We start from the raw sequence: 144,179 nt of genomic DNA, 5'->3' as shown, positions 1-144,179 counted from the left end.
TCAAATCGAGAATAAACGATAACCTTTGTCGCTTTTTGCATGTTAATTGAATTACTCAGTTTAAAAAATCAAACTAAAGCAAAAGTTTCGTCTAAAGAATGAAAATGACTAAGCAGTAATTAGCCTTGATATATATATTTTTGTCTCGCATCATTTTTGCACTCCTTCGCCAGAACGGATTTCTCACGCGTCAGTTTTAAAATAGTGTAATTAACATACATTGTTGGTTGTGTTGTGACAAAAATGCGTTTGTAGAAAAGTTGATGAGCATACATATTTGATTTTCATTTAATTTACAGAGTTTTAAGCCAACCGTTTCCCACATAAAGATTCATTTACGCATAAAGTAATAGAACACGAAAAATTAGATCAAAATAAACACTTACTTATACATGTACAACGAAGATGCCTTCGTAGAAAATTGAACAGATATATGAACATTTACATATCAAATTAGTAGATAAGAATGATGATACATTAAAAATTAGATTTAAACAAACACTCATGTAATAATAATTTTACCAAAAATGGATACACACATGGAGACTCAGGTGTATGCCAAAATGCTTTGATAGAAATGTAAGTTGTTGAAAACGTGAAAAAATTCATAGGTTCTAGATAAAAACATAGAATATCAAAAATATACTTGATAAGTAGAACTACTCTTCTGATTACTTTCACTGAAAAAACCAAATGTGCCTAGGACTCTTCACCCTGATATAGATTGGAAAATCTTGGGACAATGCGATGGGCAAATTGTTCGCCAAACTATTGAGTATGGGTGTGGGCCTGCTCAAGTTACCAATCGATTGCAAAGGGAACGAGTGTTTCAAAAAACAATTGCTGAAGAAAAGCTGTTCGATGAATGCTACAAACAGGGTTGCCCTCACTGGATCTCCTACCCGATGCCCGCTGAGGTCACTGGTTCTCCTTCCCGATGCCCGCTGAGGTCACTGGTTCTCCTATCCGATGCCCGCTGAGGTTACTGGTTCTCCTATCCGATGCCCGTTGAGGTCACTGGTTCTCCTACCCGATGCCCGCTGAGGTCACTGGGCCTCCTACCCGATGCCCGCTGAGGTTACTGGTTCTCCTACCCCATGCCCGCTGAGGTCACTGGTTCTCCTACCCGATGCCCGCTGAGGTCACTGGTTCTCCTACCCGATGCCGGCTGAGGTCACTGGTTCTCCTAACCGATGCCCGCTGAGATCACTGGGCCTCCTACCCGATGCCCCCAGAGGTCACTGGGCCTCCTACCCGATGCCCGCAGAGGTCACTGGGCCTCCTACCCGATGCCCGCAGAGGTCACTGGTTCTGGAGAAGTTTAGGAGAACATGAATATGAACAAATGGGAGAACATGAAGATGATCACATTTAACTTGTTTTTCTGATTCGTTTTAAATGTATGCTGATTCTATGTCTTCAATTATTCTTTGCTTTAACTGCATGTTTTTAGGAAAACTTAGTAATTTTACATTTTTAGAATTGCTTTTTTCTTCCAGACATAGAAAGAACTAAAATTAGAATAGCCTAATTAACGAAATAAAATGTATTATAATGGATTTTCTTGACAAAATAGTCGATTATATTGAACAAAAAAATGGATTATAATTGATTATAATGGATTATAATGGATTTTTTTTTCACAAGAATTGATTTTAATGACCTCATAATCGATTACATGGTCTAAATTTGCCACAATAATGCATTATAATGGTTTATAATGGAATATAATGACAACATTTCAGACAACATTTTTCCAATATAATCGATTATTATCCATGGAACTCCGGTGCGGGACCATTTCAAATTTTGATACACCGCTGGGAACAATTTTAGAGTTACTTTCTTAGGAGAGCGTATATCAACAATTTACGTGCGCTCCAAATGAGGAAATAGCTAAAAACAGTCTTATGAATTTTTCCGAGAAAAAAATTGGGCAAGATGCAGATTAGCGAGCTTATTAACAGATGCAAGCTTTTAAAACATCAATTTCGCTGCATTGTTCTCGCTAACTTAGCAAAAAGAACAATTTATCATCCGCATACACCAACCCCCTCCCCTACACCGCAACTCATCCCCATCGTGCCATTTATAGTATAGTAATAAAACGAGTATTCAATTTCATCGCGAACGCTTCAGCAAATAGTACACAAACAAATCTAATTGCAAACTTATTTACAAATCAAAGTTAGTTTTATACAACTCAAATGATTTAACTGATATGTTTTTGTCTCCATTTTATTTCTGTGAATTCATAAAATAGTTGGATAATGAGCGACCTTCGAAAAAATGGTCTGGTTGACTGATTGATGATGACATCCTTTGTTTAGTTGTGTTCTTTGTTATAAAAAGTACGTTTCTAACTTTTTGTTTCAATAAAAAAAATCTTTTTCTTAGTCACTTTTGTGTTCAATTAACCGGAAGTCTGTTGTGCGAAACAACTTTGTAGGTGGATGTCTTAGGCCAATCATGGATTTTGTTTGCTGTTGTTTGTTTACACTCCTAATTGCCGCACGATGTCTGCTGTTAACAAGTGGAGTTTTTTCAGTGCGAATTGCTCTGACAGGTGTGCTTTGTCATGGAAAACCTCAACGCCGTCCTCTATCATCGGGATTCGGAACGAGTCGGAGGTATTTCCGAACAGTATTTTGTTCGAATCGATTGTGTAAACGTTTCTGAACTTGGTTTTCAACTTTTCCAGAAGCAAGCCTACATATTGGAAGTTTTTGCCATTTACCACCTCTAAGTCGCACTCATTCGAAAAACGGAGCCAATCCTTGTGCCTGATTCTCAGGTTCCTTATGCATTTCGTAGGATCCATTTTCGGTTCGGCATGGTTCAAAACAAAGAATGGCGTTGTATGTGGAGCAACAATCTGTATCAAATCGACGAATAGTTCTGCAATGAGTTTTTGCCATATAGAATCATTTTTTTGCGGCGTAATTGAACTGTAGTTTCTATAACTTAGCAATGTGGAGCCGTAAATTGACCGTATGAAAAATAGGGTCACGTTAGGTTCATTATTTCGTATGTAATTGTAACTCTTGTTTTGGTAAGTCAAAACATCAATTTGTCTGTCAAGAAATATTGAGTAAGTGCTTTCAACTGGTAAATAGGGTGTGGTATGTTGCCAAATGTATTCAAAATTCGAAGTGAGGCCGCACTTTTCGTGCATAGTGGAAAAAGCAAATAGCCAAGGCTTTGTGAAAGAGTCGCCAGTAAGAAAAACGCTGCCCAGTTTTTCCAGTAGTTTGCATGTTTGTGACAGTTGTTGTGGTTCTCTGATGTCTGTTTGAACAGTTTGGTTTGTTTCGGAGCTAGAAGTGAGAATCGTTAAGACTATTAAAGTTTGCATTAGAGTCAGAACGGCGAATGTGAGCAAAGTTCTGCTGCTATTCTGAGCACCCACTTCAATTTTTCGCATCAACGGCTCTTCTAACAGATACCACATACAAAATGAAACGAGTAAAGTCAGTGCAAGTACTATGCTGGCCCGAACATAGTTTGGGTAGAAATCATAATTATTTGAGAATATAAACATGATATCGCAGAACTTCGATATGGGTACATGTGTCAGATACATTCCGTACGAAATTTTGCCAACCAGGCACAGGCATTTGTTGTGTAAAATTGCTACCTTTAAAAATTGATTTTTGGAATATTCTAGAAGAAGTAAGACGGTAAAAGTGAAGAAAGTCACAACCATTCCCAACATAGCTGGTTTTAAGTTCGAAGTTGCAACGATGAGAGCTGAAATGATGAGCAGAATCAGAGAAACTGAATCGGTGTCGAGATAACGATTTGTATTGAGCTTCTCTAGTCGACTCCTGAGTAGTATATGTTGGGGCAAAATCGGGTGGGCGGGGGGGGGGGGGGGGTTCTACTGTAGACTTTCATGTATTAACATAGGCTCTAGACTATCCAGTCTACACCCTATGTATTAATATAAAAAATAGATTTCCCAATGTATTAAGATAGGGAATAGGTTTCCCAATGTATTAATATAGGGAATAGGTTTTCCAATGTATTAAGATAGGGAATAGGTTTCCCAATGTATTAAGATAGGGAATAGGTTTCCCAATGTATTAAGGGTGTAGACCGGACAGGATAGTCTATAACCTATGTTAATACATGAGAATCCACATCCCCCGCCCGATTTTGCCCCAATATATACTACTCTCCTAATAAAATTTGTCCGCTCGTCGTCCAAAATAATAAGAGCCAGAAACATTCCAGATGCTAACTGATACATTCGTCCAAAAGTCGAGAAATGACTCAAAGCTGGTGTCGAGCTCCACATGTTGATGTTTACAATAACCAAAACGACTAGCAAACTAAAGGTGAATCGTAAGCAAAACTTAAGTTTTTCACGGACGGGTAATTTGAACAGCGCAAGCAGAACAAATGGAAGAACAAAATAGAACTGCTCCTCCACGGAAAGCGACCAGTAATGAAGAACAGGGCTTTCTTGTGAGACCGAAATAGCAAAATAATCGGTTGCCAATCGTAGATTATGCCAATTCTATAAAACATAATCAAAATTTTTTCTATCAATAAAAATCATCGAAAAAGTCCAGGTTCCATTCCTAGAAATTTTGAACCAATTTTTTCTGGTATTTTTCTGCGCAGCTTGAGTTGAAACGTGATTTTTCTACAAGTTTTTACCCCGTTATTGTAATACGGTAAGAAATTGTAAAAAAGCCATGTTTCAACTCAAGCTGCGCAGAAAATTACTAGTAGAAAAAAATTGGTACAAAATTTCCAGGGATGGAAGCAGGAGTTTATAACAATACTATTATTTATAATACTGTTAGAGCAATTAGGTATTCAGCGGATATAAGACTTTCGAAAGCGAACTAGCCGGGGTCGAGATGCGGTTTCATGTTTCGACTGTGATTTGCGCTCAAATCGTGAAAAGAAGCCAATGCATGTGTCATAGTTTCAAGCTTTTCATCCGTCAAAAATGGCTGGTTAAAAAATTGAAGTTTGTTTGAAGAAAAAACCCACCCCGAGCACAAATACTCCGTTACTTTTGTTACGAAAGTCGGAAAAAAAAGATGAAAAACATGTTATCAAGATCCAAACAATAATGAAATAGAGCACCAAAACTTAGAATGCACCAATTAAATTAGCTTAAAAAAATCCAAACTAACAAGATCTCGGCTTAAATAAACAGAATTAATTATTTCTAATATCTCAAAAAAACAATATGAAACTCAGATGACCAAAAATTACAGAGAAGCGAAGTTACTTTCATCTTTAATTTATGATCAGTCTTAAATACCAGTAGAATTTTTTTCTCTACAGCTTTCTACAGCTTTAAAAAAGGATATGATTCTAGGATATCATTATAGTATATGGAAAAGTTTTTTCAAAATAGTTTGTTAAGTGAAACACACTTAGCAACGAAATTAACGCAAACAAATTCAATCACAGGTTTACAAGTTACAGAGAAACTTCGATAAAAAGAAAAAAACAATGCAGATGCAAGCAATCATCATGACGTCGAATCAAGCAATCATCAGAACTATAATGTTAATATTGGGAAAAAAAACTAAAATTTATTTGAAAAAAAAATTATTCAAAAAAAAATTTGAACTAAAAACACTGGAATTTGACAACTCATCAAGTCATAGATCATAGCAGAAAAAAAACTTGTAAAGTTTTGATGTGAGTTGAATATTTTACAGTTTTGTTTTTCTATGATCTACGATTTGATGAGGTTGTCAAATTTCAATTTTTTTAGTTAAAAGTTTTTTATTGATTTTTTTCCATCAAATTTTATTTTTTTTTCGCTCTTTTAACATTATGTTTTTCTTTTGATTCGATGTCATGATGATTGCTTGCGTCTGCATTGCTTTTTTTCTATTTATCGGAGTTTCTCTGTAACTTGTAGACCTGTGATTGAATTTATTTGCGTTAATTTTGTTGCTAAGCGTTAACAAACTGTTTTGAAAAACGTTTTCATAAAGAATAATGATATTCTCTAATCATATCCTTTTCTTAAGGCGATGGAGAGTAGTAGAGAAAAAATTCTACTGGTGTTTAAAACTGATCAAAAAGTAAAGAGGAAAGGAACTTGTTGTTTCGATCTTGATAACATGGTTTTCATCTTGTTATTTCCCTTTTTCGTAACGAAAGTAACGGAAGATTTAGGCTAGGATGGATTTTTTTTCAGACAAATGTCGAATTTTCAACTAGCCAATTGTGACGGACTTTTTTTAAATCGTTCAAAATTTTATGTTGTCTTAAGCTTAAATTCAGAAAGATATTTCTCTGTGATTTTTTTTCGTAAAACTATATAGTTTTAAAAATTGACATTTTTGCCAGTTTGGGACAATTAACGCGCGATATAATTTGCGCTAATCAAGCGTAGCCGGATATCTAATCCGTCTTAGAAAGTGTTTCAAATTGGTTAAAGGAAGCTTTTTTGCCATAATTGATTTGTTGATAGGAGCAAAATCTATCATTTTGTTTTTCATATGGCGTGGTGGGGATGATTTTGACAAAAAAAAAATTCATTTTTAGAAAAAAAATTGTTTCAATTTATGACATTTATTTTTTTCAAGTTATTACTGCTCAATAGACCTTCTAAAGCAGTCAGAACATTCAAAACTCTGATACGAGAAGTCTTGTTATGTTTTTAATCGTCACAATTACAACAATAATTTAAGGTATTTTCTCAAGCAAGAAATGACCTCAAGCACTCCTATTTTTCATTGTGATGTGATGAATATAAAAAAACATTTGACAATTATACAATAAATGAACCATGCCAAAATCAATCAGAACCTGACGTAAACGAAATTTAGATGCAGTAGCCACACTCCATTCAAAGGCACGTTCAACAAAACTCACAGGATGAAAATGTACAGTGGTGACGTCACAAGAAAAAAAACACTGATCAAATGGAAATAAAAGTTGATAACAACGAAAGACTTTTTTCGCAGTATTAAATAACTCAAGTTATACTTGGACCTTGAAAAAAGCAAAAGCGAAATGAACTGTTAAGTTTATTGATCTAAAATTCCAAACACTTACCATAAAACGTTCAGTTACTCCCAGACACAACTCAGCAAACAAAAAATAAACGTAACTTACAGCAAAAAAAAACACTTTTTTAACAAATTCTAAGAGTAATGTTTATACGATTCTAAAGATACAGATTTACAGATTGGACACCATAAGGTGTATAATTTTTCCCGCCAATTGTAAATATTTCACAAACACCACAGGCTTTCGGTAAAACATGTATTTTGAAATCCCGTGCAACAGAACAATTTCCAGACATCTAAGCCCAAAATTACGGTGAATTTTGTGATGATATTCAATTTATATATCAAAACGGGCCTTATTATTGACCCAACTTATCATTAATGAATACTTTTAGCTTAATCCATAAAAAAAACATCAAATAATTGACCTTAAAGAAAGCCCTTTAACGTATTAGAAAAATTGACTTTCCTATATTTAAAACTTGCTTTTCTGGAAACTTTTTTTTCGAATCCAAAAAACAGGGGCGGATCTAGGATTTTCTCGAGGGAGAGGAGTTTCAAAAATTTTGTCAGTAAAATTTTTTTAGGTCGAGCAAATTGATTTCTGAGCTCGCAAACCACTATACAGACCCGATTTTGACAAAATTTTTTGCACTGCAAGCAAACTTTTGAAGAAACACGCCAAAATAGGCGTTTTTAGGCACTTTTTGGACAACAACCAAGCATCAGTACAACTCCTAGATGTTATAGAAGAAGAGTTTTTTCACCTCAAATCATCCAAGTGTCTCGGAAAACTCATTTCATCCTACACCAGGACGACTTGACTTATTTCTTTTAGAACACTTTTTACACCAGGTTCAATCAGCTGTTCAATTACCAATATTCATCCCACAAGCACTAAGAGGAACTCTTTTTCATTTTACAATCACTCCTTTGCTTAAAATATATGAAATATTGTAGAACCCCGAGCCGCTCTTTACCCTCGCTGAATCCGCCTCTCACAGAATGAAGAACATCTCAAAGATCCGTCATTTTCATCCGCATTCCAAAGCAAAAAACCGATCAAACATCATAACTCACACTAGACATCGTAATCATAAAACTTTTCTCAGCTCAAATCATCAACGCTTCCTATAATTTTCTTTTATCTTACACCAGGACGATTTCATTTTTCGATTTTGAGCACCTTTGAAACCCAGTATTATCGGCCATTCATTGACTTCTCGCAAGGACTTCTAGCAAGATTATATACAGTTTATTTACAGATTATCTACAGATTATCTGCAGATGATATACTGATTATATACAGATTGTATACATACTATATCCAGATTATATACACATTATATGCAGATCTTATACAGACTATATACACAGAGGTGGATCTAGGATTTTCTCGATGGAGGGGGCGGATTTTCAAAAAATTTCGAAAATTTTATCGACCTCTTTTTTAGATCAACCAAATTAGTTTGGGTTTCTGAGCTCTGCCAAATCACAATAAACCAAAAAAAATATCGGCGCTGCAGGCAAAACTTTGAAAAGGCAGGCCAAAAAAGGCGTTTTTTGGCACTTTTTGATGAACTTTCACCAAAAAATCATGTTTTTTCGGCGTGCACTCCCCCTTCAAAACTAGTATATTTTGGCGCCCAAGGCGCTTTTAGAAAAATTTTATGGTCAGTCAGTCAAAAAATGATATCTCAAAATAGTACAAAGTGTGAACTTTTCGGGTTGGCAGGGGGTCGAATCCCTGAGGGACAGAGCGTCCCCCCGGACCACCCTGAATCCGCTGGTGTATATACATATTACAAACAGATTATAAAGATTAAAAAAAGATTGCTCATATATCAGAGCAAAGCCTTGATGTTTCGGCTGCACTTAAGGACTATTGAAAAAAAATTGGTTGAGTTATTGACAAAACAATTGAGAAAAAAAAAGTTTTTTTTTTTTAAAATTTTTTATTTATTTTGGGATATGATAAATACTAAAATTGTGTTTTGCGTCTCGTATTGTCATAATAGGATTATATTGCTGGCCTCAATTCAATTCGGAACGCATGAGTTTGCTTTTTATGCGTGTTATGGCAAGCAATATAACGCACTTTAATTATCCCAATTAATTATCACATTAGCAATTTTTAAACGACTGTAACTTTTCGAAAAAAAATCACACGTTAAATATCTTTTTCAAAATGCACTTATGATAACAATATCATTCAGATGATATAAGAAATTCTGTCAAAAACGCTTAGTCGACAAATCAGAAATTGACTGAATAAAAAAACCACATTAAGCATAAATATTCCTCACTTTCTTCGAAAGTCGGAACATTTAAATAGGTTATGCTCTGAAAAGGTTAATCTTTTAAATCGTTTATGAACAAATTGTATAGAATCGAATATCGTTTATCGTTAGCAAAATGATTGTAGATTAATTGATTCTATACCTTCGTACATAACTTATTTTTACATATATGTGTCACTTCGGGTTCATTTACTTACTAAACTCACCTACTTTTAAGCCCACTCAATTACTAGTAACCCTCTGAACAACTAAGAATGAACCATCAACTTTCATAGCACAAACACTAACAGGCGTTTTTTGGCGATTTTTGATGAACTTTCACCAAAAAATCATGTTTTTTCGGCGTGCACTCCCCCTTCAAAAATAGTATATTTTGGCGCCCAAGGCGCTTTTTGAAAAATTTTATGGTGAGTCAGTCAAAAAATGATATCTCAAAATAGTACAAAGGGTGAAGTTTTTGGGTTGGCAGGGGGTCGAATCCCTGAGGGACTGAGCGTGCCCCCCGGACCACCCTGAATCCGCTGGAGTATATACATATTACAAACAGATTATAAAGATTAAAAAAAGATTGCTCATATATCAGAGCAAAGCCCTGATGTTTCGGCTGCACTTAAGGACTATTGAAAAAAAATTGGTTGAGTTATTGACAAAATAATTGAGAAAAAAAAAGTTTTTTTTATAAATTTTTTATTTATTTTACGATATGATAAATACTAAAATTGTGTTTTGCGTCTCGTATTGTCATAATAGGATTATATTGCTGGCCTCAATTCAATTCGGAACGCATGAATTTGCTTTTTATGCGTGTTATGGCAAGCAATATAACGCACTTTAATTATCCCAATTAATTATCACATTAGCAATTTTTAAACGACTGTAACTTTTCGAAAAAAAATCACACGTTAAATATCTTTTTCAAAATGCACTTATGATAACAATATCATTCAGATGATATAAGAAATTCTGTCAAAAACGCTTAGTCGACAAATCAGAAATTGACTGAATAAAAAAACCACATTAAGCATAAATATTCCTCACTTTCTTCGAAAGTCGGAACATTTAAATAGGTTATGCTCTGAAAAGGTTAATCTTTTAAATCGTTTATGAACAAATTGTATAGAATCGAATATCGTTTATCGTTAGCAAAATGATTGTAGATTAATTGATTCTATACCTTCGTACATAACTTATTTTTACATATATGTGTCACTTCGGGTTCATTTACTTACTAAACTCACCTACTTTTAAGCCCACTCAATTACTAGTAACCCTCTGAACAACTAAGAATGAACCATCAACTTTCATAGCACAAACACTAACAGGCGTTTTTTGGCGATTTTTGATGAACTTTCACCAAAAAATCATGTTTTTTCGGCGTGCACTCCCCCTTCAAAAATAGTATATTTTGGCGCCCAAGGCGCTTTTTGAAAAATTTTATGGTGAGTCAGTCAAAAAATGATATCTCAAAATAGTACAAAGGGTGAAGTTTTTGGGTTGGCAGGGGGTCGAATCCCTGAGGGACAGAGCGTGCCCCCCGGACCACCCTGAATCCGCTGGAGTATATACATATTACAAACAGATTATAAAGATTAAAAAAAGATTGCTCATATATCAGAGCAAAGCCCTGATGTTTCGGCTGCACTTAAGGACTATTGAAAAAAAATTGGTTGAGTTATTGACAAAATAATTGAGAAAAAAAAAGTTTTTTTATAAATTTTTTATTTATTTTACGATATGATAAATACTAAAATTGTGTTTTGCGTCTCGTATTGTGATAATAGGATTATATTGCTGGCCTCAATTCAATTCGGAACGCATGATCTTGCTTTTTATGCGTGTTATGGCAAGCAATATAACGAACTTTAATTATCCCAATTAATTATCAAATTAGCAATTTTTAAACAACTGTAACTTTTCGAAAAAAAAATCACACGTTAAATATCTTTTTCAAAATGCACTTATGATAACAATATCATTCAGATGATATAAGAAATTCTGTCAAAAACGCTTAGTCGACAAATCAGAAATTGACTGAATAAAAAAACCACATTAAGCATAAATATTCCTCACTTTCTTCGAACATTTAAATAGGTTATGCGCTGAAAATGTTAATCTTTTAAATGGTTTATGAACAAATTGTATAGAATCGAATATCGTTCATCGTTAGCAAAATGATTGTAGATTAATTGATTCTATACCTTCTTACATAACTTATTTTTACATATATGTGTCACTTCGGGTTCACTTACTTACTAAACTCACCTGCTTTTAAGCCCACTCAATTACTAGTAACCCTCTGAACAACTAAGAATGAACCATCAACTTTCATAGCACAAACTCTAACAGGAACTGTTTTGCCAATTACCGAGATTTCCTTTATTTTTCCAACGATATCTCTCAACAATTGTAACACCAAAATCATCATTTGTTACAATCATCACTCACCTCGATATAATCAGGATAATGATCATTTTCAATTTGATAATGAAGTTAACGAAAAAGTTTTTTAAAGGTGATAATAGTTCTTGCACATACCCACAACTCATTGACCATTGCAAGAAAAAACAACAGCTTAAAGTTTAAACTTTAAAAACCCCAAATCATTCAAAACAAAATTATACACATTCCTCAAACCTCAGTGTGGAAGTATGCCTGTGCACTGCATGACCTAAGTAATCGCCGAGGTTTTTAATTGCGCTATAATTACTCTCCTCCAAAGCATTAATAATGCAATTAAGACTTTCATCAGCTTCAGTGAAGATAGAAATGAATTCTGAGTGAAAAAACTCACGCCAATCAAACAAAATAGAAGGAAACAATTCCGCTGCAATAATTCGCGAATCAACCGTTGGCTGTCTCGTCGAGGGTGTACCATGTTCATTCAACGAAGGAATTTCCCTGGGTCCCAACCCTCTGGTTATCCAATTTTTTCCTTGATTGCGATTACTCAGCCTTTTCCAATGGATTAATTAATTTACAATTTCAGTTCTGGTGTGATTGTTAACAATAACTCTGATCAAATGACAGTTTTTGAACGCGCTAATAAGTTTCTTTGCACTGCGTATTTTCCGATTACGTATTTCTTGCCCAGTTCTAGTTTCTGACATGATGTCATTTGACATGGAGCCTTCTTTTGCCGCCAGTGCAATTAGCCCATTAATTTCTCTAATTTGAACAACGAGAAATGTATTGTCTAATTCTCAGACAATTGCTGCCCACCCCACTGGATGACGAGAAATGTAGTCTACCAATCCCATGCGTTTCCCTGGTATATTCTCTGGTATATTTTCCGTGGTATAGTCAAATGGCAACAACATATCATCCCATTGAATAAATCGCGTCTGTGTTGTTTTGGAACTTTTTTATTCGGATAAACAAGAGAACAATGCTTTTTTTCCTTAATGGTTTTTAATGGTGCCCCAAACAAGTAGTTCTGATAGTGAGTCACTGCCCACACAACTGCTAACAATTCCACATCATTGACGCTGTATTTCAATTCCGCTTCGTTTAAAAACCGAGACGCGTACAAAACAGGCTTGCATCCATCTGGATGAAATGGTTCCAGTACAGCCCCTAAACCTCTCTTGGATGCGCCGCATTTAATTATCGTTTCCTTCCGCACCTCAAAATGATGATTTTGCACGAACTCTCCAACTGTTTGTTTCATTAATTCAAATGCTTTTTCATGTTTACTTGTCCATTCAAACCTAGAAAGTTTCTACATAATATCACAAAAAAGCTCCGTTGCAGCCACCATGTTTGGGATAAACCGAATGAATTGATTCATTAACCCAATCAACGAACGTAGATCAGAAATGTTTTCAGGTCGCTTCATGTTTTGATCCGACTCCGATTTTCTTTCAACCGGTACTGTCCCTGTATTTGAAAACTTAAACCCTAGCCATTCGATTTCCTTCGCAAACACTGTACTTTTAGACAATTTTACAGCCGCATTGTTTTCGTTCAACACTTCCAACACCTCTCTCAATTCCCGCCAATGGCGTTCCGCCAACCCCCTGGTTGCGATCAAAATGTCATCCAGATACACATGAACCCCCGGCAAATGCCCTACCGAAGAATCCATCACCCTCTGGAACTCGTTCGGCATATCGCCTAGACCGTGAAATCCGTAGTATTTCTTCCTACAATGCTGAAATCGCATTGCCGACTGATTTTTTCGCTCAATTTCATCTGCAAAAACGCATATTTTAGGTCTAAATTCGAAAACCATATCTGGTCTTGAGTATTACCACTGATAGCCAACACTACGTTATCTGCCAGTTCTTTTGGCATCTGGTATCGATTAAGGTACATTTGCTTATTATTTAGTTTCGCTGTCAAAACAGTAGAAATGATTTAAAAAAATAAAATTAATCTTCAGTCCACTTACTGAGTTTCACAATGTGTCCATCCCGGAGTAACCCCTGAATGGTTTCCTCCTCTTTCGGCAACACATGTTTAGGATTTCGTTTACCTTTAACTTGAATCGGTCGGAGTGGCTCGTGAAAGTGCGTTCTCACCTCGCAATTTTTAGTGCACCTTGGCGTTCAAACGATTCCTTGAAATCTCTCAATATTAGTACTTACATTGAATCAAGGAGTAATCACCCACTGGCGTCAGGGTGCCGTTCGTGATCACCTCGCTAATAGAGGCTTCCACCCTCTTCTGCCTAACTCCAATCCCCAGGGATGGTAAGATATTATTCTCAATGATAACTCTTTGGCCCCCTCCGATTATATAGAATTCAGCTTGCTTAACCACCCAACCCTCAGACTCAACATCGACCAGAATTTTCTCAATGATTCGAATCACATCTTCTGTCGCACTATAGAAGATATTTTTAATCTCGTCTGACACTTTTCTGACCCCCATAAATCTATCTCGAATCTTCAGCTCGTGTAGTTTTGTTTGGGAACCAAATGACACTGGACTTGAACAACCTATCTGGAATTCCGTCTGCCACCGGCTATTGCCCTTGGCAATCTCCAGCATTTTTCTGTTTTTCCTGCCGTCCTTATCCATAATCGTCTTAATAACGAAGAATCCTAATTTTTCGTTATCTTGTTCTTCCAACTTCGTGATAATATTCGTTTCGAATTGTGTAAATTCCTACCCTTTTTCAGCTTGGTTAACCGAAGATTTTTTACAGAACCTTGCAAAATGTACACGACAATTACAGTAATGACAGACGATTGCCGACTGATTTCCTCGCTCAATTTCATCTGCAAAAACGCATATTTTAGGTCTATATTCGAAAACCATATCTGGTCTTGAGTATTACCACTGAGAGCCAACACTACGTTATCCACCAGTTCTTTTAAATTTGGCATCTGATATCGATTCAGGTAAATTTGCTTATTATTTAGTTTCGCTGTCAAAACAGTAGGTAAAATAAAAAATAAAATAAATCTTCAGGTCACTTACTGAGTTTCACAATGTGTCCATTCCGGAGTAACCCCTGAATGGTTTCCTCCTCTTTCGGCAACACATGTTTAGGAACTCGTTTACCTTTAACTTGAATCGGTCGGAGTGGCTCGTGAAAGTGCGTTCTCACCTCGCAATTTTTAGTGCACCTTGGCGTTCAAACAATTCCTTGAAACCTCTCAATATTAGTTTAAAGTACTTACATTGAATCAGGGAGTAATCCCCCACTGGAGTCAGGGTGCCGTTCGTGATCACATCGCTAATAAAGGCCTCCACCCTCTTCTGCCTAACTCCAATCCCCAGGGATGGTAAGATATTCTTCTCAATGATATCTCTTTGGCCGCCTCCGATTATATAGAATTCAGCTTGCTTAACCACCCAACCCTCAGACTCAACATCGACCAGAATTTTTCCAATGATTCGAATCACATCTTCTGTCGCACTATAGAAGATATTTTTAATCTCGTCGGACACTTTTCTGACCCCCAGAAATCTATCTCGAATCTTCAGCTCGTGTAGTTTTGTTTGGGAACCAAATGACACTGGACTTGAACAACCTATCTGGAATTCCGTCTGCCACCAGCTATTGCCCTTGGCAATCTCCAGCATTTTTCTGTTTTTCCTGCCGTCCTTATCCATAATCGTCTTAATAACGAAGAATCCTAATTTTTCGTTATCTTGTTCTTCCAACTTCTTGATAATATTCGTTTCGAATTGTGTAAATTCCTACCCTTTTTCAGCTTGGTTAACCGAAGATTTTTTACAGAACCTTGCAAAATGTACACGACAATTACAGTAATGACAGACGATTGCCGACTGATTTCCTCGCTCAATTTCATCTGCAAAAACGCATATTTTAGGTCTATATTCGAAAACCATATCTGGTCTTGAGTATTACCACTGAGAGCCAACACTACGTTATCCACCAGTTCTTTTAAATTTGGCATCTGATATCGATTCAGGTAAATTTGCTTATTATTTAGTTTCGCTGTCAAAACAGTAGGTAAAATAAAAAATAAAATAAATCTTCAGGTCACTTACTGAGTTTCACAATGTGTCCATTCCGGAGTAACCCCTGAATGGTTTCCTCCTCTTTCGGCAACACATGTTTAGGAACTCGTTTACCTTTAACTTGAATCGGTCGGAGTGGCTCGTGAAAGTGCGTTCTCACCTCGCAATTTTTAGTGCACCTTGGCGTTCAAACAATTCCTTGAAACCTCTCAATATTAGTTTAAAGTACTTACATTGAATCAGGGATGAAATCCCCCACTGGAGTCAGGGTGCCGTTCGTGATCACATCGCTAATAAAGGCCTCCACCCTCTTCTGCCTAACTCCAATCCCCAGGGATGGTAAGATATTCTTCTCAATGATATCTCTTTGGCCCCTCCGATTATATAGAATTCAGCTTGCTTAACCACCCAACCCTCAGACTCAACATCGACCAGAATTTTCCCAATGATTGGAATCACATCTTCTGTCACACTATAGAAGATATTTTTAATCTCGTCGGATACTTTTGTGACCGCCAGAAATTTATCTCGACTCTTCAGCTCGTGTAGTTTTGTTTGGGAACCAAATGACACTGGACTTGCACAATCTATCTGGAATTCTGTCTGCCACCGGCTATTGCCCATGGCAATCTCCAGCATTTTTCTGTTTTCCCTGCCGTTCTTATCCATAATCGTCTTAATAACGAAGAATCCTAATTCTTAGTTATCTTGTTCTTCCAATTTCGTGATCATATTCATCTCGAATTGTGTAAATTCGTGCCCTTTTTCAACTTGGTTAACCGAAGATTTTTTACAGAACCTTGCGAAATGTCCACGACAATTACAAAAATGACAGACGATGTTTTTCTCCTTACAATGATCCCATGGTTTGGTTTAAACAGGTTGCCGCTTTTATGGCATTTATCCAATACTTGATTATTTACACCATTAACCGGTTCGCGCTCAACAAAACCTGTCTCTGGGTTTACGTTACTCGGCCTTGCTTTATTTGACCAGTTGTTAAATTTGTGTTTCCCAAATCTTGGGATTTCTCCACTGACTCTCCTGTACCTCAATTCACCTCTTTCTCGAACGACTGCGAAAGTTAATGCCTCCCCCGGGCTCAATGTTTACATGCATAACTGTTTCTTAACTTCCTCGTTTTCCATAATAAAAATAAAAAGGTTGCGAACAATCGATGCTTCACAATCCCCCAAATCAGAACCTGAAGTAAGGTCACTCAATGCTCCAAAGAACTGTTCCATACTCTCATTGTCCTTTTGCTTGTGGCCAAAGCAAACAAATCTTTTATTCGTGACATTCGGTTCTTTCTGAAACGTTTCCGTTGAAGTCTTCCAAAATTCGAGAAACTTCATGTCCACGCTTTTACGATATGGATGTTTTTGGTTGAAATATCTTTGTCCTTGTTTCCCTAAAGACAAAAATAATTTCGATTTCAACCGCTTATCCGCTTCTCCCCGAGTCGCTCATTTGAATGTCCGACGCTCATCTTCCGCCCGTCGGTTCTCCTCGTCTTGCTAATCTTTTGTCCCCAACGCCTCTTTAGCAATAACAATCAGTTGAAAATAGGTTCCATTCTTCCCACCTATCGGAGGTTCTTGTGAAGGGCAGCCCAGATTACGTCTAACCCACGGTAGGCCAAATCCGTATTCGGCTGCGCCATGTGGAAGTATGCCTGTGTACTACTTCATAAACATCAACGTAATAACAAAACGTAAAAGAATCAATTTAAATTCAAACTCATATGCCACACAGTGTCTATGTGAACACACAACGTTCACTATAACGTTGACCTTGATGGTCATACGATATTATAAAACAACATACATAATTATAATACTTACATACTTCAACTTCTACGCCACACCCAGGAGCGAGATATTAACTAGGCAACGGAAAAAAATAAACGTATAAAATTTACAGAACGCATGCATCTAATCAATTCTTCCAAAATCATCAACAATTCAATAACCCAACTCATCATTCCCACCGTCGCTATCATTTTGTTTATTCTAGATACTCTTCACCTCTTTTTCTATTTTCTACATAAATCATCAGAGGCGCTCAACTACATGGTACTACTCTGCAAGATTATATATCAGTGGAAAAAACTTCAGCGGTTTCGAACGTGCTCAACCAGTTTTGGGTATGTTATTGTTCTGACATTTGAAAAATGGGGAGGAACTTTGTATTAGGGTATAATTTAGTCTTTTTCTTTTTTTTTGCTCTTTTTCTTGCAAAATCATCTGTCACAAAGCCTCATTGGAAAAATGAGAGATATGTCATATTAAAGTCCTTACAGTCGTATTTGGAACGACACTAAACAGTTCAAAAAAATCTGATCGTCGAGAAAAACCGATTCTCGAGATTTTTTTGGTTTTTGTCTTAATTCGCACGAATAAAGCGAGCGAGCAGACTTACGATAGCTTATTTTAACAGCCTAAAACCTTCAATGGCCTAACTTAAAACGTATAACTTAATTTTAATTAAAAAACGTTCATATTTGAGTATTTCGCACCTTTTGGAATCAAAAGTTTCAAAAACTCAAAAAACTGCACAAACTTTTCAACAGTTTTTACAAAAGTATATATTTTTGTTTTTCTTGTCATTTTTAAACACAAATTGTTTTTCAATTTGCTTACTTTACTATTGCTGTCGAATATGCCAAATAACTAGTTTTTCTTTCAGCTCTTTTTATCACACCGCGCCGAAAAAAATCGACACTAGTTTGAAAAAAAATTGTTGTAATTGCTTAAGACAAATGTCGGAAGATTCTACGCTACTTGTTTCGAATTTATGCTCGACCCAAACCCGCGGTTTGATCGGTTATTTTTTACGATTGCGCTCAAACGACACAAACCGCTCAAAACCTCTCAAATCATGGCAAGAAGTAATCAAACCCTTCAAAAATCATTCATAACCTCTCAAATCCAAAAAAAATATATCTTTTGGAAATTTTATCCCAAAGTTTTTAATCCAGTGTATTCGTTGCACGGCACGGCACACACAAGCACACACAAAATTCTGAACTTGTAAGCTACCGCAATCTTAAAACATACGCACAAAAACCTAAAATGTTCTAGGGTCCAAAAACAAGTTGTCAGGGCTTTTTACGCCTACTAAAAAGTCAAAATATAAAGCCGCTGAACATTTTCAAACCACTCTTTCTAGATGAAGATTTTGAGCTTAATCGTCTGAAAAACAGCTCAAACCGCTCAAATCTTGCTTGAATTTAGGCTGAAAAACTCGAGCCGGGCCGTGTCTAGAACCAAACTCCTGTTTTTTGGTCGAGCATTGACATTTTAATTCGCTACTCAACCCAAGAAGGTCTCAAAAACGAAACTAAAGTTTTGTCTTTTTTTGATGAAACAAACTGATACGGCGAGGCGAGCTCTTCTCTTCTATAACACCGAAAAAACGATATGAAATGTCTCTTGATTATTTTCCAAAACAGTATATACATAGCCTAAAAAGGATGCCAACAATTAATACCCAATAAAGCTCTTTGCAATGATGAGAGAGCCGAACTTCTTTGTGAGTGAGGACGTCCCTCTCTCCATTACAACTATTTTTCAATCAAGTTGACACCACGATGAAGCGAATTTTGAAAAGTTGGAAAAAGTTTTTATATCATTCTCTATGTGAAAAAATATGACAAACATCTAGCTGTGGAAGTTTGAAGTTCGACTTGCGAGTCATTTTGATAACAAAAAACGAACCTGAAAAAAAACGAACCTGGAAATAGAGAGAAGCTGCGACAAACGACATTTTATGCTCGCTGACCAATTTCGGAATCTCAAAGATTTTGTATAGCATTGCTGTTACAATTAGGACGGCTGCTGATGCCGGGAACAGTCGTTTGAATCGTCGGCAGTAGAAGCCAGCGACGTCCAGTCCTCCATTGGAGACCAGTTCCCGCAACAACTTGGAAGAAATGAGGTATCCGGAGAGCACGAAGAACACATCCACACCCACAAATCCGTTTGAAAATCCAGGGACTTCACAATGAAACAGAACAACTGCAATGCAAGCAAGACCCCGAATAGCATCCAGATGAATCCGATGTTCAAATTGCGATTCAAAGTTCATCTCTTCTCTCGTAAGTTAGCATATAAACTAACAATAAGTTGTTTGAGGTTTTGCTGACTTAAATAAAATAAAAGTGCGTGTGTGAAAGCTTTGATGTGAACTTTAACTCGTAAAACCACATCTCGTAAAAAACATCCAAAGTTTTATCTCCAACCAACAACAAACTATGTGCATTATTTTCTGGCATTTTAGCACTCACTTAGAAGCTCCCGCTGTGAAGCTTTTTTTCTTGCTAATTTAACTAAATTGAAATTTTTTTTACCTCGCCTGACCATATTTCAAATTTTTAAATTTTTTATATTGTCATCCGTTCTATTATTTTTTTGTGGAAATTTTTAATTAAGTTTGTGGAGTTTATTTCATAATTTGAAAACTACACCGATTTCAAAACTACACCGCGGCTCTAATTTGCAATTTATTTTTGAGATAAGAAACAAAGCAACCCGGACGAAGCCCGCGACTTGTTTTGCGACCAAAGCTCCATGTTCCCGCTCAAGTTTTGGGTCGCGCAAAGTCGCAACATTGAGTCTCAACATTGGTCGCGCAAAATCGCAACATGGGTCGCGCAAAATCGCAACATGGGTCGCGCAAAGTCGCGCAAAGAAAGAACTTTGCATTTGGGTATGTTTGAAGTTTTTTCTTTTGTTTCTTTTTTTTTGTTTCCACGCAAAATTAGATGCCACAAATAGTCAGCGTAATGGGTCGAGTGTGCAGAGTAGAGGTCATACTATGGACGTAGAATACATTTTTTATATTGTTAGTGCAAGTGTATACGAGCCTTCATGGAAAAATCACACCTGATTTCCAATCAGAACAAAACGTGCTAAGCAAAATGTGCAGAACAAAATCAAAATGAGAATTACGTAATAAGAGAAAATGCGAAATAAGAAACTCATTTACGCATTTAGAAAATGTCATTTGATCAGAAACGTACAAAAAGCTTCAAAAATTGTGATTTGATAGATCATCCATCAGAAATGAGTGAGAACAATTGTTCATTAGGAATCCCAGGGCAGGACGCCAGGATATTATCAACTATAAGTGCTGCCGGAACAAAATCAATTCATCAACCTCCGACTGAATCTAGTATTATAGCGCGGAGATGTTTGAATCAGTTTTGTTTGACTAGCCGAAAATTATGAAAAAAGACCAATTGGTCATTAACAACCTTTGCGCAAACTTTTGTCGATATGATCATAAATTTCATTCTTCGAATGAATTTTTGTTTTTGGAGTTTAAAATGGTTGTCCCGCAGCAATTGCGCGCACCGATCATGATGCATTTACAGGACATGCAGGCTTGTTAAAAAGCGAGAAATAGACAAAAAAGAAGCAACTTCAGGTTACCGCTGCAAACTTCAAAGATTGCATCAAGTCGACTCAGAATTTAAAATCTGTTATACCATGTATCGATTTTACCCGATTAGATCCGAAGGAATAGCTAGTTCATGAAAAACAATTGGATTTTCTTAGTCCGTTAAGTGTGTCTTAATTTGGGTCGATCGATTCTAAAAGTTCAAAACGATTTAGGTTGTAACTCTTACAACCGCGGTATTAAAAAAAATGATTTTCGGAAGTTCATGTAACAGTGCACGCAATACCAAGAGTAAGTAAAACTGATCAAGGATCGTGTTTTATTGCAAAATTTATCAGTGACTTTTGTACACAAATTAATATCAAACTGACCTTAGCACCAGTCGAGAACCATCGAGCAACTATTTCAGTGAAAGTTGTATAAGAACGTTTTGGGGACGATAAATGGCGTGTTGGTTTCAAGAGCCAAAACCAGCGTGAAATTTTGTTTTGAACAAAAATAACGTTGAAGTTCGAACAACAACCCACCAATCGATGGGTTGTTCATTGTTTGACGCCTAGTTCTTCAAACACCAAAGACTAATTGGCATACGGTAACACTTGACGCGTCGGTCAGTAGCTTGTCCTGGCAAAATGTATTGTTTGCAATAGATGAGAACAAAAAAATGTTCCCCGCGAGGATTATGCATGCTACTCATTGCGCATAAATGCCACAGCATAAAGCTCCAGAGTCAATTGCTCAAAAACAAGGTACCAAAATTTTCGGAAAAATGAGGATAGATTAAAATCGGAACCGTGCTTTGAAGCAACTTAAAAAAAAGGTGGTTCAAGAATTTGATTAAATATTTACCTTGTTCTAGGGAACAACAATCTGACATCTCAAGGAGTTTAAGTGCGCAATCAGGGCCAAGAGCAGCGATCAAAACCACGAGACGGAGAAAGAGAGTAACGCAAACAGCAAAACAGGTGTTCTGATTTCAAATAGAAACAGAAACATGAATTATTTTATTGCGTTCACAAAATGTGACGCCGCCGCCACCACAAAAGAAATATGTTTTTATTCCCTTGCAAAACGAAGGGAAATGCTATTGGAAAAATTCGTATAACGTTTTAAGCATTGAGAATTGAAACGACTATTCTCATTCAATGCGAATAATAACGAGTCTTCTCGTAAAGTACGAGCATACGAAACTTTCTTCTCGTAAAATACAAATGTACGAATAGAGAATACGAAGTTAAGAAGTAACTTCTCATTTGATACGAAAAGTGGCGTGATTTCCCCATTAGGTATAAATAGAAGCTCAAAACTACGGGAATTCATTCCCAACAATATCTCTTCTAACACCAACACCACTCTCCTCAGCCACCCCAACCAATCTCTAAAATAATATCTACTCTCAGTAAAAATATCTCTAATCTCACCGTTAAAATAGATATTGAGTCAAAAGGCAACTTGCTGTAAATTCATACTAACTTCTTTTCTAATAAAATATTTCTCAGCGAATTTTAGATTCACTTTCTAAGATAGAAAGTAGAAAGGACCCTTCATTCCTAGCAAGCGTTTTGTCCGACGTATATAGTTTTGCTAGCGTAATACAGGTAAGAGCCGAAACGGATGCCACAAAAAAGCGGCATTCATGGCTACTACAGAAATGCCACAGACAGTAGATAGCAAAGACTCTACAAAAGAGAAACCAAGTCAGTGCGCAAAGCTGTGGGAATAACTCAATTCACATTGACAGTTCGTAGAATGGAGTCATAGTAACTGATAGTCCTAATTTTCTCAGGTCGGTGGCACAAATGCCCACAAAGAGAATGGCTGTCATCTTCCAAGAAAGGCAAAGAGGATGATTTGAACACCCAAGAACTTGAGGAAATAGTACCGTAAGACGATTTTTCGTCGTTAAAGGCTGAATAAACAGAGGAGATCAAGAAAGAGGTACCGAATACACCACCAATGGTAGGCGAAAATAGTCCACAGGGTACATCGTCTGACAGAACGCCTGTGGCAAGACAATTACGTCATAATACGCGACCTTTAGAGGACAGACGGCCGCCAATGTTTCTGGGCGAGAAGTTTGTCACCAATGCAATCTCGATGGAGACCAACCTGTTTAATCCAGGTAACACGATGAAGTATCTCAAACGATAATAGTAAAATGATGCCGCAAACAGCATCACGTTTGTCATTGCGTACAATTTGTAGCCGGAGATGGAGAGCCAACCTGAGGGAACGGCGAGTAAAAATTTGACGATTAGACCGACGAAAAAAATAAGCCTACCGAAAAGATACCAAGTCCAAAAAAGAAGCATGAAGGACAAGTATTTTGACAGGGAATAGTGCCACATCAATTGGGTCAATGACTATATACTGGACGATATACATGGCCTGGATGAAGAAGTGGCGAGACATTCTGTGGACGTACTCGACAATTTAAGGCATATACTGAAACACAAATTAGGAGTATCATCAGCTACGGATTCCCACGGCGTTATTATTGACGGATTCCGAGTGCAGTTGCTTGACCAAGGGCTGGAAACTTGGATAAAAAACTGCCGAACGAATTCGAACCTTGGTTATAACAGATAGTGCATCAACGGTAGTGGGAGAGGATATGACGTCCCTGGCGCTAATGGAGGAACAATAAAGATAGCGGACCTAGAATACATATTTTAGTTTGTTACCTAAAATTTTATTATTTTAGCATGATTGTCATGCTATCGGACATTTACAATCAGTGGCTGGCGTAAAGAACTTAACTAATTTTTATTCTCTTACATCTTGCATGTAATCTTGTTAGATTACAGCTAAGTAGTGCAAGTTCATACTTTTACTTGGCGCGGTCAGCAGGATACAACCTAAGAGTATAAATCACACGAAATTTACAATAAGATCCAAAATTGGCTAAGCAGAATCTGCAGAAAAAAATCTGAACAAAATTTACATATGAGTAACAAAAATGCAGAGTGATTCTATTCTTTTACGCGTTTAGAAACAGTCATTTGATCCAATTAGGTACAGTAAATTGAAAACGTACCAAAAACTGCAAAATTTGTGAGTTGATAGATCCATTAGAAATGAGTGAGAGCAGTGGTTCATCGGGAAACCCAGGACAGGACGTCTGGGAATTACCAACTATAATTGTAAAGCAAACAAACTCAGTTCATCAGCATTCGGCTGATTCTAGTACAATACCGATTTTCATCGATCTTGTTTGACTAGCCAGAGTTTGTTGAAAGGAAGACCGTGAGGTCATGACCGATTGACCTTAATTTCTCTTTATTCTCTTAAACTTCATTCTTCGACGGAGTTTTGTTTTTGGGAGAGAAAATGGTTGTACCGCCCCAATTACATGCACCAATTTGGTTGCACTTACATAAAAAACATGCTGTACAAAGTTACAATTTTTGGCCGCACATGAACAACGAACTGTAAAGATTGAATCAAGTTGACTAAGACTTTAAAATCTGTTATATCAAGTACCGACCTAATCAGGATAGATTCGACAAAAGTGCCAAATCATGAAATAAAGTTGGATTTTCAGACCTGGGGTGCGAATGAGTGTCTCTTGGATTTCTTAGCTCCATTTATGTATTACAAATTCCAGATAATGCGTTTTTTCTGTTGTGTTAGTTTTCTTATTGAAAAAAAAAATTGTTGTACCGTGCTTGTCGAATATGCTCAAGTTTCAGTTTTTCAATCAAATCCTTTCGTCAAACCACACAGAAAATTCGAAAAAATATTGAAAAAAAAAATGAAATTTTTTTAGACTTTGGTCGGAATAATCTTTGCTACTGCTGTCGCGGCGGTCTCAAAATACACAATATTGGTCGCGACTGTATGAAAATAACAAAAATTCATTACTTATTTTTGCGGATACACTGCTTCGATGCTTCAATTTAATTTCTTAATCCTGCATATGAGCAGAAATTATCTGGTCGCACAAACTTGCCACATATCTTTTCTGTTTCGCGTTTAGACGCACAGAAATTTCTTGGTCCCGCAAAATCGGACCATTTCTTTTTAGAGTCGCGCGAAGTCGCAACTTATGAATTTTGGCCACCTTAAGTTGCGCAAAACCCTTTGGTCGTGCAAAAGTCGCGTTATATCGTTTTTGAGTTTAGCAAAACCGCTAAACATTTTTTGGGTCATGTAAGGTCGCAGCATAACCATTGAAATTCGGAGTGGTTGCACATAAGTAGCAGACCTCGACCTCGTTCCATTTTTTGTTTAGAGTAAAAGAGACAGCTTTCAAATTTCTCCCTAGCTTTTTTAAAAATACTTTCTAATCTTTTCACCTGCAATATAATTGTTTCATAACTATGCGGCAAACTTTATTTACTGAGGCAGAGTTCTAATCTGTCCTAGCTTATGTTTCTCTTTTTCTACCATTTCATGGCCTCAAACTTTATGTCGCTTCGAATAATACAAAAAATTTTATATGACGTTATCTCAATTTTGATTGTTTTCCAACTTTTTATGAGATTTTACAGATTTCATACAAATGAGTGGTTAACTTAATGACAATTATCGACACTTGGAATTTTCATGAGCAATTTTTACATTGAGAATAAAGGAGGGTTGCTCGCAAAAAAAACATTAGCTGTCGTTCGAAGACCTTGCTGTTGTGATCAATTCTGTCAGATTGCTGGGTGCTACAACGGTTGTTTACAAGGTCGCTGTTGACTGTTGGTTATCATGCATTTATGTGCTATGATGTCAGGTGTGGTTATGATGTCACGTGTAGCTTATTGCTTCGGGGGGAGGGGGTGGGGATTGCTCAATATGTACTTGAGACATGTTTACAACCACTTCAAAGTTGTTTGAATGATATGGAATCATTAAGCAGATTTTTTAACAATAGCGAAACGCCAAAATTTACAATGTCAAAGCTCAAAAATTATTTTCAGAGTGAAAAAAAAGATCTTTAAAACTGAGGCGCCTTTTTTCTGTCCTAAATGAAAAAAAAGCGTATTTTTAATGTTCTGCGGAGAATAGTTTTTGATATTCAGATACAAGGCTAGAGTCATTACGGGGGGGGGGGGGGGGTTGCTCAATTGATCATTGTTTTTGTTGTGTTTTCTTGTGTCATCCTCCACTCTGTGTGATTTCATTTCACGTCCAGACGGGTCTTTTCTTCTTCCTGTTGTTTCGTTTTTTTCGTTGCTGCTCTTTTCTGTAGATGCATTGTGCTGTTCAAAATGAAGTTCCATTTACGTGCCTCCAGAGTCTTCTCTTAACTCCCCGAGTCGAGGTTTGCGATTTAAGTTCGACCGAAAATCCATAGTCGAGAAGGCACTAAAAAGGAACACAAAGTCGAAACATTAAGTCGAGTTGGTCGAAACATAAAAGCAAACACAAAGTCGAAACACAAATCGAGCACAAGGTCGAAACATAGGGTCGAGCCGGTCGAAATAAAGTCAAACGCAAACAAAGTTTTGCCAAAATTTGATTTTATTGTCGGAGTTTTTTTGCTTGCAAAACTGTAAAACAGTAGCGAGTAGCAAAATTATCTACTATGTATGTATTTTTTACAAAGCTAGAACAGCATATATTCTGATCACATACACGACCGCCACGTAAATTCCCAAAATACATATAAGCAATTGACTGTTTTTAAAAATTTATCAAAAAAATCCAGTAAAAGTTTACATATACACACTGAACACGGTCTGTTTTTCTGAAATAAAAGCAATATAATTGATTTTGAGGTTTACAAAGCCCTCAAAAAATCAAAATATTTCACCTCCAAAAACAAAAAAAACTGAAAACCAGAAATATTGAAAGCTGCGAAATTTAGAAAATATTCATATCAAAAAAATAGTACAGTTTAAGTAAACATTTATAAGTCGCGCCGTTATTTGTTTTTATAAGTCGCTCCATTAAAAACTTTTTCCGAGTCGCGCCGTCACTTTTTTTGTTTAACGCATTTTTGTTTTTTATATCACTGTCAAATTGTTTTATAATGGCGTGCCATCTGTCTCTTATTTATTCGCCTTGCCCAAGTCTTTCCTAAGTCGCGTCATTAGTCTATTTCTAAGACGCGCCGCCAATTTAATTTAACATGCTTACTATATTGCCACAGAGGTTTTTTGTAAAATGCGCTGTCAGACTTTTCATAAGCCCAGGTTTTTTTAAGTCAGTTTTTTCTATAGTATCATTTTTTGTGAGGTGGGCTGTCATTCTTTTCTTAGTATAAGTGCTAAAATAAAGATTCCATCCGCACCGTCAGTGTTTCTCAAGTCACGCCGCCTTAGTTTTTTTTTCATAAACCGCGCCACCCACGATTTTTCCGAAGTAGCCCAGTCATTTTTTTTCTTAACTCGCACCGACAAATTTTCTCTGAAGTTGCGCCGTCTTTATTAGCTCGCATCGGTCAGTTTTATTCTGAGTCGCGCTGCCAAAGTATTTTCGGGAGTCACGCCCTCAGTTTTTAAAAATTGCGCCGATAGATTCATCTCCTAAGTTGCGCTGGCAAAGTCTTTTCTGGAGTCAGACTTTTCTCAAATCGCGCAGTCAATCTCTTCATAAATCACGCTGCCTGGATTTTTCAAGTCGCACCACCAAAAATGTTTTTTTTAGGCTTGCCCTCAGTCTTTTCTTAGAATGCACCGCTCGGTCTTCTACTAAGTCGCTCTTAAAGTGTTTTCTCAATTCGCGTTGCCAGTCTTTTCATAAACCACACCATCAAAATAATTTCTTAAGTCGCGCCGTCAGACTTCTCACGCCGCCAAGATTCTTTTTTTCTAAACTCACGCCTCCACGTTTCTTTTTTTGAGGCACGCTGTCATTCTTTCAAAAAAAATTGCCACCAAAACAATCATTTGAGTCTTGTCGTAAGTCTTTCTCAAGACGCGCCTCTTATGTTTATTCATAAGTCGTGTCGCCAATTTTTTCTGAGTCGCGCAATAAGTCTTTTCCTAAGTCGCGCCGCCAGTTTTTTTTTCAGTCGCGCCGCCAGTTTTTTTTTTCAGTCACGCCGCCAAGTTTTTGTTTAGGTTGCGTCTCCATTTTTTCATAAGCCGCGCCATTAAAAATATTTTTTCATTCAATCGTGCCGTTAATAAAATTTATTGAGTGGAATTTTCAATCTTTTTTAAGTCCCGCTGCTGAATTCTTCTCCAAGCCGCGCCGCCAAAGTATTTTCTTAAGTCGCGCTGTCAGATTTTTTTTAAATTCGCGCCGTTAATCTATTCATAGTTCAAGCCAACAAATAGGTTTTCTTAAATCTTGCCATCAGCCGTCATCATGTCGCGCCGCCTATGTCGATTCATAAGTCGCGCCGCAAAAATTTTTACTTAATTCGCGCTGTCAGTTTTTTATAAGTCGCATTATTCAAATATTTTTTATTCGCCCCGTCTGACTTTTAATAGGCTGCTGCGACAATTTTTTTTATTATGTCGCATCGTCATTTTTTTCCAGTTTTGCGAAACCAATGTTTTTTCCCAAGCAGCGCTGTCAGCTACTTTTTCTTAAGTCGCGCCGCTGGAGTCTCCTTGTAAAATGTGCAGCCAACTTATTACCTTAAGTCGCGCTGTCAGATTTTTCATAAGTCGCGCCGAGAAAATATTTTCTTGATTCGCGCCAACATTCTAGTCTTAGGATGCACCGCCAAAACTTTTTCTAAGTCCCGCCATCAATTTTTATGGCCCATTTTTGTGTCGACAAATTCTTATCTTAAGCCGCGTCCTCAATTGTTTTTACTTGTCGCGACGTCAGTATTGGTCAAGTCGAGCCAAAATTGTTTTCATAGGTCGCGCCGTGAAATGTTTTCTCAAGATACACCGTCAGTCTTTTATCATGTCGCATTGTCAATTTTTTTCAAGTCACGCTTCCAAGGTTCTTTTTTCACAAGTCAACCCGCCAACTTTTTCTTCAGAAGCGCGGCCAAAAAATTTTCTCGCTGTCAGTCTTTTCTTAAGCCGTGCTTAAGGCTTTACTTCGCCACCAAAGTCTTTTCTTAATTTGCGATGTCAACCTTTTTTATATTTGAATCTTAAGTCCGTCAACATACTTAATTTGCTTCGGAAAGCTAAAATTTTTCATTAATGTCACACCACCAGACTTTTCAATTTTCGCCACTTCTTCGCTTGTGTCACACCATCCACAGAACTTTTCAGAGTACTTCCTTCGAAGTCACGCCACCCATTTATTTTTTCATTATACCCGTCACGCCTCCAAAATTTTGTTGTCAGGCGCTCGTAGTTTTTTTTCATATCGCGGCTTGAAATTGATATGAGTCTCACCGTCAGTCTTTCGCATGTCGTGCCACCTACGATTTTGCCTAAATCGCATAGCGAAAAATTTGTCTTAAATCGCGCCGCATATTGATAAGAGGAGACAGTGAGTTTGTGACGGTAATATATGGTCTCGCCATGACGTTTGCATTCTTAGACCCAAAAGTAGAGACATAGAGGAGGTCGGTGGTGCACCTGAACCTCATTTCAGTAGCGGACGAAGAAACTCAATTGGTGCGAACAGAGCGTATTGTGTGAGGCGATGAGTGATCTTCTGCTGTTTGGGAAGATAGCCAAACCCAACATGATGGCCGTGCATTTAAAAAACCACTTCCGCAATCGAATGGGTGAAGTGCACACAGTGCAATGTACGACCTTATGAAACGACGAACCGCGAAGTAACAAAGATTAAGAGACAGTGGATTGGGGCGACTAAAAGAGTCTTTTCTTAGGACACACCGTTTTTTTGTTGGGCCTCGCCGTCAGTTTTTTGGTATCTGAAATAAAATTAAATGATCCGCGCAGTGATTGGATTCGGCTGAAACTTTAGTCCGAATTTTTATACGTCTACTTGATGATGTCTTCTTTGTCGATACTGCGATGACTAACAACTTGTTTTTTCTTGTGTTTTCTTTTGTCAGCATCCTTCACTCTGGGTCATTTCAGTTCACATCCTGATGTGTCCTTCTTCTTCCTGTTCTTAGGTTTTTGTTGCTGTCCTTTTCTATAGATGCATTGTGCAGTTCAAATTGAAAATCCTTTTTGTGCCGGTAGAGTCTTTTCTAGATTGCGTCGCCAAACTCCTAGCCTAAGTCGCGCCCTCAGAGTTTGTTACGACGCACCGACAGTTCATTCATTTCGCGCTGTGAAAGTCTTTTTTGGAGTCGCGCTAGCAGCATATTTTTTTTAAAATTCAAGCCTCCAAAATTCAAAACTTTTTTTATAAGTCGTGTCATCAGCTTTTTGTAGTAGCGCAGCCGCCATCTCAGCGCAGCCGTTAGTAGCAAATCGCACCACCAGTTTTTTTAAGGTCACTCGATTGAAAACTTTTTTCGAGTCGCGCCGTCATTCTTTTCTTATTTCGCGCTATTGTTTTTATTATCACCACCAAAGTTTTTTCTAAAATCATCCCGTCCGTGTTTCTTTATTCGCATCGCCCAAGTTATTCCTAAGTTTCTAAGCAGTCGTTTTCTTGCATTGCTCAGACAGTCTTTTCTAAAGTCATGCCCCAATGTTTTTTGAAGTCTCGGAAAGAGATTGTTGTTTTTTGATTTCTAGACCATTGCGACCAATTTTGCAGTTTTTAGTCTATAGCGACCGAGATCGGGTATTTTTAGATAACCCGGACCAAATATCATTAATTTCACGCTACAGAGCGAGATGTGTCTACGATCAGAGCGATTCTAGAAATTGCGTCAATTTATAGATTTTTTAAAAGTTTACGCAGATACTCTTTTGCTGTGCGTTTTCTTCAAAAACCAGTATTTCTAATCGAAGGTGTCGTTGCCCAGAGTTTTGTTTGAATCACGTGTAACACTTGTGTTGTGATCGTAGGTGGTCTGCATATCTAAATTCCAGACCACCTGTCCAGACTACGAAGACATTCGGCGCGACTTTGAAAGTCTGAAAATAAGTCTGAAATTAACCTCGATCCGGACTAAGAGTACCCAGATTTTTATTCTGGGTCAAAGTGTTGATCACGTTGATTATTCCACAAAAAGTTTTCGCCATGAGTATAACACATTGAGGGAATTACGCAAAGTATTACGCCGGGAGTTCTACAAAAAAAAGTTTTTCGAATAAACAACTTGCTATTTTTCAAATGATTTATTGATATTTTAACAGATTGTTAAACACTCGTCTAATTTTCATTGTTTTTTAAATGATTCGTGATCAATTACATTTGAGTTTAAAAGCTTTTGTGACGCGTGTAATAACTTCTCAAGAAATTCGTAGCTATTCAAATCACGTCAAACTGGAGTTTTTTATGCGTTCATGTTTGATATAAGCTGAATATTTAAGACATTCGTCGTTGACAAAATTCGTACCACCGAATATGTGAATAAAAACTTCTTTTATATTTTAGTTTGATTTTGTTTTAATTTCTTTTTCTGTGCATATTAAACTCTAACAACCCAAAAGACTTCCCAGTTTCTTTTTTTTTCAATATGAATAATTTATTACTTCAATTGTTTATCATCGGTAAGTGAAAACTTTCTCAGAATTCTAAATTTCAATCAAATGCATTTTCAAACTTTGTCACCGCTTTTATCCAGCTCAATTTGCATGAAACCAGATATCAACGTTTGTTTTTATCTTTTTTCGTCTAATTAGTTCTTCGAGATTTTTATCTATAAGCTTTTTGCTCGGGTCAAGTTCGGGTTGTATAGTAAAACAAAACTGCTTGTATCAGAAGACCCAACTTTTTCGAAAAACTTGTAGCACTTACAATGCGATTTGTTTATAACGTTTGGGGTATATTTTGCCGGTGGCTCTAATGGACAGAGACCAAAAAAAACCAAAATCACTTGTTCTGCCTCTCTCCGTAGCACCTTATGTGTTCTTTTTAGCTTGCCTCAATTAAAATTTGAATGATTTCTGAGTAGGATTGACTTGCCAAGCTAACAAAAAAACTGGTAAAAAACCGCGCAAAATTGAATGAATCACAAGTGATTTTTTTCTCTTTCTGAACTGTAAATGATTTTTTTAGATGATATATATCTTTTTCCTTGTTATGCAACATAACCATTCCAACAAAAAAAATTTCAAAACAATTTTCATCAGCAATCGTACACTTTTGTGGTTTTTTGAATACAAACTCTTAGATTCGTTTCAAGGATCTGAAACAAAAACTTTTCCGAAACAGCAATATTGAATCAATTTATAAGAATGTAAAAATTTTTAAAATGTATGAATCTTGTAAAAAAAACAAGTTAAGATGTAAGAGTCTTATACGAAAATGAATTAAGATTTAAGATTTTTATAAGAAAAAGAGTAAACATGTAAAATTCATTTAAAAACTTAACTGATGATGAAAGAACATGATAAAAAAATTGAATCGGATATAAGAAGCCCTAAAGGAAGCTCACAATTAGGCAATGCTTAAGAACTTGGACAAAGTAGTTTCAAACAAAGCTCTCCAGATTCTCTATAGAGGAAGGCGGTAGCTAGATGAATGCGCAAGATTAATTGTGTCTGACAAAAAAACCGACTGAATCTCTTGCCTTGCAAGCTAGCTACCAGTGAGCCAGAGCCAGCGAGAGAAAAGCTAATAAACACGAAAATAAAGTACTAACCAGAAAAAATCAATGGTTCACCAGTGCTTTGTTTGATACTAATCTTACAAGGTATTATATTTTCATGTGATTTTGATTTAAATCAGAAAAAAAAACATAATTTTTCCATGCACGCTAAATATTAATGTTTTGATTTGGTACTTTAATGATGCAAGAGTTTTGTAAGTTTTCAAATTTATTCTTACAAGATAATAGGTTTTTATAAGATTTCGCATTGCATTGTTACCCGGTTACCTTGAGCTAGGTCAAACCAAGAAGGACCTGTTGGAGGCTAAATTAATTGAAATTGATGTTTTTTGGCCTGCATCATGTGGATTTCTTAGTCTAAGCCAGCCTTGATTAGTAATAATATTCCGAACTTCCAAAACATTTTTTGATTTCAACTTTTCATCATCACCAGGGGTTTAAAAGAGATTTTTTTTGTGGGATATGTTAGAAATTGACGTCATAGAGCAGTTTCTATCCTTATTCAGAATCGGGTCTACTGCTACTACCTAATGTTGGTCGGTTAGCTTCGTGCAACTCCTTAGTCCAAAACTAAACAACTGTCTTAGTCCTGCTTTTAGATTATGTAGTTTGAGTACACCTGGAGAAATTGGTAAAACAAGTTTTAGTTCAATTCAGTCAAATTTTCTGATAAGTTGAACAGATCACATTAAATTTTTCATCATTGCAAAGTCGCGCCGAGAGTTTGAGTCTGGAAAGTCTATACATGAGTCGCGCAGTCTCCACCTTGGTCGCTAAGGTAGCGCCGTTTTCATCACCTCGAATGCGAAAGCCTCGAGAGAGTTTTTCATGGTCGCGCGGTCTCCGTCTTCGTCGCAAAAGTCGCGCCGTTTGCACCTCGGTCTCGAAAGTCTGGAAATGGCTGAGTTTGGTTGCACCGTTTTCTGAGTTGCGCTAGTTGAATCGTCTCCATCTTGATAGCGAATGTCTCGGCTGAAATTTTCCGACGCGAAGGACTGAAAATGGCAAATCTTGGTCGCAAAACAGTGGACATAACAAATATGGATCGCGACATTTTGGTCGCGCCATCTCCGTCTAGGTCGCGAAAGTTGCGACAAATCAATGTGATCGAAACAAATTGAATGCCAAGTTTCCGTCGCAAAAGTCCAAATTTGTCTAGATTCAGTTGCCAAAATCTGGTCATGCCAAAATTTCTTGCAAAAGTTTGGACATGAGTCGCGGACTTCGACCCGGGATTAAGATCTTCAGTTTGATTGGTTCTCATAAATGGTTAATTTGGAGAATTTTACATTTTCATAATCGATTTAAACTTATCATAAGTTGAAAGCAGGAATGAAATGAAACCCCGTTAGCTTGCACCGAAATATTTTTTTTTGGTAAATTAGAACCATAAATAAACGCCGAAGTAGTCGAGTCTTACCTCAAACTGAGTCTTTTTTTGTGATGATACGATTTCTTCAAAAAATTCCCAAAAAATTTAAGTTGTTTATAGAATAACAAACATGTCAGAATTTTTTATATTTTCAGTTTAATATACCATTCTTTTTAGAATTTTTTGAATATCGTTTCACTTTTTTCATTTTTTCAGTACAAAAACGGCTTAAAATTTAGAAAAAAAAATAATTTTTGAAAAACGCGTGAAGATTTTGTTTTTCATTAACATTGTGAAAGTTTCATTGTGGCTTGAACATTCTGTGATATCTTTTTTTTCTAACAGTTAGCGTTTTTGAAAAATTTTGATGAGTCACAACAGTTTTTGGCCATTTTTTTTCTCACCCATTATCCTATTCACCATCAAATCTAAAAAAATTTGTACTTTATTTTACTTTTAAAATTAGTTTCGTACTTTGCCAATTTTTATTTTTCAGTATTGCCGTTTTCAATTTTATTCAGTTGCTTCTCATTAACAAAATCAAAAATAGAAAACAAATGAATAATTTTCAAAAAAAAATTGACTTTTTTTTGTTGTTTTTATAATTTTTTTGATATATTAGAAAAAGCATTCGGTCACAGCCAATTCATCAATTTTCATGTTTAAAAACTCAACTCAACTACTAGTGCGTGAGACAATTTGGCCAAAAATTGTTCACACAACTTTAACATTTTAAAACAAGCACGCAAAAACTTTTCAGATGCGGCAAAACATCAAGGCTTTAATTAGACAGATAGCTTATAATCAATTTTTTTTAATTGCTTTTGTATACAAAGCACTTAACAAAGAAATTGCACTTGTAAAACAAACCCAACTAAATTTTCATAACGCAGATTTTCATACAACTTAACGTTTTCTATATTTAGAGCAGTGGCTGAACAAAAACAAAGGCACGCACTATTCAATAGTTAACCAATTTACTTGACAGGGGACCCAAAATTGAAATTGTTAAAGGCATTCAAAGACGATTTAAGTTATAGGGTTGGCCACCTGTATCATGCCTAGGGCGGGGGAAGAGTGCAACTACCTATCAGGTAATTTGGGTAGTTGGTTGAAAGTCTTAAATCAAACCTTGAGCTTCCTTAAAATTTTAGCCTGACAAATTACAACTTGGATGCGAGCATGTACTAATTTTGAGGGAGCATAGACTGAGAAAAAACTCGATTGTTTTCAAAAGTTTGCCTCCGGAGCAGAAACTGTTGCCTAAAAATAGCTTTTCAGAAGAGCTCATGTACTTACCTAGAAAAACTAAATTTATACTTGACGGATCGACGCTTTAAAATTTACTTGATTTAAAGTTCGGAGCTCACTTTGAAAGGTACTTTACGACCTACATTTTCTTAAATGCTTCCAAATCAAATAGTAAAAATATCAAAACTGCTCGTATCAGGGGTAAGCCCTGAATGTTCCGACTGCCTTTTAAGGTCTATGGAGCAGCAAGAACGTGAAAAACTTAAATGTAATAAAATAAAAAAAATTTTGTAAAAACATCACTCCACACGCCCTATTAAGTACAACGTGACAGATTTTGCTCCTATTAACAAATCAATTAAGACATATAAGCTTCCTTGAATCAATTTGGAACAATTTCTCAATTTGAATCTCGCTTACGCGTTAATAGCGCGAAAGAAATAGCGCGTTTATTGTCCCAAATTGGTAAAAATGGCTATCTTTAAACCCCATAGCTTTCTGAAAAACTATTACAGGTGAAAAATTTTTTCCAATTGAGCTCAGGACAACAATCCCTTTCGAATGATGAAGAAAATTTTGTCAAAAAAGGCTATTTAAAACGTCGAAACTTGTCTGACGAAAAAAAACCCATCCCGAGCACAAATATTCCTTTACTTTCGTTACGAAAATCAGAACAAAAAAAATTTTTGGAAAATATAATCGATTTTTTTTGTGGTAATTTATTATTCACCGACTTGTATGTTACTATGGGAAGTATACTAAGTATTTTGCTATTTCTTTTCTGAATGAAAAAACTTTATAATTTTTGTTTCGCAAAAAATTATTCTTACAACCCATCTGTTAATAGTTAATCGTGATTTGAGGAGAACTTCGAGTTAATCAGGGCCAAAAAAAGGGTTGGGTTTGTTTATTTTTGACTTTTTGACTGAACCGAAAGACAATTTTAATAATCACACAAAAAAAAAATTTAGAGAACGTCCGAACTTGCCACGAGAATATCCAATTGAAATAAATCCTCCAGAGTTTATCCTGAAAGGACTAAATCCCAGGGGGATCTAGGATTTTCTGGAGGGGGGATTTTCTAAAAGATTTCGAAAAATTATGTCGAGCAAATTGAATTTCCGAGCAATTCCAAAGTACTTTAAAGGCCCTGTTTTGGCCAACGTGCCTGCACCGCATGCCAGTTTTTGCCTTAAAATAGTACCAAAGGGGCGGGACCCTTTGGGTAGACAGGAGGTTGAATCCTTGAAAAAGAAAACTGTTCCCATACACCTCCCCAACTGTTCCCTCCCCATAAATCTGTTACTGCTAAACCCCCTAATGTCTGTCAAATCTGATGTGTTTTTTTTTCGGGGTAGCAATTTCAGTGTTCTCGTTGTTTTGAGAACTTTGATATTCATGCATACTCTCCAAAATAATTGAATATAGACACGAATTTGCTATTTCTAAGATTTCGAAAGGCTTAGGTAAAACAGAAAACGCCGTTAAATTGAAACAAAAAGTTGCTAGAATTTTTTTTCAAATCTGTTCACCTGTTCAAAGTGACATACTTTGCAGGGTTCATTAGACTAAAAAAATTTGAAAAAATAGCATAGCTGTTAGGAAATTCAGTTTAAAACAATCGGAGGAGAAACTCGAAAACTTTTCGAATTGTCACGAGCCGGTGATTAAAGGGCATCGCAGTTCTTTGGTTTTTAAGCCTGAAGAGGTTCTCTTTTTGCGTTTATTGCCTCAATTTGCGCTTATCAAATATTGCTGTTTTAGGTGCCACTTTAATGGTTGAATTGTCGAGAGGTGCGTCATGTAGATCTGATGGCGACTGCAGAGCAATGAGCAAGGACAGATGTTGCGATGGAAACTGCAAGGACTCCTGCTTCCAGATGACGTAACATTTTTTTCACTCATTTTTTTAATTTTTATTTTTACTTAACCACAAAATTTATTATAGGCATTGCTGATAAATTGGCTTCTCAATTTTTTAGGATTAACGTATGTTTGTCCTTTTTTCCAAATGACCCCCTAAGTGTGCTGTTTTAACAATTTTTTCTACCAATGTTTGAACTATTTTACTGAAAAAAAAAGATACACCCCCTCCCTCCCATTCATAAATCATTTTGCAGCAATTGTGCTTACGGTAATAGACGACGACGCTTCATAAATGGTTTTGAGATATCAAATCAATTATTATTCAATTATTTGAAAACATATATGAAATGCCAAATCTGGAACAACTAATCAAGGGGGTGAGTCAGATTGTCACATTGAAAAGAGATGATTTTTTTTTCATAGTACTAGAACAAAAGTACACTTAGAGTCAATTGAAATAGCTGTTTAAACAACCGAACAGTACGAAAGACCCGAGTCGAGATTTTTTCACCAAATGTGAAGCACGATTTGAGCGGTTTTTTAGACGATTGCGCTCGAAAAAAGGAGTGGTTTTTGAGCGGGCGGCTTTCTACGAATAAGTGAACGGTTTAATTTACATAAATCGCGCAAGTTTTGAACAATTTTTGAGCAGTTTTTATAGATAAACCACTCAAAAACCGTTCAAATCTTGCGCGGTTTTTGTAAATAAACCGCTCAAAAACCGCTCAAATATTGCTTTAAATTAAGTGAAAAATCTTGATTCGGGCAATATAGTGAGCGGAAACGCAACGGAGCACATAACAATTTATTATCAGTTTGCGACTTCCAAAACGATTGTCTTTCAAATATCCATGGGTAGAACAAACAAGCAGAACTGAAAATGTTTTTATTCTGGATGATAAACTACATCTAGTAGAATCTAGGCGCAAAAAAGTTTAACATTTAATTTAATGGACAAAAAACCATGAAAAAATTGAATAAGACAAGCATGGCATTGAAAATCAAAACAAAAATCTACAAAAAAAACTGAAACGGCAACGGCAACGGCAAATTTGTAAAGCAAAACCTCAAATTTATTGTATGCTTTAGTTCATTTTCTGCTAATTTTGATCTCGGCTCACAGCAAAAACCATTCAGCGAATAGGAAATTCTACTGATTCTGATTGGTTGAAATTTTTCCACAAAATAGTCCCCAGGCTGGGGCTTAACCTCTCAGACCCAAAATTTGCGAAAATGGAGGCAAGTCTAACAAGGCGTCTATCAAATTTGACTCACAAAAAATGTGAAGAAATTACTTTCGCATCATTTCAAGGTTGTTCGTATCCCAGGAAAAAAACAAAGGGATAATCGATTGTTTAGAGCCTTGGGCATTTAGACGATAAGTTTGTTTTCACTGAAATAGAAAACTCGAAACGAAGAACACATTATACAATACGTCGTTGTTTGATTGCAATGTCAAGCAAAGTGATCAAAAATAGACAGAACACGACAGGAATGAAAACTAATTCATTCGTTCGGCGACTATCGAATTTGAGAAATTTCAATTCGTGTCAAAATTGCGGAAGTTAAAGGAAGGAAAAGTGCGTTCCAGTCAGCTGACTTCAGAAGCGCGGAAAGTAAAAATTTGTAATCAAACAAAATTTGAGCGCAGAGAGAAAACGATAAAAAAAGGAAAAGAAGAAAACCAAAGAAGATGGCATTACAAAAATGAAAAAAAAATTAAACGGACAAGAAAATTGAAGAAAAGAAGAAGAAATGAGAGTCTGAGTCATCAGCCAGGGTCAGGTGGATAAGCCCGATAAGCACAGCTGACAGTCCAAATAGATGATTACTTTCAGTCCAAGGGTTCTGGAAAGGCTGATACGCCTAGGGAGCTCAGAGCAACGACCGAAGAAGATAGACGAGACAGCCAAGAGATTTAAATACGAATGCGAGCTACGAAGCTTTTGTGACTGAAAAAATGGATTGCACACTTGATGATAAAGTTGGGGGCCCAGGTTCTGTCACCTCTCCAGAATGGCAAGTTTTCAACGGCCAGGGCTGCTGGTAGATTTATTGCTACTTAACCTGTGAATACAGTTCGACAAGAACATGTCAGCGAAATCGACGTCAGAAGACACATGCATAGATCGTTTCAGGAGAATGGTAATGAAATACTAATATGAAGGATCCGAGGTGATAGGACCTTACCCGAACCCGTTGTGGAATCAAGTTGTTGTTCCAAATGATTAATTTTAGAACATGTTATTTCGTTTTCTATCCTTGTGATTCTGTTGTCAATCAGCTCGACTGTAAGCATTGGTCTCATGTTACAGACTGATGAAAAGCTGATCAAAGCAAATGGCTCAGCTTGAATGACCTCGAGAGTTGTTCATCAATCATAGAATTGTGCGTCAATCATAGAATGCATCAATCATGGAATAACATTACGATATGATCAAGGTTACTGCAAGCGCAATACCACAACTCTAAAAAACAATGCCTATATATTTTTCTTTTGCTCTTATTTTTTGTGCAATGGTCAAGTGTTCAACCGGATCCTCTTTTATATCTTTCAAGCCCCCCGTAATGATGAAAAAGTATCAAAAATGGCGTTGTTTCAGGACACTCGGGTGGACTCTGCTCTCAATTGGCCTGTTCGTGGTATGCAGTCCCTTCTTCATCATCATCTTCATCTGCTGCATTTCCGGCTGCTCCTCCTACTGCGCCGACAAAGGGGGAGGGGGAGGGGGAGGAGGGGTTGATTCGGAGCAACATGGACACTGTAATGACACTGCCGGATTGAATGGTTGTGGTCGTTGCAGAACTACTGTGGTTCGCGTGCAAGAAACTCAATTCGGTAGTGGCGAACAATTAAGTTAGTAGGAAAAATATCAGGAAGATCATTTTAAGTAGAATTTCAAAAAAAACTTCATCACTTTTAGATGCGCAAAAAGGTTTTTCTTCTCGACTGAACTTTCTCCAAAAGAAACGATTGCATACCAAATTAATAAAAACTTTCAAATTTTAAGTAACGACCATGTGAGTTCAAAAAACGATCAATTATTATGATAAATTATCAAAAACTGCTGAGCTGTTCTCGTTGTTTCGACCTTCGAGAATTTTTTCAGCCAATTTTATGCATATCAAAGTTAGTACGATCATTGAGGGTCAACTGTGATATACGAATAAACATTTTCAGCCGCAATTCGCATTCTAGTTTTATTTCAAAACGTTCTCGCAGTGTCGCGAAAAAAGTTTCTCTTTTAAGACTACTGATTGTTTACACTGAAATCTCAGGTTGAATTTTCCGAGCTTTTTCTAATGTATTTAATAATAAATTCCTATGACTCATTAACTAATCAGTCTTACAGACTACAAAACAAACAGCAATAAACAAAAAAAAACTTTTTATAGTTTCCTAGATTTACATTTTGAGATGGAATTTTGCGTGGTGGAAGAGTTCTATGCTACTATTATCAGGGGTGGATCTAGAATTTTCTCGAAGGGAGGGCGGATTTTCCAAATCATTTTTTAGAAAATGTTGACCAAAAAATCACGTTTTTTTGGCGCGCACTCCTTTTCAAGCGCCAATTAGCATGTATTACTTAATAAGCATATATTACCGCCAATAGCACCTTAGAAAAATTTTAGGATTGGTCGACCGAAAACGGATGCCATTTAATAATACCAAAGGGGGACCCTTTGGTTGATGATGGGGTCAAATCCCTGAAAAGATAAAGGCCTCTAAAGCCGCTTGAAGCTTTAATACATTCGCCTCTAAAGCCGTTTGATCCATTTGAAGCTTTAATACATTCGCCTCCGCTCCTAACTATTATCGTTTCGGAATAAATACTGGGAATTTTTCCTCTTTGTTTGTTTTTTTATTTTGATGTTACTCATTTATCACTTGAGTTTTAGCCCGCATCGTTTCATTTTACCAATAATATTTATAGCGGCAGATGATGTGATGATCAGCACAAGCAGTATAAACAGAGAACTCCTGCCCCCACCCTACTCCAGAAGGGGTTATAGGTCAACAGACGGTGACAGCCAGGTACCCCAGCAGACAATACTAAGGGCCACTACTATGTCCGAGCCCCCTCCCTATCCGGGGGCAGCTCTAGTCATAGGAGCCACACCTCAACAAACACAACAACATATTCGCCAACTTTCGAATAACTAGCCCCACATTTTAGTCTGGTTTTATTATATTTAACAGTTTGCTCTCCCCTATCAGAACATTTTTCAGAGCACACTTTTCTGATCTTTGACTAATGTATTTACTCGTCTCACAACTTTCATTAATCGGATCGGCAATTTTTTGAGTTGCTACAGCCAAATGAGTAGACTACAAAATCAATTTATGAGAAAATTTTGAAGGCTCCTTTTTTCGCTTTTTGCAATCAATTTTTGTTTTTTGGACAGTTTTCTGTTTCTAAAACTTCAAGGAGATACCACCATTGCAACCGAAATTGGTCGGTCTGTGGTAGACTTGAAGCTAGAGGTCAAGTAAGAGCTCATCCTCACACCCTATTTTTGTCATATTGTTTTATCATCTGATGTTCTAATTCGTCATGATTCTTTAATTAGTTGTCTGGTTATAATTCGCCATCATCCTATAATTAGTTATCTGGTTATAAAGCGTGGTTGATGTTGAAAACCTTCCAAAAAGTTCCTAAAACTGTCCTTGTTGGCCTGTTTTTTTTAAAACTTGGCTGCGGCGGAAGTTTGTTCAAAAACATATTTCGATTTGGAAGAGCTCGCAAGATCAATATTGGTCCATATTAAAAAATAGGTCGACAAAGAAGTTTTCGAAATTTTGTTGCAAATCATATCCCCCCTCCCCTCACTCCTTCGCAAATATCTTAGGTCCGCACCTGGTTATGACTCTTAGTTTTTGTCGAAGTTCACGGAGAGCAAACGTTGATCCATTTGAAGCTTTAATACATTCGCATTCGGTGCTACATGTTAAGCTGTCGCCAAAATATTCTTCAATCTTTTTTGACTTTAATTTAATCGTTTTTTGTTTTGGAAAATGAAAATCAGACTTGGAGTTTGAACCCAAAAAGCTGAATATCAGCTTCCATAACTTGAATTTAGTGCACGCTGAGAACAACGTGAAAAAAATCTGAACTGTTCATGATTTATTCACAGCATAGTGAACTCATTGTGACGTATTACGAAAAAAACTTGAACAAAACCTGATTAACGGTTTATTTTTTTGAAATGGCCGCATCTGTTTCGTCTTTTGGCTTGATTGACAATTTGCTGTACAAAAATGACATCGAGGGACTGCAAAAATTTATGGACGAGAATCCACGACAGCTGATAGAGGATCCAGGTCTAGTGCAACAAGCGAGATCTCTCGAGGCAGTCCGGGCACTTCTGCAACTTGAAAAATACAAACCAAAAAACAAGGTTCTTTTTACAAATTTACAATATTAGCTGTACAACATTAATGAACAACACTAAATGCCAATTGACAAAACTGTTAGGTAAGTTAGCTATTTTCAAAGGCACTTTGGATTACGTTGACTTATACGTCGAAATCAGAGAAGAAAATTGTTTCATATTTTTCTTCTGCTTCTTAATTGTCTGACGCATATTTCCATTTTTGGTCAGCTTGGTAATAAACCCTCTTCACTTAAGTTACACTACTGACAAAACTAAGTGCAAATTCAGGATTTTACTCTCTTAAACGGCTGTTTTCAATGTCCATTTTTGACAACATTTACTTCAAAATTCAGTAAACATTGTCCAAAAAGTAAAAATTACCGAAGTAAACATTGTCCAAAAAGGACAAAAAAACAGACTTTTGAGAGAATAAAATCTTCAATTTGCGCTTCATTTTCGCCACTAGTATATCAAAAAGAAAAGAAAACTTTTTCAGAATGTGATCCATTTTACTGATATCTAAATAAAGCGGTGAATGAATTTGAAAACTGCAGTAATGCAAATTAAACAACAATTAAAAGCACAAATTAGTTAGAATTGATTTTCGTTGGCTAAGATATTGTCTAGATGCTCGATTTTTTTTGTATATTAAATCCATAAAATCCATTGTTTTTGTAGATAAACTTTTTGCAGCTTTCTGCAAAACTCGAATCCCAACAAACATGTTGGGGGAGGGGGTTGTTGTGGGGTAAATTTGTTGGAGCATGAGGTTGGCATATAAAACAGAGACCTATAGTTTATTATGAAAGTCGAATAAAAAACAGAAATTTAAAAAAAAACAGAAAGAAATTTATTGAGCGAACAAAATAATTCAATTAAGTTTAAATTTGGTTTTAAGAATTACATTACGTAGCGAAACTGTGCCTTTTGAGAAATTTAAGTGGATTCCGGAACAGCGACGCTCCCTTTGTTCTTCTTTTGTTCATCCATTTCCTTTGATCGTTGCAACAACCCGGGATCACCAAAAATACTAGTCATACAATTTCCATATGCGGAAAAATGCTAGTCATACACTTTTCATGCAATTCCATACGTACAGAAAATTACATGAAAGGTATATGATTAGTATTTTTTTTCATATATGGAAATTGTATGACTAGCATTTTCCATAAACCAAAAATAATGATTTTTTACATTTTAATTTCACAAAATTTTTTGGTTGTGTTCGTAACCGAACAGAAATAACATAAACCTTGATTACTCAAACGTAGTAACCAACGGCATGGCCTTCTCGCATTGAAAATGCATTGGAAACAGCCTGATATGTGTTACTTCTGTCTCAGACAAACAATATAACGAAAGTAATGAACTTTTAAATTTTGGCAATAATTTTCAAAAATGATTAATTTTAAAATTTGAATTATTAAATTACCAAACATTGATCAAGGCATTCAAAAACATGTCATACAAAAGAACGAGGAATTTTAAGCGTTTTTGAAAAAATTTATGAAGAGAAAAGGAAAAAAATCCAATATTAGTATATCCAGGACTACGTTATACACACAAAAAATTTAAATTTACATGCAAAATTTTTTTTCTTCAAAATATGTTTGTTTGAATATGAAAATCAATTTGCGGTTGAAAAAAACATAAAATGTTTGGGGGCAATTGTCGTCGCCATCATATATGGAAATTGTATGAATAGTGTTTTTTTTCCAGAAAACTAAAACAAAAAAAGTCAAAGTTTTCAGTCGTAGCAGCCCAAAAAACGCTTAAATGCTTTGCCAGCAGTTGAATTGAATGTTCAAAATTTTTTTTTCAAAGAAAAAATTTTTAAAAAAAATTCTAATCATACAATTTCCATATATGGAAATTGTATGGTTAGCATTTTTTTTCATACCATTTTTTTCCTTTTATTTATGAAGAGACACCAAATTCGATACCAAAACAACTATAAAATACCTTTAAAGTTCGACTAAATTCATTTTGCAAAAATGCATGAAATTTGTATGACTAGCATTTTTCCATAGACTAAGTGTATAAAATTGTATGACTAGCATTTTCGGTCTATGGAGGTCAACCCGGGAAACTCTTAACATGTTTACAGACTTGTCTCTGGAAGGAACATACATTATGGGCCTATCCAGTGCGCAGCTTGGCCTCGTAATGTAAGAAATGAAACTAGTACAACAGAGAGATTAATTTAAAAAAATGATACTGTATCACTGTAAGTGATTAATTTGGGTTACCTTTTGTTTTGATAATTGTTATTCAAAAGAAGCTGAAAAAATTGGTTTTAATTAATTCATAACATTTTTTAATGCTTCAAAAATTTTTAGTTGTTTACTCTATTTTGAATCAACTACAAACGATTGTTTTTAAATTCTAGAGAGACATTTTATAAAAATCCTATATAGTTGATTGTTATCACGAAACTTCAGTGCGGGACAGCCAATTTTCGATCAGAGAAAAACTCAGTAAAAAAGTGTTTTTGGGATTTCCCAAAATCTATATACAGCATATAAACTAATGGACAAAACCAACACAAAAATACCCACAGTAGAACAAAAATTACCCTCAACATTTTCGGCCTGAGATTCCAAAATGAATTTGAAGAGCTTGCCGTTGATTTCTGGGCCCAAAAAATCTCGAATAACTGGAAATTTGATTTGGTTTTATGCTTTTTTCTAATGAGTCCCATTCAAAAAAGTTTTTAAAATGTTTGGTCCCGCTAGGTTGCTTGAAGGTCAAGATGACGGAAACAAAACGTGACCTTTCTATTTATTCCTAATCAAATATACTTTTTAATTTGTAAGAAAATTGACCTAGTAACAAAATCATCTCGCTGGCTTAACATTTTGGCACAACAAATTGCATTTCCACCCAAAAATGATTTTGAAACTTGACAAAAAAGAATTTTTTTTACATGCAAGTAATGAATAATTTGATAGGTTGTGCACGATGATGAATAAATCTGCCGATTGCTTATGTATTGTCCTTTGGATTTAAAATCAACAATAATCAAAAGTGAAAATCGGGTCAAATTTTGCGGGCAAAATAGTACAAAGACTGTGGGTACCAAACCAGCACAAATTTTAGCAAGTCTGTTGTGTCGTAAGGTAGTTGAATGGTATTTTGAGCTGCTCTTCCACAGAACAAGATTAAATGGCTTTTCTCTTTTTACTTTTCAAGTTGGTTTTGGCCTCAGATGCGATCTTTGCGCTCTGTAGCCAAACCAAAATTTCTTTGATAAAAGTATTTCAAATCAAAATAACGGTCGCCCGAAAAATGATTATTTTTATCGGATCTTCTTTTTACGGAGTAAGTTCCATTTTCCCTACAAATAAAACATGAGTTCTGTTTGAGCCAATAATCAACTAGTTTTTTTGTTCAAACCAAATGATTAAAGATTGAAAAAAGCCTTTTTCAATTGTTTTGGATATATTTTTGGAGCAAAAATAAATTAAAGAAACATTTTTGAGACAATAGTTAATTTTTTTCCGCTTAATTAAAACAAAAGCTAAACAATTCTACATGAACAAAAGTCAACTCAAATTAAAGCTCAGAATGTTAAAAAAATGATTAAAATCCATTTCCAAAGGGACCATTTTAGACAAAACATATTCAAGGACCATTTTTGACAAAATTTACTCAAAGTTTTAACAAATTTTTAAATGAACAGTGAGCATTAAATCCCAGCTCTTTTTATCATCTTTTATACAACTTTGGTTAATAAAATGCCCTTAATAGGTTTCCGAAGAGAATGATTTTTTTAATCATGCGGAGTGGAAAAAAATGACCGATAAATTATAAATAGGAGCCTGATCTAAACTACATTTTATAATTGGATAAATTGGATATTTTACCACTGTAAAATATTTAATTTTAATCAATAATAATCCATCTAACTAACGCCCCATTTATTTGTAAGTGCTGAAATTACTTGTAATTTCAGCACCAGAGAGATTTGAAATTAACTTAGAAATTAGTTGCCTCTCCAAGAGAACTTCAGCAGCCGCAATAAACCAGTATACCCTAGATCTATTGAGCCTAGCAGAGACTAGTTATCCACCCTGAGACTAGTAAGTATAAGAGTAAGATTAGGATCGGTATTAGACTAAGAAGTTGCACGAATCTATCCGGCCGAAAATAAGATAGCGTGACGAGCAGACGGTGTACCCTATCCGAAATTACTCTATGAGTTAACCACATTAGTCTTAACTCATCTGGTGCGACCATAAGTCTCGAATAAGACCTTAATAGCTTAGAACTAACCAAATTTAGATTAGAATTTAGACAAAACATTTTCAAAATGTTGCACGATAATAATTTAATTGAAATGTCTCTACGACTCAGTAGATCAGAGCCGATATTCTGAACGATACTAGAACTACCCAGAATTGGAAGAAGACCTCGGACAAGAGTCGATATACGACTAAGTAGAAACTTACCATTTAGTTTTATGGTTGTACAGCAAAAGCCAACACAAACTTTTGTATTAAGAATCTTATTAGCAATGAATTTAGATTTTCATTTGCAAACATAAAATTTTGAAGTAAATCTTCATGATAATTTCAGGCGCATAACAAAATTATTAATGTACAATAACGATTGATAAAAAGATCTCAGATCGTTTTCTTAATTTCTGCAGTATTATATAAAACATTATAATAAATTGTTAGTAATCATGAATCATCTTGTTGTTCCAGCTTCATCGCCTAAACATAACAGCAATCATAAGCTCACTAATATCATAAAAACTAAATTTTTTTCTTAAATAAATTTAAACCATTTTAAAATTAATTTCACTTAATTTTAAAAATCAGATCATCAAGGCTTATCCTTGGATCTTAATAAATTTTCTATTTCACTAAGTTTAAAACCTGATCATCATGGCCTATCCTTGGATCAAAAAGAACAATTTTGTTCTCCCCCACCCACTTAGAAAGTGTCTAACGACCTCAAACTTCGATTCACTATCCAACCCTTCCAAAAAACCCAGGGCTAATACAAATTTTTCAATAAAACTAACCATTCAAATTAAGATAAACAGTGAAGAACTTCGGTTATTCATCCTTCACTTGAACCCTCCTCTTACCAGACCCAGGATAGATCTTAGACTTAGTAAGTTTAAAATAGTATCTAATGAACTACTTGCGTTCTAATTATACCTGAACCGTGTGGATCGATTTACTATTCTCCAACCCTTGAACACAATCACTACCCCTAAGTAAGATTAAGTAAGTTAACACCTTAGCTTAGACTAGCCACGAGAAATTAAAAAATCATTCTTCGGAATTGATATACTTTTCTCTCCAACCCTGAACAAAAAGACCCAGGTTAAGCTAACCAAAAAATCGTAAGGACTAACAGTCTAAGGGAATAGAAATAACTAACAACTTCTTGCATCCCTCATCCTAAACCTTATGTCATTCAAAAACTTAGGAAATAAACAAACAATCGTTTCACCCAACTGTGAAATAGATTACAAAAAAAACGATCTTGTAATCACACCTCATACACAAACATTTGGATACATTAGAACAAAACGACAAACAATAAAAAGAAAAATTATAAACAAACAAAGACAAATACCAGGAAAAAGATTTTTAAAAAATAGAAACGCATTTTCTGAATCAGAAGCCAGCAGTTTAGACAAACTATACAAATTAAAAAAATCAATAGATAAAAATTGTCCCATTCATGATCAACTATATTTTTCCGACTCAGAAACAACTTCAAAAAGAGGAAAAAGAAGAATAAAAAGCAATACAAACACAAACCAGTACACTTGTATAATTGGAATCAACCAATTAGACACATCGATAGTTATATATTAACAGTCATCAAACGAAAAAATGAGCTAGACTCACAGTGACGATAGTCCAGATGACGAAGCAATTTTTACCTTTCTTATAGATTCACTCGACGATAGAGGACAACACGATTATTGCAAGAACTTACTCGTAAATTTGTTTGAACCAGGAATCAGTCCATGCAAACAAGAATTCCCAGATGTAAAAACCAAAAGACAAATTATTGAACATTATTTGAAAGACATATGTAATCTAACACAAAAATATGGAATCTACACCATAGAATTCAGCACACCAAATACAGCCCATCGCAAATATGTAATTCAAACAGACGATATTGAATTAGAATTTTCAAAAGTATTCATAGAGTATATCAAAAGCATACAATATCATAATGCACAAAGAGCAAACTCCATATTCACTAACGAAGTTTTTGCAATAATATATATTGTTATATATCAATATTAGAAAAAACAGAAGTTCAAAGTATCTCACCAACTGAAACATCTAGACATACACAAGTACGAAATGAAATCAAAGTATTTTCAACATTTCTACATATAATTCGCGAAACTCTCACTAAAGATAATGTTTCACAACACACTATACATGATTTAAAAAAGATTTTAGCATGGTTTATATTAGATTATTTCACCCACAATTTAGACTTAATTTCACAAGCAAGAAAAAGTATCAGACCTCAAAATACAAATGACGACACTGCTCTTTCAGAACAATCAGATTACGTTTGGGACCCTGAATGGTCTCATCATGCATTTCTAAATATCCCACAAGATATCTCAAGTCAAGCAATAAGTACAATATCTTATCACAGAGATTATATAAAAGTAATACCATTAACCATTGATGCAACACCATTGAACTATAATACATTTTTAACTGATACACGAAATAACAGTTTAAATTCGACCGTCATACATAACGAAAACCTTAATGGAACTAGAAATCTTACAAAACAAGATATTCAAACACCATCACACTTCATAAATGAAGAAATCGTCCAAACAACAACAACTACACAACAAAGTATTTCACCAATACACCCTAATTTGACAACACCAAGAAATACAAATACGTCACAAACACAGGTAACCTTACAATCGACCGTTAAACCTTCGGTTGCTCCAAAATATTCACTTATGGGTTATCAAACGTATAGACCAATGAAAATACCGTCAAAAACACGAAAACCATTCACAAGAAACACCTTTGCAGAACACAATTATAATTATACTCACAAACCAAGAACAAACCAATCTCCCCGAAAAAACACACGTATGTTCCCATTATTGGAATCTACCGAAAACATTGACCAATTCAGTAAATTTTCCAGATAATCCACAACCTACACAGGATTATACTGAAAATTACCCATTCTTTCAACAAAATAAAAATAACCAACATACACCATATAATACAAACTATTTATCATCCGATGAAGATGATTATCACCAACCAGATAATTTTGCACCATATACTAAAGAATATCGCACACAAAGACCGCGACAATCTCAACCATCTCGAAATAAAAAAATTTACCCACAAAACCCAACAGATGTACAAAATCCACAACAAATGCTTATGCAAAACCCATTTCACACACAATCTTTTCAGCCAATACAACCGCAAAATCCAATGTCAAGGCATTTTTATCAACCAACTCAAATACAAAATGAAATACCGCTTCCATTCTACCTTCAGCAACACGAAATAACAAAAAATCAACTTTCAAATTTTTCACAAATGCCAAACGCCGCAGAATCACTACAAATGACAATGAATCCATACCTCATGGGTGGATCGTCAATAACATCCAATAAACTACTGATGGTATTCACAGGAACAGGCCCTGAATTTTCTGTAGAAGATTATCTAAATGCAGTAACAGCAAATTTGATTTTTAACATAGGACCCGAACCAATTAATACGCCACTACATCAAAATTGGATACATAGACGCACAGCACTAATACAAACAACCCTAGATGGCGCAGCTCAAAAATGGTTTTCAGTATTACCCATAGAAATAAAATCAGACTGGAAAAGATTCACACAAGAATTTTCAAAATTGTTTGACTCTGAAGGAAACAAACAACACCAAAGAGTTGTATGTAATGAAATTCGCAGATTACCAAATGAAACAATCAAACAATTAGCAGTACATATCGAAACACTAGTTCGAAAAGCATATTCACTTAATACACATGACTATAAAAACACAAAAATGACAGAAATTTTAATGATGACCTTAACACCTCAATTAAGGAAAATAGCGATAAAAAAGAGAGCATCTCATCCTTTCTCAGTTCGAGAACCAGACTTAGATTTTCGGAAACTAGTAGATAAATTAGAACAAGCAGAAATCACAATGAAACTCCAAGAAACAGAAAATCTAAAACTGTAATATGTTAATCGAATTGAAACAAACACTACACATATAAATAACATACAGGAATCAGATACAGACCTGATTGAAAAAATCACTGAAATACTAAATTTCTATGAAAAACATCCGAACCTTAAAAACAAACCATCCTTCAAAAAATGGTGTAATTATTGCCGACGATACGGACACAGTATTTCCGAATGCAAAACAACAAGACAATCAGAATAAACCTCAAAAGCATAAAGAACCAAATAAATCGTTCTATCAATATATGAAATCTACCAAACAAAAATATATATAGTAATAACAGTTCAGGAAAACCACTTCCGAATAACACCAATTACACAAGGAATCAATCACCATATAACTCAAGTTATAGAGGAAGATCACCAGAACGAAGAAATACACAAAATTCTTCACAAAATAGACATAATCGATCTAATAGCCAAAATAACCAAAATAACTATTCACGATCAAATTCCAAAACAACACAATTTGTTTCTGGATCCAGTTTCGAATCAAACCCAAGGAATAGACACTATTCCAATAATCAATCACGAAACTCATCGTACAACAGAAATAGAAACTATTCACATAATAGAAATAGAAGTTATTCAACCAATCGAAATCAGAATTACCCGAACAATCGATCAAGAAATAATTCATACAATAGATCAAACTATCACAGATCAAATGATAATTATAAAAACAGATCATAAAATAATTCACAAAATCGAAATTCAAGTTACAATAATCGATATAGAAATTATTCCCAGTCACCACACAGGAATAATAACCATTATCATGATTCTAAACATCGATACAGAAGTAGCACACCAAAACATCAAAGACACATTAACCAAGTGCAGACAAATGAAGAAACAACATCAGACCGCCCAGGTATTGATGACACAGGAAGTAACGAACTACAACTAAATCATATAAATTGTGAATCGTCAGATACAGAAAATGATACAGATAATACCATCTCTCTAAATATGATAACAGTCGAAAACGAGTATGAATCTATCATATATGAACAACTTTTTACATCACATATATATGAAAATCAATTGGAACTCCTTCACAACTATTATACTGGACCCAGTCATACTACACAAGCTACACAAGAAGTAAACGAAATTAACACGGTAATTAAACCCGATGAAAAAGATGAAACTCAATGCTCAAATACAAAACATATTTCTCAAAATATACAAAATCAACAACCCAGAGAAAAAATTTGGACAATCCCATTTCTCTTAGAAAGCCCAAGAAACAACGAATTTCAACCACCAGATCTTGAAATTGATTCTTTAATTGGTTCAGGAGCAGAATCAAATATAATTAGTATTCCCACATGGAATGAAATCCAAACATTACATCCAAAAATAACGCCTCTTGCAACCTCTAGTAAACTAGCAACAGCACAAGGATCAACATTAGTAAATTATGGAAAAATCCAATTATTCCTTCTCCCCACGAGAACAATGGAACAAAATAAAATTTTAAGCAAACCGTTCGAACAAATATTTCATATTACTGATATTAAGCACAATATCATTGGCATACCATTTATATCTAAATATATACCAACAATCAGCATCTTAAATAGTAAAATACTGATTAAAGATAAATACACAAAAACAAAAATTACAGCCCTAACATTCTTCCAAAGAATAAACAAACAACCACCATTCTTCTCAAAATTTTACACAATTTACAATCAACAACGGAAAGACCTGAAACCACTATCAGGAAATATATATAATTTTTCAATAAAACAAGTTCACCAGTATGATAAAAGTCAAAATAAACAACAACTTTATATGTCAGACATCGAATTTAAACCTGTTCACAAATTTTTCAAAATCACGATCTCATCTATCAAATATTTGAAAAACACGAATTCCGACATCATTTTGTTACACGTGTATAACAATACACCATATCAAGTAACATTACCCTTAGGACTTTTAGGATATTGTGAAGTAAATGCTACAATTTCACCTATAAATGAAGTAGCCTACCGCGTTAATAATATAATCCAATTATTAGATATTTGCCAATCCACAATTCTTGACGATGAATTATCCATAATTAATATATTAAGTAATGAAAAAAGAAACACCGATTACTTCACAAAAACACCATATTTTAAACCAACATTCAATATAACAAATTACACAAAAAAAACAACGAAAATTTTTAACAATGTTTAATTTTGAACATTCACAAATTACAAAAATCGAATTTGATAAATTAGCAAAGCAACTGTTAAAAATACTCAACAGTTTACGCAACATCAAAATTTGACGTTGGAAAAATCAGTTCATCACTACATCTCCCGTTAAAACCCGACGCAGTTTTCAAAAAACAAAGAGCCAGTAAAGTACCAATTCATTTACACGACAAAGTAAATAGATTACTTGATATTTTAGAACAATACAAAATTATCTCACCAGTAAATAAAGAACAAAAACCCAGAGGTAACACCTTTATCAAGCCTGTTATCATTCTAGCAAAAGGTGAATCATTAAAAATAGTTTTAGACGCTAGATATCTCAATTCACTAATTGATGAATCAAAATGCAATCGGCCTATTGAACCAATACAAGTTATCTTAACAAAGATAAATGGAAAATACTTTACAACCGCAGATATGAATAGTGCATACAACCAAATGCCTCTAGATGAACAATCACGACGTTTAACACATCTTTTTATTGGAAATCAACAATAAGAATTTAATAGCTTATTCTATGGAATATCCATAGGACCAGCAGTTTTTTCAGCTTTTATGAGTAAAATTTTTAGACCACTAATACTCAAGAAAAATGCAATCACCTATTTAGACGATGTTTTTATGCGATCACAAACCAAAGAAGAAATGTTTACAGTTTTAGAACAGTATCATAAAAAACTTCAGAACGAAAATCTGAAGGCCGCTCCCGATAAATCACACTTTTTTCTAACACGAGTTAAATTTTAAGGACATAATATTGAACGAAACACTATCACTCCATTGAAATCACGCATTGATGTTTTTCAAAAACTTCAGCCACCAACAAACAAAAAGAAAATCCAAGAATTCCTTGGAATGTTAAATTTTTTAAGCAAATATGTTTATAAAATGCAATTATACTTAAGACCCTTCTATAATATCCTCAGACAACAAAATAACTTTGAATGGACCACTGAACATCAAACACGTTTTGAAGAAATTAAAAAACTTTTAACTGAACAAATCTCAAATACAATTCCAGACCCAAATCAACCATTCTATGCAATGTGCGATGCTTCAAATTTTGGCATCGGCGCAGCATTGCTACAGTCACATAGTGGTACAAATAAAATGAACCTTATATTAGCAAATTCACGATTATTCACTCAAGCAGAGCTACGACTCTCAACTCTAATGAGAGAATGTACAGCTATAATTTATACACTTACAGAATATGAATTTATGATACTTGGATCAAAACACCCAACAGTTCTGTTCACAGATCATAAACCAATTATTTTTCTCTTTACACAAAAGTCAAATCCAAATCATAGAGTTTATAGATTTCATTTAATTCTAATGAAATTTCCAAACTTACATATAATTTGGACAGCAGGAAAAAATCTTGCGTTACCAGATACATTAAGTCGAAATACGCCACCTGAATTACTCACACGAAAAACTACAGCTGAAATACCAAAAAATATTAAATTTTATCTCGCAAAAGATGAAACATCACCACGACTAGAATGCAAATATGCAGTAAAAACTGACATTGATCAATCACAGATAAATAACCTACAACATTCTCCACTTAACTTAGATTGCCAAAATAATCACTACGAAGTTGATTTACTAGGAACATCAACTTTCAAACCAATTCCATACTCACAATGGATAAAAAATAACACTCAACAAAAAAGAATAAAACACCACTCGCATAAAAAAGACCTTTTTCCACTAATTGAAAAAGAAAACTTAACTAATAAAATAAATTTATCAGGACCACAAACAAATGATTCAAAATACACTATAAATCAAGTTTTTGACCTCCATGACCCACTTGACACAATTCCCATATCAAAACTAGAAGTTGACAATATTTTTCTCCCTCCAACAGATAAAATTACACTTGAACTCTTAAAACAATATCAAAATCTCGACCCAGTAATTAGACATATAAAATCATGGCACAAATACAAAACTAAGCCCGTAAAAGCAAATACCACAATTTTAAGAAATAAAACACTCCTCCGATATTTCCGAAAATTTAATAACACAGCAATTAATGAAAAAACAGATCTTTTAGAATATCAATTAAAGGATTCTAAAGTTCCCTGTCTTACTTTAAGTATGATATTAATAGCTTTTAACATCTCACATACCCAAAATACTAAAGGACACTCCGGATCACAGAAAACATACTCAAACTTTACACAAAATTTTTATTTCGCAAATGCACCAATTTGGATAAAAGTATTATGCAATGATTGCATAGTATGTCAATTAATTAAACCTTACCCAAATCAAAAACAAATAGCACAAAAACAAGATTTTAAAGGACAAAGTTTATTTTTAAACCATCGCATTTCATTCGATACAAAAGGACCAATTTTACCATCCTCAGAAGGAAACTCCTACATTATGGTAATTGTTGACGCATTTACACATTATGTAGCACTCAACCCAGTACCACATTGTAACGCTTATTATGCCTACACGACACTTTATGAACACTGGATAGCTAAATTCGGATTACTCGAAATCTTAGTTACAGACAACGGTACAGAATTTATAAATAATGAAATCATCACACTATGCCACTTATAAAACATCAAACATAAACCACGTTCATCTCATGCACCTTGGACAAACGGTTCAGTCGAAGGTATGAACCGTTGACTACAAGAATATCTCAGATGTATCATAAATGGAAATGATACAAAATACACAGAATGGTCAGCAGATGTAAAATTATTTCCCTTAGCATATAATTCACAATCACGACAACTCTAGGAATGTCACCATACGAAATGGTTTTTAATCAAAAGCCACGAAAACCAATTATGTTTACAGCAAATTCTCATTAAAATGCACAAGGTTATTGCCAACCAAATAAAGACTCAATTTGTTATAACCTACCTTTACACACACATGATGAAGATCATTTTCATCACCCACAAATTCTTATATTAGCCTCCGGCACACATGCCGAATGGATTTTAAATAGAAACAAAAACACAATGAAATTTACCAAAAAGTAACAAAGAAATTGTTACAAAGGCAAAACATTAACGGACAAGTTAATTCACGCTTTACACCAGCCACATATTTAAAAATTGGAACATTTGTTTTAATACCTAACTTTAATACACAAAAAGGAATTTCTAAAAAATTACAACCTCATCGAAAAGGACCATACCAAATAATTGCCAAACCTAATGACGTAACGGATAAACTCACCGATTCGAATCAAAAAGAAATTGTTCAACAATCTATTTCCCTACTACCCAAAAGAGTACGCGCTACGCGAATTAACTCAATTATATTCTTTCACAGGTTTAAAAGTTATTCAAAATCATTCACATACAGAAAAAAAATAGATGAACAAGACAACGTTCATCATGAAAATCAAACTCCAAAACAAACCACAACTAAAAGCAATAAAAAAACGCCACACCAAAAAATACCTCAAAAAGAAAGAAAAAATAGAAAAATGATAGAAAAAATTCTACCACAAGAACGAGTAGAGAAATCAGAACATAGAGAATCATCACGATTTAGAAATCAACCACGTAAAAACATTCATCCCACAATCTAAAAAATTAAAGACAACTTTAATTTTAAAATTAATAATCTTTGCACCTGTGGATCATCAACATATACTATATTAATTAGCATATATTAGCGCCAATAGCACCTAAAAAATTTTAGGGTTGGTCGACCAAAAACGGATGCCATGCAATAATACCAAAAGGGGACCCTTTGGTTGATGAGGGGGTCAAATCCCTGAAAAGATAATGGCCTCTAAAGCCGCTCCTAACTATTATCGTTTCGGAATAAATACTGGGAATTTTTCCTCTTTGTTTGTTTTTTTCTTTTTGATGTTAATCATTAATCACTTGAGTTTTAGCCCGCATCGTTGTGTTACACCAATAATATTTTTAGCGGCAGAAGATGTGATGATCAGCACAAGCAGTATAAACAGAGAACTCCTGCCCCCACCCTACTCCAGAAGGGGTTATAGGTCCACAGACGGTGATAGTCAGGTACCCCAGCAGACAATACAAAGGGCCATTACTATGTCCGAGCCCCCTCCCTACCCGGGGGCAGCTCTAGTCATAGGAGCCACACCTCAGCAAAACACAACGACACAGTCGCCACTCTTTCAAATAACTAGCCCCACAATTTAGTCTAGTTTTTATTATATTTAACAGTTTGCTCTCCTCTACCACGACCTTTTGGCGGAGCAGTTTTTTCTGATCTTTGCCTAATTTATTTACTCGTCCTACAATTTTCAAAAATCGGATGGGAAATTTTATGAGTTGCTACAGCCAAATGTGGAGACTACAAAATCAATTTACGAGAAAATTTTGAAGGCTCCTTTTTCGCTTTTTGCAATCATTTTGCAGCTCAAGGCAGTTTTTTGTTGCTGAAACTTCAATGAGGTACCACCATTGCAATCGAAATTGGTCGGTCTGTAGTAGACTTGAAGCTAGAGGTCAAGTGAGAGCTCATCCTCACACCCTATTTTTGTCATATTGTCATGTTTTATATTGTTTATTCGCCATCATTCTATAATTAGTTATCTGGTTATAAAGCGTGGTTGATGTTGAAAACCTTCCAAAAAATCCTAAAAATGTCCTTGTTGGCCTGTTTTTTTTAAACTTGCCTGCGGCGGAAGTTTGTTCAAAAAAAATATTTCGATTTGGAAGAGCTCGCAAGATCAATATTGGTCGATGTTATAAAAATTGTCGACAAAGAAGTTTTCGAAATTTTGCTGCAAATCATATCCCCCCTCCCCTCACTCCTTCGCAAATATCCTAGGTCCGCACCTGTTTATGACTCTTCGTTTTTGTTAAAGTTCGCGGAGAGCAAACGCTGATCCATAAGAAGCTTTAATACATTCGCCTTCGGTGCTACATGTTAAGCTGTCGCCAAAATAATCTTCAATCTTTTCTGACTTTAATTTAATCGTTTTTTTTTGGAAAATGAAAATCAGACTTGGAGTTTGAACCCAAAAAGCTGAATATCAGCTTCCATAACTTGAATTTAGTGCACGCTGAGAGCAACGTGAAAAAAATCTGAACTGTTCATGATTTGTTCACAGCATAGTGAAATCATTGTGACGTATTACGAAAAAAACGTGATTAAAACCCGATTAACGGTTCATTTTTTTGAAATGGCCGCATCTGTTTCGTCTTTTGGCTTGATTGACAATTTGCTGTACAAAAATGACATCGAGGGACTGCAAAAATTTATGGACGAGAATCCACGACAGCTGATAGAGGATCCAGGTCTTGTGCAACAAGCGAGATCTCTGGAGGCAGTCCGGGCACTTCTGCAACTTGAAAAATACAAACCAAAAAACAAGGTTCTTTTTACAAATTTATAATATTAGCTGTACAACATTAATGAACAACACTAAGTGCCAATTGACAAAACTGTTAGGTAAGTTAGCTATTTTCAAAGGCACTTTGGATTACGTTGACTTATACGTCGAAATCAGAGAAAAAAATTGTTTCATATTTTTTTTCTGCTTCTTAATTGTCTGACGCATATTTCCATTTTTGGTCAACTTGGTAATAAACCCTCTTCACTTAAGTTACACTACTGACAAAACTAAGTGCAAATTCAGGATTTTACTCTCTTAAACGGCTGTTTTCAATGTCCATTTTTGACAACATTTACTTCAAAATTCTGTAAACATTGTCCAAAAAGTAAAAATTACCGAAGTAAACAATGTCCAAAACGGACAAAAAAAAACAGGCTTTTGAGAGAATAAAATCTTCAATTTGCGCTTAATTTTCTCCACTAGTATATCAAAAAGAAAAGAAAACTTTTTCAGAATGTGATCCATTTTACTGATATCTAAATAAAGCGGTGAATGAATTTGAAAACTGCAGTAGTGCAAATTAAACAACAACTAAAAGCACAAATTAGTTATAATTGATTTTCGTTGGCTAAGGTATTGTCTAGATGCTCGATTTTTTTTGTATATTAAATCCATAAAATACATTGTTTTTGTAGATAATTTTTTTGCAGCTTTCTACAAAACTCGAATCCTAACAAACATCTTGGGGGAAGGGGTTGTTGTGGTGTAAATTTATTGGAGCATGAGGTTGGCATATAAAACAGAGACCTATAATTTATTATGAAAGTCGAATAAAAAACAGAAATTTAAAAAAAAAACAGAAAGAACTTTAATGAGCGAACAAATTAATTCAATTAAGTTTAAATTTGCTTTTAAGAATTACATTACGTAGCCAAACTGTGCTTTTTGAGAAATTTAAGCGGATTCCGGAACAGGGACGCTCCCTTTGTTCTTCTTTTGTTCATCCATTTCCTTTGATCGTTGCAACAATCCGGGATGACCAAAAATACTTATCATACAATTTCCATATGTGGAAAAATGCTAGTCATACACTTTTCATGCAATTCCATACGTACAGAAAATTACATGAAAGGTCTATGATTAGTATTTCTTTCATATATGGAAATTGTATGACTGGCATTTTCCATAAACCAAAAATAATGAATTTTTACATTTTTAATTTCTCAAAATTTTTTGGTTGTGATCGTAACCGAACACAAATGATTTAAACCTTGATTACTCAAACGTAGTAACCAACGGCATGGCCTTTTCGCATTAAAAATGCATTGGAAACAGCCTGATATGTGTTACTTCTTTCTCAGACAAACAATATAACGAAAGTAATGAACTTTTAAATTTTGGCAAAAATTTTCAAAAATGATTATTTATAAAATTTGAATTATTAAATTACCAAACATTGATCAAGGCATTCAAAAACATGTCATACAAAAGAGCGAGGAATTTTCGGCGTTTTTGAAAAAATTTATGAAGAGAAAAGGAAAAAAAATCCAATATTAGTATATCCAGGACTACGTTATACACACAAAAAAAAATCAAATATTAGTATATCCAGGACTACGTTATACACACAAAAATTAAATATGGAAATTGTATGACTAGTATTTTTTTTTTCAGAAAACAAAAACAAAAAAAGTCAAAGTTTTCAGTCGTAGCAGCCCAAAAAACGCTTAAATGCTTTGCCAGCAGTTGAATTGATTGTTCAAAATTTTTTTTTTCACAGAAAAAATTAAAAAAAAAAATTCTAATCATACAATTTCCATATATGGAAATTGTATGGTTAGCCTTTTTTTTCATATCATTTTTTTCCTTTTATTTATGAAGAGACACCAATTTCGATACCAAAACAACTTTAAAATACCTTTGAAATTCGACTAATGCATGAAATTTGTATGACTAGCATTTTTCCATAGACTAAGTGTATAAAATGCATGAAATTTGTATGACTAGCATTTTTCCATAGACTAAGTGTATAAAATTGTATGATTAGCATTTTCGGTCTATGGAGGTAAACCCGGGAAACTTTCAACATGTTTACAGACTTGTCTCTGGAAGGAACATACACTATGGGCCTATCCAGTGCGCAGCTTGGCCTCGTAATGTAAGAAATGAAACTAATACAACAGAGAGATTAATCAAAAAAATTGATACTGTATCACTGTAAGTGATTAATTTGGGTTACCTTTTGTTTTGATAATTGTTATTCAAAAGAAGCTGAAAAAATTGGTTTTAATTAATTCATAACATATTTTAATGCTTCAAAAAGTTGTAGTTGTTTACTCTATTTTGAATCAACTACAAACGATTGTTTTTAAATTCTAGAGAGACATTTTATAAAAATCCTATATAGTTGATTGTTATCACGAAACTTCAGTGCGGGACAGCCAATTTTCGATCAGGGAAAAACTCAGTGAAAAAGTGTTTTCGGGATTTCCCAAAATCTATATACAGCATATAAACTAATGGACAAAACCAACACAAAAATACCCACAGTAGAACAAAAATTACCCTCAACATTTTGGGCCTGAGATTCCAAAATGAGTTTGAAGAGCTTGCCGTTGATTTCTGGGCCCAAAAAAGCTCGAATAACTGGAAATTTGATTTGGTTTTATGCTTTTTTCTAATGAGTCCCATTCAAAAAGGTTTTTAAAATGTTTGGTCCCGCTAGGTTGCTTGAAGGTCAAGATGACGGAAACAAAACGTGACCTTTCTGTTTATTCTTAATCAAATATACTTTTTAATTTGTAAGAAAATTGACCTAGTAACAAAATCATCTCGCTGGCTAAACATTTTGGCACAACAAATTGCATTTCCACCCAAAAATTATTTTGAAACTTGACAAAAAATAATTTTTTTTACATGCAAGTAATGATTAATTTGATATGTTGTACACGATGATGAATAAATCTGCCGATTGCTTTTGTATTGTCCTTTGGATTTAAAATCAACAATAATCAAAAGTGAAAATTGGGTCAAAGTTTGCGGGCAAAATAGTACAAAGACTGTGGGTACCAAACCAGCACAAATTTTAGCAAGTCTGGTGTGTCGTAAGGTAGTTGAATGGTATTTTGAGCTGCTCTTCCACAGAACAAGATTAAATGGCTTTTATCTTTATACTTTTCAAGTTGGTTTTGGCCTCAGACGCGATCTTTGCGCTCTGTAGTCAAACCAAACTTTCTTTGATAAAAGTATTTCAAATCAAAATAACGGTCGCCCGAAAAATGATTATTTTTATCGGATCTTGTTTTTACGGAGTAAGGTCCGTTTTCCCTACAAAGAAAACATGAGTTCTGATTGAGCCATTAATCAACTAGTTTTTTTGTTCAATCCAAATGATTAAAGATTGAAAAAAGCCTTTTTCAATTGTTTTGGACATATTTTTTGAGCAAAAATAAATTAAAGAAACATTTTTGAGACAATAATTAATTTTTTTTCCGCTTAATTAAAACAAAAGCTAAACAACTCTACATGAACAAAATTCAACTCAAATTAAAGCTCAGAATGTTAAAAAAATGATTAAAATCCATTTCCAAAGGGACCATTTCAGACAAACATTTTCAAGGACCATTTTTGACAAAATTTACTCAAAGTTTTAACAAATTTTTAAATGAACAGTGAGCATTAAATCCCAGCCCTTTTTAAAAAGAATTATCATCTTTTATACAAGTTTACTTTGGTTAAAAAAATGCACTTATTAGGTTTTCGAAGAGAATGATTTTTTAAATTATGCGGAGTGGAAAAAATTGACCGGTAAATTATAAAATATTATCTATAAATTATTTGAGATAACGGAATAATCATATGAGATCATGCTTTTGAGATGATAAAAAAGTTTTGTGAACATTTGTAGGTAAAAGCAGAAAATGGTCTTAGAAGTTAAGCAATTTAGAGCGTAAAATCTGGATTTGCCTTTCGGTTTGTTGTTATACCTCAAACTTGGCTGTAAGAATTCCACCCTACCGCTTTGTTTGTTCTCAGTTCAAGAAAAAGTTGAAAGGGCGAGAATAAAAAAGTTTGAGTCAGGGAAAAAGATAATCTCTCATATCAATAATGCTAGTTATCATTTTTTGCAGAAAACTTTCAGATTATGCCTGGATTGCTTCGTTACAGTATTTGTATCAATCACTGAACTTGGACATTAACATTGTCTTTGGTTGTGTTTCAGTTTTTGTACCAACCACTAAGAGTGAGATAAAATTCATCCAGGGTGTTTTTAAGGTTCCCAAGCTTATCACCCAGTGTTTTTAACCCCTTTTTTCCTAACCTCCTCTCATATAACCACAAAGTTAGATAACCACACTACAGTTTAACCCTTTTTAATAACAATTGTTAGAAACAAAGTGAAGTTTACTTGAAAGGAATTCGGTAAACATCAAAGATTTAATTGCAAAAATTTTTGCAAAACAAATCAAAATAACTAGCAAGCTGCTAAATGCGGTTTAGATTTGAAACGAAATGATTTTGCCGATAGCCTACACTTTAATATGAAATTGAAAGCTAATCCGATTGACTTGATTTAAATTATTAAGCAAAACGATTAGGTTTATCCAAAATTGTACCTGATCTTGAAAACAATCTTGCTAATAATAGATTATTTGGCTGAATTAAACTGAATTATGGAATGAAAACTGGTTGTGACTAAGACGTTGATCGATCTAATCTAAGTTTTTTTAATGCCAATCACTTTATAGTGAAACTTAGCTATTTGTTCGAATCATCTAAAGTTTGTCAATTTTTTTTTGAGTTTTCGGTATACAACGCAATGTCTTAAGGAATGCCAGCCCCTAGTCCCAGCCTGGCGTCCCACCAAAGGAGCGATTGTTCCGGGATTAAATGCAGGAAAGAAATGCAAATCAGTTTTCTTTTCGTAAATCTGCATAATATTCTGCGCATTTTCGTTTAGGACGTGGTACTTTTTCTTTTTTGTAATTTGGTGCCCGCTCCAGGGTGTTTTTAAGGTTCCCAAGCTTATCACCCCGTGTTTTTAACCCTTTTTTTCCTAACCCCCTCTCATATAACCACAAAGTTAGATAACCACACTACAGTTTAACCCTTTTTAATAACAATTGTTAGAAACAAAGTAAAGTATACTTGAAAGAAATTCGGTAATCATCAAAGCTTTAATTGCAAAAATTTTTGCAAAACAAATCAAAATAACAAGCAAGATGCTAAATGCGGTTTAGATTTGAACAGAAATGACATTGCCGATAGCCTACACTTTAATATGAATTTGAAAACTAATCCGATTGACTTGATTTAAATTATTAAGCAAAACAATTAGGGTTCTCCAAAATTGAACTTGATCTTGAAAATAATCTTGCTAATAATAGATTATTTGGCTGAATTAAACTGAATTATGGAATGAAAACTGGTTGTGACTAAAACGTTGATTGATCTAATCTAAGTTTTTTCAATGTCAATCACTTTATAGTGAAACTTAGCTATTTGTTCGAATCATCTAAAGTTTGTCAATTTTTTTTTTGAGTTTTCGGTATACAACGCAATGTCTTAAGGAATGCCAGCCCCTAGTCCCAGCCTGGCGTCCCACCAAAGGAGCGATTGTTCCGGGATTAAATGCAGGAAAGAAATTCAAATCAGTTTTCTTTTCGTAAATCTGCATCATATTCTGCGCATTTTCGTTTAGGACGCGGTACTTTTTCTTTTTTGTAATTTGGTGCCCGCTCGACGCGTTGCAGAAACTAAGTTTTTGAAGGGAAGCAACTTTTTGCAAGTTTGCAAATCATTTATAAATATTAGGGTGTGAACCACTCAAATATGACTCTATGCCAGCTCTCCACAGCGTTTGTTGTTTTTGCCAAACCAGATGTTGCCAAATCTTTTTGGTTCCATAGTGAAAGAGGAATAGAATTTTTCGGCTCGAGACTTATTTTTTTCATGCAATTAGACCCAAATTACAGGCAGAGCTCATCAATTTTGGCAATTTTGCCAACTCTTTTATCGTGCGATTGCATACAATTTGTATTTCCTCGACTATATTTTGGTGCGAGTTTCCTATTCTTTTTCGAAAGCCAGTGAGTGTAAAAATTGAAATGCTAATGCAAGCTCGTGGTTTGTTTGGTACTCCTTTTTTCAATCCGAGTGCCGCATTTTTTCTCGTATAACTTTAAGAAAAATGCAAAGAAACATCCAGACAGCTCGGATTCTTGAAGTTTTTTCGAAGCGCTTGAAGAGCAGCAAGCTCGAAATCCAGAAAAGTTTTTTCAGGGGTTTACTGTCAGGAGTTAATTTTTTAAAGGCTTCTAAAAACAATAGTATGTTTTTTCCGTTTTTATTTGTTAAGAAGGCATTTATGCAAGCAGGGGCTAGTATTCCCATACTCACATGCATAGAGTTCCGTTAGTACTGCTTTTGTATTTGTTTGTCTTTGGAGGATAAAATGTTTTATTAGTATTTATGTACCAAAAAGTGTACCACCAGTATTTGTTTGTCTTTGGAGGATACAGTGAAGTTAAAGGAGGCTTCAAAAATTATAGCTCGTAGAATGGTAAAACAATCGTTCATGTGTAAGACAGTATAATTTTATGTACAATTTTAAAATTTTTAATACTGCTTTCAATTAGCATCATGAAGGTTATTGCTGTTTTAAACGCGTGAATGAGGATTTATGACTGGATTTTCAGGCCTCAATTAGTACTCTTAAATGGAATACTCCTTTAATTTAAAAAAAAACTATCAAATTGAAACAAAATATCGGTTTTAAAAGGGAGTTAAATTTTGGTGGAGTTATCATGTTAAGGGCTTATAATTAGGGGATTTCAATGTTTTTTCGTTTTCTAGATTACCAGTTTGAAAAGTTTCTTTTTAGTCTAAAATTTGGCCGTTAAAATGGGCAATTACGTTTGCTAAAAACAACCCCGTAGATCAGCATATGAAAAAAAAATTATCAAGGAAAAGTGCGTTTTTCTCAGCATAGCTCCTCCTACCTACCCCCTCCCGTCGTAAGTAAGAGTCTCAGTTAAGAATCTAAGGTAAATTTTTTTTAAATTAATTTCCTTTCTTTTGTTTAAGACAAAATCAACTTCCATTTTTGAAAATGGTTTTCAGCTAACAGATTTGACAGCGAATTAATTTTAGCTATTGCTCCAGTTTTCTTATATTGAGTTAACTTTATGAAAAATGTTAACCAGAACTTGCTCTAGAAACTCAAAGAGCTCTAAGGCCACAAGTTTTTCTTTTGAATCCAAAAATTCCAAATTAATGAAAATACAGATCTTCTAGAATATCAATTAAATGATTCTAAAGTTCCCTGTCTTCCTTTAAGTATGATATAAATAGCTTTTAACATCTCACATACCCAAAATACTAAAGGACACTTCGGATCACAGAAAACATACTCAAACTTTACACAATATTTTTATTTCCCAAATGCACCAATTTGGATAAAAGTATTATGCAATGATTGCATAGTATGTCAATTAAATAAACCTTACCCAAATCAAAAACAAATAGCACAAAAACAAGATTTTGAAGGACAAAATTTATATTTAAACCATCGCATTTCATTCGATACAAAAGGACCAATTTCACCATCCTCAGAAGGAAACTCCTACATTATGGTAATTGTTGACGCATTTACACATTATATAGCACTCAACCCAGTACCACATTGTAACGCTTATTATGCCTACACGACACTTTATGAACACTGGATAGCTAAATTCGGATTACTCGAAATCTTAGTTACAGACAACGGTACAGAATTTATGAATAATGAAATCATCACACTATGCCACTTAAATAACATCAAACATAAACCACGTACATCTCATCCACCTTGGACAAACGGTTTAGTCGAACGTTTGAACCGTTCACTACAAGAATATCTCAGATTTATCATAAATGGAAATGATACAAAATACACAGAATGGTCAGCAGATGTAAAATTATTTCCCTTAGCATATAATTCACAATCACGACAACTCTAGGAATGTCACCATACGAAATGGTTTTTAATCAAAAGCCACGAAAACCAATTATATTTACAGCAAATTCTCATTAAAATGCACAAGGTTATTGCCAACCAAATAAAGACTCAATTTGTTATAACCTACCTTTACACACACATGATGAAGATCATTTTCATCACCCACAAATTCTTAAATTAGCCTCCGGCACACATACCGAATGGATTTTAAATAGGAATAAAAACACAATGAAATTTACCAAAAAATAACAAAGAAATTGTTACAAAGGCAAAACATTAACGGACAAGTTAATTCACGCTTTACACCAGCCACAGATTTAAAAAATGGAACATTTGTTTTAATACCTAACTTTAATACACAAAAAGGAATTTCTAAAAAAATTACAACCCCTTCGAAAAGGACCATACCAAATAATTGCCAAACCTACTGACGTAACGTATAAACTCACCGATTCGAATCAAAAAGAAATTGTTCAACATCGTAACAATCTATTTCCCTACTACCCAAAAGAGTACGCGCTACGCGAATTAACTCAATTATATTCTTTCACAGGTTTAAAAGTTATTCAAAATCATTCACATACAGAAAAAAAAATAGATGAACAAGACAACGTTCATCATGAAAATCAAACTCCAAAACAAACCACAACTAAAAACAATACAAAAACGCCAGACCAAAAAATACCTCAAAAAGAAAGAAAAAATAGAAAAACGATAGAAAAAATTCTACCACAAGAACAAGTAGAGAAATCAGAACATAGAGAATTATCACGACTTAGAAATCAACCACGTAAAAACATTCATCCCACAATCTAAAAAATTAAAGACAACTTTAATTTTAAAATTAATAATCTTTGCACCTGTGGATCATTAGTATATATTATATTAATTAGCATTTATTAGCGCCAATAGCACCTTAAAAATTTTAGGGTTGGTCGACCAAAAACGGATGCCATGCAATAATACCAAAAGGGGACCCTTTGGTTGATGAGGGGGTCAAATCCCTGAAAAGATAAAGGCCTCTAAATCCGCTCCTAACTATTATCGTTTCGGAATAAATACTGGGAATTTTTCCTCTTTGTTTGTTTTTTTCTTTTTGATGTTAATCATTGATCACTTGAGTTTTAGCCCGCACCGTTGTATTACACCAATAATATTTTTAGCGGCAGAAGATGTGATGATCAGCACAAGCAGTATAAACAGAGAACTCCTGCCCCCACCCTACTCCAGAAGGGGTTATAGGTCCACAGACGGTGATAGTCAGGTACCCCAGCAGACAATACAAAGGGCCATTACTATGTCCGAGCCCCCTCCCTACCCGGGGGCAGCTCTAGTCATAGGAGCCACACCTCAGCAAAACACAACGACACAGTCGCCACTCTTTCAAATAACTAGCCCCACAATTTAGTCTAGTTTTTATTATATTTAACAGTTTGCTCTCCTCTACCACGACCTTTTGGCGGAGCAATTTTTTCTGATCTTTGCCTAATTTATTTACTCGTCCTACAATTTTCAAAAATCGGATGGGAAATTTTATGAGTTGCTACAGCCAAATGTGGAGACTACAAAATCAATTTACGAGAAAATTTTGAAGGCTCCTTTTTTGCTTTTTGCAATCATTTTGCAGCTCAAGGCAGTTTTTTGTTGCTGAAACTTCAATGAGGTACCACCATTGCAATCGAAATTGGTCGGTCTGTAGTAGACTTGAAGCTAGAGGTCAAGTGAGAGCTCATCCTCACACCCTATTTTTGTCATATTGTTTTATCATCTGATGTTCTAATTCGTCATCATTCTATAATTAGTTATGTGGTTATAATTCGCCATCATTCTATAATTAGTTATCTGGTTATAAAGCGTGGTTGATGTTGAAAACCTTCCAAAAAGTTCCTAAAAATGTCCTTGTTGGCCTGTTTTTTTTAAAACTTGCCTGCGGCGGAAGTTTGTTCCAAAAAAAAAATATTACGAATTGGAAGAGCTCGCAAGATCAATATTGGTCGATATTAAAAAATAGGTCGACAAAGAAGTTTTCGAAGTTTTGTTGCAAATCATATCCCCCTCCCCTCACTCCTTCGCAAATATCTTAGGTCCGCACCTGGTTATGACTCTTCGTTTTTGTTAAAGTTCGCTGAGAGCAAACGCTGATCCATAAGAAGCTTTAATACATTCGCCTTCGGTGCTACATGTTAAGCTGTCGCCAAAATAATCTTCAATCTTTTTTGACTTTAATTTAATCGTTTTTTTTTGGAAAATGAAAATCAGACTTGGAGTTTGAACCCAAAAAGCTGAATATCAGCTTCCATAACTTGAATTTAGTGCACGCTGAGAACAACGTGAAAAAAATCTGAACTGTTCATGATTTGTTCACAGCATAGTGAAATCATTGTGACGTATTACGAAAAAAACGTGATTAAAACCCGATTAACGGTTCATTTTTTTGAAATGGCCGCATCTGTTTCGTCTTTTGGCTTGATTGACATTTTGCTGTACAAAAATGACATCGAGGGACTGCAAAAATTTATGGACGAGAATCCACGACAGCTGATAGAGGATCCAGGTCTAGTGCAACAAGCGAGATCTCTCGAGGCAGTCCGGGCACTTCTGTAACTTGAAAAATACAAACCAAAAAACAAGGTTCTTTTTACAAATTTATAATATTAGCTGTACAACATTAATGAACAACACTAAGTGCCAATTGACAAAACTGTTAGGTAAGTTAGCTATTTTCAAAGGCACTTTGGATTACGTTGACTTATACGTCGAAATCAGAGAAAAAAATTGTTTCATATTTTTTTTCTGCTTCTTAATTGTCTGACGCATATTTCCATTTTTGGTCAACTTGGTAATAAACCCTCTTCACTTAAGTTACACTACTGACAAAACTAAGTGCAAATTCAGGATTTTACTCTCTTAAACGGCTGTTTTCAATGTCCATTTTTGACAACATTTACTTCAAAATTCAGTAAACATTGTCCAAAATGTAAAAATTACCGAAGTAAACATTGTCCAAAAAGGACAAAAAAACAGGCTTTTGAGAGAATAAAATGTTCAATTTGCGCTTAATTTTCTCCACTAGTATATCAAAAAGAAAATAAAACTTTTTCAGAATGTGATCCGTTTTACTGATATCTAAATAAAGCGGTGAATAAATTTGAAAACTGCAGTAGTTTAATTTAAACAACAATTAAAAGCACAAACTAGTTATAATTGATTTTCGTTGGCTAAGATATTGTCGAGATGCTAGATTTTTTTTGTATATTAAACCCATAAAATCCATTGTTTTTGTAGATAAACTTTTTGCAGCTTTCTGCAAAACTCGAATCCCAACAAACATGTTGGGGGAGGGGGTTGTTGTGGGGTAAATTTGTTGGAGCATGAGGTTGGCATATAAAACAGAGACCTATAATTTATAATGAAAGTCGAATAAAAAACAGAAATTTACAAAAAAAAACAGAAAGAAATTTAATGAGCAAACAAAATAATTCAATTAAGTTTAAATTTGGTTTTAAGAATTACATTACCTAGCCAAACTGTGCTTTTTGAGAAATTTAAGCGGATTCCGGAACAGGGACGCTCCCTTTGTTCTTCTTTTGTCCATCCATTTCCTTTGATCGTTGCAACAACCCGGGATGACCAAAAATACTAGTCATACAATTTCCATATGTGGAAAAATGCTAGTCATACACTTTTCATGCAATTCCATACGTACAGAAAATTACATGAAAGGTCTATGATTAGTATTTTTTTCATATATGGAAATTGTATGACTGGCATTTTCCATAAACCAAAAATAATGATTTTTTACATTTTAATTTCTCAAAATTTTTTGGTTGTGTTCGTAACCGAACACAAATGATTTAAACCTTGATTACTCAAACGTAGTAACCAACGGCATGGCCTTCTCGCATTGAAAATGCGTTGGCAACAGCCTGATATGTGTTACTTCTTTCTCAGACAAACAATATAACGAAAGTAATGAACTTTTAAATTTTGGCAATAATTTTCAAAGATGATTATTTATAAAATTTGAAATATTAAATTACCAAACATTGATCAAGGCATTCAAAAACATGTCATACAAAAGAACGAGGAATTTTAAGCGTTTTTGAAAAAATTTATGAAGAGAAAAGGAAAAAAAATCCAATAATAGTATATCCAGGACTACGTTATACACAAAAAAAAATCCAATATTAGTTTAGTATATCCAGGACTACGTTATACACACAAAAATTAAATATGGAAATTGTATGACTAGTGTTTTTTTTTCAGAAAACAAAAACAAAAAAAAAATCAAAGTTTTCAGTCGTAGCAGCCCAAAAAACGCTTAAATGCTTTGCCAGCAGTTGAATTGATTGTTCAAAATTTTTTTTCACAGAAAAACTTTTAAAAAAAAATTCTAATCATACAATTTCCATATATGGAAATTGTATGGTTAACATTTTTTTTTCATACCATTTTTTTCCTTTTATTTATGAAGAGACCAATTTCGATACCAAAACAACTATAAAATACCTTTAAAATTCGATTAAATTCATTTTGCAAAAATGCATGAAATTTGTATGACTAGCATTTTTCCATAGACTAAGTGTATGAAATTGTATGATTAGCATTTTCGGTCTATGGAGGTCAACCCGGGAAACTTTTAACATGTTTACAGACTTGTCTCTGGAAGGAACATACATTATGGGCCTATCCAGTGCGCAGTTTGGCCTCGTAATGTAAGAAATGAAACTAGTACAACAGAGAGATTAATCAAAAAAATTGATACTGAATCGCTGTAAGTGATTAATTTGGGTTACCTTTTGTTTTGATAATTGTTATTCAAAAGAAGCTGAAAAAATTGGTTTTAATTAATTCATAACATATTTTAATGCTTCAAAAAGTTGTAGTTGTTTACTCTATTTTGAATCAACTACAAACGATTGTTTTTAAATTCTAGAGAGACATTTTATAAAAATCCTATATAGTTGATTGTTATCACGAAACTTCAGTGCGGGACAGCCAATTTTCGATCAGGGAAAAACTCAGTGAAAAAGTGTTTTCGGGATTTCCCAAAATCTATATACAGCATATAAACTAATGGACAAAACCAACACAAAAATACCCACAGTAGAACAAAAATTACCCTCAACATTTTGGGCCTGAGATTCCAAAATGAGTTTGAAGAGCTTGCCGTTGATTTCTGGGCCCAAAAAAGCTCGAATAACTGGAAATTTGATTTGGTTTTATGCTTTTTTCTAATGAGTCCCATTCAAAAAGGTTTTTAAAATGTTTGGTCCCGCTAGGTTGCTTGAAGGTCAAGATGACGGAAACAAAACGTGACCTTTCTGTTTATTCTTAATCAAATATACTTTTTAATTTGTAAGAAAATTGACCTAGTAACAAAATCATCTCGCTGGCTAAACATTTTGGCACAACAAATTGCATTTCCACCCAAAAATTATTTTGAAACTTGACAAAAAATAATTTTTTTTACATGCAAGTAATGATTAATTTGATATGTTGTACACGATGATGAATAAATCTGCCGATTGCTTTTGTATTGTCCTTTGGATTTAAAATCAACAATAATCAAAAGTGAAAATTGGGTCAAAGTTTGCGGGCAAAATAGTACAAAGACTGTGGGTACCAAACCAGCACAAATTTTAGCAAGTCTGGTGTGTCGTAAGGTAGTTGAATGGTATTTTGAGCTGCTCTTCCACAGAACAAGATTAAATGGCTTTTATCTTTATACTTTTCAAGTTGGTTTTGGCCTCAGACGCGATCTTTGCGCTCTGTAGTCAAACCAAACTTTCTTTGATAAAAGTATTTCAAATCAAAATAACGGTCGCCCGAAAAATGATTATTTTTATCGGATCTTGATTTTCCGGAGTGAGTTCCGTTTTCCCTACAAAGAAAACATGAGTTCTGCTTGAGCCAATAATCAACTAGTTTTTTTTATCAAAACAAATGATTAAAGATTGAAAAAAAAAAGTCTTTTTTCAATTGTTTTGGACATATTTTTAGAGCAAAAATGAATTAAAGAAACGTTTTTGAAACAATAATTAAATCTTTTTTCCGCTAAATTAAAACCAAAATTAAACAACTCTACATGAACAAAATTCAACTCAAATTAAAGCTCAGAATGTTAAAAAAAAATGATTAAATTCCATTTCCAAAAGGACCATTTCAGACAAAACATATTCAAGGACCATTTTTGACAAAATTTACTCAAAGTTTTAACAAATTTTTAAATGAACAGTGGGCATTAAATCCCAGCTCTTTTTTAAAAGAATTATCATCTTTTATACAAGTTTACTTTGGTTAAAAAAATGCACTTATTAGGTTTTCGAAGAGAATGATTTTTTAAATTATGCGGAGTGGAAAAAATTGACCGATAAATTATAAATTATTATCTATAAATTATTTGAGATAACGGGTTAATCAGATGAGATCATGTTTTTGAGATGATGAAAAAGTTTTTTGAACATTTGTAGGTAAAAGCAGAAAATGGTCTTAGAAGTTAAGCAACCTGGATTTGCCTTTCAGTTTGTTGATATACCTCAAACTTGGCTGTAAGAATTCCACCCTACCGCTTTGTTTCTTCTCAGTTCGTGAAAAAGTTGAAAGGGGTGGAATGAAAAAGTTTGTGTCACGGAGAAAAGATGATCTCTCATACCAATAATGCAAGTTATCATTTTTTGCATAAAACTTTCAGATTATGCCTGGATTGTTTCGTTACAGTATTTGTATCAATCACTGAGTTGGACATTAACATTGTCTTTGGTTGTGTTTCAGTTTTTGTATCAACCACTAAGAATGAGATAAAATTCATCCAGGGTGTTTTTAAGGTTCCCAAGCTTATCACCCCGTGTTTTTAACCCCTTTTTTTTAACCCCTCTCATATAACCCCAGAATTAGATAACCCCACTACAGTTTAACCCTTTTTAATACCAATTGTTAGAATCAAAGTGAAATTTACTTGAAAGAAATTCGGTAAACATCAAAGCTTTAATTGCAAAAATTTTTGCAAAACAAATCAAAATAACAAGCAAGATGCTAAATGCGGTTTAGATTTGAACAGAAATGACCTTGCCGATAGCCTACACTTTAATATGAATTTGAAAACTAATCCGATTGACTTGATTTAAATTATTAAGCAAAACAATTAGGGTTCTCCAAAATTGAACTTGATCTTGAAAATAATCTTGCTAATAATAGATTATTTGGCTGAATTAAACTGAATTATGGAATGAAAACTGGTTGTGACTAAAACGTTGATCGATCTAATCTAAGTTTTTTCAATGCCAATCACTTTATAGTGAAACTTAGCTATTTGTTCGAATCATCTAAAGTTTGTCAATTTTTTTTTTGAGTTTTCGGTATTTAACGCAATGTCTTAAGGAATGCCAGCCCCTAGTCCCAGCCTGGCGTCCCACCAAAGGAGCGATTGTTCCGGGATTAAATGCAGGAAAGAAATGCAAATCAGTTTTCTTTTCGTAAATCTGCATAATATTCTGCACATTTTCGTTTAGAAATCGGTACTTTTTCTTTTTTGTAATTTGGTGCCCGCTCGAGGCGTTGCAGAAACTAAGTTTTTGAAGGGAGGCATCTTTTTGCAAAATTGCAATTAATTTCTAAATATCAGGGTGTGAACCACTAAAATATGACTCTATGCCATAATGCCAGCTCTCCACAGCGTTTGTTGTTTTGCCAAACCGGATGTTGCCGCATCTTTTTGGTTCCATAAAGAAAAAGGAATAGAATTTTTCGGCTCGAGACTAAATTTTTTATGCAATTAGACCCAAATTACAGGCAGAGCTCATCAATTTAAGCAATTTTTCCGACTCTTTTATGGTGCGATTGCATACAATTTGTATTTCTTTGACTATTTTTTGGTGCGAGTTTCCTATTCCTCTTTTTCGAAAGCCAGTGAGTGTAACCTTTTAAATGCTAATGCAAGCTCGTGGTTTGTTTCGTACTCCTTTTTTAACACGAGTGCCGCATTTTTTCTCGTAAAATTTTAAGAAAATTGCAAAACAACATCCAGACAGCTCGGACTCTTGAAGTTTTTTTCGAAGCGCTTGAAGAGCAGCAAGCTCGAAATCCAGAAAAGTTTTTTCAGGGGCTTACTGTCAGGAGTTAATTTTTTAAAGGCTTCTAAAAATGATTTTTTCTAAGTATGTTTTTTTCCGTTTTTATTTGGTAAGAAGGCCTTTATGCAAGCAGGGGCTATTCCAGACAGACTCACATGCATAAAGTTCCAGTTAGTACTGTTTTTGCATTTGTTTGTCTTTGGAGGATAAAGTGTTTTATTAGTATTTGTGTACCAAAAAGTGTACCACTAGTATTTGTTTGTCTTTGGAGGATACGGTGAAGTTGAAGGAGGCTTCAAACTTTTTAGCTCGTAGAATGGTGAAACAATCGTTCATGTGTAAGACAGTATAATTTTATGTACAATTTTAAAAATTTTAATACTGCTTTCAATTAGCATCATGAAGGTTATTGCTGTTTTAAACGCGTGAATGAGGAATTATTTCTTTAACTTATTGAAATTCATTTCTTTTTGAGATGCTAGAGGCATCAATTGAATTAAGACTGGATTTTCAGGCCTCAATTATTACACTTAAATGGAATACTCCTTTAATTTAAAAAAATTATCAATTTGAAACAAAAAAAAGGGTTTTAAAAGGGAGTTAAATTGTTGTGGAGTTATCACGTTACGGGCTTAAAAATTGGGGAATTTCAATGTTTTTTCATTTTCTAGATTACCAGTTTGAAAAACTTCTTTTTAGTCTAAAATTGAGCCATTAAAATGGGCAATTAACGTTTGCTATAAACAATCCCGTAGATCAGCATATGAAAAAAGAATTATCAAGTGCGTTTTACTCATTATAGTTCCTCCAACCTACCCCCTTCCGTCGTAAGGTAGAGTCGCAGTTAAGAATCTAAAGTATGTCGTGATATTTTCTCAGAAAAAATCATAAAACTGTTCAGGCTCAGACTTAATCTTTGCCAATTTTGGCTTTAAATTTTTTTTAAATTAACTTCCTTTCTTTATTTTAAAACAAGATCAACCTCCATTTTTGAAAATGGTTTTCAGCTAACAGATTCTACATCGAATTAATTTTAGCTATTGCTCCAATTTTCTTATATTGAGTTAATTTTATCAAAAATGTTAACAGGAAGTTGCTCCAGAAACTCAAAGAGCTCTAGGCCACAAGTTTTTCTTTGAAATCCCAAATTTCCAAATTTTTCAATAAAGTAAATCACTTTAAGTCAATCAAAAGGTGTCCTACAATTTAGTACCAAAAAAGTTAACACCGTACATTTTAAAACCCCGTCATTTCACAACTAAACAACTTAATTCCACAACAATTTAACTCCTATTTTCCAGTTAACGCCGTAAAAAGTCACTACTAGTCTTTCACTACTAAAGTTAATGCTGTATGATTTCCTTATCCGTACTCTCATCACACAAAAATCAATCCTGCCATTAACGCAGGCTCCATAATGAAAAAAATTGGTTAATCTTAATTATACATGCTAAAATGAGGCTTCCTGAATTACTTAGGACTCTTATCGACAAATTCGTAAATTACTATCAATTAGTTTTTTCGCTAAACCATTATGATCACTAAAAAGGCTTTTTATGTTAATTCATAGCAATTTGGCGTAAAATTTCTGACAAAAGTAAAATTCTGACAGTCACTTTATACTTTACTCAAATGATAAACCAACGGAAACACAATAAACCCATTATAATTGAGTCTTTTTTCAAATTCACAGTTTCATCTAAAAACGAGCCAATTTTTAAAACGTCCTGTTACAAACTTTAGCTCAATCGATAAGTTGAAATTACCGAAAACTGGATTTGCTAAGAAAATCAAACATAAATGTCGAGCAACTGCTTTTAGAGAAAATAACGAATCAATCAAGGTGCAAGGAGAGCATTACCTTGACCTTTTAGCGGTAAACTTGGATGCCCGAAATGTCATAAAGCATTTAAAAGATCTCAGCGAGAGATTTACCCCGCCTGTTGCAAATTCCAGTGCGGTTTTGTCAGTTACAAACAAGTTACCTCTCAGTTTATACTCTCAAGTAAAAAAGAATTAATCCGAACGGCTGCGCGCAGACATAAGCAGCTCGATGTGAAAATGTCGCCCATCCTTGTTGCGCGACATTTCGAGATACCCAAATTTTTCGAAATTTTTATCTGGTATGACAGTGAATCAAATGATCATGAGCAAATTATTCTGTGCGGCGACCCCGATATTGCTGAGAGTTCTGGAAAAAACTTCTCTGGTTAGCCGATGAAACTTTTAAAATAACTCCAAAAGCGTTGTACTGGCTTTATTCAATTCATGCTAGTTCTTCTGGCATTGGGTCAGCTTGCATTTACGCCTTCCTTCCTAACAAGCCTTCTAACAAGCCTTCCTTCCTAACAAGCCTTCCTTCCTTCCTCCCAAAACCGAAACACCTACAATCGGTTTTTGCAGGCGTTATTTGATATATCACCCAACTGCCGGCCTAAAAATTTTTTGTTAGGTTTCGAGCAAGCTGTTTTTCAGTTCTTCGAAACAACATTCTCGAAGCACAATTATCAGGTTGTTTTTCCATCTTTTTCAGAGTTACATTAGAAAATTTAATGAATTGGGTCATAAAGTGACCTAAAAAACGAATCACGATTTAGCGCTGGCTTTAAAAAAGCTGCTATCCCCTGCATTTTAAAATATACAAAAGATGGGCAATTCTTATGATACAATCATTCAGGAAATTCAGAATGTATGCGACAGAAGTTGTTTAGAACCCGAAAAAAAGAGAAAATTGACGAGTTGTGTCTGTTCTTTGACTCTACTTCTATTAAAAGCTTGGCGCCGAACCTTGAATTTTTATTCCCAACCTCCCTTTGGAAGCAGCGAGATGCGGCCGTGAGTGGAATTGCTCAAACAACAAATGCTGTCAGTGGATGGCATTTCAGGAGTCAATCCTAATTCAGCGGAGCCCACCCAAATAAGTGGAATTAGTGGACAGCCTGCAAAAAGACGCTTCCTTACAAAAATTCAATTTTTTTGATGCATCGATTGGCCATAAGCCTTGGTTAAACTTTTTTAAATTTCCCAACCGGCTGAAAATGTCTGGAAAACTACGCCATATTATTCAAACAACGTCTAATTATTTGCGGGCTCTTGAAGTTCTTTGAACTATTGCTTGTTTTTGGTTCATTTTGGAATGATTCTTTGAAAAACTTGGCAAGGCCATTTCATTTCGGTTTGAAACGATTCATTGAAAATATTTGCAAAGTCATTTCTGTTCAAAACTAACGCGAATTAAGTACCGCGAAATTGCCTGGCTTCAAATGGCAACAATTTTTTTCGTTTAATTCTTTGATGTTTACCGAAGTCTCCCTTGAAGTAAGTTTTCTTTTCATTTTGGATTAAAACGATGTTAAGTCAAAAAGAAGTGGTTTTAAAATGTAGCGATGTGTAATTGCTCAAACAACAAAAAGTAGGGAGTGAAATTGTATGGAGTTAAGTTGTTTAAATATAAAAGGGGGGAACCAATCAAAAATCTGGGGGACTGCTTCGGAAAGATACAGGAAAAATATTCATTGCAAATTACTCTAGCGCTTCAATCTGGGAGAGTGTGATGAAAAAGATCCATGAAAAATAGTCATTAGAATTTATTGTAGCTGTAAAGATCAGGTAAACTTTAGAGAAAAAACTAAAAACAACCGGCTATTCTGGTTTAGAAAAGTAAAAATATTTAGCTTGAGAAATCAAACAGTGTTAATACATCTTTTACATTAAGTCAGAGGACCTAAAAAACTTAGTTTTTTTAAGAAACTCAAATCAAGTTGATACTCTAATTTAGAAAAATTTTTAGCTTGAAAAACTTCAGCGTGATAAATGAATAATGTTGATTTATACAATTGGTTCTTACAATTTAACTGGGAGGTTGCGTTTGGCAACTGTCAAAATGTTCTTATAAAAACTATTTAATTACGTCAAATTTGATTTATTTCCTCCCAATCGTAAGCGTGTTTCATCTATTTTTGAAACTTAATTTTTTTAGACCTCTCAAAACAAAACAAATTGCAAAGAGTTTCATTTCAAGGCATTTTTAAAGACACCCTAAAAAGTTTTCATGGTTTGTTTTTTCATTAAGCTTTTACTAACATTTGATCAATCGTTCTATTAATCAAAAAACAAACATTGTAGTCGTTGCATGTGGTGTGGGGTGTGGGTAACAAAATATTGGGAAAGTTTGTTAATTAATCTTAATAAAATCTAGGGGCGGATCTAAGATTTTCTCGAAAAAACATGCCAAAAAATGCGCCTAAGCCACTTTTTTAAAAGTTTTACCAAAAAATTGCGTTTCTTCGGTGCGCTCCCCCTCAAAATTAGTATATTTTGGCGCCGCAGACGCTTTTAGAAAAATTTTAGGGTCAGCCAGCCAAAAATGGTTGTCTCAAAAAAGCACAAAAGGGGGAACGTTTGGATCGGCATGGGATCGAATCCCTAAGGCAAAAGTCATCCCCCCTGAAAATCCGCCCCCCCCCTTAAGTCCGTCCCTGATAAAATCTGAATTGATCATAGTATTCAAATTTTCTTCAATTAAGGACTTGTTTAGAAACTATATACACGTCGAATCAGAGTACGTCGTCAAAAAAAGCAACGTAATGTACATAAAATCAGTTAAAAGTTCAAAACATTTTTGTTTGTCTTTCAGTTTGTTTATGGTTTTGGTTTGAGCCACGTATTACTTTTCATAGGTGGTCAAGTTAGGAAAGTCAGCGCCCACTAAAATGGATGAAATTTTAAGGCCAGTCTTCTCTTTGATTGAATTCGTTTAAAACATCCCCCATCTGAAAAGACTTATTTAACGGCAAAACATAAGAAGTTTCCGTTTTTGAAATATTTAGCTAGAAAGTTAAGCAGATCAATCTATTGTTGGTTTATCAAGGTCGAAAGCATATTTCAATATCAACGGGTCTTTTCGATTGCAACCCAGAGTTCGACTCGTTAACCTACTGCACAAAATGTTTTTTCAGGGGGGGGGGGCAAAAAATTCAAAATTAAGTACCTTGATAAAAAACTACCTTGATTCCATCTGCCGTGTTTTTTGTTTAGAAGAAGATGAGTAGAATTGTGGTGAGTGCGATGAAGGCCACTTTCGGCAAACTGGTCACACTATGGCCCGAAGTGGCCCTCGAGTGTCTGGATTTCTTCGTCACTTTCGAAGGTAAAACATATACGCTATTTTGTCAAAGGTGAACATTCACTCAAGTGTTTCCTAGCTCAACTCAAGCTTTCCTTTTCGCTGAATGATTATCAAAAAGTTTTGCATGTGTCGATTTGAACCACGAAGTAATAAAAGAATCCTTTTTTGTTTCCTATGGAAAACTTTATAAATATAAGGCCAAACTGTATAACTGCATAGGCGCACAATTTGGTCTCTGTATGATCCTGGATTCCAGAGACAAGTCTTTAAAAATGTTCCCAAATGTGAGCGGATTCCGCGTAAAAACACCTGTAACGTAAACTTTGTCGGCACATTTGTTTTGTCGCAGATTCCACAACAAGCGGATTTAATTAGTTTTTCTGGATTTTGCAACTCTAAGCGATTTCTGCAGAATGTAAGTAAATTCCGCAAATTTAAGTGTAATCCTCATTTTTGTTTATTACTGAACAAAACCAGTTGTTGCATATGAACAAATGAAAACTAGAGCTTACTGCGCAACTTAAAAGCAAAAACTTAACCATTGTCAGCGGAATCGACGAAAAAATCATAATCATTGGCTAACTTAATCGATAGATGACACCATTTAGAATTTGGAAAAAAATTCCTTGCAAAGAATTTTTTCGTGATCGATTTTGAAACAATCACCAAATAGAGTAATTAATTATTGTTATAAATTTCCTAGCTAGCAAGTTTTTCGGGATCAATTTGGAAACAATAACCGAAAAAATCATCATTAATCATTAAAAATTTATTTATAGTGGATTCAGAGTGAATACAAATCATCAGTATTTGAGATTAGTTGGTTGGGTTGAAAGGTGGAATTGAGATCGAAGGAACTGGCAGGAATTGAGATCCAAGTGAAATGAATTGAGATCGAAGTTGGGCGTAAGAGAGGAAATTATATCAAATCTGGCAGGAATTGAGATCAAATTTGGCGGTAAGATGGGGGCAAAAACTTAAATTGAAGTTGGTGGTGAGTTGGTCGGAGTTCAGATCAAACGGTTGGTGTTTCAACAAATAGCTCAACTGATAGCAGTAATTAAGATTGAATTCAAAATGCTTCTATATTTGTATTTGGAATTCGCTAACAAAATGCGAAATCGGCTTACAATTTGTGGATGTCACTTACAGTTTGCGGATTCAGCATATAGTTGCAGGTTCTACCGCAGCTCGTTTTTACAATACCTATGTGTTATTTTCTGTTTGTGTATTCCAAAAAATTTTCTTCATTCTGCAAGACTCGCTAATATTGATTTTTTAAACTTTCACCTCGTCTATCAAATTCATTTGTCTTTGGGAGCAGTTCTTTGATTTTGAGAAAACAGTCCTAAATAGTCCTAAAATGCTCTCAATAGAAGCTGAAAAAAAAAAGTAAATCAGAAGCTTGCTCTCGCTTCCTTTTTCGAAGTAAACTTCATTTTCGGAATAATTTTCCATCAATTTTCAAAACTCTTTTACTACAGTTCCCTCAAACTTGGTTGGCGTTATTGAAAAAGAATCCATCAGTTGAAAGTTTATAATCTCGAGAAATTTTGAGCTAATGTATTTTGTTCTTTCCAAGCTCCTTCTAATTTTTTTTTATTTTGCCGACACATTTTTTGAGTTATAAAATCCGCAATTAGCGAGTATAAAAAGTTGATCTGCATTCTGTTGGTGTGAGCGGGTTCGGCAAAATAAACGTGGGCTTCGCAAATAAAAAGGTTTCCATAAAACTGTAATGTAAACTGTAAACTTGAAGTCAATGATACCTGAAGTTGTTAGAGGATTCAGCAAAGCTAAGCAATTTTTGAAAAACTTAATGTATAATAACATGAATGCAGATTCGTTTATCGATTCTGATAACTGTACTGGATTCCGAAATTTTTCTAAACAGCAAATTTTGACGCTTTGATGCAATTTTTGTCACAATTCATTTTTTGACAATTCGTGACAATTCAATCTTCCATCAATTCAATTTTTTATCGACAACAAATAAAAAAAAACGAAAAAAAAAAACTAAGAGCAAAAATCAAAAATTTTAGCTAAAAAACAGTAAAAAAAGAAAAAAAATTGCTCCATATTTTACAATGTGTTAAGAAAGTGTCACAAATTTTCCGGCTCTATCAGAAACTAACCCAATTTTGAGGCTCTTGTAGCTCCAAAAAAATTGGCTGCTTTCAAAATGGCAGTGCGAGTGAATCGATTCAATATTGAATAGCGCAAACCTTGAATAGCGAGAAGAAAACGCAACTGTTGCTGAAGAAATATGAATTGGTTGTCTGTTTCATAAATTGGAAAAAAAGCCTGAGTGTAAATTTTTTCAACTGTTTTTTGATTTGGATTATAATTTGACATGCATGCGGCAATATCGATTGTTTGGCAAAATTTTGATTTCAAAAAAATGTAATTGGTCAAAAATGCCTTTCCAATAGGAATATATAGGAGGGCCGTTATCACGTACAAAATATTGCAAAAAAGCTAGAAGCAAGTTTTTTTGATGGTTTTTTGATTCCTTGAATTTTTTACAATAAGCTTTATGCCAAGTTTTTCTATAATAAATTTATTTTCAAATTAGCTCTATTAACTAAATTGCTACCAAGAGTCATGAATGCAGTGATTACTTTCATATTCGTCATTTGATTTGCTATTTATTTGATTGTGTGCTATGTGTAAAGAATCTAAACAGGTCAAAACAGGAAATTTAAAAACAAAACTGGTCGAAATTGTCGTTTTTGGGCCTTTTTGGAAAACGTTGACCTCAAAATTGGGTTTTTCGGCGCGCATTTTCCTTCAACATTAGTATATATTGGCGCCGAAGGTGACTTTAGAACATTTTAAGGTCGGTCAGCCAAAAATGGATTTCTTAAAAATAACCAAAGGGGGACGCGATAGACGGAAGGAGGTCGAACTCCTGAAAAGGAAAGTGTCCGCCCCTCCCCCCTCCCCCTCCCCCCTATCTGCCCCTGCATTCCTTCGGTTTTTTAAATGAAGAAATGATTATTTCATCAATTTTTGGAGCAAAAAAAATTTTCTTCAGCTTTAGGGGCAGTCGGAACAAATAGGGCTCTGCCCAGCATGGAAGCCTTGCTCAAACAGTCTTATTACTCTTATCGCACAAATCTGGTCTTAAATGGCAAACGTACAAGTAGTCTCATTACTCTTATCGCATAAACCTGGTCTCAAATAAAATAAATTATCAAAGGGCTGGAAGTTTTGGCAAAAGGTATAAGTCCACACTTAAATATGGCCTGTATTTGCTTGATTTCTGGTTATCTGGCGCTACATTGAGATGAAAGAGCAGAATATCAATTATGGATTTTAGTGATAGCATTTTCATCGACTTTTAAGCTGATATGTGAGGGTTAATTCAGTTCAAATAGCGACGTGACATTTCTTGAGGAAACAATTGCACACAAGTCTGTTCAACAAAACTAGTTTATCAAATTTTGAGCAATCATCATCTTGATTATTCGAGTTTACTAAAATTGGAAAAGTTTGTTCGAGCTTCAGATAAATATAAGCTTCGCTAAAAACGCGGCTCGTCGCGAAATCACTTGCTAAAATGAACTTCGGAAAAGTTTTAGTATTCCTTCGAGTATCGGCTTGCATTGCAATGTTTTTTGCGGACGGTTTCCAGATGAGTCTAAACGGCCCATTTTACCCGGAAGAAGCCAAGAAAAAGGGTCTGGACCAGTCAATGATTGGTATTACAACCGGAGCCCAGTATTTAGCTCGTCTGGTAGGCTGTCTCGTTGTCATGACAACCGCCAACGCTTTCAACCAGAAATACTTTTTCGCTTTTGGAGCCTTAGTTATCGGAATTTCTCTTTTTTGTTTCTCGCAACTGACGTTCGGACCCAGCGGACCAATTTTTGCAACGATGTCTACTCTCTGTCGCATTTGGATTGGATTCTACAGCGCCGGTACGTGGGGTACTGGCTTCTCGAACATCGCTTCATTTTACCCTAAAAACGAAGGCCTGGTTGCGGGGTTCATTGAGTCTTCCTATGGTGCAGGTCAGATGATTGGTCCATTTCTTGGCAATTATTTATTCGAGCTTGGCGGATTTTCTGGGCCTTTCATTTTTGCTGGAGCTCTCGAACTTTTTATTGGAATCCTGTGCTTACTTCTGATTCCAAGTTACGCATCGCTATCAAAAGATACGAAAACTCCGGTGATTGAGGAGAAAAAGTTAGAACCCGATGAACGATCTCGGTTTTCCGGTGGTCGCCTTTCGAGGATTTCGGCATCCTCTGAATCAGATGATGAAACGACTGATTTGCCGCTGCCGCCAAAATATATTTCAAACTTTGGCTACCTAATTTCGATTCCGATTGTTCTTTCGTGTTTGCCGATTGCAACTGTTAATTCATCTCTCGGATTCATGAGTGTAGCCCTCGCACCTTTTCTTCTGGAAGAATTCAATGTCGGCTCGGAAGGCAATGCCAAATACTTTTTCGCAATTTTCGGAGTCACCACAGTTGCCAGCGCATTCATGGGCACACTAATAGATCGTGGATTTGGCGGAAAGTTCTACGCTTCTGCAATCGTTTTTTCAGCAATTGGATATTTTCTTCTGTTTCTGCCCAGTGTTTACCCAAAGGCTCACAGCACAACTTTTTTCTACACAGCTCTCATTTTTCTCGGATTCAGCATAGCCGGTGCTTACACAGGCAGTTATATAGTAACTGAAAAAGCCTCAATTTTAATTGGGGTTCGCGACCCGAAAACCGTCAAAATCGGCGTCGTTACCGCTTTGAACTTTTGGCTCTCGGTAGGCATAACGAGCGGTCAAATTTTAACTGGAGGTTACATCTATAATCAGACTTCCTTTTACATCGCCAGTTTGGCTCAATGTATCATGATTGTCGTATTTGGAGTGCCGACAATTTTCTGGATGTGGAAAAACAAGTTGTTGGCACAAATTTACTACCACGAAATAGCTCCGCAACTGCTAATTGACGAAAAGATAGAAAGCGGACCCCCAATCACGAACAACTTCGTCCACGAGGCAACTTTGTCAGTTAACGACATATCCCGAATGCATTACATGTCTTCAATCGGCAGATCGAATGGAGAATCGATCAATGCACTGATATCTTCTACTTTGAGATTTTGAGGCTTCAGATCAAACTTAATAATTTAATGCGTAGGTTTTTTTCTCGACCTTGTAGTATTGGGGCTATTTAATTTGGAGTCGATTGTTTTCGTTGGCCATATTCAGACCTGATATCTAAAACAAAACCCAATCATAGACTGTTTTCGGAACGTAAAGTCAATCCGAAACCTATGTTTGAAAACAAATGAAAAACTTCAAGTTTGGAAGGAGATAAATGGCAGTTGGAACTAGTGCCCTGTAATCAGTGGAGTTTACAGAATTACATGTTTTGAAAATAATAATAGCGTTATATAATAGTGAGTCAATTTAACTGATCTGTTTTTTGTATTGAATTTAAAATAGTGCTCTGAGGTTGGTAGGCAGGGGCTGAATTTTGAGGATATTATAGATTTTAATTCAAATGCACCGTATTTGGTGATGTTTGTTTTATCATAGAACCTTTTGACGAATCTTCGCATAAAAGAGCTAATCTTTTTTAAAAACTAAATAGAACGACATTAAAATTGCTGCTCCAGTTTATTTTTCTGCACAATTCACCTTTTTATCATTCAAAACTTACAAATTGAAACATTTTTTGGTCTAAAATGATAAGAGACGACGAACGTAGTGAAAACTTTTTGTAGATCCTGATGAATTTTTTTCAGTAAGGCTCAAACTAGATTTTTCGCGGTTTCAAATTTGTTTTTTTTTATCAATTCAAACTCCATTATCGAATAGCAAAAGTGTAAAAGTAACAAAAAATGTGATCAATTTTTAGTTTCCAAAACAGATTTTAATGTTCAGATTTTCCAGCGGAATAAGAAATTTTGCTGCTGATTCAGTTTTCTCAAATTGATTTAATTTTGTAAAAAAAGCACCAGCATAATTTTTATCGTGAAAATTAAAGAGTCTTAAGAGCATATCTTTTTTATTTGAAATTTAAAATCCGTTTTTTTTCCAGTATTTTTTGTTTTCTTGCGTTCATCATTTTTTTAAATACCAGTTCGCTATAATGTTTGACGTTCAATCCTTGAGTTTTTTCATTATGGTCAAATAAACATCAACCCAAGTTTTAAGTGTCAATAAACAAAGCGAAGTTAAATATACATGTCGTGTTGATTTTTTGTTGTTGTTAAGAGTAATGAACGTAGTGATGACTCTTATATAGGTCTTGCTGATTTTTCTTGGTTTTTTCAGAAAAAAGCCTTAAAATATTGATGCAATTAGGTGTAATGCACTTTTTGAGTTCAATTGCAATGCATCTACTGAAAATGACATAAGCTGCGCTTTCCAAATACGAACGCGGCCAATCATAAATTGTTCTGGCAAATTTAAAAAGCTTAAAAGGCTTTTTTTCTTTGAATTTCGAAAGTTGAGTTTTTTTCAAGCCAGTCGTTTTATGTTCACTTGCGTTCATTATTTGTTTTCAATCTTCGATTGGTTATGTTTTTTTTCTGAAACTTCTTATAAAATTATAGATAAATCTTTTTAAAAAAATTTGTTCTTGCACAAGTTTATACTGTTTTTTGGTTTGGTTTTGATTGAGTTTTTTAGTGGAAGGCATTTTACGCTTTCCAATTAGAAAAAAAAACGCAATAGGCGCGAAGTAATCTGATTTTAATTTCATAAGTGGATAATAATTTCAAAATTTACCAGTTGAATAGAAAAATTACGTATTGATCCAGTTTTCCTGCTTATAAAAATAGCAATTTACAAAAGCTTCTAGTGAAGTTCAAGAAACAATTATGCTTTCAATCTTTTCGAAGCTCGAAACTTGAAAATATTCAATTTTGAAAAGCTTCATATCTTGCAACCTCCTTATACTAATTCTAGATTAATTTATGTAAGAAAAAGTACCATAATAGCGTCTGCAAACAGCAAAATGCACAGTGAGAAAAAATTTGAAGCAATTGAAATCATAAATTCTCGATAGTGTTCAACAGGAAGCGGGAAAAAAATTCAGTCGAAAAAGTATTAGTCCGTTTTTGGTGGCCAAACAACTTTGAAAAACTAAAAATTAAAACCTTAAACTTTTGTTTTATAAATGCATAAATCAACTTATTTTACCCGTTTTCTATCTGTACTTTCCGACAATAACGCAGTTTTTGCTCCAAAATTTTGAAAATTGTTTCAATTCAACAAGATTTGCTCCACGCATGAACAAATTTGGCAGAAGCTTTTATCACTCCAGTTTACGGTTCATGTATAAAATACAAAAAATTTTATTTGGGCAAATTAACGAAAAAAAAATAGTTTTTTTGCTTGCTTTTTTTAAATTAACTAAAAGCGGAAAAAAAAGAAAAAAAACATGTATAAAAAGTATGGATTTTTTCCGCTCACTGGTATTCAAATCCGATGATTGTGCCGGCCATGTTGCCCTGGTTACTTTATTCAAAGCAAAAACTGCTGAAAGTCTGGACGTGTGAACTGTCGCTTTATCGTGAAAACGTATAGACCACTATAAAATGAATCAAGATTTGGTTGCAAACCGTTTTCAAAAAGGTTTAATTACTTTTCTGAGTTTTTTCTCATGGAGTTTCTGATTTCTCCGGAGGTTTTGAAAAGTTTTACACGCCCAAACAATACACTAATTTTTTGTTGCGTTTTCGAAACACATTGCTAGAAGCAATGTGGCTGACCTTTTCATTTTCAAATCGTAACTTGATTTTCACTATTGTCCACAACCTGACACTCATCAGAGAAAAAATGGCCGTCATCACATTTTTGACAATTTTTGCCAGTTTTGACAATTTTTGCACCAAAAAAAAAACACAATGTTTGCCTTTACTTTTTAGGACTACCATCTATGGGTGTCAATTGAATGAACTTTTTATGAGTTTCTGTTAAGTTTTTGCGCAGATTTTGCTGGGTAATCCGAATCAGAGAACGCGTAGATCATTGAGTAATTTTTTGTGCCATGTCCATTTCTGGTTTTTGCCTAAAATTTTTTATCCTTTGAAAGTTTTTAAATAATAAACCCAACTGTCGATTTGTAAGTTTTTAAAAGTTACAGTTTTGCATTTTTTGTGTTGTTTCACATGCACGTCAACAATTTTTTGCCTGATTTTTCTGGTTAATAATTTAATCTTTTTATGTTTTTTGGAGGCTCTTTTTCCTTTTCCCCCCCACCTCACAAATACACCAATTTTATGTTGTAACGAGGAGTTTTACAAGGTTAAGTATGGAGACCAGATATATTTGTCTTATCCTAATTAGTCCGAATACCAATTTTTGTAACAATCCGATCATGTGAACAAAGTTTTACTAATAAAATTTCGCTGGTGGGGGGAAAAGGAAAAAGAGCCTTTTTGGAAGCTGATAAATTGAAAAAAACTTTTTCCTGCCGGTGAAAACTCGGGATAAAAGTCTGAATCCCGAGTTTTCACCGGCAGGAAAAAATTTTATTTCCTGCCGGTGAAAACTTTTATTTGAGACCAGGTTTATGCGATAAGAGTAATGAGACTACTTGTACGTTTGCTCAAACAGTCTTATTACTCTTATCGCACAAATCTGGTCTTAAATGGCAAACGTACAAGTAGTCTCATTACTCTTATCGCATAAACCTGGTCTCAAATAAAATAAATTATCAAAGGGCTGGAAGTTTTGGCAAAAGGTATAAGTCCACACTTAAATATGGCCTGTATTTGCTTGATTTCTGGTTATCTGGCGCTACATTGAGATGAAAGAGCAGAATATCAATTATGGATTTTAGTGATAGCATTTTCATCGACTTTTAAGCTGATATGTGAGGGTTAATTCAGTTCAAATAGCGACGTGACATTTCTTGAGGAAACAATTGCACACAAGTCTGTTCAACAAAACTAGTTTATCAAATTTTGAGCAATCATCATCTTGATTATTCGAGTTTACTAAAATTGGAAAAGTTTGTTCGAGCTTCAGATAAATATAAGTTTCGCTAAAAACGCGGCTCGTCGCGAAATCACTTGCTAAAATGAACTTCGGAAAAGTTTTAGTATTCCTTCGAGTATCGGCTTGCATTGCAATGTTTTTTGCGGACGGTTTCCAGATGAGTCTAAACGGCCCATTTTACCCGGAAGAAGCCAAGAAAAAGGGTCTGGACCAGTCAATGATTGGTATTACAACCGGAGCCCAGTATTTAGCTCGTCTGGTAGGCTGTCTCGTTGTCATGACAACCGCCAACGCTTTCAACCAGAAATGCTTTTTCGCTTTTGGAGCCTTAGTTATCGGAATTTCTCTTTTTTGTTTCTCGCAACTGACGTTCGGACCCAGCGGACCAATTTTTGCAACGATGTCTACTCTCTGTCGCATTTGGATTGGATTCTACAGCGCCGGTACGTGGGGTACTGGCTTCTCGAACATCGCTTCATTTTACCCTAAAAACGAAGGCCTGGTTGCGGGGTTCATTGAGTCTTCCTATGGTGCAGGTCAGATGATTGGTCCATTTCTTGGCAATTATTTATTCGAGCTTGGCGGATTTTCTGGGCCTTTCATTTTTGCTGGAGCTCTCGAACTTTTTATTGGAATCCTGTGCTTACTTCTGATTCCAAGTTACGCATCGCTATCAAAAGATACGAAAACTCCGGTGATTGAGGAGAAAAAGTTAGAACCCGATGAACGATCTCGGTTTTCCGGTGGTCGCCTTTCGAGGATTTCGGCATCCTCTGAATCAGATGATGAAACGACTGATTTGCCGCTGCCGCCAAAATATATTTCAAACTTTGGCTACCTAATTTCGATTCCGATTGTTCTTTCGTGTTTGCCGATTGCAACTGTTAATTCATCTCTCGGATTCATGAGTGTAGCCCTCGCACCTTTTCTTCTGGAAGAATTCAATGTCGGCTCGGAAGGCAATGCCAAATACTTTTTCGCAATTTTCGGAGTCACCACAGTTGCCAGCGCATTCATGGGCACACTAATAGATCGTGGATTTGGCGGAAAGTTCTACGCTTCTGCAATCGTTTTTTCAGCAATTGGATATTTTCTTCTGTTTCTGCCCAGTGTTTACCCAAAGGCTCACAGCACAACTTTTTTCTACACAGCTCTCATTTTTCTCGGATTCAGCATAGCCGGTGCTTACACAGGCAGTTATATAGTAACTGAAAAAGCCTCAATTTTAATTGGGGTTCGCGACCCGAAAACCGTCAAAATCGGCGTCGTTACCGCTTTGAACTTTTGGCTCTCGGTAGGCATAACGAGCGGTCAAATTTTAACTGGAGGTTACATCTATAATCAGACTTCCTTTTACATCGCCAGTTTGGCTCAATGTATCATGATTGTCGTATTTGGAGTGCCGACAATTTTCTGGATGTGGAAAAACAAGTTGTTGGCACAAATTTACTACCACGAAATAGCTCCGCAACTGCTAATTGACGAAAAGATAGAAAGCGGACCCCCAATCACGAACAACTTCGTCCACGAGGCAACTTTGTCAGTTAACGACATATCCCGAATGCATTACATGTCTTCAATCGGCAGATCGAATGGAGAATCGATCAATGCACTGATATCTTCTACTTTGAGATTTTGAGGCTTCAGATCAAACTTAATAATTTAATGCGTAGGTTTTTTTCTCGACCTTGTAGTATTGGGGCTATTTAATTTGGAGTCGATTGTTTTCGTTGGCCATATTCAGACCTGATATCTAAAACAAAACCCAATCATAGACTGTTTTCGGAACGTAAAGTCAATCCGAAACCTATGTTTGAAAACAAATGAAAAATTTCAAGTTTGGAAGGAGATAAATGGCAGTTGGAACTAGTGCCCTGTAATCAGTGGAGTTTACAGAATTACATGTTTTGAAAATAATAATAGCGTTGTTATAATAGTGAGTCAATTTAACTGATCTGTTTTTTGTATTGAATTTAAAATAGTGCTCTGAGGTTGGTAGGCAGGGGCTGAATTTTGAGGATATTATAGATTTTAATTCAAATGCACCGTAATTGGTGATGTTTGTTTTATCATAGAACCTTTTGACGAATCTTCGCATAAAAGAGCTAATCTTTTTTAAAAATTAAATAGAACGACATTAAAATTGCTGCTCCAGTTTATTTTTCTGCACAATTCACCTTAGTGAAAACGTAGTGAAAACGTAGTGAAAACTTTTTGTAGATCCTGATGAATTTTTTTCAGTAAGGCTCAAACTAGATTTTTCGCGGTTTCAAATTTGTTTTTTTTTATCAATTCAAACTCCATTATCGAATAGCAAAAGTGTAAAAGTAACAAAAAATGTGATCAATTTTTAGTTTCCAAAACAGATTTTAATGTTCAGATTTTCCAGCGGAATAAGAAATTTTGCTGCTGATTCAGTTTTCTCAAATTGATTTAATTTTGTAAAAAAAGCACCAGAATAATTTTTATCGTGAAAATTAAAGAGTCTTAAGAGCATATCTTTTTTATTTGAAATTTAAAATCCGTTTTTTTTCCAGTATTTTTTGTTTTCTTGCGTTCATCATTTTTTTAAATACCAGTTCGCTATAATGTTTGACGTTCAATCCTTGAGTTTTTTCATTATGGTCAAATAAACATCAACCCAAGTTTTAAGTGTCAATAAACAAAGCGAAGTTAAATATACATGTCGTGTTGATTTTTTGTTGTTGTTAAGAGTAATGAACGTAGTGATGACTCTTATATAGGTCTTGCTGATTTTTCTTGGTTTTTTCAGAAAAAAGCCTTAAAATATTGATGCAATTAGGTGTAATGCACTTTTTGAGTTCAATTGCAATGCATCTACTGAAAATGACATAAGCTGCGCTTTCCAAATACGAACGCGGCCAATCATAAATTGTTCTGGCAAATTTAAAAAGCTTAAAAGGCTTTTTTTCTTTGAATTTCGAAAGTTGAGTTTTTTTCAAGCCAGTCGTTTTATGTTCACTTGCGTTCATTATTTGTTTTCAATCTTCGATTGGTTATGTTTTTTTTCTGAAACTTCTTATAAAATTATAGATAAATCTTTTTAAAAAAATTTGTTCTTGCACAAGTTTATACTGTTTTTTGGTTTGGTTTTGATTGAGTTTTTTAGTGGAAGGCATTTTACGCTTTCCAATTAGAAAAAAAAACGCAATAGGCGCGAAGTAATCTGATTTTAATTTCATAAGTGGATAATAATTTCAAAATTTACCAGTTGAATAGAAAAATTACGTATTGATCCAGTTTTCCTGCTTATAAAAATAGCAATTTACAAAAGCTTCTAGTGAAGTTCAAGAAACAATTATGCTTTCAATCTTTTCGAAGCTCGAAACTTGAAAATATTCAATTTTGAAAAACTTCATATCTTGCAACCTCCTTATACTAATTCTAGATTAATTTATGTAAGAAAAAGTACCATAATAGCGTCTGCAAACAGCAAAATGCACAGTGAGAAAAAATTTGAAGCAATTGAAATCATAAATTCTCGATAGTGTTCAACAGGAAGCGGGAAAAAAATTCAGTCGAAAAAGTATTAGTCCGTTTTTGGTGGCCAAACAACTTTGAAAAACTAAAAATTAAAACCTTAAACTTTTGTTTTATAAATGCATAAATCAACTTATTTTACCCGTTTTCTATCTGTACTTTCCGACAATAACGCAGTTTTTGCTCCAAAATTTTGAAAATTGTTTCAATTCCACAAGATTTGCTCCACGCATGAACAAATTTGGCAGAAGCTTTTATCACTCCAGTTTACGGTTCATGTATAAAATACAAAAAATTTTATTTGGGCAAATTAACGAAAAAAAAATAGTTTTTTTGCTTGCTTTTTTTAAATTAACTAAAAGCGGAAAAAAAGAAAAAAAACATGTATAAAAAGTATGGATTTTTTCCGCTCACTGGTATTCAAATCCGATGATTGTGCCGGCCATGTTGTCCTGGTTACTTTATTCAAAGCAAAAACTGCTGAAAGTCTGGACGTGTGAACTGTCGCTTTATCGTGAAAACGTATAGACCACTATAAAATGAATCAAGATTTGGTTGCAAACCGTTTTCAAAAAGGTTTAATTACTTTTCTGAGTTTTTTCTCATGGAGTTTCTGATTTCTCCGGAGGTTTTGAAAAGTTTTACACGCCCAAACAATACACTAATTTTTTGTTGCGTTTTCGAAACACATTGCTAGAAGCAATGTGGCTGACCTTTTCATTTTCAAATCGTAACTTGATTATCACTATTGTCCACAACCTGACACTCATCAGAGAAAAAATGGCCGTCATCACATTTTTGACAATTTTTGCCAGTTTTGACAATTTTTGCACCAAAAAAAAAACACAATGTTTGCCTTTACTTTTTAGGACTACCATCTATGGGTGTCAATTGAATGAACTTTTTATGAGTTTCTGTTAAGTTTTTGCGCAGATTTTGCTGGGTAATCCGAATCAGAGAACGCATAGATCATTGAGTAATTTTTTGTGCCATGTCCACTTCTGGTTTTTGCCTAAAATTTTTTATCCTTTGAAAGTTTTTAAATAATAAACCCAACTGTCGATTTGTAAGTTTTTAAAAGTTACAGTTTTGCATTTTTTGTGTTGTTTCACATGCACGTCAACAATTTTTTGCCTGATTTTTCTGGTTAATAATTTAATCTTTTTATGTTTTTTGGAGGCTCTTTTTCCTTTTCCCCCCCACCTCACATATACACCAATTTTATGTTGTAACGAGGAGTTTTACAAGGTTAAGTATGGAGACCAAATATATTTGTCTTATCCTAATTAGTCCGCATACCAATTTTTGTAACAATCCGATCATGTGAACAAAATTTTACTAATAAAATTTCGCTGGTGGGGGGAAAAGGAAAAAGAGCCTTTTTGGAAGCTGATAAATTGAAAAAAACTTTTTCCTGCCGGTGAAAACTCGGGATAAAAGTCTGAACCTTGAAACTCATGAGATCAAAATTTTAGCTTTCAAGATCTGTTCAACAATGAGAAATCGAAAAAAACGTGCAAAAATTGATGGTTTATTGTCATTGTCATAAACAAATTGATGGTTTATTGTTGAAATCAGAACATTAGGCAATTAGACCAAGGAGCGAGTCGTATCTCATCGCTTTGTTTAGGTTTCAGCGAACGAGATCCGGAGCTGATAGTTAGCTTGGAGTTTTCAATATTTGCCTCGCCCTTGGCCAGATTTAGACCCCGGTTTAGTACTCTGGCAGAACTGTGTAGTGCCCATGAGGAACGAGATGAACAGCTCATACTACACCCACTTGTGCTCAGTTTCCTACACATGAGAAGGAGGAAAACAAGGTAAAAAAATACCAACAGTCGACTATATTGCAGCTCTTCACTCCAATACTTTTGAAGTCTAATATAAGTTCATTTTTTTGATTTTATGTATATCATGTAAGAAGACAAAATCTATTTGGAGTTAGTCAATTAAAGTTTTTGCAAAATTTGATCGCGAATGGGTGATATATATTTCAATAGGTGTTAAATTCAAGTTACATAGCTCGATTGCTTTGTTATACTTCGAACAAGATTTATAATTTACTTCATAAATTCAATTTTTTGGCAAAAGAAGTTTAAAAATTCATTTTTTGAACAACATTTCATCTGGCAGATATGTTTTAGTATAAAAATATTAGTTGCATGTACAAGTGATTGAAAATGAAACTACAATAATATGCATAAGAGTTCTCAAATTTGATACATGCACAACTCAAATATTTCTCAAAGTTAACCCCTATTTTAACATATCACCCGCGAATGAACGAAGTGATCCAAAAATTTTCCACAATTTCGATATAACAGTCGCTACAATTTTCAGGGTAGTTTTCTCTTAATTCATTTTCTGAAACTTGGAAAAGTGAAAGAAAAAGTAAAAAAAAATAATGAAAATTGTAGGAAAATTTTGCCGATAGTAAAAATACAAAGCTCGTGTATGATTTGAACTTTTCTCCTCAACTCACGTTCAACTTATTTGACTCTTTTTTGTTTAGCAAGGCAATGGGCTGGGCATTGAATCTACTGCTGTTTCTGTCTATAGTGTTTTTTGTCAGTTCCTCCGAGTTCCTTCACGAACAACGCGACTACTGTGCCGAATACCAGGACAAATACGCAAACGGAACAAAGTAAGCCTGATGGAGGGAAACAAAATCAAATTAAGCCAAAACCTCTATAACCCGCTCGATAATCGAAAGAAATTTAGCCCTCGAAAAATTGACTGGTAACTCAAAAATCTTAATGATGTCTTGATGCATTTTATGTAACATTGTCCTCAGCAGTGGCGGATTTGCGGGACGGTAAAGAGGAGTATGCGACCCTCGCCTTGCAGCAGATCCCCTTTGGTACCATTTACGACCGACATTCATTCATGATCGAACAAGGAAGAGCCTTAAATTTCTCTTAAAGCGCATTTGACACCAATGAATACTAAATTTGATACAAATGCGCAATGAAAAATGCAAAGGCGCCAAAAAAATTAACGAACTATTTGATTTTTTTTTTACTGTTTATAATTAAAATTAACATTTCGAAGCTTAAGATGTAAAAATGTCTGTTTAGTATCACTCCCCGTCACGGTCAGGCCCATGACTACGGCAACTACACAATCCTTATTGCATTCACAGTGATAATAGTCTACTTTCTATTTGAAGTCATCAAAATAGGCGTACTAAGAGGGTCCTACTTCAAAACTCCAATCAACAAATTCCAGGTGTACCTTTTCATAAGCATGCTGCCTGTCCTCATCATTTGTGCATACCAACTTCCTAGAATTGGATTCACATCTTTAGGAAGATTTGCTCAAGTTAATGCGATTCTGGCTGTTTCTGGAAACCTACTGCTATCGTTTTCAACTAATAGTATTTATGGAAAATATATCATGATGATGCAAGAAGCGGGCAAAACGTTGTTCCGGTTGATCTTTCCTTTGGCGCTGTTGATTGGCTGTCTAGCAACCTGTTCGTTTTTCCTGCGATATCCGACTACAGTCGAGTATTACCTTCAGAACCGAAATAAAGACAACCAAACTTCTTATAATATGTTGAGAGAGTTTTGTTTTGAAACGGAACCTTTCGACCCTGAATTTGTAAGAGAGAAGTTTAATCACTGGGGAAAAGCGTTTATGGGCATTGTAAATGGAATGTATGGACAAACGGATACGAAGTACATGACTGATTATTACCAATACATGGACGATTATGACGTGATGCTTGAAGCCACTAGTGTACTTTTGTGGGCAATAACTACGATGTTGACAACTGTGCTTTTCATGAATATTCTGCTTGGTTTGACAATCGGCGATGTGAGGCGAATTGTGACATGCTCAAATTGTTACATGGTTCAGATTAACATACACGAGATGCGCAATCAGGCAATTTGGGATGACATTTTTTGGGCATTTTGTCGATGTTGCATGCGGCCGAAAAAAGGACAGTCTGCTCCGACAGAAGATACTCTAGAATCGATGTCAATTTTTCCAAACAAGTTCTGGGAAGGATGCGCTTTGAAGAAAGACAACGGATGCTGTGCGAGGTTTAAGAACAGAGCAACTGCTAGTTATATTTTAGGGTGTAAAAAAGCTAGAGATAAGATTGTAGAGGCTTATACTCGATTTGTTCCCGACCCCGAGGAAGCCAATCTACCTTCAGAGCCCGAAGATTTGACGACAATGCCTATTAAGGAATAGAATATAACTCTACTAGGTATATTTCATCTAAAAATATGGTATTTATTCTAAATAATTTTGATGCATACTTTCGATGACGAACAGGTATTCGCTTTTAATAGTTTTAGACAAATCAGATTGCTTTTAAGAGTTACATGCAAAAGCATTGCGCAGCAATGCATGAAAAAGCAATTTTTTTGGGCTTTTTTACTCTAGAAATTAAAAACTTGGTAAAATCACGTGAGGATGCTGTGAGGCAAAGATTTCAAAATTTTCGTTTACCAGTTAAGGGATATCAGAAAATATGCATCACTTTCATTGTTTAATTTTCTATACCTGTAATAACTATAACTCTTACTATTTTAACTTATATTCCCATATATAGACATACCATGCTACATCGAAACATTCTATTTTAAAATAACGAGTTTTTCAATTTCAGTAAAAAGAAGTATCAAAAAATAAATTCGTACTAAATTAAATTTAAGTAACAAATTTTGGTCTAGAAAACTAATGATTGATTTGGCCATGGCAAGCATCATGAGGAATGGAACAAATTAAAAGCAGCAAAGTTTACTACTTCTTGACTGAAAATGATCTCTTTATAGAAGACCGCAGGCGCGAAAATCTATTTCTCAATGAAGTTTCTGGTTTCTTCGAAGACGGCGCTTTTGGCGGTTTTTGATTTACAGTGTTGAACTTTTTCGGGGTATCCAATTTGTCAAAAGGTATCTGGAAATATCCCCTTTCGTCTCGAGGGCAAGTTACAGTCACGCTTCCAATTTCATCGTCTCGCGAACCTCTCCGGATCTTGAGGGAAAATCTACCGGCGAATTGACGTCGGAAACTCGCTTGATTATCCTCGATTGCATGAGCATAAGGCTTACATGTCATAGCAGAAGTGTGATTGTGTGCGTAAGGCATGGTCAATGTTTTGTCTAGAGTGCAGTTTTGGCTTTTTTGGGTGAGTGAATTGGTTCCATTTGTAGATGATTCTGGCGAAGAATAGGCTTCAGCAAAACTGACACAAAACACGCCTGAATCAGTTTTACGGTTACCTGTAATAGTAGTGGCATTTTTGGAATCTAATGTTTTACCGCCAATTGTGCTGTAAATGTGGTGATTTCCCGGAGAAGTTTCAGCTCCGGATTTTAGAGTGAGTTGTTGGTCATGGATTTTAATACAAGGATTAGGTGAACACATTGGCGTATCGTAAACTCGAGATTTGCTATCACCCGAAAATTCTTTTTCAGGTGTATCATAAATTCCTTGGCTCTTTTCCGCGGGCAACTGTTTCTTCGGTGTATCAAACTTGAGCGTCTCGTACTGATTTGCTGATATTTCGGAAAAGGGTCTCAGAGCACAATTCTGCAAACTATTTTTTCCTATTCCTCGGTGTGATATGTTACTATATGTTGCTTGTTCTGGTTTTGAACGATCGTAAAGGATGTCTGGTAAGTCAAGTTTCGACAATTGAAAATCTTTCCCACTTGTTGAGTTCAGTTGTTCGTTTTTGACCAAGGTGGCTTGTCGTAACGCGCTGCTTGACAATAGTCTAAGAGGGTGATTTGTATCCTCATTGGAACTAAACTGGGATTCGGAGGATTCTTTTAATTCAGAATCGGATCCATCGATGAAAGCTTCGTCATCGTATTCGTCGTCTTCCTCGTCTTCATCACTGAAGATTTGCTCCAAGTCAACTGAGGGTATCCTTCCTCCGGGTATGTATTGGACCTTCATTGATTCTCCGCGTGATGATGTACAGTATTCTGGGGTTAATCTTGTTTTAAAGCTCGGCCGGGTTAAAACAGCATCTACGTTGTCTTGACTTGTGGATATGAAAACATCATCATAAATATGTGACTGCATTGTTTCTGTTGATGAACTGAGAAAGGCGTTTGATTCTGATAAAAATTGGGATATTGAATGATGGAGTCGATCTCTTGCTTGACCAGGTATGCTTCTGCTGCTGTCTGGTTTTTCACACGCACCAGACTGTTGTTTTAGTTTGGACTCAATTTGTCGCCTCAATTTCTGCCACGCTTCCGGAACCTGAGTCGGATTAAGCGCCAGAAACCGACTCAAAGTCTGGTTAAATTCGTCGTCTGTCGCGACTGGTTGTTTCGATCCCATGACAAAACCACCACAATCAACAATAAGATAGTACTAAAGATTAACAATTCGATATCAGTAGTTGTGCAATAACTCAATCTAATAATACCAAGAAACCAGAATGATTAATAGTCTATATTTACACTATTGCTGCATAAACAGGAACAAAAGTTTCTGGTGACTGCCAACTTTTCTTATCACAAACGACAAAAGATTAAACTGGTTTACGACCGAAGGGATAAAACTAGAGGAAAATAATAAAGTGAAACCACGAAAACAGCTCAAATATATTGAGACTTCTTATAAAGTCACTCTCAAACGTTAATTTGGTCAAATTATTACATGCGCCTAGCTTCGTCTCTTGATATGATTTGGTATTCACCACAAACAATCAATTTTTTAAGTAAAAAAAATGAACGAACTTACATTTTTTCAAATGCAACGCAACTATAACTTACCAAAAGTGATGAATATATAAATATAAGATAAAAATATAATGGTATTTAATTCAGCGTGTTGGAATGAATTTTGCTGACAGATCAACCTTCTTAAATTAAAAGTCACGAATCGTTTATTTTTTATCGCTCAAAATTAGTCGTAATTGATACAGATTAACTCAGTATCGCACGGGTAATAAAACACGAAACCACAGCTCGGATAATGACGGCGATATGATATGCGTATTACTCGATGATATAATTTGCATTCGCTTAAGCCTTCGATTTAAATCTGGTGAAACTTTTGTTGAATCGTCTCAGACTGATTTCTGATGACGAGATCAATCAACAGCCGAAGCCACACCTTGATACCATACATGGCGATTGAACATATTAATAGATTTACTCGTATATGCGAAGAAGATATAACACAAAACTAAATCAAATATTACATATAAGTAAGCTTTTTAAAAAATTTGCAGTGGACGCGATATTTTCTAAAATCATTCCAGTAAATTTTCTGTATAAACATGTATAAGGTTTGCAGCAAAGCTAAAAAAGTTTTTTTTGGTTCATGTCAAAAAAGTCTTCTAATTCTATCTGAACAATAGTATTTACAATAATAAAAAAAACGTTACCTTGGCCTCAATATCCTATAAATTTTGAACTTTTGTAGTGCATCAGTTCAACAAAAACTAATAGCTTTTTTGCTCTGAACATATTGCGGAACATGGCGTATGTGGTTATGTTCCGACTATTTACGAAGAAAATGACAGAATATATGTGCTCGGATTATTTTTTTTTCACCAGACTAATTTCTAATTTTTAACTAGCATTTTTTAACCGAAGCTTCCAACCATTTGAAAAATGGGGAGGGAACTTTTTATTCGGGTGTGTTTTATTATTTTTTTTTTGTTTTCCAAGCAAAATCAGCAAACAAACAAAACAAACAATCATCGGAGAGAGTTGAGTGAAAAATGAATTCAAAGCCCTTTTAGTCGTGAATTATACGACATTGAAACTTTTCAAAAACTTTCCCGATGGCGAGAAAAACCGGTTTGATTTTTTTGTTTTTCGTGGTATTTCGAGTGAGCGAGCTATAGATAATGTCGATAGTTTGACTGCTTACAATCGCTTAATTTAAGCGGCAAAAATTTAGTTTTATTTGACTACAAATAGTTTTTTTTAATGTTTTTTGCGCCTTTTTGGAAAAAATGTTAAAAGGTAAAAAAAACCGCAAAAAATGCAAGTTTTAAAAACTGTTTTGATTTTACAGTAATTGTCTTTTTTCTACAGAAACTAGTTCCAATTTGCTTACTTCAATTTGACTGTCAAATATGCCTATGCTCTAGTTTGTTGCTCAGATGATTTTATCACACCACCCCGAAAAACGACCTAGACAAGAATAGTCGGTTGTGTGCAAAGAGCACAGAATGTTCCGACCATTGTATTCAGACAAAACATTTCTTTAGTTACTGTCATTTTTTTTTAATTAGTGTCGTTTTTTGTAGAAATTCTTTAGTGTCATTTTTTATAGAAAAATGGCAAGAAAAGCAAAGAAAATCAAAGTTTTTCCAAAAACCTTCATTTTTTTGTAGTTTTTTGTATTTTGAAGTTATTGGTTAAAACTAAAGCTCTTAAACTTTCAAAACACTAATTTGTGTTGAAAAAAACTTAGTAAACATGGCTTAAGCTAAGCTTTTAATCGTTTTATTTGCTCAAATTCAGACGAAAACTCAAAAATTTCAAACCGGTTTTTCTCAACGCTTGTTTTTTATATCGTTCGAATCCTGACTGAACAGCTTTAATAGGATATATTACTTTGTGATCTATTTTTCACTTTGCTATAAGCGAAATATATCATTTTGTACTTTAATAGTTTGCGGAGGATGAATTTTTTTCATTTTTTTTTTCAAAATACCACCCATTTGCTAAAAACAAACACTATTCCATATACGATTACTACTTCATATACAACTCAAAGTCTGGTTAAATTCGTCGTCTGTCGCGACTGGTTGTTTCGATCCCATGACAAAACCACTACAATCAACAATAAGATAGTACTAAAGATTAACAATTCGATATCAGTAGTTGTGCAATAACTCAATCTAATAATACCAAGAAACCAGAATGATTAATAGTCTATATTTACACTATTGCTGCATAAACAGGAACAAAAGTTTCTGGTGACTGCCAACTTTTCTTATCACAAACGACAAAAGATTAAACTGGTTTACGACCGAAGGGATAAAACTAGAGGAAAATAATAAAGTGAAACCACGAAAACAGCTCAAATATATTGAGACTTCTTATAAAGTCACTCTCAAACGTTAATTTGGTCAAATTATTACATGCGCCTAGCTTCGTCTCTTGATATGATTTGGTATTCACCACAAACAATCAATTTTTTAAGTAAAAAAAATGAACGAACTTACATTTTTTCAAATGCAACGCAACTATAACTTACCAAAAGTGATGAATATATAAATATAAGATAAAAATATAATGGTATTTAATTCAGCGTGTTGGAATGAATTTTGCTGACAGATCAACCTTCTTAAATTAAAAGTCACGAATCGTTTATTTTTTATCGCTCAAAATTAGTCGTAATTGATACAGATTAACTCAGTATCGCACGGGAATAAAACACGAAACCACAGCTCGGATAATGACGGCGATATGATATGCGTATTACTCGATGATATAATTTGCATTCGCTTAAGCCTTCGATTTAAATCTGGTGAAACTTTTGTTGAATCGTCTCAGACTGATTTCTGATGACGAGATCAATCAACAGCCGAAGCCACACCTTGATACCATACATGGCGATTGAACATATTAATAGATTTACTCGTATATGCGAAGAAGATATAACACAAAACTAAATCAAATATTACATATAAGTAAGCTTTTTAAAAAATTTGCAGTGGACGCGATATTTTCTAAAATCATTCCAGTAAATTTTCTGTATAAACATGTATAAGGTTTGCAGCAAAGCTAAAAAAGTTTTTTTTGGTTCATGTCAAAAAAGTCTTCTAATTCTATCTGAACAATAGTATTTACAATAATAAAAAAAACGTTACCTTGGCCTCAATATCCTATAAATTTTGAACTTTTGTAGTGCATCAGTTCAACAAAAACTAATAGCTTTTTTGCTCTGAACATACTGCGGAACATGGCGTATGTGGTTATGTTCCGACTATTTACGAAGAAAATGACAGAATATATGTGCTCGGATTATTTTTTTTTCACCAGACTAATTTCTAATTTTTAACTAGCATTTTTTAACCGAAGCTTCCAACCATTTGAAAAATGGGGAGGGAACTTTTTATTCGGGTGTGTTTTATTATTTTTTTTATTTTTTTTTTGTTTTCCAAGCAAAATCAGCAAACAAACAAAACAAACAATCATCGGAGAGAGTTGAGTGAAAAATGAATTCAAAGCCCTTTTAGTCGTGAATTATACGACATTGAAACTTTTCAAAAACTTTCCCGATGGCGAGAAAAACCGGTTTGATTTTTTTGTTTTTCGTGGTATTTCGAGTGAGCGAGCTATAGATAATGTCGATAGTTTGACTGCTTACAATCGCTTAATTTAAGCGGCAAAAATTTAGTTTTATTTGACTACAAATAGTTTTTTTTAATGTTTTTTGCGCCTTTTTGGAAAAAATGTTAAAAGGTAAAAAAAACCGCAAAAAATGCAAGTTTTAAAAACTGTTTTGATTTTACAGTAATTGTCTTTTTTCTACAGAAACTAGTTCCAATTTGCTTACTTCAATTTGACTGTCAAATAAGCCTATGCTCTAGTTTGTTGCTCAGATGATTTTATCACACCACCCCGAAAAACGACCTAGACAAGAATAGTCGGTTGTGTGCAAAGAGCACAGAATGTTCCGACCATTGTATTCAGACACAACATTTCTTTAGTTACTGTCATTTTTTTTTAATTAGTGTCGTTTTTTGTAGAAATTCTTTAGTGTCATTTTTTATAGAAAAATGGCAAGAAAAGCAAAGAAAATCAAAGTTTTTCCAAAAACACTCATTTTTTTGTAGTTTTTTGTATTTTGAAGTTATTGGTTAAAACTAAAGCTCTTAAACTTTCAAAACACTAATTTGTGTTGAAAAAAACTTAAACATGGCTTAAGCTAAGCTTTTAATCGTTTTATTTGCTCAAATTCAGAGGAAAACTCAAAAATTTCAAACCGGTTTTTCTCAACGCTTGTTTTTTATATCGTTCGAATCCTGACTGAACAGCTTTAATAGGATATATTACTTTGTGATCTATTTTTCACTTTGCTATAAGCGAAATATATCATTTTGTACTTTAATAGTTTGCGGAGGATGAATTTTTTTCATTTTTTTTTTCAAAATACCACCCATTTGCTAAAAACAAACACTATTCCATATACGATTACTACTTCATATACAATTCTACGTTGGTTTTTAAATTGGTTTTTAATTGATAAGTTTTATGCTTGAAGGGTTTATTTAATTTTGTCTGCGGGTGCCTCAGCAACAGAGTTATTCATTTTGAAACTAAAATAGATAATTTTTTCCAATTTTTTGCTAGGCTAACTGTCGTTATAATACTGTGGAAATGACAAAGCTGACCGGCTACTTTTGTTTAGTTTTATAATATCTTTTTCACTAGTCTTGAACTTTAAGATTTAATTTTTCCGCCATAGTGTGAAGTTCTCCTTTGCTGAAACAGAGTTTAATGACTCCTTATGGTCGCCTGGCAGTCACTTGATTTCCATGAACTACCTTTCGGCCCCGAAAACTTACTTAAAAAAACTCCATTAAAACTATTTGCCGGTGAATTTCTTCTTGTTTAGGGTAACCCCATGGAGCATATTTGTGATGAGCTGTAAAGAACTATAATATCAAGACGGGCGGATCTAGGATTTCCTCGAGAGGGGGGATTTTCAAAAAAAAATTGAAATTTTTCTCCATCTTTTTTTAAGGTCGACCAAAATGATTTTAAGAGCTCTCCCAAATCACCATAAAGACCCTATTTTGACCATTTTTCAACGAAGCAGGCCAAAAAGCGTTTTAAGGTTTTTTTTTGGAAAATTGGAAAGTAATTTAGAAAAATTTTAGTGTCAGTCAGCCAAATATGGATATCTCAAAATAGTACAATGAAGGGTACTTCGGGTTGGCAGCCCCCCCCCCCCCTAAATCCGCCTTAGATTTAGAAAAAAACTGAAAGCCGGTTTTCAGAAGTATCGGTCAACAAATTATAGATTTTGACTTTCACGCACTAAACTGACCTAATGCATGTTCTGATCCAATTTCACTGAATCCATGTTTTGATAAAAAATTTCATTGTATACTGCTGCTGACAACGCATATATATCAGTTTTTTCAAGTTTGCTCATTCCCGGTTTTCGAAACTTAAAGTCTGGTATAAAAAATCAAAATAGTTCTTGTGCGCTCCTCTCATTCCGTTACTTTCTTCAAAAATCAGAGCAAAAAACTGCATGTAGTTATACCCGGGTCACATCGGCGGTTCTCTGTAAAAAGTTAAACAGCCCGTATGTTGGTCCTTTCCCGCGTGGATAACATATCTATATAATGAAATTAAGCTTCTAGAGACAGCTGCGTTGTACCTCTTTCAGAAGAAGTTTGAATTACGCCCGCTAAGATATCCCAGCGATAAAACGCACAACGCCCTACGATGTCTTGATTGTCTAGTCACTTAGTGAAGCATTATAAAATCGTGAGTGAAATGAAGCTGATTCAAATTAATTTTCACCATGAGTGCTACAGAGTACCAAAAATAATTCAAAAGGACAACGGTAGAAATCCTACATTAGCAAGAACAAAAAAATAACAGACATTTCAGCATCTTAATATTAAGACCAGTTAAGTAACTCAATCATTAACTGAATTTATAAACATTTCAAAAACTTGAGCTATTGACAATCAAACTGCACATTAAGATTGCCCATCAAAGAAAAGCACATCAAAACTCGCTATGTTAGCGCAATGATGACATACAATTCGACATTTTGATAGCGGTTAGAATTCTTTGCTTTTAGCTGTAAACTAAATTTACAAATCCACCGAACGTCCAACCTAAACATAAAATCTAATTCGGAACATTGCTTTAGTTTAATATACAGTGGACCTCAAATATATTGTTTGTTTTCGAACTTTGCTCAAAAATTACTCAGGCAGAAATTAATGAGTTTATATGAATAAATTGAGATCGGAATGTCAAAAGTGGAATTCAGATTAGCTATTCTGGGAGACGCCGGAGTTGGGAAAACTAGTCTGGTCCACAGAATGACAAAGAGTCACTTCAATACTCATGCCAGTCCCACAGTTGGAGCTTCCTTCTTTGTTCACAGTGTTCCCTTCGAAGACAAAATATACGAGTTCCAAATATGGGACACAGCGGGCCAAGAACAGTACCACAGGTAGATAGTAGTCCACTTATGGCAACACTGGGCGCCACTTAAATGAGCGCCAGAAATCCACCTTTCAGCTGAACGTTTAAGTAAAACTACTGCACTGTAGTTTCTAGTTCGTATTGCTTTGCAAGACACATTATTTTGTTAAAATTACGAGGTTCTCTTTCAAAATTAAAACAGATTAAAACTCATTCTGAAATGAAGACGAAAGTTAAGTTTTTCTGGTTTCTGAGCTGTTTTCAGATTTCAAAATCATTGGAATTTTAACAAGTTTTCCGTCCTCTGGGAGTTTGAATCTCAAGGCAGTATATATAGACACAATACCGATTTAGGGAAGTACATTTCCTGCTTTTTGCATAGATAAAATCTTCGGAGCCAGGATTAACTTTCTTCCATTTTAATCTTGGCCACAGGGATAAACTCATAATAAATTAACCCAAAGACAAGACACAACCGAAAGACCAAACAATCTATCAATGACAAAAATATTCCAGACGACCACCCAAATCAGGCCGTAAATCTTTCTCTTTTCTGTATCATATGTATCAATTTCCCAATCGTAGTAACTCTGTTTTATCGGGAGAGATTTTATGCTAACATTTCTAAGACACGTATAAGAAAATGGCATTCAGAGCGTGACCGATTCCACAGAAAAAAAAATTCATAGGAAAAACAAGTAGAACCTGTTGGTGCGCAAGTAACCCAATGTTCCGACAAAACACTATTTTTTTCATGAAATAGCCCTTTCTTGTAACTTGTGTGATGAAAGGATCTAAACACAGACCTAGAACATAGGCATATTCTATAGTTGTAGTAAAATTGGCACTTTGCAAAACTGTTTTTTCAAAAAAAGACCACAAAAAAAAACAAAAAGAAACTTAAAATATTTAACAAGATGGCGCTAAAAAAAACTGAAGTTAAATTAAATTTTCAGGGATTGAATAAAAGTTTTACTGCTTATTTGTTTCTATAATAAGCCTACTTGCTCGCTGCTTTTTTAGCTCAAAATTTAAAAACCAAAAATCAAAAAAATTACAAACCGGTTTTTCTCGGTAGTGAGAAAACGTTTTTAGAAATAACTGGCTCCGTTGAATTATGACAGAAAGGGCTTGAACATGATATATTACTCGACGCATTCCGATGGTTATTTGTGGTACCTGATTTTGCATTGAACAAAAAACTAGCAAAACTAGCCGGTTGCTGGGCAAGTAGCACAGAATGTTCCGACGATATTCATAAGAACTACAAATAATACATTTTCAAATTATCAAGTTTTTCACATTAAAGTCGTTTTTTTTGCAGTAAGTGATGAGAACACTATACACATGCGTAAAAATTTAGTAAATTAGGCATAATCGAAAACAGTTGTCTGCAAAAAAATTTAATTTCGAAATTTCTATTTTTTTGCTCAATATTTTTTTAAGATTCAAAAAATAATAACTCTTGCCAGGTAAATGCTTAACATAGCTTTCAACACTTGTTTTCGTTTGGAAAAAATCAAGTTTTTCAAGCCTAAATGACATATTTAACAAGTTATCATTTGATTTGGTCGAAATTAGACGAAAAACCGCAATTTTCAAACCAATTTTTCGCGACACTGGACTTTTTTTTGGAAATTTAAAAGGGCTCTGATATGATATATCACTCAACGCAGTCCGATGATTATTTTTGTACCTGATTTCGCGTAGAAAACGAAAAGAAAAACTAAAATACGCCCGAATACAAAGTTCCTCCCCATTTTCAAGGGCCGGAAAAAAACGAAAAAGACAAAGTTTATCACCATTTGAAATGGTCGTAACAAAACCCATCATTCATTGAAAAACATATCGAACTAAATTGAGTATTATATTTGTAGTGTCTGTCGATATCTATATTATAGATTACATTCCAGTGCCTTCGTTGCTTTCTAACTGAAGATTCTGACATGATTTAAGTAAGCCGAGATTTGTTTGCTGGCTTCAATTAGCTATAAGTAGGTGACATGGTGCATCCAATTGAAGCATAGGTTTTCATCGAAATTGTCTTTCTTCGAAAATTTTGAATGAAAAGGTAGTAGAGCAGCAATATAAGTAAAAACAGGAACGAAGCAGCACTTGATATGCGCAATTGAGTTTGAGAATATGTCCTGCAAAAATGCCTTTCTAGTTCTTTTTAGTATTCGAGAAACAGCAGTTTTGTAATTTGTTTTGAATTTTCGAATTTCAAAAAATATATAGCTAGTTCGATTTTTGTTACTGTGACAAGAAATCTGTACAAAGCTACCAATGTCGAGAGAAGGCAACTAAAATTGTAATGGTCACATTTCTCAATAAAATAAATAAAATTTTTGAGAACTTTAATTTAATTTTCTTTTCAAAAAAGTTTTTTACCTTTTGTGAACTAGTCACATATAAAAAGCGAAGGACTGATCCTTGCATTTGGAACAACTCTTCGTTATCTTAAAAATTTCGGAAACAAAAGTGTTTTTTTTTTGTTTTCAATAAAAAAATCAATCATTATTTTTGACTCAACGTTAAACTCTCAGTGGGAATTGATTGCCCTTCGTCTATCCTCTTTTTTTTCTTAGTATTTATCATATAAAGCACTAATTAGCTCACTTTAAATACTTGATCAAATCGGCTCTTTTTTCTTAATGAGCCTAGACGGAAATTGTGTACACCACACCGAGAATACTTTTCCAATGTGTTGCAATAGTCAAACTGCTGTATAAAAGCTCTGGACTCTATCGGATATACCTTATTTTTGAGAAAAAAATATCGAATACAAAATTCTTGCACACCACATGATTCGATCAAACCGGATTTTTATTTATTTCATCGCTTCTCGCTTTATATCCTTAAAGATGATAGTACATAGACAAGCAAACATGACAGCATCTCCATGGTCGAACAAAAAATTTTCGGTGATGAAAATGATCTAAATGGCAACAAAATAGCGATGCTAATTTTGAGGGAAAGCAAAATGGTGGGCTTCCAGTTTGCCTCAACATTCCAGTCGAAAAATTACTCCGTAGACCGTATCTTTAAGCAATAATTGCATTCTGATTAGCTCTTGTGATACAATTTCTTCTTGCACCAATTAAAATATGTTTTAGCCTGGCCTCGACATACTATAGAAATGCACAAGGAGTCCTCATTTTGTTCGACCTGACAAACCCAAACTCCTTTTTCACTGCTCAACAGTGGGTGGCTGAACTTCTCTCGATGAACAGACGATATCTCATCCTCCTCATCGGCAACAAACTCGACCTCTCATTCAGATCAGTGTCAAACGAAACTGCACTGTCATACGCCAAAAACGTCGGAATAGGCTACATTGAAGTGTCGGCAAAAACTGCTCAAAATATTGACAACATTCTTGTAGAAATAATCAGCTCAGCCAAAGACATGAACTTCTTGGCCAGTTTAAGATCACCTAGTATTTTGCGCCTAGAAGAGACTACAGAAATAATCAAAAAGAAAAAGTTCTGCTTGTTTTGCTAATCGGTGATCTTTTAGTTTTGTTGTAAAAATTTATTGTGAAACTTCGAATTAGTCGAACTCGCTAAAATAATAAACATAAACGTACATCTTTTTACACTTTATTTTATTTACAACTTTACAGAAATAAGATTTTGTCCAGCTACTCTAATTTTGATTAGTTCAGTGGTTCTAGTATGATAGGCGATGCCATTTTCTTTCTACTAGAGGACAATGGTCTATCGCCGCTTCCATTTAGCCCATTAATAGGGAATTTCTGTGCATTAATTTCTCTCTCCAATCCCTTTTCTCTTCTTTCCTGCTGCAACCAGTATAACATTTCAGTCCTATCGAATTTAATTTTCTGCACGTAAGGCCTTCCTTGATACGAAACCACATCGTTGAAAGTCTTTTCGATATACTCGCAGTGTTTTTTGATTTTAACGTCAACTTTCTTCAGGGATGCATCAAATTCTTGTCTCAATTTGCTTTCTTTTATTCTCATTTTGGATGATCCGTCGTAACCTTTTCTGAAGAACCTATCCGGATTTGAAGCGTGTGTTTCGAACAGTTCTAATTTGGTTAGAATTTGTTCTCTGATTAGAATTAAAGCCGCACATTTTTCCCATCCGGCTATGGCGCTGGAGATCTGGGACACCCATGGCTCTCCACTGTACTTCAGTGCCATGTCCAGTCGCATTTGGTCCGGTACTCTCAGGTCATTCCACACCTTTTCCAGTCGCTCTTGCAAAGATGCTCCAGCAGCTTTTCGTTTTTGACGTTCGTTCCTTTGCTCTTTCAACATATCCTAGAATATACTATGTTCTTACACAAATCAATCATTAACAAAATTGAAGCGAAAGTTGCATGTAATTCTTTAATCAAGGAACAGCAGCGGCAAGCAGCAAAGAGCTGATTGTTGGTAAATTGGCCTTGAGAAGAGGTAGAAACAGTAGTTCAAATTTGTTCGTTCCAAATCATGGTCTCCCTTTGCATTTTCAAATCAACTTAAATTATTGTAAGACGACTCGACTCACCGTTCTGTCTTTTCCTTCCAGTAGAGCCAGTGTAAGTTTATGCACCACTGGTTTCTGATCACTCAATTCCGATTTGTGCCCCCATTCACTTCCCCCACTCGCCTTTGAGTCTTTAGTACCCTCTTCACTTAACATCTGCTGCCCACTTACGGATTCTTCCACCTCCTTCTGACTGGGCAGTTTTCCTAGTCCTCCTATGCTGACTGAGCGGGCATTCCAGAATCCCTCGGAGTATCTTTCCTTTTCGCGCACTGCTTCTATCAGCTGAAAACAAACAGCATCACTGAGTTCGTTGGTCTTATCATATATTTATTTAGAGTACAAAATTTTACCAAATCCAAATATAAAAATCTTCGTTGCCCAATTGAGATCTGAGTTTTAGTAACCAAAAAGCATCAAAATTAGATTCAAAATCATGATTTTCTGTCCACACTTCTATGAGCGCAGTCGAAATAGCACTGGCGTTCACAGACAGAATGGAGAACCTAGTCGCAAAAAAAAACTTTTGTCAGGAGAAAAAATATTTGACATGATCATGAAACCTTTGCATTTTTCTCTCTTGACTTGGGCGGTAACATCTGCAGCACACTGTCATTCGGGTTCTTCAAATACTCGTCCTCCGAATCAGAGTCGCCCTTCATACTCGCTGCCAACTCGTCCTCGTCCCTGTACAGGTGGAACAGCAGGGCCATGTAGTCCGACTCGGAGGCCGCCAGGAACCGAAGGTAGTCCTGGTGATCAACTTGACTCTTCCACCACACGACCCAGTCGCCTAACGCGTTGCGGGCCGTAGGGTCTTTGGAGGACTCGCCACTTAACTCGACGCCGCCTGCATCTAAAACAGAGCCAACAGACATTTGAAAATTTGACATGAAGTTTTCAACTTTTTGAATATAAAAAAATATCACCTTTAAGCTCATTCAATTTCAAAAGAACTTGATGATTACCACTTTTTTCGTTAACGAAACTGCCTTTGTAACATCTGAATCAATGATCAACTTTTTATTCCACTTCAGAAAAATTAGAAATAATTAGAAATGTTTCGCGGCACTTCCAGTTTCGTTATTCCAGAAGGTAACTGTTATTGTTCCGATAATTTGAAACTTGGGGAGGAATTTTTAGAGTCGTGAATCGAATGACAATAAAACAAAATTCACTGTCGAGAAAAACCAGATTATATGTTTTGGTCTTAATTCGAGCGAATCAAGCGAGCGAGCAGGCTTACAATCCCTTTTTTTAATAGCTTGAAAGCTTATGATAGCTCAATTTAAAAGGTAAGACTTCAACTTTACTCGAATAACGTTAATTTTTTTGGATTGTTTAGCGCCTTTCAAAATTCGAAAAACCGCACAAAATTTTAAAATTTGCGAAAATTTCTTTTGATTTTTTTCTTTTTAGTCAGTTTTCTGAAAAAAAAACATTGTTTTTAAATTTGCTTATTTTACTGTGACTGTCGAATATGCCTAATCGCTAGTAATAACTCACCACCCCAAAAAAAAACGAAACAAAATTGAAAAAAAAATTTTCTTAAAAACTTTTAAGACTATGGTCGGAACTTTGTGTGCTAATTGCACAGTAAGGGGCTATCCTTAATAGAGCTTCAGCAAAGTTTCGTTCAAAAATATGAAAAAACCATAATACCTAGACAAGAACTGTCCATTGTGTGCAAAGAGCACAGAATGTTCCGACCATTGTATTCAAATACATTTTTTTTAAATCAGTGTCGTTTTCTCTGAATTAGGGTCATTTTTTGTAGAAATTAGTATAGAAAAAGTCGAAAATCATTTAAAAAAATTTCCATAACACTCCATTTTTTGTACTTTTTTGAATTTTTGAAGTTTTTGTTTTGAACAAAAGTGCTTAAATTTTCAAAAAACTAACTTAACTCGAATAAAACTAAGTAAATATATATATGGCTTAAATTAAGCTATTGTTCGCTTTCAGACAAAAAATCAAATTTTCAAACCGGTTTTTCTCGATGCTTGTTTTTTTATGCTTGGTTTTTATCACTCAACTCTCTCCGATGATAATGTGTGGTAACTGATTTTGGGTTGAAAATAAAAAAAATAAAATTCACCCGAGAATACTAAGTTCCACCCCATTATTCAAATGGTCGGAACAATAAGTGTCTTCACTTCCTTCCAGGAAATTGTTTAATTTTTATTACAGAGGCGAAGAGGAGCTTCGCAGGACTTGCGATACAACAAACATATATAAAAGCCGAAAAAAACGTAATAAAAAAGGTCATATAAAGTTTCATGTCTCGATAGAAGTTCACTCCAGGCAAACATGCCAGACACTTGAATTATAAAACAGCAACAAGGGAATATAGTTTATGAAAAGAAACAAAGCCGACAATCTTTGAGCAGACAAAAGTTTAGCAGAAAAAAAATATGATTTCAAAAAAAGTCCCACCTTAAACAACAATGGACCAGACTTGAACTTACAATGAAAGTTGTTTACAGCACAAGAAAAATCAGTGATGTGGCCACTAAGCCGACAATTTTTCAGCGGACACCAACTGGACCGAAAAAATGTTTTATGATTTTTTAAAAGCCTTTCAAGTCTCCTCTGAAATTAGAACGAACAACACTTGCACTTGCAATTACAATCAAAATTGCCTACAGCTCAAGCAAAATCCGTTGTGACAATTTAGCAGACAAACGTAAAACCAACAATTCATTTTTCTCGGAACTTTTTTTTTTCAATTAGGGCACAAACAAAGGCAATTGATTTACCTCCAGGCCAAGGGGGAGCAACCTGGAATCTTACATAACGAGAATATAACTGAAAAGAAGTCAACTGCATAGAAAAGAAGTCAGCTGCCTTTTTCTCCTCCTCAGCAACTGATTCAACTATTTTGTTAAAATAGTTGTTAACCGGAAAAAAGTCTACATTCCAGTTTAATAACGCTCGCTAATCGCCAGTGTAAGCACAATGATCAAAAACAGGTCTAGTTTTAGGTTCTTTATTACTGCGCAAATATCACCAAATTCGAAAAACTTTGAAAATACAGAGGCGAAACGGAGCTGCGCATGACCTGCGATGAAGAAATACAAATAGTTACACCCAATGCACATTGAAAAAAATATAATCTAAGCCACATAAAATTAGAAAACTTAAGAGCAACTGCATTCGTATATAACTTGAAAAAATTTCAAGGAAAAAATCAACAAAATAAATAAAAAAATTTTTATATTTTTTGACACTAAAAATTTAGAAAATGATCAGGCCCTAGAAATTTACCTGCTAAAATAAAAATTACACAGAAGAGCAGCTGCACGTAGCAAATACAAGCGACAAAAGCTGCAACTCAAAAGCATAAACAAAGTGAATTAAAGAAAAAGAACAGATAAAAACGAGATGTGAAAAAAAATTCCCATTTGTCGGAATCAAACTTCCAACTTGGAGACTAGGAGTCTCTTCTTCTCGCATCTGTACCACAATTTCTCGAAAAAATAATCACACTAGCTACCAAGAAAGCTGCATTTTTTAAATTGACAAGGCTATTCAGAAACCACCAACAAAAACTCAAACAACTTCGGTGTGACAGAATTAAACTTCCGGGTTGTAGATTGGAACTCTTACATCCTGGAATATTCGCTATGATTGCTTAAAAAAATTAGGGGTACAACTAAATCTGGGAAAAACTGTTTGATAGCAGGACTATAATGACACTAGCTACCAGAAAAGCAGCAACTTTTAAATTGACAAGGCTATTCAGCAACCACCGTCAAAAACTCAAACAAACTCAGTGTGACAGAATTAAACTTCCGGGATAAAGATTAGTACTGTCACGTCCTGGAATATGCGCTATGATTGCTTAAAAATATATTAGGGGCACAACTAAATATGGGAAAATCTGTTTGATAAAATGTACACATGCGAAAAGAAATGCGTTATTTTTCAGTATGTGTCAAATGTCAAAAAGTGGACGTTTACCAATTCCATAGCTGATTCCTCGTACAGGTTTCGGAGAAAAGAGTTTTGTATGGGAGATTTTTAAAACCTCACAATTCGTTTGATTTCCTATTTCCAGAATTAGCACTGTCGTTTTTGAGCAATTGAACAAACTCGAAAAAAAAATGGATCAATAAGTCAAAAAAATCTTTAGTCCAAAGCAAATTCCTTGCCAAAATTAAGAAAAATTGATTATGCAGGGGATACCTTAGATCTTGTTTTTCAATTAAACAATCATCTCAGATTTGGCACCGTAGTTCGAGAAAAGCATCAATTTTCCAAAAACAAACAAAATTTTTAAAATGCATTTTTAAGCCCAACATTACTTTTCTGAGATATTAGAGCAAAGCCGCTACGCAGAGAAAATTCCCACCGCCCATTCTTCCGATAGAACCCTTCTACTGAACCTCTCAGATTTGACAGGATAGTTTTCGAGAAAATCAAAACGGTTAAAATTTCGAAAGTAGACTAAATTTCAATAAGAGACAAAATTTCAAAAATACGTAGCTGCTCAAGCAGACAAAATTGCTGCTCATGTTTCTTTCGAGTGATCCTTTATACTAAGTTGGCAGGGTAGTTTCTACCACTGTTGTGAAAAGAATGATGCAACCAAAGTAGCACCAATAATTGCAACTTCGCTTGGGAAAAAGGTTGCATCGTAGTAGTACACCACGCTTCGATGGTGTGATTAAGGAAAACAGAAATTTGCAATTTTATGAGTAAAAAACCGTCGACTGATTAAATGCAGTATTAGCATAGAAGCCAACTTTGAGGAACAACTGCATTAGGCATGCATCAAATCAATAAATATAACGTGTTTCACACATTCATTTCAGCTATAACAATTTAGACGCATGAATTGCCAATAGTCGGCTTCTGTTGTTGTATTTATATACTTCTGGAGTTATGGCAATTCAAATTTATTATAAAATTTGTGAATAAAACTTTTTGTCGATATTGAAGATTGACGAAAAACAATTACTATGAACTTCAATGTATATACAGGCCATCCACTTATCCAGATATATCGTCGTTCGAACTTTCAACCTTCGAACTTCTGAGAAAAAAAATATACAAGGGAGCTCTTTGAATTAAAAAATTAGGATGAGATTTTTTCATAAAACGAAACCAATGAGAGAAAACTTTGTCAACAAGTAATTTAATTTCTTTTCGCCGGGAACTTCGAATATTAATAACCATTTTTAAAACTGACGTCACTCCTAATTTTTGGGGCCATTTGTACTTTCATTGAGTTTGCATGGAACTGAAGAAGAAATAAAAAGTCAAACCGCAAAAAATCAGATGTGAGCGCAATTTTAACTCTATTTTGTTGAACATAGTTAACATAGGAACAGAGTCATGAAGCGAGAAAACTTAAAAATAGCTATAAAAAGACTATCAATAAGATTTGATAGAAGGCATACAAAAAACACTTAACTTCTTGATTACTCACCTTTATTTCTCAACGTCTTCATCAGAATATCATGTGAACCCTTCAAAGACCCATCAGCTATCTTCATCCAATCTTCCATGTCTCCCACTCCAGCCCAAGGAGGTTCCATATCCTCTGATATCACCTGGAGGTCCTTGTTGACGACTCTCTCCGATGGGTTCTTAAAAAGAGATCGGGAGGAGGAGCAGTCTGAAAGTTTCATTCCTGATCCTGCCGTTTCTACCTCCGGGTCCAACTCCATGTTCAGATGATCTCCAGGTGCAGAACTCAGCAACTCATCATACAGCTAAAGCGAATTTCAATTCCACTGGTTTAAGTTTTATCCCATAGAGTAATTTCAATGAACAAGTGCAGTGGCGTGCGCTGAAACTTTTCTAGGTGGGGGCGAAAATTTTTCAAAATTTTGTCGACCTTCTTTTAGGTCGACCAATTTGATTTTCCGAACTATCCCAAAGCACTATAAGGCCCCTATTTGGTTCAAGCATTTTCTGTGCCGCAGGCAAATTTCAAAAACAAACAGGGTAAACATGACGTTTTGAGCACTTTAAAAAAATTGACCGAAAAATTGCGTTTTTCGGCGCGCGCTCCCCCCTCAAATTTAGTTATATTAGCGCCGAAGCTGCCTTTAGAAAATTTCAGAGGTTGGCCAGCCGTATCGTAAAAGAAAATCAAAGAGGTGACACTTAGGACAAATTTGGCAACCAGAATTGAGGGGAGGGGGGAGGGGCAGTCGATCCTTTCTACTCCTCACATCGGCAAGCTATTAAAGTGGTGATACGTTGACAACATTAAGCCACTTAGTTATGGCCACAAAAATTCAGAGGAAATTACAACTTACACTAAGCAAATGATCTATTTAAAAAAAATTGCAAGCAAAAGAGTTTTTGAGACTCAAGGTCTCCAGAAAAATCAAATAAGCATGCAAATTTTGCTCAACAAGGGCAGATTGCTCTTTTTATTAACTCTGTCCGTTTTTACTTTCGCGTATTATAATATACACATTCAATTCTTATATTATTAGAAGCAAATTTTCTGGCAGATAAAATGAATTGAAGAGAGCAACTGGCCTATTTTGCAAAACTGTGGAATGCAAAACCTAATTTATCAAACCGAATTTCCGACGCAAGAGTGTCTGAAAAAACTGATTTGCAAGTAAAAATTAGTCAAAATGGAAAGATTGCTCTTTTCAATTGTTTCGGTGTGTCCCAGGTTTTTGCAACCATCTATACCTCGTTGATCTCGGCGTCGTAGAACAGTGGGGCGTCCAGTTTGCGAACAGTAGCGTGGTCCACTTCATTATTGAGGTGGTCGAAGATGGGTGGGTAGCTCTTCAGAGTCAAAGAGTTCAGACTAACTCTGTCAGATACTCGCACGTCATTAGTACGCACCTAAGCATCAAGTACATAAAGGGACGGATTTAAAAATCAGCTATTTTGGAAGACTTTGCCAACAGACACATGAAAAAGAGTGAATGAACGCAAGGAAACAGAAAAAAAAATCAATTTTTCGAACTTCAAGAAAAAAATATTCGGCCTTCAACCTCTTTGAATTTCAAGAAAAATTTATAAAGTTTTTCGACAAAATTAACTCAATTTGAGAAAACTGGATCATCAGTAAAGTTTTTATTCGCCTCGGAAATCTGAAAAAAAAATCCGATTTCGAAATTAGAAGTCGATCACGATTTTGACGACATTTACATTTTTGCTGTTCAATAAGGGCACTTAACTTCTTTTCAACAAAATCAACTTTGAGCGTGAACTAATTCCTGAAAAAAAAAATCATCACGACATACACTAGTGCACAAAATTAAGCGCAAATTCAGGATTTTACTATGTGAAATGCCTGTTTCCGCACATACATTTTGGACAACATTTCGTTCGAAGTTCAGAAATTCTTTTAAATGGATCAAGAGCAAATCATCAGAGCTACCATTCATGAAGCTATCAACACTTGGTTATGACTTACCGATGTTATCCGGGTATGAAAAGGTCAGTTTTCCTCATTTGCACTTAGTTTTTTTTTTACTTCGCGTGAATAAGTAACAAGAGCCCGAGTTTAGTAAAGTTTTCACACTGATTGTTTCAACTTTCTCGCTGAGAATGTTTCACGTCGCAGGAACAAACTTTTTACTCCGCTCATTCAAGAAAGATTTCATTGCGATGCAAAATTTAATACAGATGAGGAAAACTGGTATTTTTAGAACCGGATTACATTGGTGAATCCTTGAAACCAAGAGTTGATAGCTTCATAAATGGTAGCTCTGATTATTTGCTCTCCTTACATTGAGAATAGGTATGTTACAGAATAAAACCTTGAAGTTGCGCTTAATTTTGCCCACTAGTGTATAAAAGAGTCTTCATTACGTTCATCAAGTCTTAAAAAATTAAATTTTGATGAATCACAACGAATTCATGAAGATGGACAGCTTATTCAAACTGGATGCATAAAGCTGCGAAGTAAATATCTTAAACGCAAAAATAGCCGGTTACTGTGAATAGCTTTGCATAAATGAAAAATTGAAAATTTTCAATTTTCGAATACTTTTGTCGCTATCTTTTTCGAATACTTTTGTCGCGAAGTAGTCAATCTAATTACTTCAGTAATCTGATTAAGATGCTTCTCAATTGCAAAACGTGCGAAGATCCTGTCACAGAGACTGATGAAGTGTTTGTTTGCATCGCATGCGGGGACACCATGCACTGGACTAAAACCTGCATAGGTTTTTCGGAGTCACTTTTGAGCGGTTTAAGCGAAGTCCGCAACAATATACTTATGATTTGCAACAAATGCTCCGACAATGGGAAAAGAGATGCTGTGGTCTCCATGGTATCCCGTCAACAAGCAGCACTAGAAACAATCAAAAGCCAAATAAAGGAGGCTGAAGCCTCTCTCAAATGCAAGTCGGACGAAGCACTCCAAAAATATTCAGATGTTCTACTATATAAGCTGGAAGAAAATTCTCTGCCACTTGTCAAGCATTCCTCCCCCGAACTCGACCTTGAACAAACGAAGCAAGTTGAGAAAGAACGCGATGGTATTCGTATCCACGGGCTTCCGGAAGTTGGAAACCGAGTTGCTAGCGAGCGTTTTGAGCACGACCTTGCCGAAGTGAATAAAATCTTCGCGCATTTTGGCTTACAATGCGAAGCAACAGACGTTAGAAGACTTGGAAAGTATGACCCAGCCAGACCGAGGACCATAATAGCAAACGTCGAAAAACCATGCGATCGGCGGCGCATTCTTCTGTCTCTTCCCAAACTCAAAGACTATCCAGTGAAACTCTTTATAAGCAGAGAACTGAACGAAAAGGAATATGCGCTCGAAAACTTATTACTCAAGAAACGCAGAGAAATGATAACAGATGGGAAGGATTCTAGCTGCCTGCGGATCCGTGATCTAATCTTGCAAGAAAGAGTTGGTAATACATGCGAAAAAGTTGGCATCGACCAAAGCACGCTTGCCGAATCGTCATGACTACCCAAGAGTCAAAACTTATCAATGCTTACCTATAACGTGCGAAGCCTCCTAGACTTAGATAGAAGAATGACTATCGCAAACTCACTTTTTTCAATGAATACCAATCAGCTCATCTGCCTCACAGAAACCTGGCTTACAAAAACATCCCGAGCAATAGCTTGTTTCTGGAAACATTCACCTTGTATAGAAGTGAGCGGGAGAGTGCTGATGGGAAAACCAAGCATGGCGGAGTCCTCATAGCTGTCGAAGAACATTTAATGTCATCACCTCTCAGCGATATTCAACTCGAGGATTTTGTTGCGACTAAAGTCTGGATACCCGGAACAAACTTCAATGTGGTTATCGGTTGCGCATATTCTGCGCCCAGTGGTAGTCAATACCAATGGACTGCAGATAAATTCATCAGAGCTATAGAGTATCTGTCGGCAGCCCAGAAGTAGTCAAACTCAGTAGCCGCTATTTTCACAGGTGACATCAACTTCACTCATACTAACTGGTTTACAATGCACTCGTCCAACCCGTGCGAAGACTCCATACTAGAATGATGGTTGAAAACGGATTCCAACAATTAGAAACTTCCGGCTTGGGCAACTGGATGTTGTACTTTGTACAAACCCCGAGCTGGTCGTAACATCCTATTGTGACGTGGAGTTTCATGACCTATATAAAACAAATGGCCGCCATTGCTCAGATCATCGGCACTACACTACCGTACTCAGCTCGCCAACAGGAGTGTATGAGCACTGGAAACCTCGCGATAAAGATTGGGATTTCTCCAGTTACTCCTACAAAAAGCTAGACTATGAAAATCTTTCACGAGAGATAGCCGCATATATCTTCACTCCTCACTGCTACAGCAGTGTCAATTTTCTCATCCAACACTGGTACTCATGGCTTCATGAAAAAGTATCTTCAAATGCTCCCCCTGTAACAAAGCATCGCAAGAGTCTCCCCCGTGGGCGACCCGCGAGTGTTCCCATATGATCAAAAAACTGGAAACCCTGAAAAGGAAAGGAGGCAACATGCCACCAACCAGTGCTCTGAAGTTAAAAATAACTCCTATGACGACAACCATCAACGAGCAGTTGGAGTCCGATCGCATAGAATTTGAGGAGAATACGTTTGGCAGTCGCTGCTTCTCGCAGCTGCATCGATACTTCAAAAGCATCAGAAAAACTCGTGTTATCCCTAATGTGGTATCATGGGGGGACACGAGTGCGACAAATGACGGAGATAAAGCCAATCTCTTCAACAGCTTCTTCAACAGCGTGTACTCCCAGTCAAGAAAACCGAGCCTAGTCGACACAAACACGAAAGAGGTTACGAACATCCAGGTAAATCCTGCCGTTGTCGAACAGATAAAACACAAGCTTGTTGAAGGCAAAGCAAGAGGACCGGATGGAATCCCCAACACACTGCTGAAGCGTCTCCCAGAAGTCAAGTCCTTATGCACCGTGTTTAAAACTTGCATTAACAAAGGTGTCTTTCCCGATTATTGGAAAACAAGCGAAACAGTTCCAATACACAAGAAAGGGGACAAGAGACTGGTATTCAACTATCGTCCAATAACGCTTCTGAACACAACATCGAAAGTTTTCGAAAGACTAATTTTTGAAAAACTCTATGAACATGTACGGCCGCACCTGCATGCCTCCCAATTCAGGTTCCGTCCAAAACGCTCAGCCATTGTCCAAATGCTGGCATTCCTCGATCATGTCTATGACAAATTACAAGATGCAGGAGAGCTTCACGTTGCGTACATCGACTTCGAAAAGGCCTTCGATACAGTTTGCCACGGCAGACTTCTCGAGAAGCTTTGGGCACTTGGTTTCCGAAGCAAACTTTACAAACTCGTACAAAGCTATCTCACCGGACGCGTTCAACGAGTGAGAGTCGGTAGTAGCCTCTCTGACCCTCTGCCCATCTACAGTGGAGTACCTCAAGGCTCCATCCTGGGACCTCTTTTATTTCTTATTTATATCAACGACCTGCCTCCTCACCTCGAACAAACAAAGCCCTTCGGCTTCGCCGATGACTACAAAATGATTTCATCTGACTGCACGTCGCTCCAAGCCTGTCTAAATAGACTCAGTACCTGGTGTGAAGAAAATTCAATGAAAGTCCACTCAAGTAAATGTAAAATATTGAACATAAAAGGAGATTGCGAAGATTATATCGGCACTGAACGCGTTGACACCATCGAGACTCAAAACGATCTTGGGATTTTAATCAACAGGAAATTTTCCTGGAGCAACCACGCCAAATCGCGCTGTGAGAAAGCTGTTCGAGCATTCTTTTCTATCAAGCGAAACACCTCAAACTCTGCTTCAACTTATACAAAACTAGCGCTTTACTGTGGTTACATTGTACCAATCCTTACATATGGTTCTCAAGCAGTCTATCTCAACAAAGGCGACTAGAAGTCGAAAGAAGCTGTTCAGAAAAAAGGTGTCTCTTGGGTGCTCAACTACATTCCAGGCCAAACTTATAAACAGAAGTTGACGAAATTGAAACTCCTTCCACTCTCTCTTTACGAGGAAATGCACGACCTCCTCACCCTGTCCTCTATCATCAATAACAAGTTTGACATAAACTGGCATGAGTACATTGGTTTTTCTCAATATACTGGTACAAGACGCGCCTCCTCACCTCGGATGACAACAAGACAAAGCAACAACAAAAATTGCAGGCAAAATTTCTGGTATCGAACTGTAAAAACTGTTAACTTCATTGATCCCAAGTTCATAGATTTCTTCGACAGCGATGGACTTAAAACAAAACTGACCTCTCTTTTTTGGGCCTACTTCACCCAACTGTACGACGAAAACAACCCTTGCACGTGGCGGCTAAACTGCGACTGTACAAACTGCTCAGCTCATGGCTCTTCTGTGCAAGCACTCATTCTGTAAATGTGTACTTGGGGTTATTACCCCTAGAGTTTTATTACTCTGAATTCATTATTATTATTATTATTATTATTATTACTATTATTATTATTATTATTATTATTATTATTATTATTATTATTATTATTATTATTATTATTATTATTATTATTATTATTATTATTATTATTATTATTATTATTATTATTATTATTATTACTATGATTATTATTATTATGATTATTATTATTATGATTATTATTATCTCTTCGGCTCTTGAAACTTAGCTTTTTCACTTTTCCAAGCTATAGTACAAATATTAAAAAATAAATTATTTTTCTAATTCTTACGTATTACTGATATTTATTGTCACAGAAAAATTCTTTGCGAATAGCTATTGTGACTCGCACCAGAACTGAAAAGGCTTTTAGTACGATATTTATTCGACCGAGTCGAAAATTTTATTCTGGTTATCTGACTTGCGTGGAAAAACATAGCCCGAATACAAAGTTCCTTCTCTCATGGTCAAAATAACTAACTAATTTGAGAAACAAAAATATTTTTCTAATTCAAATGACTCACCACCATGAAGTTGGGCAATTTGGTGGAAATAACAGCCGGCTGTGGATGTCGAGGCTCACTTGAGGAGGCACTCTCATACAGTTCTTTCCTCTGTCTCTCCAACTCATCACGCTCAGCCTGCTCCAAGTCAGCCAACTTCTTCTGCAGAGCCTCTAATCTACCTGAAAACGCAGCACAAGTTAAATCACGAAAGTGTCACAATGATATCTACACCCCCAAAACGTTCAACCAATTACACATAAACTTCACACACTAATGTGCGACATTTGTTGAATAAAGTGCCGAAGGCTAAACAACAGAAGCGAAGCTGCGCTTTGCGAAGGAAAGTTTCATTTAAAAAATAACAATCACATGAAAAAAATTACAAATGATTTGATGATTTGTCTCTCATTATTCAAACACTCAAACCGTACCAATTTCAACGGATTCAACTCAGTTGTTAATTGTATTCACTTGCAACTAATCTAGTTAATTACCTTCCACGTGGTTGTACTTTGAGGAGGCCTGCAGCAGAGGCGGCAACTCTTCCTCTTCAGGCAAGTTTTCATTCAGATCCTTCAGAGGCACATACTTGCTCCTCTCCTCCAAGTCCTTCCTGATGAACTCTTGGTCTATCTCAGTTACCTCAGGAGTCGACTTCAACTTACGGCTCTAAATCAATATACAACACATCTAAATTTATAATGACCTAATAGGAACTCAAACTTTACTATTCCTTACCTCCATGTCTAAATTTAATGTTCTACACAGAGGCGAAGCGGAGCTTCGCATCACTTGCGATATAACACTAATATAAAAAAAACATGAGAGAAAAAATGAAAAATGTTGAAAAAAACTAGGTAAAGAAAGAAAAAATTTATTTCTCATTATTAATGGTAAATTTGCATACAACGAGAATTTAAATATGAAGCACCAGAAACAGTGAGGGGACAGTTAACGAACCCAATTGGGTTACAGAGCACTGCCCGTTACCAAGAATTAAATTTTCGTGGGTCGTCCATTGTAGCCAAATATGTCAGACATTTGAAATTTAAATTAGCAACGAAAAATCTACAAGGAAACAATCTTTGAGCAGATACAAAATAAGCCAAAAAAAGATTTCATAAAAAATGAGCAACACTTGCACTTGTAGCTACAATGAATTTGCTAACAACACAAGAAAAATTCGTTTTGTGGACACGACATCCTTGAGCAGACACCAGTTGAGCCGAAAAAAAAATATATTTTTTAAAACAGTCTGAATTCCCCGCTGAAACTAGATTGAACAACACTTCCATTTGCAACTACAATGAAAGTTGTTTAAACACAAGCTAAATCCGTATAAGGCAACTAAGTCAATAAAACTTTAGCAGACAAACGAAATTCCGACAACAATTTTTACCGGAATTTGCATACATACCTAAAAAAAAGTCCGACCGTTCCCGATTACGAGACACTTGCTCTCGCAAGTGTAAAAATTAGCTTAAAATTCAGACTTGGATACCTCGAGAAGCAGTGAACAACGACATTTTTTTCTAATTATAATTTCCGATCTATTCCAAAACTGAAAACATCCTATCATCCGTTAAAACGTCTTGTGCAAAATAAGAATTGTTGCAATAATTCAAAAAATGCCTCAACATTTTCATTGGGAACCTGGTACTTGTTTTATTGGTAATAACAAACCACACATGAAGTATCGACACAGAGGCAAAGCTTCGATTCGCAAACACTAGCAAAAACACGACAAAAAGCAACTCTATAAAGTGCAGTAAAATTAGAAATAAGCCTCGAATTAGAAAAATTTATCCACGTATGAGATCGAACCTGCAACATAGAGATTAGAACACTAACCACTCTCACAAACTAACCACTCAGCCACGGACGCTTAATAGGTACCAAACACTAGCCACAAATAAAGTAGAGAACAGATGCTATGGAAGACCAGAGCACTTTCTAAACTCACGGGAGATTTTGGAGGAGTGTATATTCTGTCTTTGGGCAGTGCCTCCCTCCTTAGATCGTACATGGCATCCTCGTGCACATCTATCAGCAATGGCTTCGGCCGGAACTCTCCTATCTCGTCCTCAAACTTGTCCGCGTCCCATCTAGAAGCATAATTACATCAGGGTTGCATCTAGGATTTTTAAGTTCATCGAATCTTTCTGTATCATTCAAAAAGATTAGAGGCTACCGAAAACACTAGGGCTAGCGACACAAGAGCTTATTGCAATATTACGACGCACCTCATATGCAGTTTGGTTTCTATATTTTTTCCCACTGTCTTTTTGTCAACTTTTTGTCGTTTTGTGTCATCCTACTAAATTTTACACAGAAGCGCCAGCTGAAAAACTGCACACTTAAGAAAGTATGTTGACACTAAACGATGTCTCTAGTTGAACTAAAAGCTAACTTTGAAGAAATTTTAGAACGGCTGTCCGAACAAATTTGCCGCAAAAAAAAATACGACGGAAACTTTAGATGGTGAAATGCTAAAAAATGCTTGAGAAGTATGCGTTGCTTAAAAAGTTTCGGCGAGGAAACAAAAAACACCTTATTGTTTCGTGTGATCTGCTTCTGGTCAGCTTCACCCCATTATTCGCCCCATTCATCCCATCTCCTCTCAACTTCCCCCTCTCTTTTTGTAGCTGCTTGTCCCTCTCACTCATAGCACCCCCTGCAGGAATCACGTGACCGCCATGATGCACCCCCATTTCCATCGCTTTCTTCGGAATGAGATCAGTGACCGCTTCCATGTCCAGATCAGCTGGCATTTTCTTCATCATGTCTTTGATCTCCCGCTGTGCGACTGTTATGATTGTTTTTATTTTATGAGGACGACTCTTGTCGAATAGTTCGTCTTGTGTAAGGTGAAGCTTAGGTCCTTGTCCCGCGACCTGATTAACAAAACAAAGTTGCTCAAAGCTCTGTGGTTTACAGTCAGAACCATATCTCGAACTATTTGAAAAGAAAAACATAATTGAATATTCAATTGAAATTTAAACCGTATTGAACCTAAAAAAATAAACGTCGTGAATTAAAACTTTGGCTTGCCTGAACATCAGATCCAGTGACATTTCCCAGAATTTCGCGAGCAATTCGCCTGCGTATATAACCCACATTGAGAAACTTATCCGCATCTAAAGCTAGCTGACCTCTGAGTCTTGCAATGTTTGCTGGTCCCGTAAAGACTCCTGATTTATTAAGCAACTCTAACTTCGCATTGTAGTGGAAAAACAATTCTTCACAAACTGACACCACGTGAACGAAACACCTCCTTACAAGTTCGACATTTTCAGATTTGTTAAGCAATGGATTTTCTGGCATCTTTTTCAAGTCTTCCCATTGGTTGGAAATCTCGCCCAATATAATGGCAGCTAGACATTGCTGGTCCGCAACCGACAAAGGCAAAATTTCATTTGGGCAAATTCGTTTCCGAATTACATTATTAAGGTCGTCTAACTTTGTGGGTATAAATGTGACTGCCTTTTGCACAGGCGTAGTTGGTCGACCATCTTTACTGGTGACAACTATTTCTGGTTTCTGGTCTCCGAAGTCTGACAGGAGAGTGAGTGGTTTGGTGATTGAGTTATATTTGTCTTCTATGGCCTGTTCTTCTGGGTCAGCCAAAGGATACAGACCTCGAGGTCCTTTGGCATTTGGTCTGACGGGAAGGGTAATGAGTCTCCCGCGCGACTCGATAACTTGTGATGGCATCAATTCACATCTGAAAATCAACGATAATTAGTTGCAAGGATTACACTTAACATCCAGGCCTCAATATCAAATAAGGCCTAAGACAAATTACCATTTCCAAAATTCAACAACGATATGCGGTGCAAAAAGCCTTGATTACTCCGACTACTCTGATTGAAGAACAAAGCCAAAAATAATTAAACAATCACCTTTCATTTTCATTTTTTCTGACTGAAATTTCCTGTTAATTTAGTTTATAGAAAAAGCGATTGTTCTAGATAAAAAAAGTACACCTGACAGGTAATAAGCAGCTAAATTTACATTAAAATTGTAGTAGAGTGAAGAAGCGTGGAGGTCAGCCTCTAATCAAGTTCTTATCGGCCAATCAAATTAAGACTAAAGAACGGGGGAAAAATCAGACCAGTTTTATCAACAATGAAAAAATGCTATTTTAATTACGAATCACGGCTGTTAATATGATACCAAAATTAACACCAAACGAGCTATCTTTGAGTTTTTCAAAAAAGGGTTAAGAAAACAGACCCTAAGCCATAATTCTTCCCACCTTCGAAAAGCAGTAAAAAAAAGAAATGTGAAAAACTGCTATAAATTCCACACTTTTCATGCAATAAAAGTTTATAATATAGTTCATGAAAAAGGTTTTTTATTGTAGTATCCATAGAAATGGCTTGAAAACAAATCAGTCTTTTCTCGAAATCAAAAACGCTTAGACTCTTACAGTAAGAAAGAGTGGAACCTATAGTTGAATACAACGGCGAATCAGATATTGGCAAACTTTATGAGACATCACATACATAGCATTGAATCCTAGCGGATATAGCGGAGAAGGAAGCCAATAGGTCGCAAAAAAAACTAAGTGAAAAAAATTTACTTAAGAAAAAAACGTCCAGTGTTACATAACCACTTGGGTAGACATCCGCTGAGCCGAAAAGGGTGCAGACGTCCGCTGAGCCAAAAAACTTGTGGCTAGAAGTTGTTGCGTCCACCGAGGCAAAAAAAAACGCACAAAAAGAAATTTTTACCGTTTACACGTCAACTTAGCCGATATAAAATACGCCGAAACCATTATTAAAAAAACGATAGTCTACACTTTTAGTTTACCCAGAAAAAAATTCAGTTCAAGATATTTCGAAAAAAAAAAACAGATCTTGGGATTTCCAGGCACGCACGTTTCTTCTGGACCAAAAAAGGGCTTGGAAGTTTTTGAGGTTTCATAATTTTAGCAAGGTACACGTTTTATGGACCTGTAAAAAATGTTTACGGGAAAAGGCTTTTGTTCCGGTGATTACAAATAACGTGCACTCGCCAGTGAAAATAGCTGACTTGTTTGATAACCATTTAATTTCAACAATCAATATATATTGATTTTTGAAAGTAAAGGTTATCAAAAAATTTGATAAAACTGGATTGATAAGCAAATTTTTTCATTCCGCAGGGTAACCTGAAAATAAAAACTAACTTTCGAAAATAGAAGTCGATCATTTTGCCGTAAAATTTCCACTTATTCTGTTCGATAAGGGATTTTGCCTTTCTTAAACAAAAAAAAAACGAACTTAATTTAAAAAGAAGTCAAAAGTCGCACAGTAAAAACTCAAATGCGCGTGAACCATTTTCCTGAAAAAGAAATGAACGAAATTCTCCGAGACCTTTCGAAAAGTCGTCAGCAAGTTTATCAACTCTTAAGAATGAGCCAACAACAATTTTTCAATTATTTGAAGTTCAAGCCAAAAATTAACCTACACGCTTCTCAAAAATAGAGAACAGGAAAAAATACAAAGCACTTTAAATAACAACAAACAGGATAACAAGAAAGCGTAGAAAATCCAAACATCAATTCCGAAAACTGCGACTTTGGTTGAAAGTCAGTTATGATTTTATACTAGAAGCGTTGCTTGTTTTTTGAACTCGAAAAAACCAAACATATGACCGATAATGCTACTGGGAAAAACTGAATGACTAAAACCTGAAGTCGAAATTTATTAAGTGACGCACGCCAATTATGACGCATTTGCAGTACCCGTCAATTTGAAAAAAAATTACCAACTATCATGCCTCAATTAGTTTACAAAAAGTTAATTATAAACATCCGACCCGGTAAAACTTGATATTAGTTGTACAAATAATGAATAAAACGTTGATCCACATAAATATATCATCAAATTAGTATGTTTTAAACATGAAACATAGGAATTTTGAAACATGAGTTTAATAAAACACCAATTGCGCAGACAACTTGGCAAAAAGCTAAAACGAAGTTATGATTCCTTATTTTAAAAACATAACCATATTTCAATCATTGCTGGCGAACTGACATGTTGGTTTTTAGTTTAAGACAGCGAAAATTGTCAGCAGTAGATAGAAAGCAGTAACGTAACAGATATCTAAACTTCCAAAAACTCGCAGCAAGACATTTGTATGCAACAGAGGCGAAAAGGACCTTCGCGTCACTTGAACTACCACACAACAAGTCGACATAATTAAGATGAAAGCCTGGAGCTCAAATAATCGTTGTAAAAAAGCGATGAAACAAAAGTTTCTGAAAACAAGCTGACCGAGCTGCATTAAATGAAGTGCATCTTGAGGAAAACTTACAATGAAGACGATTTTCGTTGACGCACTAGCAACGCAACAAAATGAATGCAGCCGTAACCAAGTCAACAATACTTAAGTCGACGAGGAAAAATTTTTGCAGTGAAAAATTTCAACACTACCATTTTAAGTCCCGTTACAACAGACATGCAGAAACTTTTAGCCCGTCAAATAAGGCAATATGAGGCGACTAGCCGAAAAAAAAATTAAACGGAAAAACCCGGAAATCAATTTATCAGAAACCATCAAAAATAAAGCAAGATAACGCTGTCAAGGCAACCAGTATTTACCACTAAAAGCATGCAGTAGCTAAATTTGATATATTTTTTAAATTGAAAATGTCAACTCAAATAATGTAACAATTGTGTAATCAAGCTGTTTATCTGGAAACGTTTTTGTTAAGGTTTGAAAATGCTTCTTAAACGAAGTGATAACGCTCGCTGCCCTGCGCATAGCCGCCGGATGCCTACGTATTTCCGCAGTAGATCATCTGAGGCGGGAAACGCCGAACGAAAAACCAATCATCCATGCCACGAATTAGTATTCTGACAGAAACCTGACGACAGGAAAATGATTTTATCCCTCAACAACCACTTAACTGTTCAACTAAACATCGAAGAAGACTTAACAACTAACAAAGAGCTAAACACTGCTTATGTCATCAAAGCCATTCAAAATCTCGCCTCTAATCGAGTGCTGAACGACTCACCACCATTGAAACAAAAAAAGAGAGCAACTCGAGTGAAACTTGAAAGGGGAAGAACAAGTAAGACTTGCGCAACTAAGAAGCGGTTTTTACAGTAAATTCGCATCAAACATCCGACACAGACAAATGCCACATTTGTCAAAACAAGACAGGGACAGTTCATCCCACGATGTCTTGCCTCGGAAATTATCATGAAACCCTTCGGACAGACCCCGAAAAAGCCACAGAAAACACCCATAGGCTGTGAGGGCCTTCACAACAACAACAATATAAAGCTTGCATTCAATGCAAAGCTTGCATTTCAGAACTTTGTCTCTTGTAAAAAAATTTCTTTCTTAAAAACACGCCATATAAGTCAATGAATGCTAACTGAGCAAGGAATCAAACTTAGAAAGCAGTTACTAGGCCGCCAACTATTGAGCAGAAATTTTTTTTTTTCATGAAACCTAAAAACCCTAAAAAAAAGTGGTTATGTTTCCCCTTAAAACATTTAGATAACAACCTTTTTTTGCTCATCAAACGACTCAAAATGAGGCAGCTGAGCCGATATAAAATAAGCCGGAAAGCTTTTAAAAGAAATGAAGGAAAAACAGAAAACCAACAAAAATTTCGAATAAAACGGGCATTTCAAATGCAGACACGCTCAAAATTTGTCAGAAAGAAACAAAATTACCGAGTTGGAGATGACTACAAAGTTGAGTCATCCTGTGAAGAAAATTTTCAAGGGGGAAATAGTCTATTGCCCTGTAGCAACACCATTGCTAATCGCAAGGGTAAACAACGAATCAACTGCAAGCGTTAGTTGTGTAATACAGAATAGATGACGATTTCTCAAATGTTTTTACGAAATTTATCTCACAGAAAACAACTTCAATAGTGCATAAGAGTTGTTTTTCAGTGAAATAAATGCATTTCGAGAAATTTATATCTGAACGCAGATCTGCATCAAATATTTGGCAACTTGAATATAGCGGCAATTATTAATTCTCGCGAATTACAGCACATTTGCACCGTGTACGCGCAACGAGTTAAGCCGTCTTTACTGACTGGTTAATGCCGCGCGTGTTTGATTTTTATGATAGTCGATAAAAATGTGAATGATTTTTATGCTATTCAAGATTTATGCCAGTCATGCACACTTGTCATCGTTTTTTCAGAAGCCAATAAGGAGGCTTAAAACCTTCGAAACATAATGAATATTTACAATGTGTAACTCAAATGATTTCAAACATACATTAAAGTTCAAACTTTTGAATCAAGTCAATCGATATTTGAACTTTCATGAGTTTTATACCTAAACCAGAAATGAGTTCATATTCTCTAGCGAGTTAAATCATTGATCATCATGAGTTGGAGCAAATCCGTGCTTCTAAGATTTTGAACCGAGTGTCACATGCAATGTTTCTGTCAAGATTCCTCTTAACCAGATATCGTTATCGATCATTACAATGTGAACGTAATTTGGGCGAAGAAATATTGATTGCCAGTGCCAAAATTCAGTTTGAGTCAATGTTTTAACTGTCGAACGCGATGAATCCATAGCCTGCAGTATGTTTCTTAATTCACTTGCTTTATAAATCCAAAACTTCAAAAAAAAAACCAAAATTTCAACAAAAGTCAGGAGTTGCCGCTGCTTCAGCAAAAACTCTCGCAACCGGTTTTTTCTATTGTTTTTTTTAATCTCAGATAGGGTAGTTTTTCAGAAAAATCAAAAAGTATCTAGAAATGGTCAAAAGTTCAAAACCTTGACTTTCCGAAACTCAAAAAGTTTCCGAGCATCACTTTCCGAAACTCAAAAAGTTTCCGAGCAGAAGAGCATCACGCAAACTGTAAATTCAAATTTGAGAAGATCCTCGAAAAATTTCAAAAACCGGTCAAAACATCAAAATTTTGATATTTCCGAGGGCCATAAACTTTTGAGTAAAGAAATTGGGCGGATTCGAGGATGCAAAGGTTCCGCAACCCGTTCTTTGGGTTGAATCAGAAATCTCAGATATGTGAGGTAAACAGCGGTCAAAATTTAAACAGCGGTCAAATACTTGACTCATCTCAGAGCAATGAAATTTTGAGCAAAAAATTGTGAGTGGCCGCTAATACAGGTACGGCTCCCATTGCCCCTTATTTCCATTGAACCCACAATAACAGATATGGGAGGTTAGTTCTCGAGAAAAAGGAAACAAAATATCACAAATATAGGTCAAATAACCCTCAGACTTTGATTTTATGAAACGAGTTTCCCCCCACGAAAATTGATTTCATGAACTTTTGGAAGTTTCAAGTACCCTGAAATTACAAAGAAAAACACTTACAACTACCATGATACTACCTACACAAGAAAAACCCTTAATGTGTCAACTAAACTGACAAAACTTGAGCAGACAAACCAAAGTCCGACAAATCATTGTTTACCGAAAAAAATTTCAATTGCACACTTTGTTAAAAAAAAAGATGCTGCCGATTTTCAAACCCCCGGCCTTAGGGATCAAATGCAAGGTCTTTACCTCTAGGCCATGCGTGAAGGAACCTGGAAGTTGTTAAAATTCAATAATGAAGCTAGTGGAAAATTTATCAGAAAATTGCTTTCGCAAATGTAACAAGGATAGCCGGTTACTGAACAAGTAGCCCAGAATGCATTTTTTTTCAAACTTATTTCGTTTGTTCGGCGTGGTGTGATAAAAGGATCTGAATGAAAAACTAGAACTTAGGCATATTCTACAGTAATAGTAAAATGAGCAGTTTTTTTGAACTAGCGCGTCAATCGCAACTCCGGTGCTACAAAACCAAGACTTCAGAAAACAGACAAACCAAAAATCTAGAAAATTAAAATGATTTGAGCAGTCACACTTGGACTCCAGTTTCGCAACCCCTGAATGTACCCTGACAGCACCTCACTACACGGTTGAGAAATTGAAGTTCGGTTAATTTTTTTTACATCTAAGATTTTTAGTATCTAAACTTTTTTGAAAAAAAAAAACTGGAAAAAATCATAAAAAACGCCATATCTCGAAAACCAAAAAGATTTGAGCAGTCATACTTGGACTCCAGATTTGCAACGCCTGAATGTACCCTGACAGCACCCCACTATTGGGTTGAGAAATTGAAGTTGGTTAATTTTTTTTTACATCTAGGTTTTTTGAAAAAAAAAAGAAAAAATCATGAAAAACGCAATTTCTCGAAAACCAAAAGGACTTGAGCAGTCATACTTGGACGCCAGATTTGCAATCCCTAAATGAACCCTGACAAAACCCCACTATAGTGTTGAGAAATTCAAAATCGGTAGGATTTTTTTATATCTTAATTTTTTGACAAAAAAAATGAAAAAAATCATAAAAAACGCCATGTCTCGAAAACCAAAAGGATTTGGGCAGTTATACTTCGACTCCAGATTTTCAAACCCTGAATGTACCCTGATAACAACCCACTATACGGTTGAGAAATTCAAGTTCGTTCAGTTTTTATATCTAATTTTTTTGAAAAAAAAAATGAAAAAATCATAAAAACGCAAATTCTCAAAAAAAAAGATTTGAGCAGTCATACTTGGACTCCAGATTTGCCACACCCGAATTTATCCTGACAGCAACCCACTATAAGGTTGAGAAATTGAAGTTCGGAGTGTTTTTTATCTAGTTTTTTTTATATCTAACTTTTTTGAAAAAAAAAAACATGAAAAATCATAAAAAACGCCATTTCTCGAAAACCAAAAAAAAATTTGAGCAGTCATACTTGGACTCATACAGATTTGCAACCCTTACAGCACCCCACTATAGGGTTGAGAAATTGAAGTTCGGTTAATTTTTTTTTCTATCTAAGTTTTTTTTGAAAAAAAATGAAAAAATCATAAAAAACGCAATTTCTCGAAAACCAAAAGGATTTGAGCAGCCATGATTTTTACGCCAGATTTGCAACCCCTAAATGTACCCTGATAGCACCCCACTATAGGGTTGAGGAATTGAAGTTCGGTTAATTATTTTTACATCTAACTTTTTTGCAAAAAAAAATGAAAAAATCATAAAAAACGCAATTTCTCGAAAACCAAAGAATTTGAGCAGTCACAATTGAACGCCAGATTTGCAACTCCTGACTAAACTCTGACAGTATTCCACTATAGGGTTGATAAATTCAAGTTCGGTTAGTTTTTTTGTATATAATTTTTTTTTATATCTTAATTAAAAAAAAAAAAATATGAAAAAATCAGACAAAACGCCATATCTCGAAAACCAAAAGGATTTGAGCAGTCATACTTGGACTCCAGATTTGCCACACCTGATTTTACCCTGACGGCACCCCACTATAGGGTTGAGAAAATGATGTTCGCTTAATTTTTTATTTTTGAAAAAAATAATTAAAAAATCCAAAAAACGCAATTTCTCGAAAACCAAAAGAATTTGAGCAGTCACACTTGGACGCCAGATTTGCAACTCTTGAATATACCCTGACCGCACCCCGCTATAGGGTTGAGAAATTCAAGTTTCGTTAGTTTTTGGTATCTAATTTTTTTTTACCTAATTTTTTTTGAAAAAAAAACATGAAAAAATCATAAAAAACGCAATTTCTCGAAAACCAAAAGAATTTGAGCAGTCACACTTGGACGCCAGATTTGCAACTCCTGAATATACCCTGACCGTACCCCGCTATAGGGTTGAGAAATTCAAGTTTCGTTAGTTTTTTGTATCTAATTTTTTTTACCTAAATTTTTTTGAAAAAAAAACATGAAAAAAATCATAAAAAACGCAATTTCTCGAAAACCAAAAGAATTTGAGCAGTCACACTTGGACTCCAGATTTGCAACTCCTGAATATACCCTGACCGTACCTCACTATAGGGTTGAGAAATTCAAGTTCGGTTAGTTTTTTAATATCTAAGTTTTTTGAAGAAAAAAAAACTAAAAAAAAACAAAAACGCCATATCTCGAAAAACAAAAGGATTTGAGCAGTCATACTTGGACACCAGCTTTGCAACCTCCTAATACACCCTTATAGCACCCCACTATAGGGTTGAGAAAATCAAGTTCGGTTGAGTTTTTTCTTTCTAGGTTTTCTGAAGAAAATTAAAAAATCATAAAAGCGCCATATCTCGAACAATATAAGGATTTGAGCAGTCATACTTGAACGCCAGATTTGCTACCTCTAAATGTATTTAACAGCACCCCGCTATATAGGAATGTATAGAACGTATGTAAATATTAAATTTTCAAATCTTGCAATTTTTTGGCCTCTTAACAGACCAACAGACTTGAACATGAGCCAAATGAAACTTCTTAAGCATATTAACGTACGGTATAGCTTAAACGTGCAAAAACATTTTCGTTAATAATGCAAAAAATAATACGTTGGAAAAGCTTAAACATGCAAAAATAGGGACTTCTTAAACACGTCAACATAGGGACTTCTTAAACATGTGTCACGTGAAACGCCAATTAAATAATAGATTGATTGATTATTGATTCCATAAATGGAGCTAAAAACTTCGCAACCTCACTCGATTAAACCTATGATTTCACGGCTTAAAATAAGCTATCGTACGCCAGCTCGCTCGCTTATTTCGCTCAAAATAAGACGAAAATCAAACATTTCAAACCGGTTTTTCTAGACACCGGAAAAAATTTTTGGAAAATTTTCAATGGCATTCGAATCACGACCTAAATTCGCGCGCGAAAAGCTCATCTATTGAAACAACGCCTGGGAGTGACTTCCGAGAGTGCCAGCATCTATAAATGTAATTCGATACTATCATTAGCAGTGTAACCAATATTTTTAGGCATGTCACACGCACCAAAAAAAAATAAATTGATGAACTAGTGAATTTCGATTGATTTCAATTCAGTTGTGTAACCTTATACAGCCTAGTTTAATGAAAATATTGCAATGAAATTTATTATACGGGATATGAATTGAGGTGAAGATTAATTGACAAATTATGACTCTTGGTTAGAACAAGTATTTGAACATCAACAAAGACCAAACAAACAGATAAAACAAAATTTAAACGCTAGCACCCACGTAGTCGATAAAAGTTTATCTGGTAAAATAATAATAATCTATACTATTTTTCTTCAAATTACTGACAGTGCTTTTCCAGCCCATAAACTGTTGGCAGCTCTTTTGGCGTTTCTGTTCTGATTACAAGCCCCTTGATAAGATGAGTTATTATTTGCCATTCTGCTACTACTAGCAACTGAACTGATTGATGAACAAGAATTCGTTTCACGATCGTCGAAAAGGTTCACGCTGTGGCGTTTCTTCGCCTTTTTCTTCTTCGTTGCTGCACCCACCAATGCAGCCGATGACTGCTTATCGTTCAAATAGTTCGTCTGTTTTTGCTTGGGCAGCGGCGAGATCTTCTTTCGGAACGGAGTCGCTTGAGGAACCATTAGGTCTTCAATCGATTGCGCAAGTTCCGTGTAACTGCGCCTGGCGAATGGAGATTCCGGATAACTTCCAGCAACAATTGTTTCCGAATTCGACCTCACGCGATCACATGAGTCGTCAGACTTTCTACGATTTTCATCGGCCAGCGAAGATTGATTTATAGTCGAACTCGACCGACACGACCAAAACATGTAAAACAACACGAGAACACCAAAAAGAAAAAACTCTACTGATATAAACATTACATGTCTCGACATTAAACTATCTGTCATATTCACCATCGCTTCCTCTAACTGAGAAATGCGGACAGTCAATCTGGTGACGTCAGATTCTAATTCTAGAATAATCTGCGAGTGTTTTTCGTCACGTGATGCTGCTTCTTTGTTAGTTGAAATGAGAGCTGTCAGAGTTCTGTTGTGTTTGGCTGTTATTTCGTCCATTTGCTTCTTGTACCTTCGAGATAGTTCCTCGAGATATTCGCTGCTTAATGTCATGTTGAACTCCAATTCTCTCACTTTGTTCCTAAAATAAATTTAAATTTAACTATGACCAACCAAGGAAGAAAACAAAACTGATCATTGTGATCAATTTTAAGGTTCTCGTAAGTCATCCAGGGACATAGCACCAGTTTCATACATGTATAAACCAAACGAACATTAAAATTTTTAGCTAATTCGATTTTCTTGTACCATTAAAAAATTGATTCTAAAAGAAAACTTGAACTTTTTTTACCTCAATCGTACTATGAGTGACTCTTTCTGGAAATTATTATTACTGTTTCCTCCATTATGATGATACTCATCCGCATTCGAGATAATGTCTTGATTTTTGACGTCAGTATTAACCTCATCACTTTTCGTACTATGCACTTCCTGTACCGCAGGTATTACCGTTGCGGTTTCTTGCGATTCAAGGATTCGCTCTGAGGTACTTTCGGCACACGGTTCTGTTGTTTCAGTAGTCGGTATATTTGATAATAAACTATTATTGACAGCTCTGCAGCAAGTAGAATGTAGACCGAGCATTGTGAATATATAATGATAAGTCGGACAATTCAACAATTGTTCCAAATCCTCGTCACAGAAAACTCCAGGAATGTTTTCGGGATATGCCAATGAAAAATTATATTCAGAACGACTTGAATTGAATTCATTAAGTATCAAATTTGACGATTTAAACTCGGTTCCCGATGGTTGTATGAAAGGTGGATCTAAATTGAAAGTTCCATGTACAATTTTTGGATCAAAGTTCGAAATATTTGCTTCTGATTTGGGTCGCGGTGCTTCGGGGTACACTACGTTGTCTTGAACTGACGTATTTCTTGTGTGATCCGTTAAGTTTTCGATTTTGATATCTGAAAGGTTTGCTGCAACATTTTCCTCGGTTGAGGGCGCTCGGCTTCCTATAATTTTATTTGCTAACTTTGCTACTGCATCAGTAACTGTGGACCAGCCATTACCAGTTTTGGATGTCTCGTCTTGTGCATTTCCATTCTCGTTGTTGTCAGAATCAGAGTTATCATTCATCGACTGGTCATCGTCTTCAACTTCAATGGTGAGCCCAAAGGCTTTTACACTCGAAACAGGACAATAATGCTCTTTGCCGTAATGAGACAGGTAGTCAATTTTAACATACTTGATATACATTTGGTCTGACACTGTATACGACTGCAACGTACGCTCGTTTTTTGCTGTAAAATTGCCCAACAGTTTCCAATCTCTAGTCGGATATCTATCAGAACCATACACTGTGAAGTTGGCCATTAATGAAGAAAACAGTTCGAAACAACCGATGTCTAGGACCTTCAGCTGAATTGGTTCGCAGAGTTCAATCACGAAGAACTTTTTTGGCTCATTGCATGGAATGTTCAGGTACTTGTCTCGGTCCGAATGTAGAATGGCGTCTCTTCCTTGGACGTTCGGGGATGCTTCGAGTATTTTAGCACCACAATCAGCAGATGCAAAATTTTGGGTATATTGTTGAACCTTGAAGCTTGAAAGACCATTAGACTGATGACTAGAAGAGACTTGATGCTGAAAACATAACAGAATAATTTACATATCTAAATGAAAAATCAGTTAGAAAATAACAAAGAAAAAAAACTACTGCGACCGCAAATTGAAAAAAAAATCGGATAACTTATCCTGATATTAGTTTGATGTTCGAACAGTCTGATGTTCGAGGAATCACAGAAGGTTCCGACTACAGTCATAAAAAACCTTAAAAACATGTTTTGTTTTTTGTTCCGACTTTCGAAGAAAGTGGGGAATATTTATGCTTAGGGTGGCTTTTTATTCACTCAATTTTCGAATTGGTTAACTAAGCGTTTCTCACAAAATTTTTTGTTTTATCTGAAAGATATTGTTGTCTTGAGCATAAATTTAATTGATATTTTAGCTGTGATAATTTTTTGTAAAATTACAGTGGGGGTTTGAAAATGGCTAATTTGAGATAATTAACGTATGATTTATTGCGTTCTTATAGCACGCCTAAGCGAAGAATTCAAATGTTCCAAATTGGATTGAGGCAAGCAATTTAATCCTAATAAAACAATGTGATGCGCTAAACAAGCCCTTTGTTTTTTACATAGCATGTGAAGGGACAAAATGAGAAAAAAATGAAAGAACTTTTTTTCAATAATTTCGTCAACTATTCAATCAATGAACTTTTTAGTTGGCCTTGAATTGCTGTTAAAACATTCAGGGCTTCGCCCTTATATACGAGCATTCTTGTTCAAATTTGTGCTGTTTTTGTGCGTAGTTTGATGAGAGAAAATACGAAAATTCAGATCTCTTGTACTCGACTACAGTTGTCTCCAAAATAAGAAAAACAAAACAAAAATTGATTTAAAAAAATCAAATTGAATAACACTAACTGAAAAAAACTGCGGAAACTTTTCCTTAACTTTTTAAAAATTATCTAAAAACTAATCACTGCCAAACAAGCGCTGAATGAAGATTCAAAAACTTGTTTTTCTGGAGTAAAACAACTTGTTTTCCCGAAGTTGTTCAAGTTTAAGTAACCGATGTTCATCTAAAAAACGTTACTCGCTGGATTTACTCACTCTAAATATGACAAAAACTATTCTAACTGGTTTGTCTCGACACAGTAAATATTTTGAAAATTATAAATTTAATTTTAATCACGACAGCAGAAAGTACTTTAATAAGATTATTATTTGATTATTTGTGGTACCTTACTTAGCGTGGAGAAAAAACTCAAAAAAATTAAAACAATAGAAAACAAAGTTCTACTTCACTTTCAAAGGTAGAGCAAAAAAATTGGTCCGAAAATGGACATTAAAAGGAACTACAGTTATTTTTTAATTAAAGTTTTAAATGGCGCATATGTAATACATTACACAGCGCTAAAATGTTTGCATGTTCGTCAGCTTTTGATTTTAAATGTCTTATCAATGATTGGACATTTACCCCATTTGTGTTTCCTCCATTCTTGTGCTCCCCTCCCCCATTGTTATTCCCTCCTTCTTTTTCCTTGTCTTTATTCATCTGCTCCTCAAGCATCTTTTGTTTCCACTCTTTAAAAGTGAACATATCTCCATCTTTCTCCATTTCCTCGTTTTTCTCATCAGTCTCATTCATAACTACAGTTCCGTTAACCAGACGACTAGAGTTTCCTATCACTCTCGGTTCCTGCATGTTGGAGTCTGTAGATCCCTGTTGACCACCCTTGTTCGCGTCTTGAAGCAGGTCGTCCAGGAGACTCTTGGAATCTTGCACCGTCTGCTCTGGCTCTGCGTCCTTTACATCCTTGCCGACATCATTTTCTTCAACAGTCTCTTTTTCAGCAACAGGTGATTCAATGACTACACTTGATTCAATATGTTCTTCGCCTAACTTCTCAGAACTTGCAGCTTCAGCCTCATTTGATTCAGACTCCATATCATCGGGAACATTTTGCGGTTCCCTTTCAATTTTTGTTGCGTGATTAGTTAATTTTTCTTCGCTATTCGAATCAAATTCTATGTTTTTCTCGACGTCACCCAAATCAACGCTTCTCGAATCCACAGTATGATCATTTTTCAACCCATCGCCAGCCGACTTCTCACTTTCATTTTCTGAATTAGGATCAGTTTTATCGATTTCGTCAGCATCTAGGGAAGGGTCATCAGTGTGTTCCTTTTCTTTGTTCATCTCTTCATTTAAATCATCTTCTTCTTTGACTTCAGCTTCCGATTGAACGACTTCGTTAATTTTCGTAGAAGTAGAATCAGTTACCGAAACTTCCAAATCTTTCGGGATTTTTTCTGAACTCTCGGAAATTTCGATAGTCGATTGACCTTCGGGATTTCTGACTTGAGAATCGACTGTCAAATCTGGGTTTAAATCCAGCCCAGCAACATCGTCACTATTGCTAGTTGCAGTCGGATTCAAAACGTGAAAACTTACTATAATTACAAAGATTGCAATGTTTGTGAAACAAAATCCCGTCAGCCAGGTTGATTTTTGTCCATGCATCGCTCTTGGTTCCAAAAAAGATATCTCTTTTAATTCGGTGACTCCAGAGGAGCTGGATCTTCTTTCGCCTGGCAGTCGCTGATTTTTACCTCCAGAAAAACTATGTTGGAATCTTAGCTTTTTCAAATGGGTGGCCTGGTTCTGGACATTTGATTGCGTGTCATCGTAATTGGTTTGATTTCGCCGAGAATTTAACAAGTCGCATTGATTTAACTCTGAAAAATTACTCATCTGTTGGGACTAAATTTGCAAATAAACAGCATTTCAAAGCAGAGAAGAACAAGTTTCGGTTAACAAAATGAATCATGACTTGACTAGAGCTGTCAAAACAAGCCCCAAGACAATTCAATACGGTAACTAATAAGTCTCAGGATTTGGAGGTTTCTTAAACACGATAGTGACACAAGTTAAGCTAATGGTTTCAATGTTTGTTTTCGGCAAGAAATAAGTAAATGTTGTTACATTTAAGTATGGTTATTTGCAACTTCATCAACTTACTCTATAGAAGCGAAAAACTAAATAAAAGGAGTGACATATTTTAACACAGTGCGTGGTATCAAACAAGACAAAAAATGGGACAAAAGAACTGCTCCCAATCCTTTTTAGATTGCAGCTGAAATCAAGGAATTGGAAAGTTTACTTTCGGTGATTCATAAAAAATTCAGAAGACTTCACAGAATGAAATTTAACCTCTAAGAAGAGGGCAAAGCATTAGAAACAAACTGAGCCTCAAACGTCAATATTGCAACATCGCTTGTGTTTACGTCATTCTATTGAGCTAATGAAGATAATATACAATTTAGTGCAAGTTACCATCAAGTGAAGTAAGGCAGACAGACTCATAATTGGATATCTACAACCACAAAATCTACAAATTTATTATTCGATGCATTAATGGCCAAGTACCAAAAATAAGGTGTAAGGTGTAAAAGCAATGATATGAAGTATGGCGCCAAGTTTCGGTCACATCGTTTTCGTGTTATGAGCGCGATTCAATTTATTAAAGTAAATTCGAAAAAAAAGACTTCTTTTGCTCGCAAAGTAAAACAAGGAGAACTGGTTGCTGTGTAAGTAGCACATAATGTTCCGAAACATAATGATAAAAAATTGTTTAAATTACGGTTTCTTTTTCTTTATGTGTGGTGTGATATGCCAACTATCCATACGAACGTGTAGAATTTTAGTGAAATGGAAAAAAATTGACAAGTTTTCTTTATCAAATGGAATAAGATTTTAAAAAATGGAATGATTAAAATTTCAGGAAACTTTATCAAAAAAAATTTTCATTTATTTGCAGAATGTTTCAAAATTAAATTGCCAAATTTAGCCAAGGAAGCGCTAAGCAAAGCTTTCAATACTGGTTTTCTTTGAGTAAATTAGTGGCTTTAGGGGGGGGGCTACTCTCTCAGCGATTCTAACGCCTCTGCCTACCCAAAGAACCCCCGTTGGTAGCATTTTGAGACCTCCATTTTTGGCAGACCGAGGCAGAAAATTTAGTCAAAAGAAGGTCTCTAACGTGATTTGTGAGAGCTCAGAAATCAATTAAGTTGACCAAAAAAACGGCAGACAACTGAAAAACCGCTCCCACCCGAGAAAATCCTAGATCCGCCCGTGAGACCTATTCATGATCTTCTACCGCCCCCTTTAATAAAGAAACAACCCAGTTAGTGTCAAGATCCTGCATCAAAGTACAGCATCAACACCAGCTGGAAAGTCCAGATCAGCTTCAAAACTGGATCAAGACCCCAGCTTCAAGGCACAAAATCAGGACCACTTTCAATGCTAAGACGCTTTCACACATCTCAGTTTTATATTCCATCTCACAACTCAATAACCCGAATATTGAAACCCCCGATGAATTTGCCGACTCAGAACCATCCCCATCCAATAATTTTCATAACTCTTCTAATTTTTCTCAACCCCCTTTTCAACCCATATTATCCAATAACCCTGACCCAATCACTCCCACACCCTCTTATGCTTCCCAAGTTACCCCAACCTACTCCTCATACCATTCTGACCAATCATCTCATTCTCCAGACACCCCCCGAATCTCCCCAGAGCTAGATAATTTTATTACCCTTCAACAACAACCCTACCACCTTAATACCCCAACCATAAACCAAATCTCCTCCACAATAAATTCATCCAACCCCCCTACCCCTACACCCTCTTCAAATTATACTGAATCATTAGCACCATCATCCACATCAACTGAATCTTCACTCAACACTAATAGAGCTTACCGCACTTTTAGAAGAAAGTTCCCCAACCATCCTTTCCCAGCAAAACCAGGAACAGCCCGTGAATACATCAACCACCCCAAGCATACTAACACAAAAGAATTTTTAGCCATCACCTTACCCTCATTCCCACAATACACCTTAAACACCCCCCACGACACTAACGAAACACGCAACTTTGTAGATGAATACGTTTTAATGCCCACTCTCTCTTGGACCTCATATTATCATTTTACTAACCCTCTTTGCTTACCTTTATCTAACACTCACATCGATATAGAGCGAAATACGGACATGCTATATCGACTCACTACACCACTAACCGCTAGACAATTTACTTACGTTGGATATAAAAAATCACTAAAAACACACACTGCACCTAGAGCTAACGAATATACACTCGAATACTATGATCACAACATCATCAGAGCTAACCAAGATCAATTCTTAGACGACGATCGCTTCGCTAATCCACAAATTACCGAGAAATTTTTCATCAAGACACCATATATATTTACACTAAACATCTTCGACCGAAAGTTTGATCACATTATTTCAGAAGCACTAATAGACACACAAGCATACGAAAGTTTCAAAGAACGCTTCCAAATATTTTCACTAACCTTTCATTTCCTTGCACCACACGAAAGAGATTTACACTGCTCACACGATATTATGTTGCGCACTAAACAAACCCACACATATAGTTATTATCGCTTCATCCAAAATCACTTTGACCTATACACACCCTCTAGACAACCACACCATCGTTTTCAATTCATTAATTCCAAATACACTTCACCATTTTTCCTAAATTTCACATATTGCATTAAAGACACTAACCTCCATGGTATTCTTCGTAATTATGACCCCATAACCCAAATGTACATCTTCTGTCCCATCACCAAGACCTTCAACGCCGAAGAATCCCGACCCTTCCTTATCCCGCACGAGTTTGTACAACCTATAGAAATCCCAATTTTAGAATTCATCCACAACACTAAATTCAATCACAAATTATATAATCTAATCCAAAACACACCTTATGAGTTTGCAGTTGGCACTGAAGAACTAACCACTATCAAGGCACTCCAATTGCTTTGGCCACTGCTTCAGACTAAAAATATCATCCGCATCTTAGCTAAACTACTAACAACTTCAGAACTAATTCACGACATCTTCCCCCACGGTTTTTTCCCCGACGACTAACAGGTAAGTATGAATTAAATGAATATTACTAACTAATTAAAATATTAAAAAAAACTCACCATACTTTATCCATGTTTTCTTTAGATTTTTAGCCTTCATCCGACAATCACCTACAAAAACCACAAAAAACAAATAAAGATCGCAAATTTCATCAAACAGATTTCAACAATTCTATTAATCTCTTACACTTATAAATTTATAAATTTAATACCAATGCAGTAAATTCATTTCTAAAATTTTCCCCACAAGCAGTAAATCTAATTATGATGAAAATTTGTAACTTAAAATTCCCCCATAACTAGCAGTAAATTTCCAAATTCTATGCAGTAAATTAATAAAATGCAAATGCAGTACTAACCTTTTGATATTCTCATTTATTCGCACAAAAATTCTATCCACACTCGCACAGCTCGCCCACGAAGAATTGTTTAAAATAATGAATTTCAGTTTCAAGTTTTCACACTCAACAACTCTAACATATAATAACATGTTTCAAACTTTCCTTTAACCCGGTTGGAAAGGAATCATATATTAAACAAAACTAACCAACGCAGCTTACTAAATACCACAAATCATAGAATAACAGCATGACTAAGAAAAGGAAACCAACGGTACCCAAACCGGATTAACCCAGTTTAAAACTGGATAATTTATTCTTTTGAAGACTATTATAAAGTCTAAGAAAGAAATAATAAAACACAAAAAAGTCGAAAGACAAACCCATACCACGAACAATTTACTTTTTGGAAAAAGGACATAACCAACAAGACATAAGAAAAACCACAACAAACCCAACATAAAACGTTGTCACATAACAGGACCCCTCACAAAAACCGCATGAAATCATACTCCCATTCCTGGCCTAACCCACCAGGAAGGACGTCCTGAGCATGCTCTATAGCCGGCCTAACCCACCGCGCTACATCCACGCTTTGTGACCAC

At 35.3% G+C, this 144,179-nt stretch overlaps 6 protein-coding genes across 6 annotated transcripts; 4 read left to right on the top strand and 2 right to left on the bottom strand.

The window, feature by feature from the left end:
• The first annotated feature begins 31,371 nt into the window (after positions 1-31,371).
• On the top strand, positions 31,372-41,391 carry LOC134851779 (uncharacterized). Its single transcript, XM_063868007.1, has 4 exons — positions 31,372-31,572; positions 37,021-37,141; positions 39,726-39,979; positions 41,058-41,391. Exons 1-4 carry the CDS (start codon positions 31,539-31,541, stop codon positions 41,285-41,287), a joined length of 639 nt encoding a protein of 212 aa, XP_063724077.1. The 5' UTR covers positions 31,372-31,538; the 3' UTR covers positions 41,288-41,391.
• A 41,703-nt stretch (positions 41,392-83,094) lies between these two features.
• LOC134852041 (MFS-type transporter SLC18B1-like) lies at positions 83,095-84,600 on the top strand. Its single transcript, XM_063868321.1, has one exon. The coding sequence runs from the start codon at positions 83,095-83,097 to the stop codon at positions 84,598-84,600; it is 1,506 nt and encodes a 501-aa protein (XP_063724391.1).
• Positions 84,601-88,582: 3,982 nt separating this feature from the next.
• On the top strand, positions 88,583-90,088 carry LOC134852040 (MFS-type transporter SLC18B1-like). Its single transcript, XM_063868320.1, has one exon. It carries the CDS (start codon positions 88,583-88,585, stop codon positions 90,086-90,088), a length of 1,506 nt encoding a protein of 501 aa, XP_063724390.1.
• Positions 90,089-104,453: 14,365 nt separating this feature from the next.
• On the top strand, positions 104,454-108,586 carry LOC134850970 (ras-related protein Rab-31-like). Its single transcript, XM_063866809.1, has 2 exons — positions 104,454-105,102; positions 108,191-108,586. The coding sequence occupies exons 1-2, from the start codon at positions 104,897-104,899 to the stop codon at positions 108,576-108,578; spliced, it is 594 nt and encodes a 197-aa protein (XP_063722879.1). The 5' UTR covers positions 104,454-104,896; the 3' UTR covers positions 108,579-108,586.
• Positions 108,587-108,607: 21 nt separating this feature from the next.
• On the bottom strand, positions 108,608-125,650 carry LOC134850969 (coiled-coil domain-containing protein 87-like). The gene is made up of 10 exons (XM_063866807.1): positions 124,982-125,650; positions 124,481-124,824; positions 123,894-124,035; positions 122,425-122,599; positions 121,949-122,109; positions 116,234-116,392; positions 115,005-115,290; positions 110,134-110,426; positions 109,592-109,855; positions 108,608-109,362 (listed from the first exon to the last, which is right to left on the bottom strand). The coding sequence occupies exons 1-10, from the start codon at positions 125,642-125,644 to the stop codon at positions 108,733-108,735; spliced, it is 3,117 nt and encodes a 1,038-aa protein (XP_063722877.1). The 5' UTR covers positions 125,645-125,650; the 3' UTR covers positions 108,608-108,732.
• A 9,075-nt stretch (positions 125,651-134,725) lies between these two features.
• Positions 134,726-140,734, bottom strand: LOC134851434 (SUN domain-containing ossification factor-like). Its single transcript, XM_063867511.1, has 3 exons — positions 138,739-140,734; positions 136,040-137,340; positions 134,726-135,829 (listed from the first exon to the last, which is right to left on the bottom strand). Exons 1-3 carry the CDS (start codon positions 140,014-140,016, stop codon positions 134,992-134,994), a joined length of 3,417 nt encoding a protein of 1,138 aa, XP_063723581.1. The 5' UTR covers positions 140,017-140,734; the 3' UTR covers positions 134,726-134,991.
• Positions 140,735-144,179: the final 3,445 nt, after the last annotated feature.

Source organism: Symsagittifera roscoffensis, chromosome 7 (assembly GCF_963678635.1).
Source record: "Symsagittifera roscoffensis chromosome 7, txSymRosc1.1, whole genome shotgun sequence".
NCBI classification, from domain to species: domain Eukaryota; kingdom Metazoa; phylum Xenacoelomorpha; order Acoela; family Convolutidae; genus Symsagittifera; species Symsagittifera roscoffensis.
Note: the sequence above shows the minus strand (reverse complement) of the source record. Positions and strands in the feature narration are given on the sequence as shown.

Coding starts and splice junctions, on each gene's coding strand:
- LOC134851779 (XM_063868007.1), top strand. CDS start 31,539: ATGAATAATTTATTACTTCAATTGTTTATCATCG. Junction 37,142..39,725: donor GACTCCTGCTTCCAGATGAC/GTAACATTTTTT, acceptor GCGTTGTTTCAG/GACACTCGGGTGGACTCTGC. Junction 39,980..41,057: donor CGGTAGTGGCGAACAATTAA/GTTAGTAGGAAA, acceptor TAATATTTATAG/CGGCAGATGATGTGATGATC.
- LOC134850970 (XM_063866809.1), top strand. CDS start 104,897: ATGTCAAAAGTGGAATTCAGATTAGCTATTCTGGGAGACGCCGGAGTT. Junction 105,103..108,190: donor GGCCAAGAACAGTACCACAG/GTAGATAGTAGT, acceptor AATATGTTTTAG/CCTGGCCTCGACATACTATA.
- LOC134852041 (XM_063868321.1), top strand. CDS start 83,095: ATGTTTTTTGCGGACGGTTTCCAGATGAGTCTAAACGGCCCATTTTAC.
- LOC134852040 (XM_063868320.1), top strand. CDS start 88,583: ATGTTTTTTGCGGACGGTTTCCAGATGAGTCTAAACGGCCCATTTTAC.
- LOC134851434 (XM_063867511.1), bottom strand. CDS start 140,016: ATGAGTAATTTTTCAGAGTTAAATCAATGCGACTTGTTAAATTCTCGG. Junction 137,341..138,738: donor ATGGAGGAAACACAAATGGG/GTAAATGTCCAA, acceptor TTATGTTTTCAG/CATCAAGTCTCTTCTAGTCA. Junction 135,830..136,039: donor TCACTCATAGTACGATTGAG/GTAAAAAAAGTT, acceptor AATTTATTTTAG/GAACAAAGTGAGAGAATTGG.
- LOC134850969 (XM_063866807.1), bottom strand. CDS start 125,644: ATGCCATCACAAGTTATCGAGTCGCGCGGGAGACTCATTACCCTTCCC. Junction 124,825..124,981: donor TCACTGGATCTGATGTTCAG/GCAAGCCAAAGT, acceptor TTTGTTAATCAG/GTCGCGGGACAAGGACCTAA. Junction 124,036..124,480: donor AGATCACACGAAACAATAAG/GTGTTTTTTGTT, acceptor TTATGCTTCTAG/ATGGGACGCGGACAAGTTTG.